General features: G+C 38.7%; 38 protein-coding genes across 38 annotated transcripts; 18 read left to right on the plus strand and 20 right to left on the minus strand.

Annotated features, from left to right (window-relative positions):
• Nucleotides 1–1,421: 1,421 nt before the first annotated feature.
• Nucleotides 1,422–3,294, plus strand: EAE97_010508 (uncharacterized protein; the record flags this gene model as incomplete). Its single annotated transcript, XM_038881023.1, has 4 exons — nt 1,422–1,515; nt 1,582–2,196; nt 2,281–2,594; nt 2,647–3,294. 4 exons carry the CDS (start codon nt 1,422–1,424, stop codon nt 3,292–3,294), a joined length of 1,671 nt encoding a protein of 556 aa, XP_038728141.1.
• Nucleotides 3,295–4,154: 860 nt separating this feature from the next.
• On the plus strand, nt 4,155–5,919 carry EAE97_010509 (uncharacterized protein; the record flags this gene model as incomplete). The annotated part of the gene is made up of 4 exons (XM_038881024.1): nt 4,155–4,158; nt 4,212–5,263; nt 5,313–5,809; nt 5,856–5,919. The coding sequence occupies 4 exons, from the start codon at nt 4,155–4,157 to the stop codon at nt 5,917–5,919; spliced, it is 1,617 nt and encodes a 538-aa protein (XP_038728142.1).
• A 1,278-nt stretch (nt 5,920–7,197) lies between these two features.
• On the plus strand, nt 7,198–8,232 carry EAE97_010510 (uncharacterized protein; the record flags this gene model as incomplete). The annotated part of the gene is made up of 3 exons (XM_038881025.1): nt 7,198–7,252; nt 7,306–7,744; nt 7,800–8,232. The coding sequence occupies 3 exons, from the start codon at nt 7,198–7,200 to the stop codon at nt 8,230–8,232; spliced, it is 927 nt and encodes a 308-aa protein (XP_038728143.1).
• A 273-nt stretch (nt 8,233–8,505) lies between these two features.
• EAE97_010511 (uncharacterized protein) lies at nt 8,506–10,015 on the minus strand. Its single transcript, XM_038881026.1, has 2 exons — nt 9,505–10,015; nt 8,506–9,433 (listed from the first exon to the last, which is right to left on the minus strand). The coding sequence occupies exons 1-2, from the start codon at nt 9,703–9,705 to the stop codon at nt 9,167–9,169; spliced, it is 468 nt and encodes a 155-aa protein (XP_038728144.1). The 5' UTR covers nt 9,706–10,015; the 3' UTR covers nt 8,506–9,166.
• Nucleotides 10,016–10,605: 590 nt separating this feature from the next.
• EAE97_010512 (uncharacterized protein) lies at nt 10,606–11,750 on the plus strand (the record flags this gene model as incomplete). The annotated part of the gene is made up of 3 exons (XM_038881027.1): nt 10,606–10,747; nt 10,795–11,408; nt 11,475–11,750. The coding sequence occupies 3 exons, from the start codon at nt 10,606–10,608 to the stop codon at nt 11,748–11,750; spliced, it is 1,032 nt and encodes a 343-aa protein (XP_038728145.1).
• Nucleotides 11,751–22,561: 10,811 nt separating this feature from the next.
• Nucleotides 22,562–23,689, plus strand: EAE97_010513 (uncharacterized protein; the record flags this gene model as incomplete). Its single annotated transcript, XM_038881028.1, has 2 exons — nt 22,562–22,705; nt 22,758–23,689. Exons 1-2 carry the CDS (start codon nt 22,648–22,650, stop codon nt 23,687–23,689), a joined length of 990 nt encoding a protein of 329 aa, XP_038728146.1. The 5' UTR covers nt 22,562–22,647.
• A 1,025-nt stretch (nt 23,690–24,714) lies between these two features.
• Nucleotides 24,715–25,675, minus strand: EAE97_010514 (uncharacterized protein; the record flags this gene model as incomplete). Its single annotated transcript, XM_038881029.1, has 2 exons — nt 24,715–25,490; nt 25,558–25,675. The coding sequence occupies 2 exons, from the start codon at nt 25,673–25,675 to the stop codon at nt 24,715–24,717; spliced, it is 894 nt and encodes a 297-aa protein (XP_038728147.1).
• Nucleotides 25,676–26,389: 714 nt separating this feature from the next.
• EAE97_010515 (uncharacterized protein) lies at nt 26,390–27,091 on the minus strand (the record flags this gene model as incomplete). The annotated part of the gene is made up of 1 exon (XM_038881030.1): nt 26,390–27,091. The coding sequence occupies one exon, from the start codon at nt 27,089–27,091 to the stop codon at nt 26,390–26,392; it is 702 nt and encodes a 233-aa protein (XP_038728148.1).
• Nucleotides 27,092–29,070: 1,979 nt separating this feature from the next.
• Nucleotides 29,071–32,297, plus strand: EAE97_010516 (uncharacterized protein; the record flags this gene model as incomplete). The annotated part of the gene is made up of 2 exons (XM_038881031.1): nt 29,071–31,340; nt 31,394–32,297. The coding sequence occupies 2 exons, from the start codon at nt 29,071–29,073 to the stop codon at nt 32,295–32,297; spliced, it is 3,174 nt and encodes a 1,057-aa protein (XP_038728149.1).
• Nucleotides 32,298–37,103: 4,806 nt separating this feature from the next.
• Nucleotides 37,104–39,273, minus strand: EAE97_010517 (uncharacterized protein). Its single transcript, XM_038881032.1, has 4 exons — nt 38,705–39,273; nt 38,452–38,653; nt 37,715–38,386; nt 37,104–37,657 (listed from the first exon to the last, which is right to left on the minus strand). Exons 1-4 carry the CDS (start codon nt 38,959–38,961, stop codon nt 37,424–37,426), a joined length of 1,365 nt encoding a protein of 454 aa, XP_038728150.1. The 5' UTR covers nt 38,962–39,273; the 3' UTR covers nt 37,104–37,423.
• Nucleotides 39,274–40,453: 1,180 nt separating this feature from the next.
• EAE97_010518 (uncharacterized protein) lies at nt 40,454–42,607 on the minus strand (the record flags this gene model as incomplete). Its single annotated transcript, XM_038881033.1, has 7 exons — nt 40,454–41,026; nt 41,404–41,464; nt 41,521–41,843; nt 41,893–42,002; nt 42,068–42,120; nt 42,167–42,375; nt 42,431–42,607. The coding sequence occupies 7 exons, from the start codon at nt 42,605–42,607 to the stop codon at nt 40,454–40,456; spliced, it is 1,506 nt and encodes a 501-aa protein (XP_038728151.1).
• Nucleotides 42,608–44,912: 2,305 nt separating this feature from the next.
• Nucleotides 44,913–47,412, minus strand: EAE97_010519 (uncharacterized protein; the record flags this gene model as incomplete). Its single annotated transcript, XM_038881034.1, has 5 exons — nt 44,913–46,141; nt 46,191–46,489; nt 46,542–46,672; nt 46,722–47,192; nt 47,242–47,412. The coding sequence occupies 5 exons, from the start codon at nt 47,410–47,412 to the stop codon at nt 44,913–44,915; spliced, it is 2,301 nt and encodes a 766-aa protein (XP_038728152.1).
• Nucleotides 47,413–47,793: 381 nt separating this feature from the next.
• EAE97_010520 (uncharacterized protein) lies at nt 47,794–50,811 on the plus strand. Its single transcript, XM_038881035.1, has 5 exons — nt 47,794–48,852; nt 48,902–49,269; nt 49,316–49,657; nt 49,705–49,783; nt 49,836–50,811. Exons 1-5 carry the CDS (start codon nt 48,234–48,236, stop codon nt 50,759–50,761), a joined length of 2,334 nt encoding a protein of 777 aa, XP_038728153.1. The 5' UTR covers nt 47,794–48,233; the 3' UTR covers nt 50,762–50,811.
• A 916-nt stretch (nt 50,812–51,727) lies between these two features.
• EAE97_010521 (uncharacterized protein) lies at nt 51,728–53,076 on the minus strand (the record flags this gene model as incomplete). The annotated part of the gene is made up of 2 exons (XM_038881036.1): nt 51,728–52,098; nt 52,194–53,076. 2 exons carry the CDS (start codon nt 53,074–53,076, stop codon nt 51,728–51,730), a joined length of 1,254 nt encoding a protein of 417 aa, XP_038728154.1.
• Nucleotides 53,077–55,527: 2,451 nt separating this feature from the next.
• EAE97_010522 (uncharacterized protein) lies at nt 55,528–56,536 on the plus strand (the record flags this gene model as incomplete). The annotated part of the gene is made up of 2 exons (XM_038881037.1): nt 55,528–55,857; nt 55,907–56,536. The coding sequence occupies 2 exons, from the start codon at nt 55,528–55,530 to the stop codon at nt 56,534–56,536; spliced, it is 960 nt and encodes a 319-aa protein (XP_038728155.1).
• Nucleotides 56,537–58,402: 1,866 nt separating this feature from the next.
• EAE97_010523 (uncharacterized protein) lies at nt 58,403–60,733 on the plus strand (the record flags this gene model as incomplete). Its single annotated transcript, XM_038881038.1, has 5 exons — nt 58,403–58,450; nt 58,572–59,417; nt 59,497–59,757; nt 60,084–60,217; nt 60,274–60,733. The coding sequence occupies 5 exons, from the start codon at nt 58,403–58,405 to the stop codon at nt 60,731–60,733; spliced, it is 1,749 nt and encodes a 582-aa protein (XP_038728156.1).
• Nucleotides 60,734–61,650: 917 nt separating this feature from the next.
• On the minus strand, nt 61,651–63,276 carry EAE97_010524 (uncharacterized protein; the record flags this gene model as incomplete). The annotated part of the gene is made up of 7 exons (XM_038881039.1): nt 61,651–61,766; nt 61,962–62,555; nt 62,609–62,701; nt 62,756–62,955; nt 63,003–63,012; nt 63,060–63,135; nt 63,187–63,276. 7 exons carry the CDS (start codon nt 63,274–63,276, stop codon nt 61,651–61,653), a joined length of 1,179 nt encoding a protein of 392 aa, XP_038728157.1.
• Nucleotides 63,277–64,467: 1,191 nt separating this feature from the next.
• Nucleotides 64,468–65,349, minus strand: EAE97_010525 (uncharacterized protein; the record flags this gene model as incomplete). The annotated part of the gene is made up of 2 exons (XM_038881040.1): nt 64,468–65,261; nt 65,316–65,349. The coding sequence occupies 2 exons, from the start codon at nt 65,347–65,349 to the stop codon at nt 64,468–64,470; spliced, it is 828 nt and encodes a 275-aa protein (XP_038728158.1).
• Nucleotides 65,350–66,364: 1,015 nt separating this feature from the next.
• Nucleotides 66,365–67,336, minus strand: EAE97_010526 (uncharacterized protein; the record flags this gene model as incomplete). The annotated part of the gene is made up of 2 exons (XM_038881041.1): nt 66,365–66,999; nt 67,072–67,336. The coding sequence occupies 2 exons, from the start codon at nt 67,334–67,336 to the stop codon at nt 66,365–66,367; spliced, it is 900 nt and encodes a 299-aa protein (XP_038728159.1).
• A 955-nt stretch (nt 67,337–68,291) lies between these two features.
• On the minus strand, nt 68,292–69,005 carry EAE97_010527 (uncharacterized protein; the record flags this gene model as incomplete). The annotated part of the gene is made up of 3 exons (XM_038881042.1): nt 68,292–68,358; nt 68,415–68,501; nt 68,554–69,005. The coding sequence occupies 3 exons, from the start codon at nt 69,003–69,005 to the stop codon at nt 68,292–68,294; spliced, it is 606 nt and encodes a 201-aa protein (XP_038728160.1).
• A 14,070-nt stretch (nt 69,006–83,075) lies between these two features.
• EAE97_010528 (uncharacterized protein) lies at nt 83,076–85,948 on the plus strand. Its single transcript, XM_038881043.1, has 5 exons — nt 83,076–83,908; nt 83,953–84,162; nt 84,211–84,743; nt 84,792–85,016; nt 85,066–85,948. Exons 1-5 carry the CDS (start codon nt 83,099–83,101, stop codon nt 85,808–85,810), a joined length of 2,523 nt encoding a protein of 840 aa, XP_038728161.1. The 5' UTR covers nt 83,076–83,098; the 3' UTR covers nt 85,811–85,948.
• Nucleotides 85,949–86,181: 233 nt separating this feature from the next.
• Nucleotides 86,182–87,478, minus strand: EAE97_010529 (uncharacterized protein; the record flags this gene model as incomplete). The annotated part of the gene is made up of 3 exons (XM_038881044.1): nt 86,182–86,384; nt 86,441–86,700; nt 86,747–87,478. The coding sequence occupies 3 exons, from the start codon at nt 87,476–87,478 to the stop codon at nt 86,303–86,305; spliced, it is 1,074 nt and encodes a 357-aa protein (XP_038728162.1). The 3' UTR covers nt 86,182–86,302.
• A 647-nt stretch (nt 87,479–88,125) lies between these two features.
• Nucleotides 88,126–89,076, plus strand: EAE97_010530 (uncharacterized protein; the record flags this gene model as incomplete). The annotated part of the gene is made up of 3 exons (XM_038881045.1): nt 88,126–88,514; nt 88,589–88,665; nt 88,724–89,076. The coding sequence occupies 3 exons, from the start codon at nt 88,126–88,128 to the stop codon at nt 89,041–89,043; spliced, it is 786 nt and encodes a 261-aa protein (XP_038728163.1). The 3' UTR covers nt 89,044–89,076.
• Nucleotides 89,077–89,463: 387 nt separating this feature from the next.
• On the plus strand, nt 89,464–90,539 carry EAE97_010531 (uncharacterized protein; the record flags this gene model as incomplete). Its single annotated transcript, XM_038881046.1, has 4 exons — nt 89,464–90,054; nt 90,145–90,189; nt 90,239–90,451; nt 90,510–90,539. 4 exons carry the CDS (start codon nt 89,464–89,466, stop codon nt 90,537–90,539), a joined length of 879 nt encoding a protein of 292 aa, XP_038728164.1.
• Nucleotides 90,540–91,893: 1,354 nt separating this feature from the next.
• EAE97_010532 (uncharacterized protein) lies at nt 91,894–92,533 on the minus strand (the record flags this gene model as incomplete). Its single annotated transcript, XM_038881047.1, has 2 exons — nt 91,894–92,357; nt 92,413–92,533. 2 exons carry the CDS (start codon nt 92,531–92,533, stop codon nt 91,894–91,896), a joined length of 585 nt encoding a protein of 194 aa, XP_038728165.1.
• A 318-nt stretch (nt 92,534–92,851) lies between these two features.
• Nucleotides 92,852–95,393, plus strand: EAE97_010533 (uncharacterized protein; the record flags this gene model as incomplete). Its single annotated transcript, XM_038881048.1, has 6 exons — nt 92,852–92,969; nt 93,031–93,329; nt 93,461–93,536; nt 93,593–93,792; nt 93,842–93,902; nt 93,952–95,393. The coding sequence occupies 6 exons, from the start codon at nt 92,852–92,854 to the stop codon at nt 95,391–95,393; spliced, it is 2,196 nt and encodes a 731-aa protein (XP_038728166.1).
• Nucleotides 95,394–95,925: 532 nt separating this feature from the next.
• EAE97_010534 (uncharacterized protein) lies at nt 95,926–98,029 on the minus strand (the record flags this gene model as incomplete). The annotated part of the gene is made up of 4 exons (XM_038881049.1): nt 95,926–96,959; nt 97,235–97,287; nt 97,483–97,757; nt 97,904–98,029. 4 exons carry the CDS (start codon nt 98,027–98,029, stop codon nt 95,926–95,928), a joined length of 1,488 nt encoding a protein of 495 aa, XP_038728167.1.
• Nucleotides 98,030–100,265: 2,236 nt separating this feature from the next.
• Nucleotides 100,266–103,253, plus strand: EAE97_010535 (uncharacterized protein; the record flags this gene model as incomplete). Its single annotated transcript, XM_038881050.1, has 2 exons — nt 100,266–100,302; nt 100,387–103,253. The coding sequence occupies 2 exons, from the start codon at nt 100,266–100,268 to the stop codon at nt 103,251–103,253; spliced, it is 2,904 nt and encodes a 967-aa protein (XP_038728168.1).
• Nucleotides 103,254–104,252: 999 nt separating this feature from the next.
• EAE97_010536 (uncharacterized protein) lies at nt 104,253–107,593 on the minus strand. Its single transcript, XM_038881051.1, has 2 exons — nt 107,295–107,593; nt 104,253–107,193 (listed from the first exon to the last, which is right to left on the minus strand). The coding sequence occupies exons 1-2, from the start codon at nt 107,332–107,334 to the stop codon at nt 104,723–104,725; spliced, it is 2,511 nt and encodes an 836-aa protein (XP_038728169.1). The 5' UTR covers nt 107,335–107,593; the 3' UTR covers nt 104,253–104,722.
• Nucleotides 107,594–110,272: 2,679 nt separating this feature from the next.
• On the minus strand, nt 110,273–112,466 carry EAE97_010537 (uncharacterized protein). Its single transcript, XM_038881052.1, has 4 exons — nt 112,393–112,466; nt 111,341–112,331; nt 111,058–111,285; nt 110,273–110,993 (listed from the first exon to the last, which is right to left on the minus strand). Exons 2-4 carry the CDS (start codon nt 111,514–111,516, stop codon nt 110,546–110,548), a joined length of 852 nt encoding a protein of 283 aa, XP_038728170.1. The 5' UTR covers nt 111,517–112,331; nt 112,393–112,466; the 3' UTR covers nt 110,273–110,545.
• Nucleotides 112,467–113,531: 1,065 nt separating this feature from the next.
• On the minus strand, nt 113,532–114,684 carry EAE97_010538 (uncharacterized protein; the record flags this gene model as incomplete). Its single annotated transcript, XM_038881053.1, has 4 exons — nt 113,532–113,731; nt 113,787–114,167; nt 114,242–114,454; nt 114,546–114,684. 4 exons carry the CDS (start codon nt 114,682–114,684, stop codon nt 113,532–113,534), a joined length of 933 nt encoding a protein of 310 aa, XP_038728171.1.
• A 580-nt stretch (nt 114,685–115,264) lies between these two features.
• On the plus strand, nt 115,265–115,561 carry EAE97_010539 (uncharacterized protein; the record flags this gene model as incomplete). Its single annotated transcript, XM_038881054.1, has 1 exon — nt 115,265–115,561. The coding sequence occupies one exon, from the start codon at nt 115,265–115,267 to the stop codon at nt 115,559–115,561; it is 297 nt and encodes a 98-aa protein (XP_038728172.1).
• A 2,565-nt stretch (nt 115,562–118,126) lies between these two features.
• EAE97_010540 (uncharacterized protein) lies at nt 118,127–118,855 on the plus strand (the record flags this gene model as incomplete). Its single annotated transcript, XM_038881055.1, has 2 exons — nt 118,127–118,630; nt 118,691–118,855. 2 exons carry the CDS (start codon nt 118,127–118,129, stop codon nt 118,853–118,855), a joined length of 669 nt encoding a protein of 222 aa, XP_038728173.1.
• Nucleotides 118,856–119,742: 887 nt separating this feature from the next.
• EAE97_010541 (uncharacterized protein) lies at nt 119,743–120,423 on the minus strand (the record flags this gene model as incomplete). Its single annotated transcript, XM_038881056.1, has 1 exon — nt 119,743–120,423. The coding sequence occupies one exon, from the start codon at nt 120,421–120,423 to the stop codon at nt 119,743–119,745; it is 681 nt and encodes a 226-aa protein (XP_038728174.1).
• Nucleotides 120,424–121,326: 903 nt separating this feature from the next.
• EAE97_010542 (uncharacterized protein) lies at nt 121,327–122,311 on the plus strand (the record flags this gene model as incomplete). The annotated part of the gene is made up of 2 exons (XM_038881057.1): nt 121,327–121,496; nt 121,834–122,311. 2 exons carry the CDS (start codon nt 121,327–121,329, stop codon nt 122,309–122,311), a joined length of 648 nt encoding a protein of 215 aa, XP_038728175.1.
• Nucleotides 122,312–124,383: 2,072 nt separating this feature from the next.
• Nucleotides 124,384–132,098, minus strand: EAE97_010543 (uncharacterized protein; the record flags this gene model as incomplete). Its single annotated transcript, XM_038881058.1, has 3 exons — nt 124,384–127,845; nt 128,106–131,976; nt 132,052–132,098. 3 exons carry the CDS (start codon nt 132,096–132,098, stop codon nt 124,384–124,386), a joined length of 7,380 nt encoding a protein of 2,459 aa, XP_038728176.1.
• A 1,712-nt stretch (nt 132,099–133,810) lies between these two features.
• EAE97_010544 (uncharacterized protein) lies at nt 133,811–134,934 on the plus strand (the record flags this gene model as incomplete). Its single annotated transcript, XM_038881059.1, has 3 exons — nt 133,811–134,060; nt 134,152–134,848; nt 134,910–134,934. The coding sequence occupies 3 exons, from the start codon at nt 133,811–133,813 to the stop codon at nt 134,932–134,934; spliced, it is 972 nt and encodes a 323-aa protein (XP_038728177.1).
• Nucleotides 134,935–137,680: 2,746 nt separating this feature from the next.
• Nucleotides 137,681–138,127, minus strand: EAE97_010545 (uncharacterized protein; the record flags this gene model as incomplete). The annotated part of the gene is made up of 1 exon (XM_038881060.1): nt 137,681–138,127. One exon carries the CDS (start codon nt 138,125–138,127, stop codon nt 137,681–137,683), a length of 447 nt encoding a protein of 148 aa, XP_038728178.1.
• Nucleotides 138,128–139,920: the final 1,793 nt, after the last annotated feature.

The following is a 139,920-nucleotide window of genomic DNA, read 5'->3' on the forward strand; positions in this document are numbered from 1 at the left end:
TATCATCCATAGTCGGCTCTTACAAACGACCTTCTAATTCCTAGGTAGTCAGAAAAAGCATTTGTTCCGGGAAGGTAATTGTCCCTTTCTCTTTTTTTTCAATGGGTAATTTTGTTTAATACTTGGAATCAAATTAAGAATTTGGTATTAGGGATATAGTAATCATTGTATTGTTCTTATGATTTTGTTCATTTCAATGATAGAATTTGTTGTTTGTTTTTAAATAGTATACGGTATCTAGGTAGGGAGTAGAATGTTTTTGGAATGGGGGGGGGGATATTTGGGTTCTCTGATTGGGTACTGGTAGGAGTTAGGAGGCTATTTGTAAGAGTTGATTATTAGCTTTAGCTTTAGCTGGGGGAGAATTGATGTGTTTCTTTGTGTGTTCTGAAGGTTGAGGGTGTGGGTGTGGGTGTGAGTGTATATATAGTAAGTTGTAGTGAGGGTTTGGGATGTGATGTGATGATGGTTTGTAATCACTGAGATGGAGATGGAGACTGAGAGGCGAGTGGTAGTGGTAGTGGTAGTGGTAGTAGAAGTAGAAGTGGAAGTGGAAGTGGAAGTGGAAGTGGAAGTGGGCATTTCCCGGTTGGAGTTGCCTGAGCTTGCCTTTGGTCCGGGTGAGGGATGAGGTTGCAGTTGCGGGGTAGTGGGCGAGGTGGGGTAGGGGTTGATATTGTATGGATGTAGCTAAGTAAGTATGTATGTATGTATGTATGTATGTATGTATGTATGTAGTGTGTGTGGGCTTAGGGGCTAGGGGAGAGTTGTTCCGGTAGGTATCTATGGTTTTTCATCTTTATTTGTCATTCTGGGAGGGGCTTGGGTTGTGGATTGTGGATTTGTGCTTGGTGGGGAGGGGGTGTGGTAGGGAAGGAATGGAACGGGATGCTGGGGAGTTTTTGTATATATATAGGTTGGGGGATGGATTCATTCTGGATTTTTCGTAGTTGGATTTTATATTTTTGAGATTGTTAATAGAGATCGAGATATTGAAAATTGGATATTAGGATGTTTTAGAGAACTGGTTGTGAGGGATTAGGGATTACGGATTAGATTGATTGGGCATCTGAAGGGAAGGAATGAATGAATGAATGAATGGGATGGGATGGTCGTAGTGAGGATTTGGTGATATCTTGATCTTGATCTTGATATTAATAGGTATTGATAGGTACTGAGGGAGAAGTCTGAAAGTTCGGAGAGGAGGGGAATAGTTTTGGGAGAGGACTTGCCATCGTGGGAACTTCCTTTAACTGAAGTGCTCGTGCTGCTTACTGTAGGGGAGAAATAGCAGAAGGGTTTCTGGACCGGATCAATTTCATATCTTCGCTCGTCTTGACGAGGTAGTTGTCCAGATTGTTGATCGGGTTTCTATTGGAAAGTTGGGTGAGAAGCTGGATATACTTATGAGAGAAGATAAGATGTCGAATTTCCACGTAGAGATCAAAATTCCAGAGATGGACCTCTGGAGTATATTGTTTAAACGGGAGGATAAACCATTTTCGGACGATCAAGGTAGTTCTTTTTCACTTCATTACTTTTGCAGAATCTCAAAACTAGGGAGAAAACTAATACCTTTAGTCCTTTACTCCTCATCCACCTCTTCACACACCTACTCCTCTATAAGATCCCAAACCATCTCTTTTGGCCTCGGTCTCCGCCACCATTACTCTTTTAAGAAAGGTGATGTCCTGACTCTTTTCTCGGAAAACAATATCGATACTCCCATTACTATGTGGGGAACACATTATATAGGTGGGATAGTCAGTCCTGCAAATCCGGTATATACGAAACGGGAATTAACGCATCACTTGAGAGACTGTGGGGCGAAAATTGTTGTCACGACGGAGGAATTGGTGGGGAGGGTAAGGGCATGCGTGAATGGTATTGAGAGGGAAACTGGGACGTGTATTGAGATATTGGTGCAAGGTGGTGAGGTTTCTGAAGGGGAAAGGGGGATTCGGGATATCTTTATGGAGGATGAGCAGCGGGATGAGAAGAGGGTGAGGATAGACCCGGAGAAGGATTTGGCGTATTTGGTGTATAGTTCTGGAACGACAGGGTTGCCAAAGGGGGTTATGTTGACTCATAGGAATGTGGTGGCGAATTTGATGCAAGTAGCTTCGAGGGAGGGAAAGTTGATGAGTTGGGATCGTGATCGAATTTTGAGTGTTTTGCCGTTTTTTCACGCGTATGGTATGTTATTTTCTTCTCTTCTATCTCGTTCCCATTGATGTTAAGAGGAAAAGTATATTGCTCGAATTAGTCTAACAGTCACAGGTCTTCAATGTCTCGTCCATCTTCCCTGCTATCTCGGAATCCCTACCATAGTCATGAAATCTTTCTCTCTTCCCACCTTCCTTTCTCTGATTCAAGAATTCAAAATCACATACACATACGTCGCACCACCGATAGTCTTACATCTAGCGAAAAGTCCAGTGGTGGAAGAATATGATATCAGTAGCTTAGGAAATATTGTAGCGGGTGCTGCACCGCTGAGTAGAGAGTTGATTCACATGGTGAAAGCGAGACTGGGAGTTGGGGTACGGCAAGCGTATGGATTAAGTGAAACGAGTCCGGTAACTCATATACAGGTACGATGAGACTTCGATATGAACAATCAAAGTTTGCTAACGCTGTGAAAAGCTCGAATATCATAACGGTCTCGGATCGGTGGGACCCCCCTTGGCAAATCAAATTGTCAAATTCATGTCGCCGTCAAATGCTGAAGTACCTGTGGGTCAAGAGGGGGAAATTTGGATCTCAGGCCCCAATGTGTTCTTGGGTTATCATAATAATCCGGATGCGACTTCTGCTGCTCTGGTTGCTTCTTCTCCCTCTGCGAAATCAAAATATCCGTTCTTCAAAACGGGGGATATTGGATTCCAAGATGCAAACGGAAATATGTATATAACAGATCGTGTCAAAGAGTTGATCAAGTATAAGGGATATCAGGTTGCGCCAGCAGAGTTGGAAGGGGTGTTGGTTGAACATGAATGGGTGGAGGATTGCTGTGTTGTCGGAGTTTTCGATAAAGAGCGGGAAACGGAGGTTCCGGTTGGATTTTTGGTTGGGAAAGCGAGTGTGGGAAAGGAAGATAGGAAATTGTATGGAGAGAAAGAAGGAATGGAGGTTAAGAAATGGCTAGAGGGTAAAGTGGCGGATTATAAGAGATTAAGGGGGGGAGTGAGATGGGTGGAGAGTATTCCGAAAAGTGCTAGTGGGAAGATCTTGAGGAGAGTTTTCAAAGATCAGATCAAGAAGGAAGGGGAGGGTAAGATTGCAAAACTGTAGTTCTGACAACTGAAGATGGGGAAGGCATTTTATTTTCGGAGAAGGTGATCAAGTCAGCAGAGATTGATGGTTTGGTTTCCATATTCACAGCAGCGCCCAATATTCTAATGTGATTTGAGCCGTATAGATTCAAAATCTGATATGATATCGAATGTCAGAAATCACTATGGAAAGGAAGACCAGACGATGTGAAATCGTGTTGAAGCCGTCGTTAGTTCCCACGGTATACACAGAGATAATCCTCACAAAGCAGGTACATGTTCTCGCTCGGGCTGCGAATATATGATTGTAATGTTCAAACACCACTACACCTGTCCATCTGGTATATATCATTGCTTTCCAGTGAACACCGGTAGCCCCCTATCAGGGCAAGCGATACTTATCGAACAAAGTTGAGGTTGAAATCAAAAGTAAATGCACGGAATTTGAACATTTGGTTAGTGCTGTGTGTCAAATTGATAATTCTGGCATTATAGCATGAGGAGTTTGAAATTAATCCCTAAAATTATCATTAGCGAAAGCTTGTGGCTCTGGGGTACAGTAGCTTAGTGGGTTCTCCCCACGGCTCCGCTTTACGAGACAGCCTGGACCTATAAATCACTGGAAGTTCTCCCCACTGTCTCTTGCACATTTCATGGGAAGTAGACTCTATGCGATGAGAAACATCTATGATTCATATTAAACAGTAATGATATCGAAAAGAATAATGACGGGTGGCACGCTTCCATAACTGAGACCGCGCCACATTTGTGCAGCGCGTGAGGCAGTGTCTTACATGTAGAAACGCGGTATAATAGAAACCATGCAGACCTTGATATCCTCGCGAAATTCTAGGAAAATGCTATCATCTTTCAAGCAATATGAGTAAGTTATGTAATTTTGATAAAGTGTTACATTTTAACAATGTCTACACGCAGATACCGTTCGTCTCCAAGCTCGAAGCGCGAGAATTGTAACCGAGCGCGATCAAATTCCTAGCTGGAATCCTTTCCTACGAGGTAGAAGATGGGCCGACAATGGCTTCGATATGGATCGTCATGGAAGAAGGGATGAGGAATCTGGCAGAGCGGAAAGTGACACGCATGCTATACCCTCACGTTTGGGACCAGCTCGTACACTCTCGGATACAGAGATCGCTAAGCTTCGCCCTGGTATTGAGTCTTTATTCGCCATGACAACCTTGGATGAGAAGCCTATGCGTCCACTTTCTGCTGGTGACCTAGTTACTGAGGGGGAAGCGGGCTCTAGCCTCGGAGAGCATCATCGGCATCGTTTTCCACGCTCCTCTTCCAGCCCCGAAGACAAACCAAACTGTGAAATTGACAAAGCAAACAAATATGCAAGAAATCACACATCACCATATGAAAATTTGATCAAAAAAATAGTCGCGATCTTCTGCTCATCATGGTTGTCGCTTCTTCTCCCATTTGTACCTGCAGGGTTTGCTGCAAATTATACCAATCTACCACCAGTCATCCTTTTCATACTAAACTTCGTTGCTATCTTTCCAAGCGCTTCTATTGTCGATATGGCTATGGATGAAGTAATGTTACGCTTTGGGAATACAGTGGGAGGATTGATCTACATGACTTTTGGGAACATCGTACAACTAGTGACCTCGATTCTTCTCCTCAAGACTCGACAGGTCGAGATTTTGAAAACTTCACTAGTCGGGGGAATTCTTGGCGGAGTTCTTTTGATAATGGGCGCGAGTTATTTCGCAGGTGGTATTGATCGACTCGAACAGTCGTTTAATGTCAGCTCGGCAAGTTATGTCGCTAATTTCTTGACATTATCTGTGGCTAGCTTGATCATCCCAACAGCATCTCATCTTTTTGCCAATTCGACCCCGGAGAATATTGCTGCGCAATCTAGAGGGACTGCAATTGTTTTGTTGTTTGTATATGGCATCTATCTATTCTTTCAGCTGAAAACACATTCATATGTCTTCAATCCAGAAGCTGGCTTGGTAATTCCAGATTCGTCACAGGCTCAATATGCGCTGACTTTGGTTGAAGTACATCAAAAGGGCACCAAGAACGACTGTCAAAGACGCCAAAGAGGACAAGATCACCAGAAGCGTGTCTTCTCCGCCAGCTGTTGATTCCACCGGCGAAGATTTAGAGCCTCATCTCACTATGACGGTCGGTATAATTACCCTCATTATCGGAACAGTTGTACTCGCCTTTAACACTACTTTCGCTGTAGACAGTATCGATGGTCTGACGGCAGATCACGCCTCACCTAGTTTCGTTGGTCTGATTCTTCTTCCTTTTCTCAACAATGATCTTATGCCCATTACATGTGCACGGATGGATAAATTAGACTTGAGTATCATGGCATCGGCCGGCAAGTCTCTTCAGACCTCACTACTAATCACGCCCCTGGTTGTGATTATTGCGTGGATTTGGGGGATAGATGATATGGGTTTATTGTTCGATGGGTTCCAGGTGGCATCTCTGTTCATGGCTGTATTGCTGTTTAATTTCCTTATTGCAGGAGGAAAGAGTAATTAGTGAGTGGTCTCGGACTCTTGTTTAGAACTTGCTAATTAGATATAGCTTGCAAGGTGTATTGCTACTCTCAATATATGTCATGATAGCTATAGCAGCTTGGTATAATTGAGCAATTTTCAAGCCCAGCACAATGGGGATTAAATTTTAGGTCTATAAGTGTTATCGCATTCCTATATAGGAAATTCCATGATCAATTCACGCTTTCGAATGTAAACATATAGTTATAGCACGGGTGCAATCGAATCAATATAATGAAGAGATCAGAAGCCCCAGCACAGAGTAGTAACTCTTCTACCACCTCACCTATTTCGAAAAAGAAAAAATTGACACACGCGATACTGAATCACGCTACAACCCACTTCGAAGAGGTACGCTACCTACGCAGATTCACACGTAGGGTGTGATGGGCTTTCATATAGCAATCCACCTTAGAACGAAGGATGTAGACAGAATGAGATACGAAAATTTGACCCTTACACGTACTACATGTGTACACACCTTACGAAACGAAGCTATCCAACAGAAACATATGAAGTGTTCGTATGACATCTCCTTGTGCCTTTCTCCAGGTAATGGGAAGCTTAATCCACGATCTATCGCCCGTAGTGTTTTTCCTGGATGAAAATAACTTGACAGGCCATTCCGATAAAATAGATATTACGCAGAGATATCTATCATGATGTCCTAGACGTGGATAAATAGAAACTAAAACCAATGTCTAAAATCGCGAGACAAAGATTCGCATTGCAGTCAGCAAGTTGCATAGAATATTCTCTCAAAACAGATGACCTCTCTTATGATCCCCGCATTTTGAAATAAACCCCCTTGATTTCCACAGGAAGAAATTCCTTCCGATATTCCCTAGTAAAATCGGAATTATGATGCATCATCCCCAAAGATCATCCATCAGCCTTTTAACAAAAATACCAACTTTTTCGCAATCTCGGAAATATTGCACAAGATATCGTAGAGTAGGCGGAGATACCACCGGCTTTAGCGGCGGATCATTCAAAGCGGTGCTGACATTGCATGAATGTCATCCACCTACATATTTTATCTCCATCATTGATTGGCTATTCCCACAAAGCGCACTCGTGTGCGGGCGGGAGTCCGCCCGCACACGGCCGCACTCTGCGATGCTTTGTCACGGACAGAGTGATATATTGTAAATGCGGAAAGGTTTGGAATATAATTCAGTTGATTCACGGGGAGGTGAGAGATGTAGAAATAGTATATAAGATGCTAGATGCCCAGCGAAGAAAGAACTTCTTCTTCCGCAATTAACAAAGCTTCAATCTCAGTATCATTCTCATCATATTCGAATTTCATCCCCTTTACTAGTATCGCATTAGACGAGCCAAATTAGCTCTTTAAAGCTTATAGAACAATGTCTTCCAACATCAAGATCGACTCCAACCTACCCGCTGATACAGTATGGTTCAGTAAGTTTTCCTCTCTCCAATCCTCTCCATCCCCTAACTAACAAAGCCCAAAGTCACTGGCTGTTCATCCGGCATTGGAAGATCTCTCGCCCAAGAAATCTTCAACGCAACAACCCATTCCATCATAGCCACAGCCCGCAACCCCTCATCTCTCACCTATCTCCCTAAATCTCCACGTGTTCTTGCTCTCGCCCTCGATGTAACTTCGCAATCCTCCGTTACCAAAGCTCTAGCTAGTGGTCTATCCACTTTCAAACACATTGATATCCTCGTCAATAATGCCGGCTATAGTGTTTTGGGCGATACAGAATTCATCCCCGACGACACCGCTCGCAAAATACTAGAAACCAATTTCTGGGGCGCAGCCCGTTTAACGAATGAAGCTGTCAAGATTTTTAGAGAGGTCAATGTAGAGAAAGGTGGATTGGTCATGCAGATTAGTACGATGGGTGGTGTGATGGCTTTTGCAGGTCAGGCTTATTATCACGCTAGGTATGATTTTTGTCCACACAATATCTATGCATCTTTGATATCTGACCAGAACTAGTAAATTCGCACTCGAAGGTTTCACCGAGTCTCTTTACCACGAAATCCCCAAATCCTGGAACATACGTTTCCTGATTATCGAGCCGGGTGGAGTCAAAACTAACTATGGCACCTCGTCTCTTGTCAAGATTCCCGCACATCCAGCTTACACAGATCCTTCTTTCGGTACACGCCAGCTGGAGGCGTTTCTGGAGAATCCTAATTTTGGAGATTACGTGGCGGATCCGGATAGAGTTGCACAGATCCTCCTCGAAGCGACGGAATTGGAAAGAAAAGGAGAAATGGGATTGAGGTTGCCAGTGGGCCCGGATAGTTGGAGCTTTATCAAGAGGAAATATGAAGAGGAGTTGGGGGGCTTGGAGAAAGTGAAGGAGTTGAGCTGGTCGACTGGAAATGAGAGTATTTTGAAGCTTACAGGATTTTTGTATGAGTAGATAGGAGAACTGTAAAGAGGCGAGGGCGGAGTTGGATCTTGCAGTAGATTTTTGTACTTGATGTGGGGGTATTATAAGGAAAGCAAGTAGTCGTGGCTGTATTTTGATGAAGTGGATGGTGCAGGTTCAACCTAATAGCAAGTGGATACGTATATTCCTGACTCCTTTGAATAATAAAGTCCTGGTCAGGTGAGATTGTAACTAATTAGAATCCTTGAGCGCTATGTTTCTACTCTGTAACACACCAAATATTTCTTTCTCTAGCGCAGTGTATATACAATTCATCTTCCGTTGCCTATAGAAACATTTAGAGACTAAAGCTTTCGTACATGAACAAATTGACATAACAAAGGTCATCGAAGGGAAGTATATGTAGGACTGAGTAGCTTGTATTTCTCAACTTCCCGGCTCTCCACACGAAAGACGTGAGTTAAATATAGAGATATAAAAGTGCGCAGGAAATAGGCAATGCCTTCTACTAGAATCTCATTCATGGATATACCGATACAGGAAAGTTCTAGACCTCCAAAGACTACATCCACCAGATATGGCCGCGGATATCAACGAACTTTTGCAGATATCATCAGGAAGAGACCTTGCTCGTTCTCTGGATTTTTCCCAAAGTGTCACGAAAATGGAGAGAAGCCATTATTTAGAGCAACAGAAAAGTATCAGACACTTCCACATCAATGTAAAGACTGTGTGCGCTGAAATCTTGAAATTCTCAGAGAACCGATATCAGTAAAATTTTGTACTTCCATTTCCAGGTTCCATATGCAATAATTAATTGCATCCAGTAGAAATGATGATCGAACCTCCCATAATATGCCACTCACCGTCCATATATATGCAACCATCCAAACTCCTTTTGATCCTACCCTATTTTACCCCATCCTATCCCATCCTATCTCATCCAGTTTCCCCATTGTCCCGTTTATGCCAACAAACCCACAACTCCGTAAGCCACCCAGCTTATTGCCAAAAACAATTGGTTCGCTCTAATTTCATTCGTCAACCCAATTGCATCGTTGAAGTCTCCAGTACCTGGAATCGGCATTTTTGCTTTGCCCTTCCAAAAATCTCCTACATATTCTCTTGTGACAAGTAAGACTGCGAGATTGACTGCAGAGAGAGCAAAGATCGTGCTACTGCTATAGCGAGAGAGAAGAAATGGAGTGGCGGTTAGAAAGCTTAGGAGGAGCTAATAGGAAAAGTCAGTTGTTGTCAAATGAGGGGTATATGGGTGTAAGAGGAGGAGAGATGAAGACTTACAGCTCCAACACTCGCAGCTTGTGTGGTACGCGTCTTGAGCAATTGCTCCTCGGCGATGTTTGAATATTTTGCAGCCTTTACAGCTTTATCTTCGTATGAGAGGAGCTTTGGGATAGCAATTGAGGAGAGGTAGAGATTGTATCCTGTGAAGGCAATTTGACCAGTGCCAATGAGACCGAGTATGGCGGCGAATAAACCCATTGCGATTGTGTTTTATTTTTTTATTTATGACGGAGTCGAGGCTTCAAGTATTTGCACACAATTGAGGTTATAAAGAGAAGAAGAAAAGTTTCGTTCGTGGTAAGTTGAGGTACGATGAGAATACGTGAATACGAACATGCCCAGTTTAAAGCCATGATGTCATTTTTGACACGGGATCAGACAGCTTCCTAACCTGCTCTCATGACGATATGAATTGTTGTCCGTTTGAAATGAAAATGGAAATTCATACTGACTCGGTCCTTACGTCGTCGTCGTCAGTATTTTTATATCTTCAAAGCAAAAATAATCCACTTCTTCACAATCATTGACACTGCACTGCGATGATCAATTGGTAATCTGACGAAATTTAGCAAGACCCAACCACAGCCACAAACAACCCAGCATCAAGATTTGGATTTGACTTAGCATTACCCAGTCAAAAGCTTGACAAATGGATCCTGAGTGATTATTCAATATGAATTTTACTCATTATTTGCCACATATTGATATTTCAAAGTTCTATACTCTACGTAAGATCTGGAAATTTCACTCAGTGTTCATCACATTTAGCCTCTTATTTCTCTCATTCTCCTCCTCTTCACTATGATACATCATGTTTCTAGGTTCATTAAACTTGGAATCGAAGCTATATTCATCAATCAAATTTACAAGGCCTTTGAAGTTTCAAGACCGTTCAGATCTTGAGTAGGAACGAAAGGTAAGACAATGAAGACTGAAAGACTTGCAAGTCCCGAGAAGAGAAGGATTAAAACACTAGTGGTGGATCAGGATTGCGACTTCTCTGAAATTCATAAGGAGATGGGAAGTATAATTGTAATGGCATATCCTTCTTGTATCATTGAATCTAAAACCACAGCATTTTCTCATATCTTAACAAGAATGGATTGTATTGAGGATCCCGAGCATCTGCTATATCAAGTTAGCGTACACTACGCATTTAAGGATATCTACACATGTCTTCGAATCAATAATGCCAATTCTGATTTGTTGGCGGAAGAGCTTGAAATGTTTGTAAGAATGAGTAGGTTATAAGTGAGTTCTTGATAAAAGCAGCTAATGAAATCCCAGTACACTCGCACCGAAAGCAAAGAGGTTACGCCGACGATTTCTCTGACTGTCCATTGATTTTCAATGATCAACTTGATACCGAGCCAATCGAAGGTGTTCAAACTTCGTCGTCGAGATCCTATCCATTCACATCTCTTACCGTTCATCCTCCACCATCATTTACACTGTGTCCAAAAACTTTCACCCTATTCCCAGAACTGCCGCCCGAGATGCGGCAAAATATTTGGTGTCTATGTGCTCCTGAACATGGGCGTGTCATAGAGCTAAACATATCTAAAGATTCAATCTTTCCTACGAAACACCCTGCGCACGCTATATTCCATGTGAATCGAGAAAGTAGGAGCCATCTCCTATCCGTCATGGGATACGAAACTTTGATGTTGAAAAATAATCGACACTTGAGAATTAAAGCATGGAGTAGGGATGCCATTATCAATTTTACACACGAGGTTCTTTTCCTTAATCCGCCAATGTTGGGAATCATTAAGGGCTACTCCCACCCTGATGGTAATATACCAAGAATGTTGCTGGCGCTCAAACAAGCAATGGAGCCAGACCAATTAGAAAGAATCAAAACACTAGCGATATCAGTCAAGTGGATTCGGGAGTTTCAGGTAAAAGCGGCTTATCATCTACCTGCATTTTGAGGCTTGGAAACTCTTATCTTAGTTTTGGAAAAGGAAGATGGGGATGAGACGAAGGAAATAGTTCTCTCAAAAATAAACGGACATACAAGTTTGTATGATGTAGATTTGTGGAAAATGTCATTGGTTATACAACAAGTTGCCAAAGCCAGTTTTCGTCTTACTCGAAGAGGGAGTTATACAAGTTGGAACCCGCCAGAGCTGGTAATGTGTCTGAAACACACTCGTGATTGGAATCAAGAAAAGTTTGTTCCGGAATTTACCTGGAGAAAGGTTCCACTGAAGGACGATCCGTGGAGACATCATCACTAAGCTCTACGAGTTTTTATAGTTGATTATTTTCATGAGAGGCAATGGTATGTATCTCAAATCAGCGCAATCCCCCCAGGCCAAAGGAAAGCTCTCTACACAAGCTGCATAGTTCGATAAGGATATCGAAGTTACATACAATTTAATAGTGTACTGAAGAGGAATCACAAGGAAAGAGTTGAATAGATCATATCGAAGTTTGAGAGTCGTATACGGATGTACATAGCGTATATCGGTTAATACGAATAATTGAAACCCATTGAGGGTTATGTCAAAAATAGAGGACTTGATTTCTACTTGATCTCAATTGCAAAGATTTATATTCACGTCTCGCACAATATTCCACATTCTCTTCACCTGCGCATTCGTCCGAGAACCCGACAAATCCTGCCGACTAAGACGCGCGGTATGAAAGGTATGGGTAAATTGTATATCACGGATATCCCTGTGATAGAGATTACTATCATATCTCGCAATAAGAGCAAGAGACGAGAAAACATAACACGTCACATCTAAGACAACCCTTATCGCCTCCCAATACCCAAAAAACTTCTTCCCGGAACTCCAAACTTTTCTCGGGGGGCAACGATAGACAGTCCAAACATTAGCGAGACTTGTATCAGTAAAACCCTCATATCTATCTAGAACACTTGGAGACGGAACATGATTGATTATTATAACTTATAATCTGTGAGGTTTGTGTGTGGATTAAAAGATGGTTATTTAGAATAATACCAAGGGCCAAGATATTGGCACTAGCTTAGCTAATCTGAATTAAACTAATTTAATATATACACATAATTAAAAGTATAACAAATACTATAATTGAAAAAATACTTTACTCTAAAACAAAATATATTTAATTTTGATTTCTATTTTTAAATATATATAAATTTATTTATTAAAAGTTCTAATTAATTCTATTAGAACTTTTTTATTTAATATTTATTAATTTTATTTTACCTCTCTTTTTAAATATTAAATCAAGTATTTATTTATTTCTTTTCCTTTTTTTCTATATAAAACTTATTTCCACAGAATTCTTTTTAAAATCAATTTAAAATTCTATAGAATTCTTTATGCAAAAAAATAATAAAAGGGATTTTATATAGGATCTAATATAAATTCAAAATGTATAATATTAATAATTAAATATATCTTTATAAACTCAAATAGTTTGATTTAATAAGCTAAATATTTGATTTTCTTTAGAATTTTAAATAGATTTATAAACTATTACTCAATCTTTATATTTCTATTTATAATATTAGATATATTATATTTTCAATATAATTATAAAGAAATATAATTCCTAATCTTAAAGAATATAGATTTATATTATTAATTGAAATAATACTTTATAAATATAACTATAAATTTAATTATATTGATTACCTTAATTATTATAGATTTGTATTTAATATTATTTATAGATTTTATTAAGTATACTTTAACTATTTGTTTTATTATAGATTTGGATCTAGCTCTTCAGGATAATATTTCTACCAGTTTCACAATTGCTTTTGTTATAATATCGAATAACTCTTTAATCCTAGATCTATATATTATTATAATAATAATAATATTTATACCTTGAGATATAGAATTTAATAAAACTATAAATAAATATGATAATATTATTAGTTATTACAAATTATTATTTAGAGTATTAAAATAATATTGAAAAGCAATCTCTATTATCTAATTAATATATTTATTATTTCTATTTGTCTATAGGTATTAAATTGTATTAAATAATAGTTTAATATTTAATAAATCTATAATCCTTTTTTATACCTTAAAAATAAACTTTTTGTTTTAATTAGAAATAATTATATGAGATATTCTTTACAATATTAGAAATAGATATTGAATTAGGGAATTTCCTTATTAAGCTGTAATTCAAGTATTTCTTCTAGAAATCAAAATAATTGCTTTAAAGAATTTATTTGTAATTGATAAAGTATAATTAAATAAATCCAATATTGATTTAAATAAAGTTAAAATGAAATCGATAGATATTATATAAAAGATATATAAAGGAGTTAGAATAGATTATAGTGATTTATAAGATTGATATTAAGGAGTTAATAATATTCTATATCAATAATAATAATAAAGAAAAGATTAAAGCTTTTTAGATATATTAAAAATATAAAAACTGAAAGAAATCTTTTTATAAATATAATTATAATCTGAATATCCTAATTAATTATATATATAATTAAATATTTCGTTTTTTAGAGATATGAGTATTATTAATCTTTTTTATAGATATATTACATTAGATTTTATATATAGAATATTTTATTTCATTTTGAAAAATAACTTTGTAATATTAATTCTCAGTTTTTTATTTTCTTCAATTTATTTAATCAATTTGGTACACTATAAATCCAATATATATATCTATTTAAGTTTTTATAGCCAAATCTTTTCAATCTATAGAATTATTATAAAATAGATTATAATTTCTGATATTTTGTAGTTATAACTTGATTCTATTTAAATTGATTTCTATTTATTTGTTTTTTTCTTAATAATATAAAATTATAATAAGATATCTAGCACAATATTAAAGTATTCAAACTTATATTATATCTTAAAACAAAATTGGAAAAGATATTCGGAATTTTGCAAATAATAAGAATTTAATTAAATTAAGGAAAATATATTTATAGAAATTTAAATAATAATCTAGATATTTATAAAATAATCTATATATATTATTATCAGAAATTTTAATAATTTAATTAAATACTAAATTCTTGAAATTATTTAATATAAATCTGTAATCTCTAATTTAATTAATTAATAATTAGATTTAATAAATATAATAAATCAAGAGAGAAATATAATTAATATAATAGACTTTTGAATTAATAAATTAATTATAAAATAATAAATTATATTATTAATTCCTTTTTTGAATATATCTATATTAATATATAGTCTTTTCTCAGAATTGAAATAATATAAAATTGAAGATTTCTTGAAAATAAGTTATAATTTATTGAATAAATCCCTTTTTTTAATAATAATATTTTTGAGTTTCAAAATTGCCACCAAGTTTTTTCTTTTAACTTTTATAATAATATTCTTATTATAAATATATAATAAATAATTTAGCTCGCTTTTTCTTTTTTATAATATTATTAATACTTTTACATAATATAGGATATATTATTACAAATAACTAATAAATTAAGATAATATTTGAATTGTTTTAAAGATTAAAAAAAAACTAAAGTTTAGATAATAAAAAGCTTATCTTTTATTAATACAAAATCAAATATATTTACTTTTTAATTAAATAATATAATAGAAGAATAAACTAAAAAGTATTTTTAAAATTTAAAATAATATTTATATTTTTTAATTACAAAAAAACCTATTAAAGATATTTAAATAATCTTTAAATATATGATTAAAAATAATAATATTATTAATATAAACTCTTATAAACTCTCTTTTTAATCTAAGAATAATATTAATATATCTCTAAATATAAATTAATGAATTTCTAAATTCTATTATTATATAAATAAATGTCTTTTAATTATAATAAGATGATATGATGAGGTATTTCTGATAATCCTTTTTGATACATTACTAATAGAAAAAGCTAGTATAATTAATAATAAATATAAAAGGATATTCAGCTATAATTATAATAATATTGGTTTGTGTGGAGATTGAATATACATCAGAAATGATAATCTGATTCAATATATAGATATCTATAATAACTTTACTTTTTTTTAATATAATTTTTTTTTATTAATTATCTTTTTCTATATACAAAATACTAAAAAACTAAAAAGGACTAGTTTTATTATTTATTTGAAATAATCTTATTTATAAAGTTTATTATAAATTTTATTTATAAGAATCTAATCTTTTTAACTTATAAAATAAATCTTTGCCTTATTTGATCTGAATTTCTTTTCCTAATTTTTGTATAAGTTAATCTCTATTTCTTTGCTTTTTAATATATTTATAAAACCTTTTCAATCTTTTTAAATTATGTAATTACTTATTATTAAATCCTTTAATTACTATTTCTATATTTTATTTCTATAAATTATAATTTTATTTAATAAAACAATCTTTTGTTTAATAAGTTCTGAATCAATTATACTTATATAATCTAGAATATTATTTGTGCTACTAATTGTTTATAAGGCTATAATTACTATAGCTATAAGCAATTCTTTAATCAAAAAGTGTTTTTTGGATTTAAATATAATAATCAATATTTGAATAAAATAATAAATATTAATCTTATTTATAACTATTATTATCTAAATATTAGATTCTATAATATTCCTAAACTTTAAATTCTTATAAATCATTATTTCTTTATTTATAGAATTCTCAATTATAATAAAGCTAAACTTATTAAATATCAAATATAAGAAAAATATAAAATTCCCTTGTTACAAAGATTTATAAATTATATTATAAATTAAAAAAAACAATTTATTATTCTTTTTATTTATAATTAATATAAATATTTAAAAATGAAATAAAATAATAATTTTATTTATAATATAAATTGGGATTTTTCTTTTAATCTTTTTTGATTATATTACAATTTTAGCTTATAAATCTGTATATTGAGATAGAATTAAGATTTTGTTGTTTAAATCGATAATCTATTCTTCTGGGATAGTAATATTGTTATTCAATAAAACTTTAATATTCAGTATATTTACAATATGAATTTTATAATAGAAATAAGCTATAATACTATTAGTTACTAATAGATAAAAATCCAAATTTATAAATTGATTTACATTATATTTTTGGGAATCTAAATTACAAATATTTATAATCTTATTTATAATATAAATCTTTATAATAAAATATATTTCAAATAGAAAAGATTAATTAATTAAACTTATATTATAATCTATATTGAAATAAATTATATATATTTCATTTTAAAAACTATTCAATAATATTTTAATCTCAATATATCTTTAACCCCTAAATACATAATCTGATAGTGATTTATTTATTTTAGCTATAAAACAAATTATTTAAAATTAATATTGAATTGAGAATAATTTTTTAGATTTAATTAATATAATATTTTATTTAAATTAATTAATAAATTGTAAGAAATAAGATAAAATAGCTTTTGAAATATTATTAATCTTGGATTTTACTGAATATTTCATTAATTTATATTTTCTATATTGATTTTTAAGATAGATATATAATTTATTTCTAATATAAAATATTTTCTAATAATTGTAATATTGATATTTAGTTTTATTAATTTTAATATTTTAAAATATTATAAAATTATTCAATTTATATTTAAAATCAATATTTAAAAGGGTAGATCTTGATTTTTGATTTCCCTTATTAAATTAAAAACTCTTAATATTATTTTAATATATATTATCAAATTTTATATCAATTGATATTTTAATATTTAAAGACTTAAATAATATTAAAACAGAATTTTGAATAAAATGAATATATTATATATCTATTTCTTTATTATAAATATTAGAATCAATATTTAACTTTTTATAACTACTTTTTAATTCTTAATAATAAATTTGATTATATATATAATTATTATGATCTTTTGTTATTTCATTTGTAATAACAATTTTCTTTATCTTATTCTTTTTGATATTATAGATTCTTATTTTATCAGTTTTTTAATTTTGTTTGGAATTCTGTTTTCAATATGATTTCCTATTTAATAAAAATGTATTTTATCTAATATTATTCTTTATCTTATTAGCATTATATTTCTTATAGAGATTAGAGAAATCCTTAGAAGATAAGAAAAAGTAAATAGATTTATAATTATTCTAGTATTATAGTTTATTAAAAGAAAAGTATTTATTGTTATACTAACTAAATAAATAATTATTAATGAAATTAGGATAGTAAATATTAAATCAATTATTCTTTTTTTATTCAATTTGTTTTATAAAGGTTAATAGATTTGTTTCTAATATTAGAATAAATATATAAATGCAAAGTTTTGTAATTAAATATTGATAAGTAATAAGTATTTGAATATATTCAAACTCGATAGTATCTATATTTTGATTAAAAACTATAATATTCTAAATAAACTCTTCAGGATTTTTATATTAATGTATATCTCTAATAATATACTTAAGCTTTTCTAACTTCTTAAATATTATATCTAATAATATAATAAAAATATATTTCCAATTTAATATATCAATTCTCAATATTAGTTTTTAATTTCCAATTATAGTGTATTGAATATTTCATTAGTGTATCAAAAACTATACCTTTGTATATAGATATTAATCAAGCTAGGAGTAAGAAGGGTAAATAACAAATAATTCCTAAGAATATCTAACGATTTAGTTTTTATATAATAATAATGAGAATATATTATAAAAAACTAAAAGTTATTCATTATTGTAATCAATATATTTAATTTTATTTATTTTAGATCAAAATAATCTAGATCTTTAAGAATGGAAATGTGAAATAATTATAATAAGGATTCTATTATATAAAAGCTTGGATTGCTTATAGTTAACTATTGAACTTGTTTTATAAAAAAGATGATAGCTAAAGATTCTATTTTATTTGATAAAAAACTAGTAATGATGAGTTAGTAATAGATAGAGTATATTAAAAAGGATATATCAGATATTAGAAAATAATAATCTTACCTTACAATTTATAATATAAATAAAATATTAATAATATCTTAAATTATTTTAATTATTTGATTATAATTATTAAATTAATTAATAAATATATTAAATATTTATTAAAAATTATTTAATAAAAAAAAGGGATTGCTTAATAAAGATTTATATAAAAAAATAAATATTATTTAATTATTTATATTTAAATTAAGTAAAATTCAAGTAATAATATTTTATTATTAAACTAATAATTTATTTTGAATTCTAGAATATTTGATAAAAAAAGAATTAAGTAATCTTGCTTTTGATATAATTTCTTAAAAAATTATATCAAATTAAGCTTTTAATTTGATAATAAAATTATTTTATATTATTATTCAAGAATATAATATTCTATTAAAATATATTTAAATTCATAATAATATTTAGATATAATAAATAAAATGTTTTTTTATAATTTAAAAGAAGTATAACAAAAGATTTGATTATAGAATATACAATATAATAAAAAAAATGATTTAGTATAATAATTAATAATTTGTTTTGATATTCAAAATAGGATTTGCTATTATTTATAAGATTTGTATATGGATTAAAAAATGATTATTTAGAATAGTGCCAAGGACTAAGATATTGGCACTAACTTAGCTAATCTGAGCTAGACTAATTTAGTACATACACGTGATTAAAAGTATAACATAATCCCATCCAAAAGGACCTCATGAATAACCAATCAAATCGCTCAGCCATACTAAAGTAAGCCCCTTCGCCAAGCTCTCATCGTCAATTTCAGCACTCTCATCCTATCAAATTTGTGTTTGTGCCACACGTTTTTATAATGCTACACCAATAAGGAGAGACATGGAGATCTGCAACAAAGAAGACCCTCGGGAAATTCCCATTCCATCCTGAGACTGCGGGATAGATCTTTCGTCATCTGCCCAGTATGTCTCACTCTGAGGAGTCTATCAGATGTATAGATAGTGAGGGTATTGAAGTGTGGAAGTGCTGTATGGTGGATTAGATGGGAAGTAGTAGAGTATTGTGTCCAGACTTGTCAAAGACGAAGAATCATGCTATATGTCATTCAGATCCAACCAGAAAGTTTTGATTTCTCTACACAGTCACCTCATCTCTCCCTCAAAAATAGAAATACAGACTCTTTTCATACCACTTTAAAATAAATCCCATACAAGTCATCAATTACACTATGAAACAAATTCAATTCTATTTTCACTCTATAGAACGTGATTGCCTCTCACAGCCTATTATTAATATCTCACCATTCCAGCACATCCACCTAGTTTCAAAATGTTTCTCCCCATCCTCTACTCTGCTTACTTGGTGGGTTACACACACTGTCTTGAAATAACAGATACATCAATACTAAAGTAAAATAAGAAAATTGCACAGCTATTGTTGTCAGAGCATGGGGATAGCAATATCGATAAATAGATTTTGCACTGTAGTTCAAAATTTGTAGTAAGTGGATAGAAAAGATAATTTCTCTGGCTGTGGTGGATATTTTTGGTCTTTGAGTCGCGTCGCATCACATTTTTGCATCAGCGAAATTATTCTATTAGACTGTCGAAAATGGAAAAACTAGGCTCTTGAACTATTTATATCTCGTCTCGCGAGTGTTAGCTTCGTATCTAGCTATCTAGAAACTGAGAACCAGCTGCTAAAGCGCTGGATGTAGATTTTGTGGTGTGGCTTCTTTAAACACTTAGGTACTTGGGTGCTATCGAACCTTCATCCATCATCGAGCTTGAGTTGCATGCCCAGTCTAGCATGAACCACGGTATCCTTCAATTCCAAGATAGATCATACAAGACATTAATAAAGCTAGTAAGCTAACTGATTAATATTCATCGATATGACCAGCTATTACCGATCATACATAGCTGGTTCTTCTAGTCGCGCAGTGAAATCTCTTCTCCTCCTATCAATTTCGAGTCCGTGGATCTAATCTAATCCCATCCCTTCACTTCATGAATGTAGAATAATAAGCAGTAAAGATTTCATCTCAGTATACACGATTATATGATGCAGAAGTTTCTTTCACCTTTTAGACAATCATAGACTGGTCGCTCATCTACCTCCGCTAAACCGCTTTCCAGTAATCTATACTTATCTATTCACTAGTTCGACATAGGAGATCATGATGTGTTCTTCTTTTTGTCAATATCCTCTCTAGACTCTTCAAGAATTTCCGAAAGAAGAATTCCGTATCATGGTAGTGAAATGTCTACACATCTCCCCAATCTAGGTAACAAGCTTAGTATGTTAAACACCACACAATACTCAAAGATCAAGTCAGAAGAAAGAATTGAAAGATAGAAGTATAATTTCTGTTCCATAACAGCCACTTGATCCAAAGCCCAGATGAAGACCATTTCCACTGGAATCTGAAATAGTGTAATTAGCAAACACTCATACCTTATCACTATCCTATGTCCATTCCAAGCTCTGCAAGCTTCAAACCCCATCTTCAAGTAAGTAAAACACCTTGAAACCGCCCAAAATACCATAGAAATTATTTTCTCTCTTCAACCCCCTTCCCAAGCAAACACCCAAAGAAACCTTCAAATAGTACCCCAGCACTGACCCACAAGTCCAAAATTTCCCATCAAACCATCAACCCGCAAACCCAACCATATTTCCTCATGAATCACCCTACCCGTGTATCTCCCTTCCCCAGATTTCGCCTACCATGTACCGCTTCTTACTATGTACCCCGTCACACAACTACCGAGCAAATGAACAAGGATACCGGTACATCCATACCATACCCTACACGTTCCCCACATGATCCTCCTCTTACCTCTTCGAATCACATAGTGCTAAATTCTTGGCTCGGGGACTACATATGATATACCTATATACATATATACCTATATACATATACATGTAAATTTCGAATGATCGCGTGATGAAAATGACGAAAACCTTCTCAATTTTCACACACTCACTCACAAATTATTTCTTACTATCTAATATCTATGCCAATCTATCAATCTATCAATCCATCATTCAAACCAGACAATTTCCCCAGAAAACAGAAGCCCAAGCGCCAAGATACGGATCGATCTCAAGTCCAAGTCCAGTTCGACTTCCCTGCGTGCAGATCCGAGTCGTGCTTGTTTGTATGTTTGTGTATGGTAACACAACATGCAAGTAAGTCAATCCACCGATCTCCTCCCCATCCACATTTCCAATCTTAGCAAACCATGACAAATGCATTCATTCCATCCCATCCCATTTCATTACGCACCAGCTTGGCGAAGTCTCCACGATTACACTATATGTATGAGGAGTACACATATTCAGCGGCCGCGGCAGCGGCACGGGATGACTATTTCAATACACGCCATCTCGCCAACGATCACGTAATGCCGCGAGGTAAGGCGTCAACGGCTTAGAAGGTTCTTGAAAATTGATGTTCGTACAAGCAAGAATTTATCTATTTCGAGGCTGGCCATGTCCATGTCGATGTTTATGCATGAGTGTACTGTGTATTGTGTATGTCCGCGAGACATCGTATGTAATACCAACTCGTAAAAAGATCTTATAATATAATTCTGCAGGAAGATGAAGATTCATAATCGTTCATTACGTAAAATTGTAGGAGCTCCGAAACAGACGAATGAGCCTCAAAATATCATGTGTGGAAAGAAACGGAGATTTGACTGCGGAGTATGAATGATGGAACGAATGTAATATGTATTATGTATCGTCTAAATATGGACGGACAGCTTTGGAGATTCGTCTTGCCGATGGGAAGGCTCAGTGAGTGACAATTCACATCAAAACCAAACTCAAACTTAATAACATGACTTGGCAAATCAATACCCGACAACGCAAAGGTGATTTGCCTTGTAAGTACTCCAGCCCGGCTGAAGTGTGACCAACGACTTACGTTTGCCGGCTGAGGAAGTTAAAGGCAGAGTTTGACGAAGATGATGTGGATCGGACATGTTCCTCTGAGAGAAGTAACAGCTGAGTTCTAAATCAGTCGTCAGTCCGTAAGCTGGCTGGAGAGGCTTTGTCTATTGATAGATAGCTCAGTACTTATATCGAGCTAATCTTCATCTTTTTCCTTTTCAACAGCTTCGATCAACAGCTTCAATCATCACACTGCAATCTTCAAGCTTGAACAGACAATTCACTTGATACCAGCGTCATAAACCAAACACTTCTCTGCCTTCAACGCATTGACAAACACCATCGCCGAGATGCAACTCATTAACATCATCATCCTATCTCTCGGCCTCAGTGCCTCCGCCATTCCCGGTTTGTCCAGTCCATTCTCTCCTCCAAAACTACCGCTTACTAACAAATTTAGTTCCTGGCGACGACCACTCTGTCTCGCACGATGGCGGAAACAAGGGTGGCAAGAACGAAAATTACGGCAATCACGATACCTATGGGGGGCATGGCAAGAGCGATAATTATGGCAGCGATGGAAAATATGGTCATGAGAATGAACATGGCAATAACGGAAATCATGGTAGCAATGGAGGCAAGAAAGGTTCCGGCGGAGTATCTCACTCCTACAGAGATGACAAGTACGGCAATTATGCGTGGAATAAGGGATTCGGTGGAGACAACAAAGGTTATGGCGGAGACTATAACAATGGCGGCAAGAACGACGATCACGGCAATTCTCATGGTTATGGTGGAGTTTCTAACTCTTACGGAGATGATAAGAACGACAATTATGGATATGGAGGAGGATATGGAGGAGGATATGGAGGAGGTTCTATCCACAGAAGAGGCGGCAGAGATGACAAGCATGACGACCATGACAAATATGGCAAGGGTAACAAACATGATAATGGCAATCATGGTGGCGGAAAGCATGATAATGACAAGCACGACAATGATGGACATGACGATTACAAGCACGGTAGTGGAAAACGTGGCAACGACAAACATGGCAAAGGAAACAAACATGACGATGACAAGCACGACAACGACAAGCACGACAACGACAAGCACGACAATGGCAAACACGGAGGCGGAAAACATGACAATGATAAAAATGACGATTACAAGCACGGGAGTGAAAAACGCGATAACGACAAGCATGATGACAAGCACGACAATGACAAGCATGACGATGATAAGCATGATGGGGGAAAGCACGACGATAACAAACATGACGACAAGCACGACGACGATAAGCATGATGATAAGCATGACAACAAGCACGACAACAACAACAACTACGGATGGAACAAAGGCAAAAACAACAACGGATATTCCTCCTGGTAAAACCAGCACACGCCACCCCACTCCAAATCACCACGCACACCTCTCCTCCTGTCTTGAAAGATAAAGAAGAAAAGAAAAAAAAAAATCGACATAGAGAGACAGGGGGAGAGAGGAGAGAGGGAAAGGGAGAGGAGAGATAGGAGAGAGAGATGGTGCAGCTCCAGTATATCATGATATACATGCATGAAGAGATGGAGGAATTTTCCAACCTAACCCAACCCAATTGAATTTATCTTGATTTTTCATTCCCGCCACTATCACACACGATCATTTTCTCGTCCAATTTTCTCGTTCACTTTCATTTCATTTCGGCTCACTTCATTTCCATTTCATTCAAAAAAAGAATATTCCTTTCTCCAGCTGGGGATTCTGTATTCGGACTGTCCTTACCATACCTACCATACCTACCTACCTACCTAGTTTAACTTTTAGAAAGCATACATACATACCTACCTACAAGAAAATAAGAACTGGCTTTTCTTGATTCTTGAGGGATTTTCTACAGAATTGCATGAGATACCATGATAGCATGATAGCATATTTGTGAATTGAATACTTTAAGTGATTGCTCAAAAAATCCAAAATCCAAATCCCCCTTCTTTTCCTTTAAAAATAAAAAGGGATTTTGATTAAACAAACGAAAGAGCATTAGCATGAATCGGGAATCATCTCGGGCTCGGTGAGTTTTCTCTTAGATGGAACTACCTTGATTTGAGAATTCTGCCAAAGATTAGGCGAAGGGTTAGGGGGATGGATGTAGTGGATACCTGAGAGAGTATATGGTACCACCTATTCAAAGTAAAATGAAAGAAATTAATGAAACAAAAGATACGCAAGAATGATGAAAATATGTTCCCTATCAATCTGCACTAGCAGTAAAACGCTGTGTGTAAGGTATTCCATATCATAATCTCCAAGCCGTTTTAAAAAAGGATACTTTTAATTTCGTCTAATCATAAAATCTTGGATGTGAATTCTCATCCAGGTATGGGCTCAGGTATCATATCATCTCTCAATTCCCCCGCCTAACTCTCATAGTTCATTTTTCTATCTCCAATCACCCCCCACATCTCCTCCACAATATCCTTTTGCCCACTAGGCGCTCCTCTGATCGCCATATATTTCCTCCCATCAACCTCACAATTCCACTCCCCAGGATTACCACCAACCATAATGCCTCCCGCTTCAACCAAAATACACCACCCAGCTGCAACATCCCAAGCCCAACAACCTCCCTCCCAAAAAACATCTTGTTGCCCACTAGCCACATGTACCAAGTTTAAAGCTGCGCTTCCCAAACTCCTAAGCGAATGTACCATTGCGCCTCCATCTTCTTTTGCAGCAGATAATTTTCTAAAGACGTCGCATTTGAGATCGAAATTATGCCCTGAGCGATCAGAGCCCCATTCTGCGGCTACGAGACAGGTACTCAAATCTTTTAATGGTTCTGGCTCTTTTTTGAGTGGCAGGCTGAATTTCTCTCCATCCTTACGAGTTACAAATGAGCCGTGACCCTTGATTCCTGTGAAGAGGTCACCAGTGAAGGGGTTATATACAACTCCTACACTGGGAACTTTGTCGACAACGAAGCCAAGAGAGATACAGAATGCGGGGTATGCATGGACGAAGTTTGTTGTGCCATCAATGGGATCGCATATGAATGTTGGGGCGGAAGTGAGTTTGGTTTCTCCTTTGACGAATGTCTCCTCGCCAATGAAGGAATAGGTTGGGTAGGCGGCGGTGAGGCGGGTGGAGACCATTGCTTCGACTGCTTTGTCGGTTTCTGTTACAAGGTCGGCAGCTGTAAAGGGAAAGCTGTTAGAAGCGATTATGAAGTGATGAAAGGGGTGTGATGGTTATTCACTTACTGTTCATCTTGGTCCCGGAGCTCAAGTATGAAGGGGTTGCGGACATAATCATACGACCTGCTTCATGAGCAATGTCGATCAAGATATCGTGAATCTCTTGGAGGTTGACTGCGGCCATCTTGGAGATTTGCTAAAAGAATGTAGAATTGAGATTTGGTTAGGGGTTGAAAAGAATAAATTAGAGTAAATAATATTCAAAAGAAGAACGCTATTTGGATGTGATGTAAGGGGTTGGACAAATGGGCTCCAAAGTGGGGTCAGAGGGGCAGCTCGGAAGCTATCTTATCAGCACGTGGGAAGCTCTTGGAGCAGGAACTGGTGGGATTAAGTCAGGGACTATTCATATTCCCTTTGACCATAGCCCGCGCGGTATAAACAAGACAAGAGAAAGACAAGAGACAGGTTTGGATGAGGTTGTTTGCGGCTTCCACTGACTTAGATGTGATGATGCAGCACCGCAGCCCTTTCAAGATAGGGCCAGAAAATGTGTCTGCCAGTGGAGGTTCAAAAAAAAAAAACAGGTATATGTATATTAGTCCATGAAGCCTTTCATTCATCTAGAACAGAACTAAAAAATACCTAATCTAAGAATGCCAGGATTATACACAGCTTCAGTAAAGTCGAAGCACCCAAGAATGTCTTCCGGTTCTCTGGTCTCAGATCTTCATTGCTCAAGGGTGTAGAAGAGATTGTGGACAGATTTTGAAATAGGATGTGCATTCGTAAAGTTTCTTTTCTGTATAAGTACAGCCTGCCCTGGAGTATCGCAAAATCCATTCGCCCATTGTACCGTACCGCCATTCAGAAATCATAACCTCCATCCGTTGCCATCTTACATGTTCTCTCTAAACATTGACCTTCTCTCCGAATGATTATCATCATGCGCCTTATTTTTTGTGTCCATTGGTCTTGGACTAACACCCCTCAATTCGGATGGATCGTCGAAAGGGTTATTCACAGATTGTACACCCATCTCCTCATCATAACGTCTATCGAGCCCAGCTTTTGATCCTCCGACATATGGTTCCGGTTCGCGACTTAAGCTTCTGCCACGAGGAGGACTTGAGAATCCAGGTCCCGTACCCGACGTTCCCGCAGCTCCCGAGTGACCACCATGTAAACCAAGCTCTTGTTCCTCGAAATATCCTCCAGGTCCATATGCATCAGCTTCTGTTCCGACTCGGGCATCCCAAGCATCATCTGGATCCAGTGGACCGAAACCGCGATTTGCTGCACGACCGCGTACGTTGCTGCTTAGAGGTTCCTCATACGCTCCTCCGGCTGATCGATTATTGCGATTCTTTAATCCATTAACTTTATCCTTCACCCATCCGACCACTCCCCCTTGTCCCGACCCGGATCCTCCATATCGATCAGATCGGCCTTTGAATGGGTTGTAAGATGATAAGGATGGTTGTGGTAAGCCTAATCGTCGTGCGCGCAAATGTGTGTAAACAATCCAAGCAACCCCTCCGATGACAGCGACGATCAGAACTATGATGAAAAAGGCACCTACACCCGAAAAGTGTGCCATGATTGAAGGATTGAATGCTTGACCATATAAAGTAGGGTTATTGTTGGTGGGTGGATTGCGATAACTTTTATTGAATTATGGTGGAAAGGCAGAGAAGGTAGGTAGGTAGGTAGGTAGGTAGGTAGGTAGGTAGGTCGGTAATCAGGCCAACAAACACTTGGTGAGGCAGTGTTTCGTCAGTGCCTCGTCAGTGCCAAAGTGCCAAAATGATGATAAGGTCGAGAAGCACCAAATTCTTTTTTTATCATTTATCAAAACAAGCTTTTCAACAAGGAAGAAGCCTGTGAGTCTCAAACTTAAGTGTAACAACAAGAGAACTTTTGCAGATTTGAATTCAAGTTTGAAGTGAAGAGCATGTTGTGGTTTCTTTGATTTAATTGGTGTAGATAATGTGAGGTTGGTAGTTACACTTTCGAAATCACAATCAAAACTCAAAAACAACGTTTGGGGGTCACAGTGACAGCAGAAGTGGTTTCATCAATCTAGGCTTATGTTTTTCTGCTCACGTGATGGAATGCATCGTGACGTCTATTGCGTGTGAGGGTCTGTTAGGTAAGCAGAGTGGAGTGGATAGACTGAAGGGTGTGAAGAGTGAAGGAAAGACAAAAGACTCTTTTCTTGTCAGATCAGCCGAATTTTACCCCGCCAGAGTAATTAATTTACCTGCCAAATAGCAATCAATGCATCCACCATCCACCATCCACCATCCACCATCGATCCATTTATCAATTGAACACAGTGCCTGTGCTGGCTGAGGGGGAACGGAGAGGGGAACGGAGAGGGGAAAGAAGTCGATAACAATTCATAAATTTTGATCGATATACGCTGATGAAGGCAGGTACTATGTGATAGATATTGGGATTACATATAAAATTATCCAGGACTGTAAGAAGGTATTATTGACTATCCATCAATGCCTTCAATACCGATCAAAATGACCGATTTGATGAGAAAGCAACAAACACCACACCATTCGAAAAACTCATGACAAGAGTCAGTCCCTCCTATATCGATAAAATAGTCAAACACACCTATGCCCACTCGGTAGGTATCATCCCTAGTAAATAGACGAGGCAGACAAAGCAGACGAAGCAGACGAGTTAGACTTCTACTTCTTATATTAACTCGGATATATCACACTATGCCTTGGCTACAATCAGTAAGGAATCCCGATGCTACACTACAATACTGACGAGTCCTTTATACCTCTCTTGACTCTCGTCCGAAACTCTTTGTGTGCTTGTATCCACCAACAGTGAGACATCAGCTACGAATCTTGAATCTTGAATCTTGAATGTTCATTATCCAATATTTATTCCTTTATCAGGAATGTCATTCCACTTTCTTAATCTCATAATCTCAAAGATCAGATAAGACGGATCTACACATACGATGTGGAAAAAGGACGGATCCCATGTAAATTTTTAGTCGGCATAATGTGATATTTGATGCATTGCTGCAGATGATTTCCAAGCTTTTCCAGGGATTCAATTTTTTGCTTGTAACTTTTGCTGCATATCAATCAATCAAATTGCGAAATTAACATCAGATAAAAAAAAGAGGAAAATAGGTGTTAGAGTTTAGAAAGGTGGAAGAGGCTCTCGTTACCTAGGTAGTATCATCATCATCATCATCTACGAGGCTCTACATAACCGGTCATCGTGTATTATTTCCATCATATTGAAGAAAGGTCTATCATTTTCCTATTCCTATCGATCTCTTAATTTACTCAAGCATCGAGGGGAACACACATCACAGTTGCACGAATCACCATTACCGCCTCTTCCGCAAGGAATAACTTTCCCCTACCAAAATTACCCGTCATCGAGTACCCAGTCCTCTTACCAGTATCCCACCCATCAACCAATTCCCGCCAACTAAGCTTCCTTCCTAGCTTCAAATTCTTCGCGAAAAAGGGCTCCCCCCTTCATATGTCTCAGTGGGGCCTGACAACGTGCAACAATGCCTCCTAGCTGCATATGACATTCCGCCTACCTCACGTTTCCGCAACAGGCGGCAGAAGTAGGGGATCGGGTGACTCCTCTGACTGTAATATAGAAGGCTCGGGTGTCCTCCTTGATTTTCTTCAGCCCTCCAAGTCAAATCTTACTGGTAGGCAACTACCACCAGCTGAATCGCTTCATTCCAACAGTCAGAGTTTGAATCACTATCGCTATCTTTCAACGAGGCACAACAAGGCCGACGACGACGAAGAGGAAGAACTCTATCCTGAATCTAACTCTAACCTTCTTAGACGACATACACGAGATTCCGCAGAGACAGAAGACGATGCCCTACGGCACAATCTAGCAGATGAGAATATAAACCTGCTAAGCATCTTTCAAAAATTACAAAGACTCATGTCCAAAACACCCCTCTTGTTACGCTCCGCGCCCGGATTCGGCACAGGATCATATGGAGCAGCTCCTGTGGGCGCATCGCCAGAGAACAGCGAGGAGGAAGAAGAGATTCACACAAGAAGGGAGAAGAGGAAAAAGAGTTCATCGGCCCTCAGAAATTTGAGGAATTCTAGCAGCGCGGCAACATTTAGATCAACCAAATCAAATTCACGCCCCTCCTCATCTGCGAATGCTGGTTCGACTTCGCGAACGAGAAATCGCACAGGAAGCAACACACAAAATGATGGGTCAGAAGAAACGGAGCTTGTGGCTTCCCCAACAAAAATTCGTAATGCAGATTCGGATTCTATTTCAACAGAGGAAGATACAGAGGAAGCGCTGCTAGATGAAGACGAAGATGATGAGGGGTATTCGATCGATGATGAAGATCCACCAGACAATTCTCCCTACGCCCAAGTTCGCGCTTCTGTATCTGCCATCGATAACACAACTCTATCAATCAACACCCCTCGAATGTGGGCCCTTTCTATGCTTTTTGCTATACTTGGTTCTTCAACAAACCTTTTCTTCTCCTTACGATACCCCAGCGTTTCTATTACACCAGTTATCGCACTTCTACTTGTACATCCGCTTGGATTAATGTGGGATGGGCTCCTCAAAAGACGAGACGACCCTGAAGAAGAATTTGTGGATGGGCATCGAACTGCAACCCTCGAATGTAATGATTCCAGTGGTAAGTCCGCTACCGGCTTACGGCGATTAAGATTATGGTTGGCACAAGGGAAATGGAATGAAAAGGAGCACAGCTGCGTCTACATCAGCAGTAACGTTTCTTTCGGCTTTGCATTCGCAACAGATGTCATTGTTGAACAAACACACTTTTACAACCAGAAAGTCAGTATCATGTATCAGCTGCTCCTCATTCTTTCTACACAGATATTGGGATATGCTTTTGCAGGCCTCACTAGACGCTTCTTGGTTCGACCTGGTGGTATGTTATGGCCCGGAACTTTGATGTCTGCAGCCATGTTCACAACATTACATAAAGAGGAGAATACAATAGCTAACGGTTGGAAAATTACTCGATGGAAGTTCTTTTTCGTCGTTTGGTTTGGTTCTTTTATGTTTTACTTCTTACCTGGTTTGTTGATGCCAGCATTGAGTTACTTCAGTGTGATAACTTGGTTTGCACCAAAGAATGTCATTGTTGCGAATCTGTTTGGTGTTGCTTCGGGACTTGGCCTTTTCCCCGTAACCTTCGATTGGGCTCAGATTGCATATATTGGATCACCACTACTAACTCCATTTTGGGCTGCGATGAATGTTGTTGGAGGTCTCGTCATTGTGATGTGGATCCTTGCGCCAATTGCCTACTATAAAAATATCTTCTTCTCCTCTTACATGCCGATTCTATCCTCTTCTGTTTTCGACAATACCGGAAAGATATACGATGTAAGCAAAATCTTGACTTCGGATTTCCTCTTTAATAAGGAAGCCTACGAGAACTATAGTCGTGTGTTTTTACCCATAACTTATGTTCTCAGCTACGGACTTCAGTTCGCTGCTCTTGCGTCGTTATTAACACATACCACATGTTGGCATGGTCGAGATATTTGGAAACAATGGAAAAGATCTTTAAAGGAGGTTGAAGGGGAAACGAGACCTGCCTATGATCCTGTACCTGCATCGAATGGAAACGGGCATAGAAGAGGAGCCTCGGCGAACAGCCATAGGCTTAATCTTGAAAGAACTCCATCATATATGAATGATATTATTAGTCAGGAAGATGTGCACAATAGGCTTATGAGAAGGTATAAAGATGCACCAATGACTTGGTATCTGATTACATTCGTATCTATGCTCGCAGTTGGAATTTTCGTCGTGGAATAGTAAGCACTCGCATATCTCTGTGTCAAGTATATTATGTTAACCCGTGTGATAGTTATCCCGTGCATCTACCGTGGTACGGCTTACTCCTCGCATTGGGGATCTGCACCATTCTTTTTATTCCGATAGGCATTGTCATGGCTATTACGAATCAACATAGCAGTATTTATCTTATTTGCCAATTGGTTTGTGGTGCAGTCTTCCCCGGTCGTCCCGTTGCAAATATGGTATTCGTCACCTATGGATACATCTCCTCTTCTCAAGGAATAAAATTCTCATCCGATCTGAAACTTGGGCACTACATGAAAATCCCGCCCCGTATTTTATTTTCAGTTCAAATGGCAGCCACAATTGTTTCTTCCATGACGCAAATTGGCGTTCTCAATTGGATGTTCGCCAATGTTCCAGGTATCTGTACTCCTCAGGCTATCAACGGTTTCGTCTGTCCCCTCGCCCGCGTACACTTTAATGGAAGCATTCTTTGGGGAGTCGTGGGACCTGGTCAGTTTTTTGGTCCTAACGCTACTTACCGGGCCCTCGTTTGGTGTTTTCCCATTGGTGCTATTGCGCCTATCATTCTTTGGCTTTACTGTCGCAACAAAAAGAACAGCATAGTAAGGAAGATTAACCTTCCCGTCTTATTTGGTTCTCTATCATGGATTCCTCCGGCTACGGGACTCAACTTTTCAGTTTGGGCACTAGTATGCTATCTTTTCAATTACGTCATCAAGAAGAGACATTCGGCTTGGTGGGCCAAATATACAATGACATTGAGTGCGGCTTTGGATTCCGGACTTGCGTTTGGATTAGTAGTCGTGTTTTTCGGATTCATCTATCCGGGATGGATGGATAATTTTAAGTGGTGGGGAACGGAAGTTTATAAAAATGGGTGTGATTGGCAAGCTTGTCCATATAAAACGGTACCGGAAGGTACTCATTTTGGACCGGATACTTGGTAGAGGGGGTACAGAAGAGATGGCTACAGAATAGGAAAGGGGGTAATAGAGAGGGGTGGTATTTGCATGGTAGACGGTTGGGGATAAGGGGTACGGTACATACGCATATCGATATTACATATCGTGTAGAGAGGAAGAACGGTACAAAAAATCAAGGAGATGGGGTCTGGTGCTTTTTTTACGAGTAGAAAATGATAGTCGATGGGGTTTGTACTGACTGCATTTGAAGGCGTTCTTTTGTGCTGGCGGCGTTACATGATTCGCGAACTTGAGGGGAAGCTCTTTTTTTTCGTTGCACTTTCGCTAGAACTTGGGATATGGACATGAGTAGGATTGTAAGGATTGATAAGGGAAGGGAAGGGAAGGGAAAGGGAAAGGACGGGAATTAAAAGGGGTTCAGGAACTTTATACCTATATATATATGCGTTATCTGATTAGATGAATTTGGAGGTTTTTTTATTTTTATTGTTATAGAGATGGTTTTTGGGGGGTGAGGAAGGAGAGGGATGAGATGTGAATGTGCGGAAATGTTTGAATATCTATAATTGTTTCAACGAACTTGTTAGATTACTTGGATATCCATATTCTCAGAACAATTGAGTATGTTATTATGTTATTCGAATTTCGAAGATATATATTTATCTTAAGTTTCTAAATTATCATCTCGCACTCGTTGAGGTAATAAGTGCACTTGGGTTATTGTATTGTATTGAATTTGTAACTTTATCATAGATGTACAGATTTAGTTGACTCGAGAAATTGTTTGGTGATGCCTAGGGGATGGTTTAGGGGATGGATAGTGTGGGTTTGCGTTGGAGGGAGGGAGGGAGGGCTGGGAAACTGAGAATTGAGAATTGAGAATGAATTTTAGGGAGGTGGAAGTTGGGAGTTGGGAATTGGGAGTTGGGAGGAGGGAGGGGAGTAAATGAGGAAGTGATTTGTGGCTGCGCGGTTGGAAGGAGGGGAGGGGAGGGGTGAGATTGGGGATTGGGGATTGGGGATTGGGGATTGGCGATTGGCGATTGAGATGAAAGAGGGAGAGGGGATAAGAGGTTAGGTTAGAGGTTGGAAGTTTCTGGGAGGAGGAGGAGGATGCGAGAATGGATTGATGGATTAGTAAATAGATAGATGATATGAGATGAGAATGGAAAGGGAGTAAATGGAGGGAGGGAGCTTATTTGGGAGGGTAGAATGGAGGGAAGGGGGGGAAGGCGGGAAAGGAGGGAAAGGTTCACGGGAACGGAAAGAGAATTCTAAGATGGAATGGGATGGGCTGTAGAAGAGAGGAGTTGTATCGCATATGGATAGATAGATGGATGGGAAAGTCAAGATTTTCATTGTAGATCATGGATTAGAAATCGGGTTTGCGTGAAGGGAAGGGTGGGAAGGGTGGGAAGGTCATATGCAAATGCATAGTGGATGGCATGACATGACATGTGTTTGTGTATATGTATGTGTATATGTATATGGTTAGGCGTGTGTGGAGAAGTGCTCTTGTTACGAACATGAGGTGAGATGAGCAGTGAGTTGTGAGTTGTGAGTTGTGAGTTGTGAGTTGTGAGAAGCATGTTGGTGGTATGGGATGAGATGAGATAAGATAAGATAAGATACGATGCAATAAGTTTGGTTTTGCTTGTGATAGAATAAGAGCTACGGGAGGAATATGTGTAGTGTATAATAAACAACGAGGAGAACTTCTCGCCAAGAATTCAAACGGATAATCATTTCCATACCCAACCCATCACCTATCGATTCATACATCCACCCCTCCAGTCCCTCTATCAAACCATTGATTCACACGCACATGTCACTTCAAGCATCGCTCGCTCGCTCGCTTCTCCAATAGATAGATGGTTTATCCATCCAGTGAAAATATTCGATAATCTTATTCATCGATTCGGAATACTGCTTCCTAGATAGGTAGATACCCATGTTTCTCTCAGATTTACATAAGGATTACGCATGCTCATACGCTCTACTACGGCGTAGATACTAGGTATATTAAATTTCCTTCCCCTTCTTTTCTCCTATCGAGAAATCCTAGTTTGTATAAAGTATACCACCCACACTTTTTATCTCTTCCCCTTCACCCTCGTCGTATCCTAGTCGTATCCTTATATACTCGTATGCACGCAGTATGTCCTTGATTCATGAGCACTAAACAAAGGTGTGGTTTGTAGAAGGATTAGTCGAAGCTGCTTGCGTGTTTGTATCTAGCTCCAGCTCGTCTAGATATTTAGGAAGGTACGATAGACTTAGAGTGAAATAATGGCATCACATATATATGTATGCGTGTATGTTATGTAATATCAATCCTGTGTTTTTTGGAGAGGCGTTGTGGGCCAATCAAGGCATATGCGTAGGCGTGTCTACGTATCCGTAAATGCATGGTAAAGCCTGTATGCACGAATACGGATTTGCTGGGGAGGAGGGTGGTAATAGGGAGAATAGTTGTGATCGGGAAATATCATGGTGGTTTGGAATTGGATGGTGTTCCATTGAATGTTGGGTTACACTCATACTATAGATTCGGGGATTTTGGAAGGAGAAAAAACTGAGATGTATGAGTACGGCACGGAAGGTTAAGGGGATTACGGTTGTTTTGACTACAAAGTGTTTGTTCGTGTATATGAATAGATGGAGATATGTACCTTTTCAAAAGTTTGAAGTGAGGAAAAGAAAGAAATGGTTTAATATTACGAGAACTTTATATTGTTACTTTGATCGGCGAATTTCCTGATCGTTTAAGTGGAGAGAATGCTGTCGGTTCTGTAAGTGGATTCTTCCCCGCGTTGTGGACTCCACTGAAGACGCTAATAGTTGAGAAACGGCACGGTATACTACACTACTTACTCTATGAACCCTAAAGTAAGTTGCGGACCGAGCCTTGGAAGTCAGTGTGTGCTATGGTATGGTTTGATAAAAAGAAATAGAGGGTCTTCAGTATTCGACTACTCTGTACAACATGTGGAGGTATGCAATGTTTGACTTATTTCACAACAATGATATATGGACCAAAGATTAGCCTGGGTATATTTCTTTATATTCGAATACATTATGCAACATTCCAATATCTATTTTTTGCAAAGTTACAGTAGTAGTATTGCGTGACTATTGCGCAAAGTATAGTACCATCGCATCATTGAGACTCTAATGCCTAATCTTTCAGCAGCTCCTGAAATTCACAGCGTGACTAGTACCGGTACTTAAAGACTACTTAACACTGCATCTACACCCAACATCCCCACTAGGTACCCGGCGGAAGGCGGATTACCCACCCTGAATAAACACATTGTCTTTCGTCAAATAGTATACCCCAATTCTATGCACAGTTTCGGACAGGTAAGCTGACAACTGTACGCTAGACGAAGACTACCACATCATCTCGAGTCAATACCAGATGCTAAGCTGAATTTTCCTTGCTATTCATTCAAGAGTATCAAAATGACTGAGATTTTCAATACTCGCTAGGTGTGTTGTAACACTGCAATAGTATCCATCTGATCAAATCTCTAGGTAGAAGTCTTCTGGAAGCATAGAGTGCATCTGTAGTCGTACGGAGTTGAAATCCTGAATACCGTTACTTATCAGATAGATGCACATGAAGAAACCAGATGTCAATCAAAATCGTACGAGTACAATAACGGCCGTAACGATGTCATTTTGTCGTACGCATTTTACCCTTTTCATTTTGAGATTCGCGCCCTAGAAGATTTCCCCATCCCCCAGCTAGAACATTTGTACCCTTGAAATCAGAAAGAAATTAAAATGGCTCAGATATTTAGTTACTGTTATTATCATACGGACCTGGGAAAAAGCCTAACTCGCGAACAATACACCCTGAAAGTGGATACGTAAGATACAAGACCCGGAGCCGCAAAGTCAACTTATTTTGGGGTCAAGTCCGTAAGCGAACACTCGGAGTATTGAGTAGAGGGCTGCGGGATTTAGACCCCATGAATCCGTTAGCGTGGATCCTGGGGAATTTAATATTCGAGTCTGGTCGATTTAATATATGGTATGATGTTTGGTATGAGATAATTTAGCAACGAGATGAGGACGATAAATCTACGAGGGCCGGGAAACAAATTTGTCTGGGTTGGCTAGAGCAGGGAAATTCTTGTAGGATATCGAAATCTAGACCTACCTAGATCTACGATAGACAGACCTAGACTCAAAAGTTTCGACAAACGATTCATCACAAGAGTCAGGAACCAGAGCTTCCCACGAAAAGGATAAATCAACACCACACGAATCACGAATTCGCGCAAAATCCTATAATGCCAAATTCCAAGTGGCGCACTCGCTAGGGGCACAACTCATCCAGTAAACTGTCTAAACAGTCCACACATGCCCTATTTTCAGGAACGGAAATATCTCGTGTAAGGTACACTGCGCGGATTAAAGGGGATGCATTTCGTTTAGAGAAATAACATGACATGTACACTTTAATTCTGTCAGAGACATTACCAACGAAACGGGAAACAAACTGTTGGTGTCTCAGCTCAAGCCTCGAGGCTGTGTTCGTGGATGCTTTATAACGGTCTGGAAAAGTAATTATATTGCATGGGTGCTGAATTACCGACATTATATTGTTATGGGTGATGGACGGTATTATCAGAACTAATTAAATGGATGGATAGATCAATGTGGTGCGAATCGCCGCCGCGATCGTGGAGTGTACAATGGTTCTATTGACGACTGGGCGCCAAAGTTTGTGGGAGTGCTTGTTTTATGAACTGTGAGACAATAAATGCTTATTTATACGTGCTTTGAGTTGTTTGAAAACTATCTAGTTTTGTACTGTGAGGTTGCCTGATTTCCTTGATATTGATTGTGATGCTGTACAAGATAAGCTGTACAGTATAATTTTCAAATAGATAGATAGAGCTTTTCCTTCCGTGGCCAGCTTTTAATACACATCCTGTTGATCTCTCCATGTCCTGTCCGTAGAGAACTCAGAGCTTCCTGTGTAATCCGAGTAGAATGATACTATCTCCAACTCCTTTTCAAAAATTTCCTCATAAATCCATCATCGCTCCATCCCACCAAATTAAATAGTTACACATAAATGTACATCGCATGGTTATACAACCAGATTTCATTAACTACTCCTCTTCCATTTTGACTCAGATACTATCAACCTCCGCGCTCCTTAAACTTCGATTCGTTTGTGATCGACTGGTGCTTAATTCCACCATACTTTCCGTCTCCTTCGTTCCTCCTCGATGGATACCAGTCATAGGGCGATCCATCATACGGAACCCTTCGGTTTTCCTATGTTGTTTGGAGGGTCCCTGAAGATCAGCCCAGACGCTGCGACAGATTCCTAGAGAAGTGGTGAAGTAGATAACGGTGTTCCACTATTTTATGTTAGTTACTCAGATCTCTTCAATTTCCGCAAAATAGGAGAGACCTACAAATCCTTGCAAAGGAAGAACAATGGCAGACCCGATGTTCAACACAAATGATGGTTTATCCGGAAATCTCAACCCGTATACTCGGTTCACCGAAGCGGGAACCCAAGTTATCAATATGGAAATGCAGAACAGCATCGCGACTTTCGTGTAGGCCCATTTGATCTTATCCAAGCTACTTGCGTTTCTCCGAGCTCCGCCTCGCCCACTCGATGTAGTTGTATTCGGCACGGCGGAGATAGTCACTCGGTAATTGCTTTCTGGATCTTTGGCCGGAGTCCTGAGAGGATTCACATCTGAAGCGCGAGGATATCGCGGAGTAGTGTTTGTACTGAGGGCCGTTCCATTTTCCCACGAGCCGTGCGTCACTTCGATTTCGGTGGTGCGGGTTCCGGTGAAAATGGGTTGTTCGTGTTCACTTTCGTAGTCCTTGTTTGTGGCTTCCGATGCGTTGGTTATGCTGTCTTGAAGAGGAAGTGGTGATTTGCCTCCGGCGTCGGTATGTAGCGATGGATCGGTTCGGTGGGATACTCCATTGAGTTGGTTGCGGGCGCGGAAAATCTCAATCCCAACCCGCACGTAGATACATAGTGCGCCGAGGATGGTGATCCAAATTGGTGCGTAGTAGCTGTAGATACGAAGAGGTGCCCACGGACCGTCAATCCAACACCAAAGCTGTATTTCGTAAGTTCGTTGTTCGAAGAGATATAGAACATTTGAAGAACGAAAAATTTCCATACTGTTGCATTTCCATAGATTTTTCCTTTCTCATTGTTTTTGACAAATAGACAGACCATCGCTGGAATGAAGGGGAGACCATAGCATATCAATGCATAATAAGGATATAATTTCTTCAGTTGAGCGGCATCAAATCGGTAGAAGAAGACAAGGTAGACGTTTGTAGCCATTGCCAAACTCCACCACGGATCGCTTTGCATAAACCTTTTGCTTCGTCAGTGACGGTAAAATAACAAACTAGGAGAAATTTCATACATTTCCAACAAGAAACCTTGAAATTGACATAGTGGTGAATTAACTTGTGAAAGCGCGGAACCTCCAATAAGCGCAGCAACGTTGGCAAATAGATTTGCAAAAGATGCGTAAAAGATGATTGTATTTGACAACGTTCTGAACGATTTGAAAAAGATGAATGTAGCAAACAGAGCAAGTGTTCCCAACACCGATATCGATGCCGTGGTACGCTCGATGATGATTAAGATATCAATCTCCCTTTGGGATAGTTGGCCCATGATGAGGACTAGCTAGCGGATGTGGGGAAACTAGAGTTCTTGTGGACGGGAAGGGAAAAAAGAAAGCTTGGAGAAGGAAAATATGGAGATTTCCTCATCTATCTATGTATGTCAGCAAGGTAATCATAAGGAGAGTACAAAAGTACAAGATCGCTTCAGGTAATGGGATGTGAGCGGACGAAAGAGGAAACAATCCGTATTGGAGCACTTCGAAAGAGATACCTAGAGGATTGGAATACATAAAGGAAACGAAAAGAGACGTGGATATAGCTCATGGCGTATGATAATGCATGGTTGGTGCAGCGGAGATGCTGACCTATTGAAGGAATGATTGAGAGAGACGAATAGAATAGATGAAAGGTAATCTAATCAGTAACTTAACGAATAAACCTCTTCGCACCTGTACTTCTACCCTGACTTACTGTCTTCTTTCTCTATTATCCCGCGCTTGATGGTAAGAGAACGCCACAAGAATTGCTTCCGGACGAATGTTAAAGCCTGAATGTAATGTACACTACTTGCGACATATGTAGTGGTAAGAGGAATCAGTAAGTAATTCTGCGTGGTCAGCGAATGAGGCTGGAGTAAGGTTACTTCAAACATGTCCCATGGACCACGGGGCAACACACGCCCCCACCTCTCCTAATCTCAATCTAATTTCTCAGAATTTCTGGAAGAATCACATTGTTCGTTACGTAGATGCTGAGCGATTAAATCATCAGTACAGAGACGCCTCGCCTGTGATGTGTTCGAGAATAACTAGACTCCCCCGAATATCCCCACTAATAATCGTACACCCCCCCCCCAAATGTTTCGCAAATGCTTGTCTGCTTAAAATATATTAAAAATGGATAATCTCCTAGCCTGGGTAAGCACTCTTTCAAACATAATACCGAAATGAATCTTTCGCGGGGATACGAATATCTGGGGTAGCACATCAAGGATTGACGCCTTGAGCTTGGGGGTGGTATTGCTACCTCTTATGGTAAGTGCTGAGCGAGAGTCACTAGCGTTGGTGTTAGTTTGGACAGGCAGGAATCGAGCCAATGCACCTAACATGCTGTAGTGTTACAGGTCAGACGTGGTGTAACGGATCCACACAGTACTCGGCTGGAAAAAGCTTGCTTGCATGTTGGTCCTGTCGGACATGGTTTTACACGATTAGGCTAATCAGAATGTCCCTTGATTATTTGTACTTTGACAGCTGAGTGGATGCAAGTGACAATGGTATTTGATTGATGGCCAAGTTAACGGGTCAAATACTCCAGTAGAAGAGAGTGGAAGCTTCTTGACTCGCAGTTTGCATATGTCACTTAACGTTGACTTGCGTAACCGTGTATAGATGGTACTAACGGTGCAAAATAAAGTTAAATCTAAGGGCTTTGCTCCCAGCAGAATGAAAGGACAGAGTAAAAATTACACAGAAACTAATAAGAAATCGACCTTTTAATATCCTCCCCATAGAATCAGCATCCGTCCAAGTATCAATTTTTCAAAGGGTGTACAAGAAGTCAGGACGATTGTCACCCAGCTTCTCGGCTTCCTTCTCCGTCATTCCTGCGACCAAGTGATCTCTCTTTCCGGCCAATCTAGCTGCGTTCTCTCTGCGTAACAGTAGATGCATTGCAACGCTACCACCAAATAGGCAGACAATCATGTAAGCCATGACAGTCGCATGGCCTACTGTGAATTTCGGTCCCTTGAAGTAAATGTTACTGCTAACAATACCATTGAGATTTCCCCATCCAATGACGAACCCGAGAACGATACCACGCTTGTAAACACCTTCAGTATTGTTGCTAACCCATGAAATAGTATTTGCGATACAAGGGTAGATACCAAGAGCACCCAAGAATGTACCTGCGTACTTGATGTGGGGGTTTTGTGATCCAAGTAGCAGGCCAAATCCAACAACACCTATGAGAGAGGTGCAAATGTTGAAGATTCCACGACGCTTGGTACGGTCGGCAGCGAGACCAACAACAATTGTAAGGACTGCAGCGCAGGCGTAAGGGGGAACTGAAAGTAATTGTGCGCGAGTAGTTTTATATCCCATCTCGGCAACCTAAATTGGAAAGTCAGTATGATCTATCAGATGCAAAGTTTGAAAATAAACGACGAGATTGAAATTTGGTACTATCTGAGATGGAGGTGAAGAGTAGAGAGTATGGGATGAAGTAAAAACAGATGGAGGTTGCATTGGGGGAAGAGGAGGTGGAGGCCATTTTTAGTCTACTTGTCCTTCTTTCTACAGAGCAAAGCAACCCGTACAGCAAACTACTGTGATTGAAATTCGAACGTCCTGAAGACGCTTGGGCCATATAAAACGCCTGCACGGATGTTTATAGAGGCTTGCGTTCTGAGTCTTTAATATGAAGGAATGACCTCACAATGAGGCGGCGGCGGTGACAATGAAGATAATGGTGAATAAATTGAACTTACAATAGTTGGTAGGAAGAGTGAGAACGCATACAATGGCATATCGGCACCCATATACGTTAACCTGTGTTTTGTCAGTAAACTGAACAAGTTGAGATCATAGAATTTTCGAAAACTTACATTCCCAACCACATCTTGTAATCTTTCACGGCAGCCCAAAAGTACTCCATTTTGAATTCTTCATGTTCAGCACTTGATTGCTTGTCCATCTTGAGTCTGCGAATAACTCGAGCACGATCTTGCTCCGAAAGAAAGGTAGCGGTATCGGGGAAGTCATGAACGAAGAAAAATGACAAAAGACCGAATCCAACAGTAATGACACCCTCAATGATGAAGATCCATGCCCAGCCTGGTCTTCCTCCTAGTCCATCTAGGTTGGTAATAGCCGCAGCAAGTAGTCCTCCAAAAGATCCGGAAAACGCGGCGGCAGAGAAGAAGATAGCCTAAACCGTTAGCCGAGGAAAAGCAGGCAAGTATTGAATGAAAACGTACTGCGCGAACACCAAATTCATCACGCTTGTACCAGCATGAGAGAAAGTAGTTTACACCAGGGTATAGACCAGCTTCAGCCATACCCAAAAACCATCTAGCTGCCATAAGACCTTTGAAAATCACAATGTTAGTCTCATCGGACAAAGACTCCAAGAAGTATGAGACTTTTACATACCAGACCAATTCTTGACATATCCCATTGACAACATAGCAACACCCCAGATAGTCCTAGAGCAAATTAGATAGCGAATATCGTTGGGGAAGGTCGACATACATGATGATCGGGATAAAAATAGATGGGCGAAGACGTTTCAAAAGAACGTTGGTCAACGGTTCGAAGATCGAGTACGAAACGAAGAATATCGAAAGAGTTGCATTGTATCGTCCAGTTGACATCTTGTGCAAGTCTTTTTGGAGGCCATCGATCTTCGCATTTCCAATGTTTGTTCTGTCCAAGAAAGCAAGGAGGTAAAGGATACAAAGCTATTTTAACAATTAGTACTTAAATTGATAAGAGAAACCACGGTTGCAAACGTACCCAGGGAATCAAATACAAGTCCAATTTCCAGACAAGTTTTCGGTCGATGGCCTTGCGCTCTGCATCTGAAAGGCGCGCATCAGGGTCCGCCGGGAGGTTAGAGTGAATAGCCGCAGAAGCAACCACCTTTTCCTCATCACTGGTGCTGCCAGTTCTTGCATGTCCGTCGGACTCCATGATGTGCAAAAAAGTATTATGTACTGACGGGAAAATGGAGAAAAAGAAAGTTGAAAGAAAGAACTTTGTAAAAACAAAAGTAACGGAAGAAAGGGTCCTGGACACTCGTGTGTATTTAAATTCCACCTGTGGCTCAGTATGGGAAGCTGCGGCGAGTGATTGAATGTCGATTAAACAGGTGTAACTATAGAATTATGCAGTCGAATTTCGAATTTCCTTCTCTGTGCTATGTTACTTTACGTCGATGCAGGTATCAAGGGTATTTTTGCTCGGGAAAAAGTCCAGGGTAAGTTAGAAATCCGTACAGGTGCCAAATTAAGTTTTTCTAAAGGCTGTTGAATTGAAGCCGTATTGGTCCCAGAGACCCCCTCCCTTGAAATGGTGAATCCAATGATACCCTTGAGGGGAGGCTACCAGATTTGGACATGTGCAGCTAACCACTTTATCTTACGCGTGAAAATTTCGTGGCATCCCTGAATAATCACTAAGCCACCAACAGTTTTGAATCTAGATATGAATCAATGACACCAAGACGGGTATCACAGGATTCACCTGGCAGTTTTCACCCATAGAGTTAGGTGGTAGTATAAATATCCTAGTAGATGAGCTGTTCATAATGAAGTAGTCTGGCCTCACAAGAAGTACCGACAGTATGGTAACCACTCGGTCTTGAGGTCGTTTTATATTGATATGAATAGCCATCGATCATATATCAATAATGCTTCAGAAGGGGTGAATGTAATTAAATGACGATGACAGGAAAGAAAATTAAAGGGATTGACCAGAGACGGCCCAACAAACGCGGCCCATTACTTGCGGCTGCACAGTTGTTTGAGAAAAACTCCACGCATTCAGTCGGGTCATCAACCTATCTATGTCTATATTTATGATATGGTCGGTGTGGTTGTACAAGAACGTCTCCATGTTGATCTGTGGTTGCGCCGATGAAGAAATCGGAGACGGAAAAAAGGAAGATGGGAAAACATAACAAGAGATCTGGTATCAAACTGCAAAACGGTGACCAATAGGATGACATGATGTATTGATAATTTTGCCTGAAATCCTTTGGTGGAAATGAAGAAAGTAATCCTTGGCTCCTGCATTATTCGAGTAAGCTTTTTTCACGCTCCGCACACATGCTAACCGAAAAATTTTTGACTAGCGGAGTAAGGGGGCACTAGGGACTTCTCCCGGAGCTAAAAACTGAAGATTGTTCTCCCTTTGATATTCTACATCAAACCTGGTAATCACTACTTGGAATTAAGAATTTGATGAGAGACATTGGAAAAGCCTTTGGGAAATTATTATCTTGAGCTTGGTTGACATTTTTGTCTATCTAAAATCGAAATATCGGTTTTTTTTATTGGATGGAAAGATTTGCACAGGAGATTCCGTCAATGTAGAGGGGTGTGAGAATAATATTCTACCCCAGAAATTCAAACTTGGCTCGCTGGGGTACGAGGGCATCGGGGTGTGTGTATAGAAATCCTCTAAATCACGTGATATCAACTCGACTTGAAAAATCCGAGGCACCGAAATCTCAAGTTCAATTTCAAAAAGAATTCATCCACATTTCGGTGCAGCACACTTTGTTTTGTGTCTAACTTTCAATACCTTCCCTATATGTCTATCACCCCCCGAGTACGTCGCAAATCTTTCCTAGGAAGATACAGACGACAAAAGTACACGCGGACGTTTATCCTTCAAAAGAACTGACGTTCTCTCTGCATACAGAAAGTGGATTCGTTGCTAGTCAAGCATGGACTCCGATCCACAATAATATATAACCCGGGGAATCAACATCAGCCAGTGGGTCGATACGCTCATAATCGCTCTAGTTGGGGAAAGACCTCCGCCATGTCCAATGTCTGTCCTGAACACCAAATCTGTATGGTTGGTTGATTGATCTGCGCATATCTCAAAGTAATCGAGGTTAATCGAACTCATGCCGTCTTCTGAATGGCACTTCTGGTCCACCAGATGGTGCATGCATTGACGGGACACTTCTCATTTTTCAGTTTTTTTAACAGATTCATTCTTCAGTTGTTTGATATCAAATTTCACATTCTGATTGTTCTATTTATAATAAACAATTGTGACGATTCCTGAAATATACAGATTGATATATCACAAGATATTTAGAAGTCAATTCTTTGTAATCCGTACACCCACTGGTGGTCGGTTTGATAAGTTCCTTCTATGTCTATGTTATCTAAGTCTATTGGGCATAAATACACATCGCTTATTCATAGAAGATTCGTCCGTTCATTACGAGTAGTCACAATATCTGTATTGTATGACAATTCTAGATCTTTGTCACCTCCCATGATCCCGTCAAAAACTTCTGATCTTTCAGTTTCCCATCATCGTCAACCTCAAGAGTACCAATGTCGGTTCCCTCAGAATTTACTAGCCTGGCCTTAGCCCCCTTGGTAGTGTTGTATAGACGAACTTCAACATCTTGGGCATAATCATACACAGTCTTAGTTTGCTCTGATTTTCCTAGCACAAGTACTGTATTTTCCCGGACGTATAAAGGAAGGGTGTCGAACGCGTGGTTTTCTTTGAACCACCCAGGTCCACTCTTCACTTCGTTGGTGAAAAAGTTCGTCCATTTACCCTTTGGTAAATAAAACTCAACATCCCCGGATTCTTCAAAGATTGGGGCTACGAGTAAACTATCTCCAAACATAAATTGTCGGTCGAGATACCATGAGGTTGGGTCATCTGGGAATTCCAAGCACATAGCTCGAAGTGAAAGGGGTACACCCAGCTCGACAGCTTCTTGAGCTTGCGAGAAAATATACGGCATGAGTCTTGCTTTTAATGTCGTCCACTTTGACAGAACCTTGGAGCACCCTTGATCCGTTTTGTCGTCCTCGTCCACTGTCCATGGTACACGGAAAGAATTGCTACCATGAAGTCTACTATGGGAACAAAGAAGGCCAAAAGCAACCCAGCGTTTGTATATCCAAGGAGGAGGATAGCCCTCAAAGCCACCAATGTCGACTGACCAGAAGGCAAAACCAGAAAGTCCTAGCGACAAGCCTCCTCGAACTGATTCAGCCATAGCTTCAGGAGTTGATTCGCAATCACCGCCCCATTGCAATGGGAAACGCTGAGTCCCAGCAGTAGCAGTACGTGCGAAGAGAACGGCTTCATCCTTTCCATATCGGTCTTGTAATGCCTCATAGACAATTTTGTTGTATAGGAACGCATAGTAATTATGCATCTTTCTTGGATCGAGAGATGAATCAAACCATTGGACATCCTTGGATGGGATGCGTTCTCCGAAATCTGTCTTGATTGAATCCACCCCCTTATCAAATAGGCCCTTTAAGCAGCCTACGTACCACTCTGTAGCCTCGGGATTGGTGAAATCGATGATTCCCATTCCCGTCTGCCAGAGGTCCCACTGGAACACATCACCGTTCTTACGTTTGAGTAAGTAACCTTTACTTGCCGCGTATTTGAAGACGGGAGATGCTTGGCCGAGATATGGGTTTACCCAAACGCAAACCTTCTTGACAAGTCCTGTCACATGTAAGCGGTGTTTAGCGCGTATCAATTTCACAGAGCTTACCAGATTCTTTAAGTCGAGAAATTTGAGCTTTTGGGTCTGGAAACATCTCAGAATCAAACTCAAAATCACACCAATGAAATGCCTTCATCCAAAAACAATCAAAGTGGAATACTTCCACTGGAATATCTCGTGCACTCATCCCTTCGAGGAATGAATTCACAGTCTTTTCGTCGTAATTTGTGGTAAAACTAGTGCTCAACCAAAGTCCGAAACTCCAACTTGGTACCTTCCCTGGCTTTCCGGTCAAGATTGAATACTTTGTCAAAACCTCTTTTGGTGTTGGTCCATAAATAATGTACCTTCGACAGTCAATATCTGATACTCATTGAAGATCTAGTACAAGGTACATACCACTTTAGTCTCTGGCCTTCTACACTGGTCTGAACTCTGCAGCATCTCTCGCTTCCAATTTCAAGGTCCACCTTATCAGGTGTATCGATGAACACACCATATCCCCGAGAACTCATCCAAAATGGTACATTCTGACATCTCGTTAGTATCACTCACAAATTCAAATGAGACACAACTAACTTTGTAAGCTTGATCGCTCGAAGTTCCTCCGTCTGCATTCCAAAGCTCAATAGACTGGCCAACCCTATTGAATGCTCCAAATCTCTCTCCTAGACCATACACGGATTCTCCCACTGACAGGGTCGATTGGGTGAAAATATAATGTTCAAAGTCCCTCATATCTGCGATCTGCATCGGGTTGCTAGTCGCCGGACTATATGCTAAGCCAACACTTCGATTGAGTAAGGATGTAAGTTCTTTCGAGCCATCTGTAGCATGAAATCGGATCTCGAAGTCATGATTGCCAGTTTTCACGGTCGCCGATAATGATCCAGATTTGAGAGTGGTTGACTTTTCTGTTTTGGCAATTTCGACTTGACTACCCTCTGGCTTTCCTTCTGGAAATAGATCGAAATGAGGTCCTGGATTGAGAGCACCCAAAAAGTGTGTAGTCTCGACGGATATCACTCCATCAAATGGAGCTTCCACATCCTTTTCATGATCAATATGTATTTTGTACTTACTAAGTGGATTGACTTACAATTGTCAAGGTACTCAAATTCAATGAATCTGACCTTGCAAATATCTTTCTAGTTGGGCATAGCAGACTCAATGCTTTGCCATCCTCACGTTCCGTAATAGCATATACCTCTTCAGCGTATTCCAGTCGTTTCCCCTCCGCCGGCAACCACATTCCATCTCTGAACTTCATCCTGAGAACTTCTGTTGTAATCTGCTAAGTCAAATGACTACTTTGTAAATTTTAACTCAAGAATCAATCTTCGAAGTCGAGCAAAAATAAAGTTTACAATCGATTCAATCTTATTAAAAGTTCATCTACACGACTAACTATCAAACATGTTATCCCATCAAACACCCCACTTCCCAATAATTAATTCTGGGTCGTCTTATTTTTGGCTAAATACAGTTTTCGCCAAGGGCTCCGATACGTCGATTTAGTGAGGGGTAGCTCTATTTATCCGCCCATACCCGCTCCGCCTTGCATATCCACACCAGGTGAAGAAGTCGAGATTGAATTTTCGCACGAATATTGTTCCGGAAGGACATCCACCGCGATTTCGGAGAGCTTCCACGAGTTAAGTTTGAGAATCAATTAAGATCCTGATTTCCAGATCCTTTCCACACATCCATCCCCACGTATCACGAGCTCTTATACGAGTGTCTAAGGCTGCAGGTCGAAACCAAGAGGTATTTGCGGGGGGCGGGGGATCAATTATCCTAGATTCGGCTACCTTTGCCTCGGGTTGCATCCAGACTGGTTGGCTTGGATCCATGAACCAAGATCACATCTTTCCCCACAACTCACCCCGAAAAAAGTATCTCTTTACCCAGTGAATAAGAGAGATGAGAAAATGCAACTAAAGATGCAAGGCCGAATATGATGCTGGAAGGTGCACTCCGTGGTCTGGGTCGTTTTGCTTGTGAGCATTAAATAGCGAAGAATTCCCAGCATCAAATTCCTTTTCCTAAGCATACCTTCTACGAAGATATTACTTCTTCTCCATACTCAAGATGAAGGTTTCCTCAGCCTCTGTGGCGGCCTTGCTTGCCTACACCGCCAATGCGTCGTACACCAATTCCACTCCAGTGTACAAGGATCCAAATGCAAGTGTGGATGACAGAGTTGCCGATTTACTGTCGCGGATGACCATCCAAGATAAGACTGCCCAACTGATTCAGGGCGATATCTCAAATTGGCGTAACATGACAGATGGCACGTTCAATGCAACCGGTTTAGCATGGAATATGGCGACTCGCGCTGGTCAATTCTATGTCGGTTATCCAGTTGCGCAACAGCTGATTGCGGACGGGGTAAGACAGGCACAAGACTATATTATGCATAACACAACTTTGGGAATTCCAGCTTTAGTTCAAAGTGAAGGTATTCATGGTTTCTTGATCGGAAACGCGACAATCTTCAATTCGCCCATTGCACAGGCTTGCTCTTGGAACCCTGCCTTAATTAAAAAGATGGGAGCAGCCATTGCACAAGAGTCACTTGCTCTTGGTGTTAACCAAATCTTTGGACCATTGGGAGATTTGGCCCGTGAATTGAGATACGGAAGAGTCGAAGAGACCTTTGGCGAGGATGGATATTTAGCAGGCGAGATGGGATATGCTTATGTTAAAGGTACGTTGACCAAATTGTTAATCCGGTAGTATAGTTCTAATCGAACTAGGTTTACAAGCTGGAAATGTCAGCTCGACGGTGAAACATTTTGCAGCCTTTGGAACTCCTGAACAAGGATTGAACACTGGCCCACAACACGGTGGAGAAAGAGAACTTCGAACCACCTATCTACCACCATACAAGCGTATGATCATGGATGCCGATGCTTGGTCTATCATGTCTGCTTACCATTCATATGATGGTGTTGCACTTATCGCTGATTATCACATCCTCACTGAAATTCTCAGAGAAGAATGGGGCTACAAATACTGGGTAACCAGTGATGCTGGTGCGACAGATCGTCTCTGCGATGCTTTCAAGATGTGTCGATCTAAAGGCAACGGATTACCCATCGATTCAGATGCGGTAACCATGTTTGTAAGTAATCTTCATATCGGATTGAAGCTCTACTAATCACATACAGGCACTTCCTGCAGGTAATGATGTCGAGATGGGTGGTGGCTCTTTCAATTTCCAAAAAATCCCAGACCTTGTCGAGTCTGGAGTCTTGGACATCGACATTGTAGACACCGCCGTATCGCGTCTTCTTCGTGCAAAGTTCGTCCAAGGTCTTTTCGAGAATCCATATCTCGCAGCACCAGCCAACGAGACTGCATCTTTGATTCACACTCAAGAGCATATTGACTTAGCTCGGGAACTTGATGCTGAATCCATTGTCTTGTTGGAGAACGGAAAGGGTGTTCTTCCTCTTTCAAAATCGGCCAATGTTGCAGTGATTGGACCCATGGCACATGGATTCATGAACGTAAGTTATGGAAACTCATCTTGCATTATTTATCTAATAAGTTCTAGTATGGTGACTATGTCGTCAACGGAAGTATGTACCATGGAGTGACTCCATTGGACGGAATACAAGCTGCTAGTTCAGGAAGTAAGATTTTATCGTCTAAACATGCATTCATGCCATAGCTAACCTTTTTTAGGCGTTACCTATGCTCAAGGTTGTGAGCGCTGGTCAAATGACCAGTCTGGATTTGACGAGGCTATTTCCGTTGCTAAAGCTGCCGATGTAGCTGTCGTCGTTGTCGGAACATGGTCGAGAGACCAAAACCAACTTTGGCAAGGACTCAACGCCACAACGGGAGAGCACGTCGACGTCTCATCATTGAACCTCGTTGGCGCTATGCCCCACTTGGTCAAAGCCATCATCGATACCGGAAAACCCACTGTCGTCGTCTTTTCATCCGGTAAACCCATCACCGAAGCATGGATTTCTGCAAACGCATCCGCACTAATCCAACAATTCTACCCCTCCGAACAAGGAGGAAACGCACTCGCCGATGTCCTTTTCGGTGACGTCAACCCAAGTGGTAAACTCTCTGTCGGTTTCCCGTACGATATCGGAACTACCCCAATCTACTACGATTACTGGAATTCCGGACGTCCAAACTACCCAGGAGAGGCTTTCTCCAATGGAACCCTCTCTTTCGGCCACCAATATGTCCTCAACTCCCCCATGCCTCTCTACGAATTCGGATATGGAAAATCCTACTCCACATTTGAATACTCGGATGTTACCCTCTCAGCCACAAACGTCACCGCTAATGATACCATCACCGCCACCGTATCTGTCACTAACAACTCTACTCGTGATGGGGCGGAGGTCGTACAACTCTACGTCCAAGATGTGATTAGCAGCGTCGTCGTTCCCAACATCCAGCTCAAGGGTTTCTCTAAGGTAGCTATCAAAGCCGGAGAAACCGAAACCGTCAACATTGATTTGAAGGTTCAGGAGGTTGGATTGTGGAATATCAGAATGAAGTATGTAGTTGAGCCAGGAGATTTCGTCGTGCAGATCGGAAGTTCGAGTGCGGACTTGAGAGCAAATGCTACTTTTACTGTTATTTAGAGGGGCATTAATCCTGTGGTTATATATCATAAAAATAAATTGACATGAATTTAATGATTTCATTTGTGTTCCATCTTTGCAATTGTATCGAGTATTACGCGCGTTTTGCTTCGTGATATCAACTTCATAATTACACTTGCTTATTGCGGAGTATAATATAGATGAATTCAAGACTCAAGTGCTAACTATATAGGTACTGAAGCTTGATGCTCAAACAAACTAGTTGAACGTTCTCCAAAATCCTTTCTAGGCAATTATTGTGATCGAGGTTGTAAATATCCTCCTTCAATCGTATTATCCCACGATTCCAAATTCGTCCAATTACTTTAAGACTATTTGATATCGACCACAGACTACAGTACACAAATCATACAATCCTTCAAAGCCATCTCTTCGCAAATCATCTACGACACAGACTATAAATAAGACGAGTGCAACGTTGGATTTATAAGCTTATGTGTCTCAATCTAATTGACAATCTCAACGACCGTCAGGGAGTGGGATTCGTCATTTTGGAGAACATTACAAGTGCAGGCCATCGTCGTGTATGATCTCACATGGAATTTCGAACACGGGTTTCGTGTTCCTGGCGATGCTACGGGTGTAGGTTATTTTAAGGTACTGAAGGATGAGGGATCAATAAAGTTGTACGTACTTGAGATATGACTAATGGGTCTGGCTAGTGGATATGAATTTGGATGATGACATCTTTTTTTATATGATGAGAGTGACGAATTATATGAGATGTATGGAAATAATTGTATGAATTACTAAAAGGGTATCAAGAATGTGTAAACTTTGAGCCACTCAAAATGTACGGAGTATCATAAAGCCATTTCAAACCGAAATGCGATCGCGAAATTCATCCCCTCAAAATGCAACAACCCCGCCCCTTAAATACGATTTCAACGTTCCGACGCCGTTCCAAAAATCCGCCGTATCCTTCTCTCTTCTGATCTCTCCTCTCTAGAAACCGTTACAAGCACCGCTTCCAGCCACACTATTCAAATCCTTTGGAATAACTCCCGCGTTTACCGCATCTAAATAACTCCAACGGTAATCATTCAACTGTGCCTTCCAAGTCCAGAAGATCCATCCCAATGCGTGATTCTCATATCCCATAACCTGTGCCTCAAACCACTTTTTGTAAAATGCACCTTGAGTAGATGTCGTCCAGCCCGCTGTATCTTGTACGTTGTCTGGAGGAGAAAGAGAGAACTCTCCTACGACCGTTGGGCCACCGGTGCTGGAAATAGGATTATATGTGCAAGACGATTGGAGATAGGCGGTTTGGGAGACGGCCACATTGGACCATTTAAGATATCGATGCTCGTCATCTAAACGTCAGAGTATATGTTAGAAATGTCACTGAGAGAAACTTTGGGTCGTATGAAGAATCTTTGAGAAAGAAATGAACAAATAAAGAACTTACAAGCCAAAGAAACACCACCAGCAAGTCCAGAATTTGGATCTCCAGAGCCCCAACCTTGGTCCATAGCCTGAACATGCAAGAAATTGTTCGGCTGTACACCTGCCGCTGCTTCAGCAGCTCGAATGGCCTTGTATGCCGCGGGATAAAACTGGGAAATCATACCCGCAGCCTGCCCAGCATCTTGGATTGGTTCGTTCACAATACCAATCATGCCAACATTTCTGAAAGCAGGATTTTTGTGAATATTTGTTGTGAGCCAAGAGAGGAATTGTACTCCGCGAGCATATTGATAATCGGCATAGAAACCGGGGGTCGAGGCATATTGTCCTGAATCCGGGTTACTTGCAACTTGCGCTCCAGGAGCTCCATGCATATCGATAATGATGAAGAATCCGGCATTGGCAGCCGTGTTGCAAATACTCTCAAGATACTGGAAACCACCTTGAGGAAAGTGTTCACTATCGGCATAAACCAAACTTTCCATCATCCAATATCCGACTGGGATTCTGATTGTGTTAATACCGAAGCTTGCCATTTGTGCGATATCATTAGCATTGATCCATGTCTTCCAATGATTTTGAAATGCAGCGTTAGCTTTTGCTTGTCCCAAACCGGCTACGCAATCGAATTCAGACTTGTATGGACCACAACCCATAGCTGACCATGCGGTTTCGGCAATCCATGGCTCGAAGACGAAAAGAGATCCGAGATTCACACCTCGAATCTTGCCGGATGCTGGAGTCCAGCGACGGGCCGTGGGATGTTTCGCTTCTGGGTTGAAGAGAGATACTCCATCTTCTGAACGGAGATCTTTCTCACCACCTGGCATCCATGCACCAACTGTGCTAGCCAGCAAGGCAGTAAGGAGTGTTGAAATGTACATACCGAGGTAATGGAATGGAGAACTTTATTTCGAAATACAAATAAGATATATGAAAGGTGTATAGAAAGGAGGGAAAGAGAGTTGATACACCTCGGTTCCAGATTCAACTACCACAAAACAAAAGAGCCGTAAAGGAGATTTGCAAAAGAGAGTGTAAATTTTGGAAAACGGCGCGTGGCCAAATGAAAGTGGCTGTCACAAAGGACTTGAGATGATAGAGGACAATCCCGTGCATGATGCCTCTTATAAGATATTGCAGAAGTAAGAATTTTAAGGGTATGTCCTTTTCGGCACACTAATTGCCCTCGATAATTACAGAGTTCCATCATGAACGTTGAATTACACCTCGATAGTCACAGTGACTAACCACAGGATCAAGTAAGGAGTACACAAAAAGGGCCGTCTTTGTGTCCCACCCGTCCGGCCATGAACTTGTTTTGGGGCAGTGACATGTTGAAGTTACATGACATTCCCGCGAAGTTTAAATAGACGTTTAAATATCGTAAACTCAAAGGCGAAGGAGATGAGTATGGCAGGGCAAATGCTCCTCCAACGTGATGCCCATGAAGCGAATGGCCTAGTCAGATGTAAGGCTGGTTCGAACAATGAGTAAGCTGATTAGACGAAAGATCAACACGTTATTGCAGTCGCAGGGTTTGGATGATTCCATCTGAGATCTGGCCGAATCTTAACCACTTGTGTAACGATGAACATCTTGATAAGGAAGATTTGAGCGGACACTAGTGACTATTGGGAATGTGCTTTCTCCAGTAGAATAGAAGAAATGGCGGGGAAGTTAAGACTAACCAGATGGGTGTACCGACAGCAGAGAAATCCAGAATCCTTCCAATTTCGCTTGAAATGGTATGTTACAAGACTACCAAGCTGCGGATTCAACTTAAATCATTCTTCTTCGGATTTCGATGATCTTTGGTCAGCTCTTTCACTAGTAGTTTGTCTACCAAAATAATTTCCTCTATTTCTATTGAATGAAGCCAGCTCAACTTGGAGGTAGAACGTCATCCGCACAACGACAGACGTGAGGAATCACCATAGCCTGAGATGAATTCCACGCTCGCGATTCGAAGAGAAAAGCAGCTGGAATATCAGACACAAAGCCCAAGGGACTATTTGATTTTCAATTCTGAAGTAGAAGTACGAGACCTTCATCATCAAACCCGAATTTGGATGTCGATTTTAGTGTTTTAGTTTTTTCTTTTGGCCACACGATTGAATTTGTTTTAGTGACTGATGAGGTGTGCGTCTATCGGTATTTAGGCATGAGCACATGATCAGCTGGTCCTTATCGACTATAATCTACTAAGTTCACGCCAGTCCAGCTAAATAATGTATCGTAGTGGAGTCTCCGCTTCCATCGATCGTTTGCACGGGTGAGACTAGACTCGCACACGATGGTCAGAATAAGTTGTACACCAAGCAAACCTTATAGTCAATACTCGAATTTCAGTTCTTTTAATCAAACACTTTCAATATTCCATTTCGAATCTAACAATCGAATCCTTTGAATCTTCGAAGTTAGTTTAGATATCCAGACATATATGTCTGAAATCCCACCTTAATCTGTGGTTACTCTGCTCATATGGAGATTAATTGATTTGTTAAATGATTTTTTATTGTAACTAAGGATATGATTGACAATGTGAAATAGCGAAATCATAACAATATCGAAGTTAGTTCGGGGAATAATCATGCTGGACTTGAGCAGCATTCGAGGATCAGGAACAACAGGCTGAGTCTGTTGAAACATACCGTGGCGTGCGATGAAGGAACGATGTACAGTTGCACGGTAGCCGACCCGTACATGATTTCTTCTGCCGTCAATTAGATTTTTCCTCCACTAGGTATTTATAGAATATTTGGTATGAGTGTGTTGCTGAGCTGACGAGATCTCACCTAGAGTGCTGCCGCTAGCGGACCTGTAAGGGGTAGATCACCTACCAAACCACAATCCCAAAATGCCAAATGCCAATATGTTCACATCTGCTTGAACTACCAACACCAATACCAACACCGACTTCTTTCAATTCTATTATTATACGTAATAACCTCTCAATCATCTCTATCGTAACCCATCATTTCCCATTGCATTGTTTACTATACGCAAAGCCAGCTTCCTCGCTGCGGGTTTCCCATTATTGCAAAATCACATTTCAAAATCACATATTCCGTAAGCTGAAAGCATCTCTGAAATCTTCTACATAATTGGTTCACAACTTCGTATCTTACTTGATAGATCTGCGCAACCGGTGAGGATTTTCAGGGTCCTAAGTAAGAGATCTACGAGAAGCTCAAAAGCTAATGCTTGATGACTCAATTGGACGTCTGACCTCAAGTAAAGAATATACCTCGTGCAGATATCTCTACGTAAATACCCAGTGGTAAGCCAATTTCGTCAGTTGACTGCTTGTTCTCATACACACTTCATACATCATGGTTTCTCTCAAGAATGCTATACATGCTTGGGTGGCTCATAACGTCGTCCGCAGCGTTGCAAATTCTCGAGAAGACCCTTCTTGCACTAAAGCTATACCATCTGATATTACTATAGGACAACCTCAAAATATATCAATTACAAGTTCAGACGTCCATAGATCTTACCTTATTGTCGTTCCACCTCTCTATGCATCCCAGTCTTCGACTCCCGTCATATTTTCTTTCCATGGAGGCCATCGAAATGCATCGCAACAACTCGCGCTGGATCAGATGACGAATCCTGAATTTAACACTTTCGCCATAACAATATACCCTCAAGGAGTCAAAGTAACAAGACCCCCTCGTTCAAAGATATGCCACAGATTAACAAAATTAGGGAAAATGGGAAGGCAACCCTGGAAACACAGCGAATGACACCCAGCTTGTCAGTGATATAATTGACAGTCTTGACGGAAAATACTGTATAGACAGAAAACGCATTTGGGCCACCGGTAAATCTGATGGGGGTGGTTTCTGTAATACCCTAGCTTGTGATCCCATCCTCTCCACCAAAATCGCTGCATTTGCTCCTGTCTCTGGTGCATATTATATCGACACCCAACCATGTTTCCCAAACAATGTTACGATCCCATGCTCTCCAGGACGTCCCAAGATTCCCATGATTGAATTTCATGGCGGTGAAGACTCGACGATTCATTATGATGGACAGGCTAATCGATCTAATCAATGTATACCGACTGTTCCGCACTGGGTACATCAGTGGGCTCTGAGAGATAAATTGGACCTGAAAAATGCGACGACTAATTTGACGCATGACACGGTTGTGTATAGTTATGGAAAGGGAGAGGATGAAGGCTTAGTACAGCATGTCTTCGATAGGAATTTGGACCATGATTGGCCGAGTACGGTGTTGAATGCTGATTTGATTGGGCATGGGGAAGGACCGGCGAGCTTCAATGCTACGCCTATTATCTTGGATTTCTTTCAAAAGCATACTTTACCGTAATCTCGAAATCATTCTATCATTGATAAAGGCTATTCCATGGTCCGGATCGGGACGTGGAATATGAGGCCTTGATCTCTGAGGAGAGAATCTGACATTTAAAGCAAATTCCGTGTTTCACAGAATTTGCTTAATTAGCTCGATCCATAAATTGAACGCTTTCGTTTGTTGAACTGCGTCTTGGGATATTCAAATGCTCTCCAAGCTCTGTATATAAATCATAAATCTTTCAATTGTTCCACATTGTACTCCGAACCATGAGGATACTTCAATCAGCCTCACATTATGAGCCTTCTACCATACGCCAATCTTCAACGCTTTTTCTCTCAGACCTCTTTGTCGAGAATTTTCTGTGATTACCTGAAGCGAGCCGTCATTCATCATTACTATGGTAATAACCAAACGTTCCATGGCAACAGACAATATAGTCAGGATTCCATGCAATCTTAGCTCTCGTGCCAAATTCTCCTAGCAACGATTCCACTAGGTTCGCAATCAAGATACTTCTGGGTGAATCATAAATATTTGAATCCAAAGTGAGATGAAAGAGAAGCTTATAATTTTACCGTTTGAAGACGAGGAAGGAGAAACTTGGTAATCTCAAACCTGCAGGCGCGTCGCGTCCTCTTTGAAGCGCCAACATTCTCAAACAGGTCGCGCATTACAGATAAAAAGAAGGCACGAGGAAAAGCGCTGACTAATCGAAGCAAAAAAACCCCCCCAAAAAACCAAACCCCAAACTAGAATTCACCGTTACTGCCTCGAGACTGCGTACTTTTCATACATTTGATTGATCGACTCCCAGCTGGCATACCGACATAGCATTTTATTGGGAGGTGTATAAAAGATCAAGGAACATGCATATTCTGAAGACCAAACCATTGCAGATGCGGCGCGAATATATCCTATCGTTCATCCAATGGAGCGATAAGCATTTATCTGCATGCATGTGGTCAGACTTGTGTGGGAACTTGCCCTATAGAATTAGGGTTATTCGGTATGGCGAGCGCCAAAGGCTGGAACATACTCACCAATCTCTTCACGACATATGCGGCAGGAGGACAAAGAACGGTGGAGGTGGAGTAAATCTCCTATCAAAATTCGACTTTCTGACTTTAATCTATTCCAGAAGCTTTCAGTGGAGTGCCATTTGAGACGTTATTGAACAGGGTAGTAAATGGGATGGGCTTAGACATGCAGTCCAACATATTCCAGTTTGACATGGATATCATGCCACCATAAATGATACATCACATCCCAAAAGTTCTACAGAAACCGTATCTCGTGATATCGTATTGACTTTAGACGACATATAGCTCTGTGACGTTTTCTTGGTCCGCGACAAGATAGATTATAGATTTTTATAGAGCCTGAGCCTCGTACTACCCACCGTGAATATCTAGAACCAATTATGAACGCACTTCACAACGATCTCTGCTATTGTGACTACGTGTCTTGTACGGTGGCCGATCAGTGGCTCTTGAACGCGTTTTTCTCCTCAATCATATGACCCACTATGCAGACTCTTGCAGGAAGCCTTCCCACTTTGAAACCACCAACTAGGCTAAGAGTCAAATGCAAAATAAAATTGAGTAGGGAGCATCGTGGTAGGTGTCGTTGAGGCAGCACAACATGCAATTCCCCCAGACCAACTAGACATGGTTTCGCTCATCTTGGCTATCTGAAGGAAGACTACTTATATCTCTTTGGCAAGCCGATCTCTTCTTTTTCTCTGGACTCTGTCCGCTGTCCTATTGAATAATTCTTCGTGCCATATTGTTACGCGTCAGAAATTATTGGAAAGACGTTCGATTTTCTGTGGAATCAAGAAACTCTTTTTATCAAATATTGCTCGTCAATATCAGCAGTATGTTGCTATCATCGCGCGCGACAAGAATACTCGAGGAGGTTAAGAATGTAAGCTACTTGCTCTCTTCATTCTTGCTATTTAAAAGTTTGTACATGCTCGACGATCTTGCAAACGAAAATCCGATTTTGTACGGAGTTTCTTTTCATGCTAATATTCCTCCGATATTAGGGATGCTGTATGCTTTATGGTGCAGAGTATTTCACTGAAGATGAATGGGTGAGAATAGACGCGTTGCTGCACAAGGGAAAATACGTTTTTACCAACGGCCCCCAAAAACAGTTGTCAGATGCGTACGAACCTTCCGATTCTCAACAGCTCGTGAGGATCGAAGACAAAGCAGTATCCGAACCTCCCAGCAATACTCAAGCTGGTCTTCAAGAGCATGACGGACCTTCTGCGGATGAAGCTGAGTCACACGTCTTGGTCACAGTGCCTAGCAATGGTCATGAAAATTTTTCGGGATCGCCATCAGATGCAACTTGCTTCCATTGCCAGGCCCGTCCTCAGCTCCCTGAAAATGAGGCTCGTGTCAAATTGCCGAAGCCAAAATTTAATCCTTCCGCAGCGGAATTTGTGCGCGATTATGAGCCGAAGAAGGAGAATTCAACACATCGCGAGCCAAAAAGAGCGAGCGAGGAACCAAGAATAATCCTTAATAGAAGTATGGGCAGTTCTGGTACTCAGTCAATGCCTATCGGCCCACGTCCTAAGAAGACAACATCTAGCGTCCAAGTAGGCAAAAATTATAGAGCCATCAAGGATTTTCAACCTCCATCTGACTCATTTGGCGGGATTCTAATATCTTGTGGTGACACAATTAAGGTCGAAAAGCCTCTTGGTGCTAGTCTTTGTCTGGGGTGGAATTGCACAAGGGATCTATATGGTAGCTTTCCTGTGTCTGCAATCTTGGAGGACGATAAGACAAGCAGTAAGAAAACGAGTCATAGTAGCCCAGTTGCGAAAAAAACCGGCGGCTTTTCGATGGATGACTATGACAATAGAAAAACGGCTGAAGTGAGTTCCGAATCACGTCCTTCAAACCCGTCTATATCCTTAAATAAATCAAGCATAGACTGATCCTAGGAACTCTTAGTGGGCGGATGACGATGAAGACGACATTTTACCACCACCAACCGAATCACAAGTTGCATCGAACGGTGTCGAAAGAACGAAGCAGAGAGAAAACTTGGATAGTTCCAACCGTGTTGCATCAGCTAATAGTGACCGCGAGATCAATAGTGAGAGTGACAGCGAGAGCGCTGGAATAGAGTCAAGAGTCTCTAGTCTGAATACAGACCATGACGAAGAAGTCGTCAATGAGCAGAAGCCGAATGATGCGGACTATGATAATAAGGTCAGTTCCACTTTTCCCTATGCATTATATTCCTCTACCTTTCTTTCAACATATTTTAAAACTTCCTTTGTGAACGTGGCTCAATAGCACAAAGTCAACTACCTCAGGTGAAACAGTTATACACAGATTTCAATGACGTTTAGTGCTTTTGTATAGTCTTGTGCCCTAAATCGATATCGGTGTATGATATCGCAAATGAGATCAACAAAGCTGCGCACTGAGGTTCAAACAACACCATACATGAACAACAACCTCAAAATTACTACCAGATTTCTTGTCTTCCAGAACATATTATTTTCACATCACAAATTAACCGTTCATACCAGGGACTACAAATGACCAAATATCGACCCAACAGATCGTACAACAGTTCCCCTAAACCTGGCAAATTTATGACCACCCGGGACAGACTTCGTGAAGAACCTCATGAAATTGTCGTTCCAAAGACCGAAGTCTGTTAGTAAGTAACCCACTCCTCTCACACCCCTTCCCAAACCACCCACTAAGCCATTCCAGTTACTGGGATAGTCCCAAGGGCTGTCGCTTCGACGAAGCGACATGTCGTGATCTCCACGAACATCGCGAGTACACACTGCAGACGAACATACGAAACGGCAAAATCAACCCCGGAGTGCTCTTCGATGTCGTCTATGCGATTCCCGCGCCCGCGCCCGGCAAGCAGCATCAGCCTGCCGACCCCAAAACCACCGTCGGAAAACGTTTCACGTGCTTCTTTTGGCACAGCTACGCAGCGTCCAAAAGTACCAAGAAGTGTCTCAATACAGCTGCGGCGTGCCAATTCCTTCACACGTATGTCGGGAGCGAGGGTATCTTATATAAGGAAGTCCAAATCCAAGCATTTAAAAATCGAAACAGGAAGCCAGTTGCTAAACAGCCGCTTTCACCTTCTTCCGAGGCTGCGGACGGTCAGGGATGGGGATCGGCGGACAACGTGTCTCCTGATTTAGATTGGTAGACGAGAAGCAAGCATACAAATTGCAAGATGGAGATAAAGGCTTCGAAATTGACATGGTACACATCGTACTCTGAGTCAAGAAAAATATAGCGAGGATCATCGATAGGAATCTTCGATAAGATAGCTTTCGTTTTCTTTTGGCGAAAATCCGCCAAATATGGTTCTTTTAACTAAATTGACAAATGGAGATTCTTAAATAAATTGACAAATCGGGGGGGTTACAACATAGGTTGGAACAATAAAAACAGAAAATCATTCTCTACTTTTCCTCCTTGTGCTTTGGTGACGGCATGAAATTTTCCTCAAGGGAATTTGAGGTACTTCCGTGATGAATACTCTCATGTTAATACCATATGCAGGCAACTAAATAGCTCGACATGGTCGGACAACTTTAACATACGCCACAAGAACTTCCTGACAGCAAACATGACGCTTAAGTAACATGATATCGTTAACTTCATATCCAACGAGCTAAAGGACATTCTCGGATCCTCAAGAATTTTGAATTTGACCATCCTAAACTACCTAGATAGTCGCTTCGGTGGCTCTATCCTTATCTTATTATTCATTGAACCAACGTCCCTTCCCTGGGCGCTTGAGTTGCTATATATATATACCAAAAGTAGAAAGAACAGAAAACGGTGGTTCAAATCTGAGAAGCGAGGTTGCAGGGGCAAGAAGCATGAGATGGAAGTTTAAATACTGGAGATTACAATTACAAATAACTTAAATCCAACCCACTAATCAATCGGTCCTCTAACCTAAATCCCATATCCATTGTCCATAAGTCTTATCCAATTTCATGTCCCATTTACGTCATAACCAATATCCCCAGTACCGATATCCATCCGATCTCCTGAAACGTGACAATATAAAGAAAGGTTTCGTGATATAATTTCGTATAGCAGTCGCAGCCATTATAAATATCGACTCCTAAGAGCTTGGCTGATAGTGCTCATTCTACTTGCCATGCCACCTGCTTGCATGTTGCTCGCGAGTGCCTCTTCTAGTGCGCTCTGCGTTACAGAAGCATCTAAAATTCATTAGCGTCAGCTGAAAGTCTCATTCGGATTAAGTCAATAGTTGGAGAGACTTTGTGACAAAAAGAGTACTGAATTCAAGTTTTAAAGAGTACGGGGTATCAATGAAATTTGCAAAAGAGATGAATGGAAACACGAATAGGATAAGCCTCATGACTTGAAACTCTTAGTAAATGGAGAAGACAGACCATCCAGATCACTAAAACTACTACCCATACTTGGTGTTCCCCCATCACTTCTCTCACTTTGTAACTCAGTTGTGCGACGAGGACTCAACGGACCATTCAACAGTCGTCTGCCGCCTCCGCTTATAGCATCGTGTCTTTTGTTCACAATCGGGGCGGAAGAACTCGTGGAGGAATCGGAGGTCTGCGATTCGACTGGCAATAGTTTCTTCGGGTGAGCGGGCATTCGCCGAGAAGAATTGCGGGATTCTATCCGAAGGGTGGCGGATGGATCTTGCGGGGTGGGAAGAAAAGCGAGTTCATCATCTGATGATGGATCTTTGTTTGTTTTCTTGATAGAAGGAAAGCGTTTGTTGAGCAGGGTTGATTGGAATGGATAAGGATCGTCATCGGAGGAATCCTCAGGAGAAGAGAGTTGCGCCGGTTGTGGAGAATTTCTAGGTGGATGGTCAATTGCCAATGAGGGCGGTCGTGATCGCTGCTTTGGTGAGAGAGATCGTCGGTTGGTGGTGGCTTCAGTTGGTCGCGAACTTGGTGCTACGAATGTGCGAGATTGAACAGTTGTTTCCCGAGATGATGTGCGGGAAAACGACGGAGCTACTTGACATTAGATATTAACTATATTACCTAGTTAAGAGGGAGAATCATACCCATTGCGCGATTGGGGGTGTTTGGCACACTTCCATCATTTTTCGGAAATGGATTACTTTTCCTATTGGAAAGAGAGGACTGAATTCGTGGGCCTACTAGTTGTGAGCTCCTAAGCTGATGGGTTGGATGTGCCGCTCGCGAGTTACCTCCACCCCCAGATCCAGTTCTCTTCATCTCTTCTCCACCTGCTTGTTCAGATGTACTGTCTGGAACTGGCGACGGAGCCAAAGAGCCTTTAGACACCGTCGCTTTCCTCATCTGCTCTCGAACTTGTGAAAATTGTCGTTCGTAAAGCCATGCTACCTGCTGAATAAGGAATGGAATAGTAACTTCGAATTTCGTAGCTCTGCGAGTATGTTAAGATGTGTTGAAGAACGCGCAGAGGGAACCTACAATGCAGTCCCTATATCTGTTAGCAAGGTGATTCTGATAGACAATTGAAGGACTTACAATCAACATCGCTATTCTTTGGAGCTTTGAGCAATATCTTCCACAAAGCCTTGTCTTTTCCTGCATCCCATTCCACCTGAAGAAGATAGTTAGTATAGCATCTTTAACACACGGGGATATTCCATACGGCTGGAGGATCAACAAAATCACCACGAGGAAATGGTAACTTTACAAACACAGTATAAGTGGGATCCGATTCTGCGTCTGAATTTGACATTGTTGTTGTGAGTTAATTGCGATGATGTAGTTAATCCGGGTGTTGCTTTCTCCATACCCAGTACTCTTTATCGGAGATGGTCATGCACTAAGATAAAGCTTGTGGTCGCTGTAGTAATGAAGCAGGGTGCACCTACCACTACCACTACCATTCCCTCTCTCGAGCCTCTCTCGCCTCTGGGAACATGCATCCGAAATACATATCAAGACAAAAGTGTTAAACCAACGTATAAAATGAAATTCCTCATAAGCCTTTCTATCAGTTAAGTTAAAGCTTAGGAAAATTTTCAAATGGACTGAGAGTAGCCATTTATTATTGTTTACGCAATTGTCGGGTATATATATTGAAATAACAACCACTGTGCCATCTCTTCCTTCGATTATTCAAGATTGAGAGTTATAGGCGGTGTTGTGGTTTAGTGGTATAATTCTTGCTTAGGGATATATCAGTCTTCATTGGCTGTTTCCATGATGTAAGAGGTCCCCGGTTCAATCCCGGGCAACGCCCCTTTTGTTTTGCATGTCTTTTGCTCTTCATAGGTACCTACCTACAAACATGTTACTTAGGTACGGTCATTTTATTTTATGCTCTACAGAAAGAATGTTGTGGAGGAGATATTTTGTTTACTTCCCGCGGTGGGGAAGATTTGTCTGATAATGGATAACTTTTAGCAGCCTCACCCGATTGGTCACAGCTTTGCCGAGAACTCCTTTTTCTTTTCAGTAGGTATGATTATAGACCAGTAGTCTTTGACTGTGGATATTGACATTAATTCATGCATTTTCTGGGAAAGCATAACTGTCTTATCCTGGAATCTTCAATGGTTGTGCGGTCTCAAAGATTGAATAAGGCGGCAGAGTAAGGGCCAGCTATGGAAGCAGTCAAGAATTATATGCATTGAACAGAAGGAAGTACTATGGTTCTTTTCACAGATGACCGGAGTCTCTCACAATGCGAAAAGCAGCCTGATAGCACGGGGCTTTCGGGTGTTGTCTTCCTTGAAATATTGAATTTTACGGCCTATAGAATCTAGATCACAATCACGTTTTTTGAGCGAACAGCTGTCTAAAAATACTTATTATTTATTGATAATAGAGACCAATCCTTATGGGATTTGATAATAACCTTCTATGCCTCTTTCAGCTTCTCAATACTACCCTCCTTGCCCCTGTTGATGCGACTCGCTTCTCTTCAAAACCCGATCATTTCGATCCATTCTCGGAGGTCGTCCAAAGCTTTCTCCACTGCCTCAGCAGATTTCCATTTCTGATTGAAGTACAACCAATTTCGCTGCCAGATATTTGTGTATTTCCAGTAAGATTTCCAGATGAGTGCAGATGATGAGAGTTTCATGCTCTCCATAATTACTTTCTTAGCTTTGCTATCCCATTCAACCCCTAGGTTGAAGGGAGAGGGAATTCGACTCCCTTGGAGGATCAAGTTTGCCCCTTTTGTGTCCATATAACTCGCACCATCCCCGTCGTAATCTGTCAAGTCAAAATCGCTGCGTGTGAAATTATAATCCTCATATCTTTCCTGCAAGATCTTCATATTTTGGATCTGATCTCCGAACGCAGACCTGAGAAGAAAAAGATCTGGTATTTTAACACCGCTCGAAGGGATATCTAATGCAGTTGTCATTTTTGAAAAAAAACCTGCGCTCTCTTTATTCCAACAGCGATCATTCTTCCAATAGAAATATTCATCTTTCAACCCGCTCCAATCTCCAACTAGCTTGTACAGCGGAATTGGTGGATATAATTCGGTCATCTCGATGTCAGTGACTGGGTATAATCGAAAGGGAAGACTTGTATTGACCAGGCTTCTTAATGGCACCTTTGATGGGTATAGAGCTCTGTAGGTAGCGTAAAGCTCAGGACATGTTAAGCCTAGACAGGTCGAGCCCTCCCAGCCAAGAAGCCCCATCACCTTGTAGATGATTTCCATAGGAAGATCTCCGAGACGGCGATTAGTTTGTTTTGGCACTTTATCAATTAGCTCATGTTAAATCTGTGAAGAGGAATTATGATTTCGCTTACCTGTTAACCAGCAATGAGTAGGGACGCCTTTCATCGTGGTAGATTTCTGAGATTGATGCTTTCGGGTAGAATGAAGTAGCAAGATTTGTAAACTTTCTTAGTTGATCCTGCTTTCCGAAAACGATTTGGGAATCTGAATGAGTTTGAGAATTTGAAAAGGGATGCGATTACTGGGGGACTGGAGGTTAGTTTATATGATATTGGAGAATGTACGCTCTTTGAGATGGTGCCGTAGTAGACATTGCTGATAAAGATAGTGTATACTTCGAAGTAGACCGTGACCCCATATACGTACCGCATTGATCAGGAACTTCATGAAATCAACCGTAGTTTGAGCTTCTGCATAATTATCTACCATTGATAGGAGTTTAAGGTCTATATCGCGGTGATCATTTGTCTTAAGGATTATCTTTGTAATCGGAGTATAGCACGCTCTAGTCTTTGAAACGTTTTGAGCGATTGTAAAATTACTAGCCGGTGGGATAGCTTTGCATAGGCTTGAGAATATCAATGTAAGCAGAGAAAATGATCTGCATATAGTGGAACATCATGTATTTTAAGATGAGACTAAAGACAGCTTTAAGGTCTTTGAGACTCATTATGACTCTTTCTATTGATTCATTGGCTCGTTCTTCCCATCCCTTCGTCGCTTTAGACCTCGATCATGAGTAAGCATTCTGAAAATGCACTTGAACCTATCTCAGCTTGGTGTCGAGCCCAAGCTTCTTCTGGTGATATCGATTGCAAGTGATCAAGCAGTTAATTCGTTAAGGCACTCTATTATATACGATTCAGTCACAGAGGGAGACTTTTCCATTTTTGAAGCTATTCATGAGATGAGAGTCACAGGATTTATATTTTTTTTTGGTAGAACCGACACCATGAATTTTTCGATGCAACGGTCAAATGTACATTGAGACACAGCCTCTCTACGAAACTGGTTTGACAAGCCACCCTAAATTCTCTATGATAGCTAAAAGCAGTATTGTAGTGAACATGTTATTCTATTTGGCCCAAGACTTTTCATCCCTCCACCATCACTATCTGCACTAGCCCTCCAACTCCACGGGTCTTTGCTCGCCGCCAAGCTCAACCGCTTTCTCAGAAGGTACTGCTGCTTGGTCATTAGGTGCTTCATGGTACGTCGGAGGTTTCGTTATAGAGCCTGTAGGATGCTCTGTCAATAGTTCTGTTGCCGTATCTCTCTTGTTTTTCCTTCGTCTGTACTTTCTGTACACCAACCCAAGGACTGCACAAAGTACAGCCACAGATGCAACAGCAATACCTGCTACTAATCCACCGCTAAGTTTGGTTTCTTTATCCTTGTATGCCGTATCGGCTGCTATTAAATTGCCAGTTGCTCCAGTGGGAGAATTGGATGTCTCAGCCGAGGAAACCGCAGAAGTGGAAAGTGTCGGAGAAGAAGTGATCGTGGATGATGAGGAAGAAGTTGTGGATGAAGAAGTAGAAGACGTTGTGGATGAAGAAGTGGAAGGTTTAGAGGATGAAGCAGAATCTCCGGTGATGACCAAGAAAGCTGGACTTGACACATCACGAGAGTCGGGATTAAATGCAGGATTAAGGTCTTTAAATCGAAGGACGTATTTTGCGGTCTTGCCTAAAACACTGGTAGGGATATCGATTGTCCAGTCATGAGTACCGCTATCGTTGGCGTTGATATTACCTATTGAAAAAGAAATGTATCAGTATCATGAAGAGCCTTGGTAGTAAAATAGCAGGTCTGGCATAATTATACCTTCGAGTAATTGGCTGTATGCAGTCTTTTCGTACTCCCACGATGTGACCCACAAATTTGTCAAGGTATCGAATTGATAGCCCACTGGCGCCCCGAACCAAGTAATCTGGAGAGTGAGACCCTGTCTAAATGTTTGTGAAAGATCTGACTGGGTGCCATCAGGTACGACCCAGACCGAACCGAAATCTTCAGCTTGTTGAGCACGAACTGCTGAGAGATAGAGAAAAAAGATGCCCAAAATAGCTTTGCAGATATGAAACTCCATTGCGAAAACGTGTATAGGTTCAAACCTTCGAGAGTCTTTGCTTGTTGTTATGGGAAGCAAGATCTAGCTAAGCCACAAACCCATTAAGATTATGTATTAGGTTACAAAATTTCTAATTGGCGATCTCATGACCGACAAAGTGAATACTCCCATTTCCAGCAGTAATTTTGGACTGCAGGAATGATCTTCTCAAAGTCTCCAGCTACTTATAACCATGCTTATTTGATACATTTTACACACCTTTTACTATTGAACGCTTTTGTGCCTTGTTACCAATATATCCATACTTCTGGGGACATTTCACTTTTCAGAACATTCACATGAAGCCCTCATTTGTTCAGGCCTCGAATAAAAGTGAATAAAAGCTGGTGATGGTCATGGAACAATGTCACATGGTTAGTATCATCTACAATACTCCAGAAGTACTGTATAGCCGGTGCTGAGCTACCTGAGAGACTAGAGAGGTAACCAGGAATTCATTTTTAAATTATCAAACCGAATTTTCTTTTTAACTTTTACATTGACAAGTGGAGATTATAGTGTTAGAATGATGTCAAACCGATGAAAATATCATAGCTTGGGTGTAGATTCATCTGAGCTGTTGTAGTGTATGATTGAACTGGAAGCTAAGCGATAATAGCTAAGTAATAAAATATACTATTTGAGTTAAGCGGGAAGCTCTATATGCTGAAGAAACAGATTCTGCTGATATAAATCTTTGTTTACTGCTGTCCCATTGCTCTCACCACATCCCACCACTGTGGGACACTTGGGGCCCAGTGGGATAACCAGGTCAGATGATCCCTTTCCCAAGCGTTATAATATCACAAATCCAGCCAGTGTATCAACAGAACTTGGTTCCCTCAGTTGGATTTCAACAATATAAACCCAACATTCTAATCATCGATTCTAAATGATGACTAGCTATCAAGATGAGATGTAAGAAAACAATATCTTAAACAGCAGAGTGATCTTGGTTATAGTTCGTGCGATTGGTCGGGGTTACGCCGTTGCTGTTGTCTCTATTTTGAATTGTTATTACGATTACACCAGTGATGGAATGAGTTGATGATCATACCTATTATAATATTCCTCCTTAACAGCCATGTGCTCTCTGTGGTGCTCCCGAGTATCATGGAACGCGGCAGTCAAAGCATGAAGAATACTATGGATATCATTAACTTTTGTTGACCAAGACCGCACTAGATGTAACTTACGTGCTAACAATAGCTGTGATGAAAGTTCCAAGAGGCAATTGGCATCCTGGGTCGGTAGCAAAATCTTTCTGCGCTGCAATCTTCTTCCTTTGGCCATAGCAAGGTCCAGCCTTTCCACCGTTCGGGCTCGTCAACACAGCTACGGCAATAAAAGCTCCCACGAAGGCTATGTCGAGCACAACTAGGACCCAGCGAAGGAATTTCGGCCCGCCGTTTCGCATACATAGTTTCAAGACCATAATTGCAAGAGTGTAAGCAATGGCTGCAGCGAGGATACCTTCAATGGCTCCCTCTGCGTGGGAAATATTGCGATAGAGTTTAAGAATCTTTCGAATGCAGATAGAGAAAACGATAAGAGACGAGAGAGCCGATAGGAATTGCAGGGTGCGGAAAATACGTTGAAGGAGGGGGTAAAATTTCGAGTTGTGGAACTTGGATAGGAAGCCTGCCATTTTGGAAATTTTTGATTGTAACTTGAAATTAAATTTGAATATAACAGTACAGATAGAGAGAGCGATGAAGAAGAGCACTTGCACCTCTATATAGAATAAAAGCTGCATGAGATTGCAATGACGCAGCCAGATTTTTAAACAAGTGACATAAAATCATGGAAACATATGTATGTACAAGTTGATGTGTTCTGATATGCTGGTATATAGTTTGCCCTATTATTGGTAAAAATGACCTCACCTAGGTCTTCGCAAGTCGCAAAATCTAACTCTCCATCGAACCATTGATCTTGAAGCAACAACTATCAAGCCCCACAAACAACTCCAAGGTGATTTGAAGAAGCATCCTGCTACCTCAGTGGCTGCACACCCTAGTAGTAGCTACTTGCTAAACAATTACTTCGTGGAATAGTACTATGCGTCTATTCTCAAAAATTCCAAAGCCACTCGACTCACTCAGACGCTCGGCATTCCTTTGCCTCTACTAGGAAAGAGAATGAATTGTATTTGACGAATTGTATCATTTCGAGTTTGATAGTCAAATCTTTAATGGCAGTTGTGTTATGGAACTTTAGAGAAGCTGAAACTACTCGACTTGCTTCTTGGCTATAGAGAGGTGCCGAGCATGACACAAGAATGACGACTCTTGAGCAACAAACCCCGATATTTGAGTATACCAGAAAATGGATTTGTGATCTCAGGTACCACGACAATTTATGATTCCATGAAAAGAGATTGTCATGATTCGTGCAACAGCAACGATATCTTTGCTGCAGCTTCTAAACTATATCAAGAAATAAGGGCTCGTTTGATTACAAAATCCGCGCTAAATCCATTGAAATAATCCACTCTTTATATTACCACAGATTCCGTGATAATAATAATCCACTTCAAAAAAAATAGATTATTTATTTGTGATTTTATAATTTGTATATTAAATCCACTAAATAATCTATAATTTTTTTAAAATATTCAATTTAAATTTTAATTTAATATTAAAAATCTATATTTAATATTAAAAATTATATAAAAAGCTTTTATAAATAATAATTTTAAAAAAATATTTAGAATTATAAAAGAAATATATTTTGATTTTATCTTTTTTTTTTCTTTTTTTTAGAAAAAGAATTTATTTTAAAATATTTTTGAAGCTATTTTTTATAATTACTTTAATAATTAATAATATAATTACTATTTAGAATATTTCGAAAATATTTAGGAAATCGAAAATTATTGATAATAATAATAATCAAAAATTTATATTTATATAAAAAAGAGATAAAAACCCCTAAAATAGAATTCGAAATTTTTTTTTTTAATTTATTATTCTAAATAGAAGTTTAAATTTATAATAAAAACAAGCGAATCTCAAAATCAACTTTGAGATTATAATATCTCTTTTTCTTTTTCTATTAAAAATTTATTATCCAGTTTTTTTTATAATAATAATATTATTTTTAATTAAAAAAAAATATTTTTTTTAAAAAAGAAAAGCTATATATAAATATTTTATTTAAATAAAGTTTATTTCAATTATATTAATTTATAATATATAATAGGATTCTAAAGCTAATAAAATATTTTCTATAAATATCAATACAAATAATAATAAGAATAATAATAATAAAAGAAATAACAATAATAGCTATATTATTAATCAAAATCTAAAATATAATATCTATAATAATTTAAAAAATAAAAAGAGCCTTTTTATCAATATTATTGAAAAAAAGAATAAATTAATGAATTTAAAAATTGAAATTAAAAATATTTTAAAAAAATCTATAAATCAATTTAAATAGAAATTCTATAAAAAGCTTTTTTAAACTTAATATAAATTTATTTATAAAAAACTAATTAATAATTAAATCAATTTATTAAATAAAGAATTTTTTATTATAATCAATTTATATAAACTATTTTTTTAAAATATTAATTAAATATTAATAATATTAAGAATCTAATTAATAATCAAATTAAAAAGAAAATTATATTAATATAGATTTTTTCTTTTTATATTATTTATTTGATTTAATTGATTTTATTTAGATCAAAGGATATTATATAAAATATTAATATCTTTTTAATTTATTTAATTAAAATATTAAATTTAATAAAAAAGTAAATATTATATAGCTTTATATATTTGATTATTTATAGAAAATATTTTTATAAATAAGTGAAATTAATAATTGAAAATATTATTAATATCGAAATCATTATATAAAAAGCTGATTAATTCTTTAATTTCTATTTGAAATTTATATAGTTAGTAGTAAATTTGTATATTACTCTATAACTTTAATATAATTAATAATTATTTTATCAAATAAAAAGGATAATCTTATTAATTCAATTTGTTTTATATCTTTTTTAAATAAAAATATCAAAAAATAAAATAAATATAATTTTAGGATATATAAAATAAAAGATTTATTTTCTTAAGATATATTTTATTATTAATTAATTTAAAGTTAGAAATAAAGTAATATAAATAATTTATTATAAATTATATATTATCAAAAAGATTTTGAAGAACTATTTTTTCTGAAATTGTAGATAATTTATTTTATATAAATAAATCTTTAAAAAATTTTAATAAATCAAAAAACCATTTTAGTATTTTATATATTCAAATTAATAATCTATTATTCCTTTAGTATTAAGTATATTATATAATTATATAAAACTATTCTAATAAGTATAAAGCTCTAGAAATTAATATAGTTTTTAAGTTTATTGATTTCTTATAATATTCGATATCTAATATATATCAATCTTATAATAAATTGCTAATATTTATATACATAAATTTATTTCAAATAGAGTTTGTGAATAAGATTTGTAAAGAGCTTAAAAAATAACACAAAAAGGAAAAAAAAGGAAATTCATACATTATTTATTCTTTTATAATAAACTATAAATAAAAAATGTTTTTCAAGTTTTAATAGCTTTTGATTTGATAATTTTGTTTTTTTTATTATATATTTTTGTTAATATAATCTTTATATTTATTCAATTAAATATTAATATTATATTTCTCAATATTATTATTTTATTTAATATTAATAATATATAAATACCTTTAATATTTATTTATTAATTAAGAATATATAAAATAAATAAAATAAGTATATAAAACTAAGCAAATAAGAAATAATTAATAAAAAATGGCTAGTGAAAAACAATTAATAAGAAATAACTAATAAGAAAATAATAAAATTTAGCTTTTTAAAGTGTAATATTTATTAATAATAAGGGTTATTAACTTTATTATTTTTTAAAGAAAAATATTATTAATATCTTTAATAGTTTATCTTTTTGTATAAAATATATAATATTATAGTACTATAAATTAAATCAATAATTTATTTAATTAATAAATAAAAAGAATAAAAAATATATTTTCAAAATAAATAATTATAAAGGATTCAGTTACTTTTTAAACTATTATAAGAATAATAGTATTCTATTTTTAATACTCCTTTATATATATGAATTGATTTGAAATCTTTTTAATTAAATATTAAAAAGAGGTTTTTTTTCAAAAACAATTTAATTGATTTTTAATATTTTTTAATTTCTTATAATACAATAATTATATTTAATTAATAAAAAAGAAGTTTAAAATAAAAATATATTTATTAATTTTTCACTTTTTATTAATAAACTTTTTTAATAACCCTTATTTCTTTTTTTTTAGATTACTTTCTTATACTTTAAACCTTTGCTTTCAAAACTTTCTTTATACTTTTATTTTTTAAAAAAAAAAATCTTTTATTTATATTTAGTTTTTATTTATTTATTAATTTCTTTTCAAAATTAATATATAATATAATTTCTTTATATAATATATTTTTAATTTATATTATAAATACAAAATTATTTAGAATATAAAACTTTTAAGATCTATATTTGAATCATTTCAGTTTATTATAAAAAAAATTTCAATTATTAAAAGAATTTATATCTAAAAAGCTTTAAGAATAAGATTTGAAAAGAATAAATATTGAAATTAAAAAATTAAAAATATATATTTATAGATTTATATATTATATATTATATATTTCAATCAATTATAATATTTGTTTTTATAGAATATAATTATTTTAAATCTGAAAATATTATAAATATAAATAATACATTTTTAATTATAATAAATTTTATATTGAAAATATTGAAATTCTTTTAAATTTTAAAAATCAAAAAAATACTAAGAATTATTAAATCTAATAAGAAAAAGATACAGGAAAAACAAAAAAAGTATTTATAAAAATAAAAAGCCAGAAATATATATAATTGAAAAGCAAGAATAACTTCTAAAAAAAATAGAAATCAAAAAATAAAAAATAAAAAAAGTATTAGATTTTTTATATTTTAAAAGTATTTTATAAAACTTTTGATTATCTAAAAATATTAAAGAATAAATAAAATAAAATAATTATATAAATTCAATTGAATATTGAAATATAATAATCCTAATATATAAATCCAAAAACAATTTGATTTTAATTAACTTTATTTAAAAAACTTAAAAGCAAAAAACCTTATTCAAAATAATGATAACTTTATATTAGAATCCGAATCAAATAATTTTGAAATAGATTTGAGGATTGGGAAGTTGATATTAATATAAAAAAAAAAAAAGAAAAAAAAAAAGAAATCTAAAAATAAAAAAAATAATAATAAAATTAAGAATTTAAAAAAATTGATTTAAAAGATTTGAATATTAATTAAAATTAAAATAAATATAAAAATGATTTAATATTTATTAATTTTTTAAAATATTCATAAATAAATCTAAATAATTAGATTTTCTAGAATTTTGATTTAGAATTAGAGTTTAGAAAAGCTAATATAAAGCAATTATATTAATTTGAAAAGTTTAAATATAAAATTAATAAAGAATTTTTGGATTTTATATAAATAAAAGATTTATTTAAATAGATTTATTTTATTTTTTTCTTTTTAATTATTTCTTCCTGATTATTTCTCATTTTTTATCTTTTATTTATTATTCTTTCAAATTATTAATATATTAATAAAATATATTTATATTTTAATAAACTTTTTTATAAAATATTCAATTATTAATAATATATTATTTAAAGAAATCTTATTTTTTGAAATTTTGATATTTTAAAGTTAAAAGGAAAATATAATATTAAATTTTCTAAATCTAAAGAATAATAAATTTTTAATAAAAATTATAATTCAAAAAGATATAGATTTTGGATTTCTAAAAATAAAATGAAATATAAGTAAACTTGGAATTTATTTTATTATATAGAATAAAAAAAAAGTCTATTTTAATTTTTGAAAAAATTTAAAGAAATATTAAAAGCTTTAGTAAAAGATAATAATAAATAAAGAAACCTTAATAATTATTTTTTATTTTAATTATATATATTTATTAAGTTTATTTCAAATTAATATTATCTTTTTTTATTTTATATTTTTCAAATTCTTTTTATCTTATAATAATTTCTCTATATAATCTTTATAACTTCTTATTGAAAATAATTTATAAATTGGAATAAAATAGAGTTTAATTTATTACTATTTGAATTTATTATTATATTATTTATAGTATTTAAAAAATAATCAATAATATAATCAAATTGAACTTCAAATAAATCTTTTTTGAAGCTATTTTGTTGAATAAAGTTATATAAAATATATAAAGTATAAATTATATATATTTGAGTTATATACGGATATTTTTATTATTATATTAGAAATAAAAAGTATATTTTGAATATTTCAAAGATTTTTTTAATTTTATTTTGTAAAGAAAGTATTAAAAATTGAAAAGCTTTTTTAATATTCTAAATATTTTATTAAATCCTAATTATTTTTATAAATAATATTTTATTTTTTTAAATAAAATAAGAATTTGTTTAGTATTTATATATTTTATATTATCTAGATAATAATATCTTTTGGAATTTATAAATTTTTTGAAATCAAAATATTTGAAACTCTTTTGCTTATTTATAGATTTTTTTAATTAATTCTATAAATCGAATTATAAATTGAAATGATTATTTAAGAATATCTATATCTATTTCTTATAATTGAAATAGTAAATTGATTTTTAAAGATATTATGATTAGAATAACATATTATTCCTATTTGATAATTTAAAATATTTCATCTTTTTCTTTTTTTATTCAAAAAAGCGTTATTCTTGAATTCGATAGCTTTACTATTAATCAAATAATATTATTATAGTATTTAAATGATAAATCATTTAAAATATTAGAATTCAATAAATAACTATTAAATATTTTTTATATGTATAAAATTGTTTTTTTGTTCAATAAAAACAACTTTGATTATATTATTATAATTTTTATACTAATTTATAAACCACCAACGATATATCTGCGAGCTTAGATCGCATTAAACTATACCTTCCAACTATGTAAGCTCTAGTATCAAACACAGCTATAGTTGTTATTAATAATGTGAGCGTTATAGTAATTATCTCTATGAGGGCATTGATTGTGATCAATCTTTAGTTTATTTGAGATTGATTACTACCCTTACTTTTATTATTTAATTACAGCAATACAAATGTTTATAATATAAAAACTATAAGAATTATTATATTAAATTTGTTAATAATAAAAGAATCCTTTATTATAGATTAATTTAATATCCTTAATAAATAAGTATAATTCAAATATAAGATCTATAAAGTATTCAAAATAATATTTTATAAATTCAAAGTTAATAGTATATTAAAGAAAATAGTTTTCAGTAAAAAAGTATATAATATAATAATAAACAATATTAAAATTAGATTATTATAAATTATAATATAATTTATAACTGAAAATAAAAATAGTAATAATTCAAATTATATTTATATGGATATTATAAAGATCTTGAAAAACTTGAGTATATTTATAAATATAATTATATATATATAAGAATAGACTAACAAATAGAGATTGGTTAAACCCCAGAAAACCAGAGTGAAAATTTATCTACTAGTAACAGGAATTATTATATTAATAGTAAGCCATTCAAGTGCCTATATATTAAAAAAAACAATCAATAAGGCTATTTTTAATCTAAAAGATATTAATATTATAGCTATTATTTTTATAGTTATTAGGTAAATGATATATATTACTAGTGGTATTATATATAATAAACTTCTTGAAATCGAGAATACGAAAAAAATCAAGAAGATTCTGAATTGTAATAATTTGGAATAATCTATAATCTAATATTATTATATACTAAAAAAGATTTCAATCTTTTTTTATAGTTTAAACAAAAACAGAATATTAGTTATCAAGGAGATAATAATTAAGGAAATATTAATATAAATAGGCATTCCTCTAATCAACTATTGAATTATTATCTGAATAATCAATTTCTATAAGCAAATCTAGATTATTAATCTATTAAGAAAAGTCTTTCCTTTTAAATTCTTTAATAACTCTAAACAAACTTGGTATATTAAGCTAAAATAATATATTATTTATTATAATCCAGAATACCAGGGTTTCTATAATTCAATAATATATAAGAATGCTCTAAAATATAATAATTATAGTATCCTATAAATGAATTATAATAATCTATTTAGATCTAAATATAAGATTAAGATTAAATATATAAACTATATAGAATTGTTTTTGGCTAGGTATAATAATTATTCTATAATACTACACCAAGTTAATAGAAAAATTATATATTTTATAAAATCCAAAGCCTATAAGATTAAAAAATATAATTGAAAAACTCATTTAATTATTAAAATATTAGCAAATAAAATAGTTATTCTAATTATAATAATTCCTTAAAATATAATAATAGAGATATCTTTTTTTATTTACAAAGAATATATTATTATATATAAAAATCTAAGTAGTTTTTAATATATTCTTTAGAATATTTCCCTAATTAATAATTTGCTTAAGAATTCTTATTATTTCAAAAGAAAATATTTAAATAAGGGTAGTCTAAATAAAAAAATGTTTTTCAATACTATATTATTATAGTATATTAATATAAATATTGATATTAATTTGAATAAATAGTTACTTCTTTTAGTATTATAGTGCTAATTACTAGATAACTATAGCTCAATTTATATAAATTGACTGAACAAATATTCAAAAGAAGATAAAAATATATATTATAATATTACAAATAATATATAAATAAGATTTGAAAGTTTTATATATATAAAAACTTTTTATATATTCTAAATTTTAAATCTAGAATTATCCGAAGTATAATCTCTTTACACTAATAGATAATTGAAATAGTCTGAATAATTTTAAAAAAGAAAAGAAGAGATTAAAAATAATAATATATATATGCAAAAGTAAGTAATTATATACTTAATAAAAATATATTCAATTATATTAAGATTTTCTTTGAATAAAAGTAAATAATATGCAAATTATTAATATATATTAGCAATTGGGTATTAAAGAGATAATAGATTTAGTAATTTTTATAATATTTCTTGATTGTATAGTAGTAAGTGGCAATTTTAATACCAAATATAATCTATTCGAGTTTAGTATAATTTCAATTAATTAAGAAACTCTCCTTACAAAATGATCTCTTTTAAATAAAATAGATTTTATTAGGATCCTAAGGATTTCTACTTATAAAACAGATTATATAATTAATCTGATTTTCTCTAATATCTTTTTTACTAATATTATTATTAATATTGATTTGAGAAATAATTTCAACCATAAAATACAAATAATTATAATTCTAAACCTCATTTTATCTATTACCAAATCCTCTAATTATATAATTAGCAAAAAAGGTCTTTTAGTTTTTTAAAGAATTATAAAAAACAAGATTCCCTATTTTCTAAATTTAATAAATATACTTACTAAATAGATTAATAAATTAATAAAAATACCAGATTTTTTATTTGAATTAATGATTTATTTAGTAGAAAAGGAAAAAGATACTTTTAATTGCTTTGCTTTTTGATAAATAAGTAAATATAGAATAGTATATCAAAACTATAGAATAATTAGAGCTAAAAGTACTAATTAGGTGAAATATTAGTAATAAGGATTAATAATTATAATCAAAAAAGCTAAATGCTAGTATTAGTATAGAATTATTAATAAAATAAATTATAATAAAGATCTATACAAAGTGATTGACTAATATAAGTTTACTATTAACCTTAAAGTATTACTTTTGATTATTAATAATATAATAATTAAAGATATTACTAAAAAGACTCGGATTCTATAAAAGAAGGTCCTTAAGCATTTTGATAATAGTAATAATTTTATAACAAATTCACTCCAATTAGGCTATATACTTAATAAATTCCTATAATATATGGAAATAATCTTCGAAGAAATGAAAAAAAGCATTATAGAAATTTCGAATATTTTACCAGAGTTTAACCAGGTTATTGTCCGTTTTTTAAAGGTTTATTAGAACTTTATTAAACTAGTAATCACTAGGATTTTCAATTAATATTTATAATTAAGCTACTTTCCAAATAAATAGAGATATACAAAAATAATAATAATCCCTAAAATCAAAAAGAAAGATAAATTATTAATATAATCCTAGTAACTAATAATTCTATTTTTATATATCTCAAAAAATCTGGAATATATAATTATTCAATATATCTTATAAATTATAATAATAGTAAATATAATTAGCTCCTAATATAAAGGAATGCTTCCTAAACAAATAATAATGAATCTAATTATTTCATTTATATATAATATCGAAAAGGCCTTTGCCCATAAGTAAGAAATTATAATAGTTACATTGGATATACAAAATATATTTAATATATTTCTATTAAATAAACTATTGGAATATATATATTAATAAAGATAGCCTTATTCCCTTTTACAATTAATTCAAATCTTTTTAAATAACTATTTAATAAAAGTTTAATTAGAAAATACAATTATAGAATATAATTATATTAAATACAATATCCCATAAAACTTTTTATTCTTATTTATACTATATATTCTATACCTTACTAAGCTTTTAAATCAAAATATCAAATTACATTTTGAATATACTAATAATATCTATATTTATTATATAATCAAGAATATTTATAAGAATATTAATCTTCTCAAATACAATTTTTACTAGATTTTCTAATAAAATAAATAAAACTGTATAATATTTGCATTAGAAAAACTAGAAATAATATATTTTTTCTAAAAAAGAAAAATATATATTTTATATTTAAAAATAAATAATAAAATAATAATTCGCTCTATTAATAAAATAGGTAATGAAATTATTCAATTAGCTTTATATTAACTAAAAGTCTGATTTGATTGGAAACTCTCTTTCAAAAGATATATAACAAAACGAGAAACAAAAGCCTATAAAATCATAAAGTATATTAAAAAGTTTGTACAAATATATTACAATCTATTAATTATAATATTGTATAAAATAATAATTATTTATATTCTATTCTCTACTCTATATAAATTTGAAATATAATATATAGATCAAATAAAGCTAAATTGGGTTAAAAAAGCTATTTATAATATAATAATAAATATAAGATTGGGTAGTTATATTATCAAGATTAATTAAATAATTATTTTAATAATAAAAGGAGTTTTATTTGTTTAATATATAATTCTAATTATTGTAATTCTAAGAGATTCTGAATTATTATTTAATAAGTTAGTATTCAAACAAATATAAATAAGATTTGTACTCCAATTCCACAAAATGAATGAAAATTACTTATTAATAATTCATTTAATACAAACCTCTTAATACAAAATGAATAATATTAATCTCTACAAATTAATTAAATTGATTTCAAAAATACTAAGATTAATACTTTTTCTATTATATTTTTTTATAAGGAGCTATATTAATTCCATAGAAAATATAAAAAAAGAAATAGTCGTATTTGAATTTATATAATAATAAAATTATTTATCTAATAATTATATTATAATCTTTTTGAATAATATTAAATAATATTATTAAAAGTAAAAGATAATCGACTACAATTATATAATCTATTAGAAACAATTTCTAATAATATTTGATTACAAAGTAATTAATCCGCTCTTATATATCTTTGATATTGAAATAATAAATATTCTAAAAGATTTAAAATATATTATTCAATTAAAGTCGGTTGAATAGATTACTATATATATTAATAATATTTTAATTATTTAGAGTATTAGGGATAATACTTTTGATTTATTCTAATAGGTGTTTCTGTATTATTATAAGATTATAAGAAACAAATAAATAGCAATCCAATAATTATCTAAATATACTGAAATTCTTGAAAACAAGAAAGCCAATTGACTTGCTGATCTGAATGTCTGCAGTGATTGTATTGAAAATAATAACTTATTACTCCCTATTATTAATAGAATAAGCTTAATAATTAGAATTCTCAAATAAAAAGTAAAATAGAGATAATAAAAGCGAAATAAGATTACCCTTACCAATTAATATTATTATTAATATTTCAATTATTAAGTCAAAAAATCAAAGAAATTTATATTCCTCTACCCTACTTTTTAATAACTAATAACATTTAGAATTAGATATAGGAATTTTGTATTCTATTATCAATACTTTTAATATAATAATACTACTTTAAAATACTTCTATAAATATAATAAAAAACCTAAATATCTAATACTCTATTAATACTTTTATATCTAATTCAAAAATTAATTAAATAAATCTAATTTAATCCCACAAAATATAAAAAATGTAATCAATTATTTTTCTCTTTTTTTAAAGATTTTAATAGATTTTGTAAACTTTTTAATAATTATTAATTATTTTGAGTAATTATACTTAATTTCTTTGAAAATCCTTTGATCTCCTATTTTTATATTACTAATTAAAACTATATCCCCTTTTAAAACTATTTCTCTTCTTTTATTACTATATATAAATTATATTATACAAAAACTGATAATATAGAGTTCTATAATTAATTATAAATTTAGGCTATCTAATATGAAATGGATTGAATAGTACCGATATTACAAATAAAAAACAAATAGTAAAAGCGCATATAGTATCCCTGGCCGCCTTTCCTCCGATCTACATTATAGCCGTAGAAGAATGGAATGCGTAGCTATACCAACACCCCTGCTAGTATAATCCATCCCTAGTACCCCCTGGGAGGTCATAGCGAGCCCCTGTGGCTTGCCCCCCGGATATAAATTAAAATAAATAAATAAATAAATAAATACTAATTTATAATATATAGAAATATATATAGCTTTTAATTAATTAAAATATATTAAGAATATTGTAGCTTTGTTTTTTTATAACAAAAATCAATTAAAAATCGAAAAATATATAGAGATATATATAATTATTTTTAATAATATTAAAAATATTTAAAATTAAAAAGAAATTATATTTTAAATTTATTAGAAACATCAATCTTTTTTTTCAAGATTAAAATAGAATAAAAAAAGCTAATAACAAAAACTAAATTATATATCAAAATAGAAATAAATTAATTAATTTTATTAATCTTATTATTATTTATTATAAATAAGAAAAAGGTAGTTTATTATAATTTAAATTAATAATATAATTTAATAATATAATAGAAAGAATATTAAAAAATCTATTTTTAAATTAAACTATATATATTCTAATATATAAGAAATAGAAATATAAAGTAATTTAAATCAAAATTAGAGATGATTTAAAAAAAATAAAGATATTTTATAAATTTAGGTATTTAAAGTATTAATATTATTATAATATTATATAAATATAAGATAAAAGGTTTATAAAAACTTAAAAAAATATAGATTATTTATTGAATTGAAAATAAGGCTAGTTTTTTCTAATTCTTATTTTTAATTTATATTTTCATTTTTCTATACAAATTTATTAGAAAATATAGATTATTTAGTATTATTTTAGAATAATTTATTTTCTTTTTATTTTAAAATATATTAAATTCATTAAAATACAAATTATTTAATAGAATTCGCAATTTGATATTCAAATATAAATTCAAAATCTGTTTTCAAAAAATACGGAATATTCAGCGGATTCAGCGCGGATTTGTACATCCAAACTAGCCCTAACTAGGTATCTGCTGCTCTTATATCATTGAGGCCTATTTGCATTTGAACAATTGATTCCATTTGTGAGGAAACAGGTGGAGTGTTAGCAAGAAAAGAAGGTAAAACCGCATATCGCCAAGGCCTACCGTAAGTTCTTTAAGATTGTACGCGGAATTGAATTAGTTTCTGCTCAAGTGAATTGTGCAATTACGGCAACAACATTATTTCTCACCGCCTTTGTGGCATGAATTCTGACAACCCCTTTCGAACATAGTAAGCTGCACCGCTACGAGAACCTAACCCCAGACCCTCGGACCATTAGTTCCACGCGGTCAGATTGGAAGATGGGGAATTGGCGTAACGTCTGCCAAGCGTGTGGCACATTAGGGCGGGTCAAAAGCTCCTTTCTGCTGAAATATTATTTTGGTGGCGATATTCTCATGTGCAGTGATAATCAAGAAGATCATGATATTATTCATGGATGGCAATGCAAACTAGGAACGAAGACCGCGTCATACCTGTGGTTCATTTGCGGAGCACTCTCTAATTCAAAGTTCTTGAAAGACCTGGCCAGCTCTGATGATACTAAAAGACTTTCCTGTTTAAAGGCTCTACGATGTTTCAGTGTGATACAAAAATTTGGGTATTCAGTTGAGATTCAACGTGGTTCGTCATTACACGTGTTACTCTTTCTAACACACATAATCGTCCCCTTTGTTCCAACATTCCCACATTTAGCTTTGCCCAATCAAGTCAATCAAGTTTTAGAAAGGAGGCGAAATGGAGGTAGCCATGGATAAATCTCCCTTTGAATGAACAATTGCATGCTGTAGTCATGCATATAATTCCCAGGTAGGGCAATTCGACGGCAGAAGCATTCCCAGAACGCAGCATGAGGTCATGAGTGCTTCAGTGGTGGCGCGACCATTTTATTTCATGAATAACAACTATTTCAGTTTTGACCATTATTATAATATTCAACACCTCAAGGTTATATAGTTTTCAATCACACTCATCATGGCTTCTCACAGACCCAGATCCACGAGAGATATGAATGACGTCTTGACGACCTCAAGTTCGAACCAAGACTACATATTCCTGGAGCAACCTCAAACTGACCAAAGGATCCCAATTTCTGACGAAACCTCTCCCTCCCATCCTCCAACTAATGGGGTACCTGATTCTGGCTTGAGTACCGGCTCCTACACTCTGTTTCGACCAGAAACTCCTGTGCAGAACGAAACTAGCTATGCGCAAGATGGGATGAATCAAAACTCTAAAGTACAAGTAGACGTTGATCAGATGCCTATGCAACATCCCGAGACTCATGACAACAGGACGCTAGCTCAGCAGTATTCCAAGAACCATCTTATGCGGAATGAGGATCTAGCATCATCGGGGCATGTACATACTAAGGCTACTCCTGCACCTACAAACAACAATACCAATGCTTCTGGCGATACACTCAAAAACAAGATAGATGTAATATTAGCTAGCGCAAAAGAGACAGCAGCCGTGATAGATCCAGATGCCGCGCAGGCACAATTCGTTTCTGCTAAAGCAGCCGTGAACACAAAGTTGAAAGCGATGACGAACCTAACCGTCCAAGATATTACTGAGCAAGTGTGGGAGAACTTTTCAGCTGACAGTCATGAGATAGCACGCAAAGACTATGGTATTCGAGGTGCTGTGCAACAGCATAATGGTAGTCCCGTCGAAAACATTAGGGATATCGGATGGCACCGACCTTCCACTGAGGTTCCAGACCCATTGCTCGGAGGTCTACCAAACGGGAAACTGTTTTCATTGATAAGGCGTTTCAATAAGGTAAGAAGAACACTAGCGTATGGATAACATTCTAATTCAATCAGGATGTATTTGATATTCGTGCAGTCGATCTTGAAGTTTCTCGGGGGCTTGACCTAAACGATGCCTGGTCGGACGAACACGCTGGAGACAAGGCTACTTTGCATCTCGAGCGAATGTACTTGTCGATCATACTTGGGTTCGCTAGCCTTGGGAAACATGTTGCTAGATTGCGGTCATGGAAAGAAACTCGTCGAACAAGCGTTTTCTGTGCTGTATGTTTTATCCCGATGTTTTAATGGTAGCTGCTTACAAGACATAAGGTATATTTTACAGCATGGGCTTTTGATCTGTTACTGCCCTTAGTGCTTGGCAGTCTGATTGCGCTAGTCTCTTCAAAAGAGGCTCGCAACATTCTCTTTCCTCCAGCTCCCCTAGCTCTGGTAAACATGGAGACTGGCGGGATCCAAAAGCCTCAAGCTGGTCAATTAGGAACAAGCAATACTCTCACCGGCGCGCCAGAAAAGCAAGAGGGTGAAGCGGCTGAAGAAGAAGCTGCCAATTTTGTAAGTAACATTCATCACATGATTGAAAAGGCAATCGGAATGCACGAGAAGAAACAGAATGAGGGAGATCCGCTAGAAAGCAAGGTTCCAAAAACCATCAGAAATGCCGCGAAAGCTGTTCAGTTGGCTGGATTGTCCCCTGGAGATACTGGAAACGACGAATATCTGACTCAAAAACCCATGGAAGAAATGCTTTGGGACAAAGTTAGCCCAAAGCAGATCGAACCAATGATCCAGACGATACCTCACATTATAGGCGAGATTGTCGATAACTGGGAGCGCTTTACGAAGTAGGTGACATCATGATTTTGCTTGTGACTTTTGGCTAACAGTATAAGCGCGATCTCACCCACCCCACCATTCCCAAAGTTGGCTTTTCTCCGGATTGACGCCGTCCTAGTACCTGCATTTCTGATGTCACTTTTTGTCAGCTACTATATGGTGTACAAAGGAATTGGTTTTCTCATCGGCTTTGGTCTTTTTGGAGATCCAATCTTGACGCCAAGTCTTCAGTGGTTGAACCAAAATTATCCTAATTGGAAAGAGCTTTTAGAGCCCAAGAAGTAGGTGACTTGTCGTTCGTGACTGGAAGGCGAAGCTAAAACTGTGCAGTAACATTCTCCGCGGCGTTCCCACGAATAGCCAACTCACACTCACACTCCTGAGGATTGGAGAGGCCAATCATACGCCTCTCCCTCCAGTACAAACCTCTCAGCCCAATGATTGCAATCAGAAGCAAATCATTGACGCAGATAATCTTCCGCTTGATGCCACGAATGCCGAAATTCAGCACGCCATCCATCCCTCTGGAAATATGGAGAAATCTCATCCGCAGGAAGAAGAGCAGGGCGAGGGCCAGAAGCACAAAAAGCTGGCTAAGTTTTTCCGTGCCCTGAAGACCAATACGAAGGCATCTGTTGAGGCGAAATTAGCCGTGGACCATGTCAGAGCTAAGGCTGGCAACGAAAAAGCCAAAGGACAACTAGGCATTCTTCCAAAGAAGGAGAATCTGATTTATGCTGGCCCAAGCGAGTATAAGGCTCGATATGACGGCAAGAAGGGCTGGCTCTACATCACGGGCAACTCCATAATATTCAGCCACAAAGAGCAGGGCGACAGATCGTCTCTAGTTGTTGAGATACCTTTTGCAGAGATCAAGCAACTGAAGCGAGTAGCGGCATTCTCAGCCAAGGCTGCAGAGCTGGCAGCTGATTGGGGAACTGACAAAGATCTATTGGGGAGTGTGGAGATTAATGGGTCGAATGATAAGACGTGGAAGTTTACTGCGCTACCAGAAAGGGATGAGCTGTTTAACCGCTTGGTCGCTATTAGCGGGCATCGTTGGGAAAATTTGTGAAGTGGGTGGGCGGTTGTGTACAATAGGAAGTACCATTTGCAGATAGGGCCATGTATTTGAGTGCGCATCTATCTATTCCTGCATCACATTAAACGCCAATATTTCTACCGTCTAGACGTCTTTAAGTATGATATCCTGCATAAAGGAATGAATCCCCTTCTTTCCAAATATCAAAGCACTAGTGGGTGTGCAGACTGACGGGACACTGCAACAATGAACTTGTAGATATCTCTTAATACATTAAATCAATTATTTTAGGAATTCTTATAATTGTTGATAAGAGATAAAACAATCCAAACACTAATTTTGATATCGAGCAGTTGAAAGATAACTTTACTGAAAACATCAAAAGTTGGGAAGTATCCCATCAATCCATGCACCCATTGGTAGACTCTCAAACTAAAACCAACTCCGAAACCAGCTAAACATTTAAATAGTTGGGAAAACGGTACGACGCTATGAATGATTGTTGGTAAATCTCATGAAGATTTACTACATGGTTAGACTTACAGGCGTGAAAGTCGTGGTTTTCGTTATCCTTGTCGTACTCGTGATTGTGGTTGTGCGAGTTGCCCTAGCCCCAATGATTTGTCAGTGAAATGGACGAATCATTATTTAATATAAACTCACGGCTCCTGAATTGAGGCGAGAGACAATGCCATCCCCAAATTTATCGTCGTGGTGCTACCCGGACCAGTGACATAAATTGTTGTCGTCGAATCTTGAGTGCTAGATGCAGAGCCTGATGATTCCGAACTCAACTTGTCGATTCTAGAAGTCGAGGTTATGTTCATTGTCGATAAACTTGTAGATACCATCTTGGTTGAAAGTTCGAAAATCCCGGGCGTGATAGTTATGTATATATTGGGAGCAAATGCTAACACGGCGGTCTAAAACGTTAGCGTTGCCTACGATTATGTGTAAAGTTACACATACTGAAGATACTACAGTAGAAACTGAGATGGCTTTGGTATAATGAATCGGTAAATATTCCGTATGAATGACCCAGATTTCAGTGACAGTTGTGCACATCTGAACGCCGTCGGATGACAGTCCGCATATTTGAACGTGTATATCTGATGGATCACCTGCTGCAATTGACCGCCATGGAGCGGCATAATATGTTGTGATATTATGAACATAGTTATTTGTCAATGACGAAATTTTCCCGCGCTTGTGAAGAGCTGAGACGCTGCTGCTCGCTGGAGGTGTTGTGGTAGCTAAAGCATAGCCGTACTGTGTAGAGAAGGTGACAATCTCATCACACTCGGAGACAGTATGCTTAGTAAAGTATCCTGTCAAGATAGTTGAACATTTAGTCGTGATGACAGTCTGAAAAGAAGGCGAACATGATGTAGTCCTGGCACCTGGCAAGTTACACGTCTCGAACACGGGAATTATCGAAGTGACATTCATCCCTTGGGAAGTAGGATTGGGTTGAATAGACTTAGTAGCAGGCCAAGTTAAAGTATAGTTGATCGAGGATGTCCGCCCAGTCGACCCTTCTTGGTAGGTTTGTGCGGCACTAACATGTTTGTAGTTTTCTTGACCTTCATCATCTGTCGGCTCACTAGAGGTGAGACGAATAAGAGCCGACTTCTCGTTTCTTCCTGAAACTCCGATGGGTAGAATGCACAGCACCGAAGTAAGTACCAATAAAGTCAACATGATCGTTGAGGAATTTCAAATCAAGAAGAGAAAGAAGACTATCCAGGTCTGCAGAGGGAGAAAATGTAAGAACGAGAAAGAGAGGAAGAACAAATCGTCAACGATTTACATGTAGCAAGAACACTAAGACACATGACAACGCGCAAAGCGCGAAGCCGAGTGGTATTTGAATATTGGCGTTACTACGAGCCATAATTACCGTGGAATGTGACTGTGATGAGATTTGTTGATGTCCAGACTTCACTGTTGCTTAGCATTCTTAAGACTACGTCTTGGCATCATCATGAAATTGTGAGATTTTCATGAGCCTAGAGCTCTGAAGATATCGAATGCATGAAAATGCAACTTTGCAATACATGCTTGATGATGATAACATTGATGGCGGCGCGGTGGATGTGGAAGAAAAGTGGTGTTGTTTTCTTGTGGGATAAGTTTTGTGTGAACACTCCGGCCGCCGTATTCGAATGCCCTCTCCACCACGACGCTATGTTATCAAAAGCAACAGCGTAAGGATTTTCGAGTAAACACAAACCAATTCCCAAGTACAAGTCCAGTACGACGATTCCAAAATTCTCAAAAATTGGCTTTCATAACTTTGATACAAGTGTGGTTTTGAGCCAGATTGAGGTCAAAAGGTTTGATTAATCATGCCTCCCAAGAAGCCGAAGCAAAGTACAGCTACCCCCGAATCTCAGTCTCCAAATTGGCCCCCCTTCAAACCTTTCATGCCGCCTTCGAATTTATCGCTCGAAACTATCGTTCCTGGTCAAATTATCACAATACCAAACTTTTGGACATCTGCTCTGTGTAAGAATTATGTCTCATTCTTGAAGGGGTTGCCTTTAACTACAACACCTGGAAAGCCTAAGAAGGGTGATGCATTGAGAGTCAATGATAGATTTCGAGTTGATGATTGGAACTTTGCCGAAAGACTTTGGAGAGAGACAGGACTGAAGGAGCTTTTATGTGGTGAAATTGAGAGGGAATATGAAGAAGAGGGCGATGAGATGAGCAAAGAAGAACGAAGAGAGTTATGGTGAGTGCTCCGCCGCTTCATTACGTCTAGTGATATACACTCGTCAAGATGATGCTGACAATTGTATCGTACAGGGGAGGGGATGTTGTAGGTCTCAATCCCGCCATTCGGATATATAGATATTCTAAGGGGCAGTTCTTCGATTGCCATTGTAAGTCATCCTTTCCTCACGAGTTACAGGAATTTCTCATTCTCATTTATTCTCTCAGATGATGAATCAAATCTTATCACACTTCCAACCAAGCCTGCGTCTACTCAAGCAAAGACAACCTGGACACTATTGTTGTACCTCACGTCTCCAGCAACTGGTTGTCTAGGAGGAGAAACAGTCTTTTACCCCGAGGAACTTCCTAACAGGAAGTCTCCCATTGACAAACCTGTTGTCATAAGCCTCGAAACTGGAATGGTTTTATTGCACAAGCATGGTGACGATTGTATGTTGCATGAGGGAAGAGAAGTCACGGAGGGTGAGAAGTGGATTATAAGGACTGATGTCTGTATAAAACGTGTGACTAAGTCAACGTTCTGATAGATACGAATTAGTGCTGAATCTCATTATCAACCTACATTTTTAGTATAACATATTTATGCATGGTTGAATAAATTATGCAAAAATGCATTATTGAGCTTGGCGAACCACCAAGATAAACCAATTCGGCAAACCTTCCTTGCATCGACTTTCTTACCCAGTCCCTCTTGTTGAATGAGAGACAACGTGGTACAGCTAAGATTGCTACCCCTCACCAATAACTGTATTTAATCACATACGAACAAATTCATGGCACACAGAGGCACCAGTGGCCTAAAATGCCACTTCAAGATCAATTCATTACTTACACACCGATACTCTGCCCACTAACAACTAGCAACTAATAAGTTCAGCTTAGATACTTCATAAAGAGAACCCCCAGCTTATCCCCCTCAGCGTAACAAGGCACCCTCTTCAATTATGTTTTCCAGAGTATCTCTGACTCGAAGCTTCCTCCGAGCTGCCAAGCCAGCCACAGTTCCACGTAGAGCTCTCATGACCCTTCCTTCGTTTTCGCTCGAAGGAAAGACTTGTGTTGTCACCGGCGCTGGAAGAGGAATTGGCAAAGAATGTCTTACTGCTTTTGCGCTCAGTGGTGCCCGCGGGGCTTGCGTTGACCTTACTCGCTCCATTGGTGAGGAATCGATCGATCACATCAAAACAAGTATTGAAACCACGAATCCCTCTTACAAACCCGACCTCCGTGCTTATGGATGTGATGTGGCATCAGAAGACGCAGTACAAAAAACATGGACAGAGATCGTCGAAGATTTTGGACATGTCGATGTAGTTGTTACAGCTGCCGGCATTGTTGAGAATTATGAGGGAGAGAAATATCCTTTTGACAAATGGAAGAGAATGGTGGACATAAATCTTAACGGAAGCTTCTTGTTCGCCAAGGAGGCAGGGAAATACTGGATCGAGAAAAAGTCTAAGGGGAGCTTGATTCTGATATCATCGATGAGCAGCATGATTTGTGTCAGACCACAAAAGCAAGCAGCGTATAATGCTGTAGGTGTACATCTCGTTCACAACTAGCCCGCCATGCTGCCATTTTTCTTCTCAAAAAGATCATCGCAAAGTTTTACTAACAAGGTGAAGAGCAAAGGAGCCGTCTCAATGCTTGGTAAGAGTTTGGCCACAGAGGTAAGAAACCTGGCATTTTGCTCCCCGAACAAGACTCATCTGAATTCAGTGGGGCCCCTATGGGATCAGGGTCAACAATTTATGTCCCGGATACGTGAAAACAGACCTCATAATTGATCTTTTGGAAAAGGAAGGAAATCATATCGAAGAAAACTGGGTAAAAGACATACCAATGGGGCGTCTCAGTCATCCAAGTGAGTTACAGGGAACGCTCGTCTATATGGCGAGTGATGCATCGAGCTATTTGAATGGCTGTGATCTTGTAAGTTCAATATAATATGTATCATATATTCACACGTGCCTCTCACTAATTTTCGTAGGTCGTTGACGGTGGATATACCTGCTATTAATGTCTTCAAGACATTCAGGCAATCCTAGTTCACTTTAGTATACCATCAGAAATCTACGCTGTCTCCAAACCAAGAAGCTTTTATTGATGCTATCCCGATAAAGTGCACGGATTGTTGTTTGACAGAAGTCCGTAAAGTACTTCTTTGCCCCGCATGACAAAACATTTCGCGTCTCAGCTATGTTCGTTTCTCCAACTCAGCCCACGTAATTCTTTTTGTTTTACCAGATTTTGATAACAATTGATTCGTCCAAACTTGATCAATTGCGGAGATTGAGCTTGCCTTTCACTTCTGCTACAAGCTCCTCAATATTCTTCGTCACCCTGTATCAAGCTTTGGCCTCGGCTATCGTGCCTTCAGCTTTGTATGCCATATAAAGATATCATGAGTAGAAACTTTAACTCTTCTAAACAATTTTCTACGTTATAATTTTCTATTGCAACGAAATCCCACTCCAATACAAGCTCTCAGACCTTCCCAATCTCAATTCTATGCCACCCAACCAGTCGTTCTACTAAGCCTGTGCCAACATACCTCTCGGCTCATAAATCGACTTTCTGAAACAAATACGCTACACTGCACACAACTGCCAAAATGCGTATCACCATTGTCATCGCTGTAATTTTTGCATCTATCGCGTCAGCCCGTGTCATTCCAGCATTTTTAACATCTCCATCAACCGAAGGTGTTACGACGAGAAGCATTAGACACCCAACTATGCTAGGTCGCAGTCTTCTCGAGACGGACATGCTGTAAGGGAATTGTTTAAAGATGAATGGGTCGATGGCCGCTATCTTTTTCAGTGCCATTAGCTGGTCTATCGGCTTCTTGTCCGTTGCAAATACGGAGCATGGAGGAGTTTTTGATATCATTAATGGGTGATATGTGTTTGGCAATGGGTCTGGTGACGTGTGTATTGCAGTCGAGGAGTTAAGGGCGAAGAATCAGGATGAAGGAAGTTCAATGAAGTGTTCAAGCTGGTTATAATACTGCAGATTTCCTTTGTAGAAGCGTAATTTCCGAGAAAATGACCATCTTCGTGTTTTCAAGCAATGCAAACGCTTCTATAACCAATTCTCGTCTGAATATGTGATCATGAATTTGCTCATAAATAACTTGATTCTGACTGGACGGCCGAAGTTGCTTCGGCCCCAGGTCCTTCCCCACTCAATGCTTCAGAAGAATCTCAGCCATACACACTCTGGACTGTGGATAGTGATACCTTTGATATATCGCACGGGACTTTTCTTCCATTAGAATACCATCATCATAGATCGAAAGTATCATAGAACGCACACGCAGCTTGACCCAGAACTTATCAATATAGTGAACTTGTGGCCATGACTAATCTTTCTCAAGAACCAAGCTGATGGTTTCTTACCACTGGTCCATGTCCACGCTCGCCAGGTCGATTATGCCGTAGTATCGGACCATGAGGTCCCATTTCCGGCTTCTTCTTCTCTTTCTCTTCATCCACTCGCTCGCCCACAGCACCGTCACGATTCGCTCTCCAAACACCACCCTCCTCACCACCAAATTCTTCTTTCTTCCATACCTCCACCTTCTCCTTACATTCTTCCAGGGCTTCCTCACCTGCTCTCCAAGCCGCCTGGCGATGAGGTGAAGATACTGTAATCAAAATGCTTTCCTCTCCAATAGGTACAACCCCCAATCGATGAATCATGGCAATGGATGTCAATGAGTGTTTTTGAACAATTGCTTTACAGATACTGAGCATAGTTTGTAAGGCCCTTGGCTCGTATGATGTATATTGAAGTTCTTTTACTGGTTTTCCTCCAAAATTGTCTCTGGTGGTACCTACGAATAATTCAGTACGATACTCCGAGATCAGTATCTATCTCGTTGATATTACCTGCGAAAAGAACGATGGCTCCGGCCTTTGGGCTTCGGACTTTGTCCATCATAACTTTAGCATCAAGATACTCGTGAGTTAACGCCACATAGCAATTATCTTCGCAAAGCTCTTTAGCCATGATTTCAAGAATTTTGAGATAATTAAAATCCTGTGATGTATTTAGAGGACTCATAAGGCGCCTACGCTGGGTGTTCATGTGGTGGGGTACCTAGGTAGCCTTCTGTATTGTGGCGTATAGTGGGGTCAGCCTTGCTTGTTTTGTGGCTCAAAGCTGACCTTCCAAGAACAACCGGCCTTGATTTATTAACAAACATTATTAATGTATTCACAATCGACTTACCAACATTTCAATCACACATACTTCTCATCTCAATACTCGTGGCTCAATAACTCAGGATTACATCCATAATCCATATCTTGCGACTTTCACAGCGTGATGAGTTCCAGACCTTACAAACTAGGCCCTGACGCCGACATGTATGATGATCAAGAATATTCGAGCGAATACCGACAACATGGAGCGCCTGGATATGATTCCTATCAATCGCGGAAGGGTAATCGATAGTTTAGACATGCAGATTCCCAAGTATTTGTGCTGATCATCGATGTCTTAAGATAACTCAAGGAGTCCTCTACGAGGACCTGCTTCTGGCAGACAATACGACTCGGAATATACAGAACGGGCATATCGAGACGAGCGCAATCAATATGTCAACAGATATGAGCGTGGTCATGATAGAGACAGATCAAGATCTCCGCGCAGAGAGAATAGAGGCCGCTATACGGATCGCGATCGCGAGGGATACAGATCTCCAGTCCGTGGAAGAAGCCGCAGCCCTTCGCCTTACCATGGCGCACCACCAAATCGAACAATAATCTTTGAGGGACTGCCTCTAGATTTAACACAGGAAGACGTTGGCCGCCCCATTCCTATATTAATATCGAATCTGAGAATCCACTTCTAGACTAAGTGTTAATGTGAATAAAATTGGAATTCTGGCTAAGCATAGCGATTGGCCTCATTGGCCATTGTTTTGAGTTATAGATATCAAAAGAACTTCAAACAAACTTCAAAGTTGAGGGTGTGGAGGAGATCAGATTGATCAAGGATAAGAAAACTGGTAGGTCGGTCAATCTTTACTTGAAGGGAACATACATCTCACCATTTGGCCCGTAGGTATATCAAGAGGATTTGCCTTTGCGCAATTTTATACCCTACCAGAAGCAAAACGATTCCTCGAAGAACATTATCCAACTGTTTCTTTTCATGGTCCTTCACAGGCACCGGAAACGAGCAAAGTTAGAATCGCTTACAGCCGCGAGAAAACCGATCAAGATCGAGCAAGCAAGCATGAGGATGATTGGAAATGCGATGTTGTATGTTATACTTCACGCCGTTTGGGTACTGAAAGCTAATCACACCTAGTGCTACACTTTGAATTATTCATACAGGATGATGTGCTTCAAGTGCAATGGGCCAAGAACTAGTACGTTGCGACGAGCCACACTCACGATCTGTATTGCTAACAATTTTAGGATCAACCACTCATGGCGTTGTTGTGACACAAGGAAATATATCTAGTTACTCAGGCTTCGCCACGACTGGAGACAGTGATGCATCTCCCGACGAAACCGCTTCTCAATTTCTCCTACTTAGAGGCCTGGAACCTGGCGTGACGGAGGAGATTCTTGCTAAAGGAGTGTGCAAACTTTACAAGACCAAAGCAACTACATCAGGAGATACACACACGGCCAAGAAGACGAAGATTTCCTCTACTTCTGGTGATGCTTCGCTTGGCGCAAAAGAAGGCTCTCTCCGTCGTGTGCTACTGGTTCGAGATCGTAAGACAAACGACAGTTGGCGATACGGGTTTGCCGAATTTGGTTCGGTTGAGGATGCACAAAATGCTTTAGCCAAGTACAATTCTACAGATAAATTTACGATATCTTCGAAACCTGTCATTGTCTCGTACATCCACGCAGGTGTATTTGTGCCTGTCCTCGACTTGTTGAACGAGGAAACAGCGAGGTTCACATTTAGCCCACTGTCAAACTCTGCGATCAATTTGATGTACTGGGATGCTACAGCTTATGCCAGCGAGTTTTCCACTGTAATTCCAGAAGCTCCTGTCAATCATGCGAACAATCAGCGAACCAAGGTAGCTGTAGCGGCAGCAAATGAAGGACTTGTTGGTGGCAAGGATGGAGAACCTCGAACCAAGAAGAGAAAAGTCGAGAAGGATTCTACTGCTGGTACTAAGACAGTTGTAGCGCCACATCTCCAATTCTGGACCAACAGACATAATGAGATTCATGGTCTACCTGCGAAAGAGTTTGAGGACAATGATTCTGACTCGACCGGTGGAATTGCAAAATCAACACCAGAACCCATTGCAGATTCTCCGCCTACTCAGTCATATGCAGATCTGGACCGCAAATGCTGTCTCTTATGCTCCCGCCAATTTAAGACAGAAGCAGAAGTCAACAAACACGAAAGAGTCAGTCAGCTTCACCGTGATAACACGAAGAATGAAGAGCTAGTCTCGAAAGCTTTAGCTAAGCTCAAGAAATCCGAAAGCTCTGCTTATAGAGATCGAGCCAAAGAACGCCGACAGGCTTTCAATCAACCAAAGCAAACTGCTGCGCAACACAATAAATCAAAAACTTCGTCTTCCACGACCAGCTCTCCTTCGCACAAAGGGGAACAAAGCGAGCCTGTGGCACCAGTTCAATCAAAAGGTGCAGCGCTACTGGGTAAAATGGGTTGGAACGCGGGAGAAGGCTTGGGCGCTCAGGGCACAGGAAGAACCGAGGCTATTGCGACAGAGTTATACACTCAAGGGGTGGGCCTAGGAGCTGAGGGTGGTAAGCTCGGTGATGCGATGAAGGAAGCGGAGAGACAGACAAAGGGTGATTATAAGGCGTTTGTAGGCAGGACTAAAGAAAAGGCTAAGGAAAGATATGAAACTTTGGGTTGAGTGGTTTGCCGAGCTGGAATGTGTATTGTATTGTATTGTATTGTATTTGTAGATAAGATAAATAATGATATTGGTTTCATATCAGCAAAGGAGAGTTTTTCAGAATCTTACTATATGGGTGCGTATCTTTTGACAGTAGAATGTTCTTTATTTCTTCACTCCAGCAGACTTTGAAGATTGATTCGCACGGGATTGTAGGAGCGGCATGGGATGAGATGAGATGGGATGGGATGAATGGGATAGTTATTGCCAAGGCGCCGAGACTCTAGCGAAGGGGTTGAGTTTTGTGGATTGTCGTCATCTAGATCATTCTCATCGTATCTGATATCAATATGATATTTAGAGCATGTTGAAAATTCCAATTTTACAATTATTCGAATGTACCTAGGTATACTCTCCTATCCATCATTTAACTTCCACACGCTAAAGATGTTGTGTACATAACCTTCCCAGCTACAAATCTAGACTATCTAGTCTCCTTGTATCTGTACTCTATTGCATACAATTAGATACCTGTGTGTGTTCCTCCCCTTTACTTCCCTTCCACTTCTACTTCCGTAACCACGCCTTCTTCCGCCGACGCCTTCAAATCCACCTCTCCCATTTCACCATTCCACCCATTAGCCACCAAGAACTTTCTGAAATTTTCATCTCTGATACTCAAATCCTCACCCGTAATATCTTCCACGAAGAAATACGTAACCGCAATGCCCGCCACGCCACAGATAGCCGCAATGATAAATGTCCACTGCTTACCCAAATTCGTTTGAATTGGAGTGAAAGCTTGGGTGCCGACTGCCGCGCCGACTTTGCCCAGGGCTGCGGAAAGTCCATAGCAAGTTCCTCTCACGGATGTGGCGTAGGTTTCAGAAGAGATAAGTCCTAACATGTCACCTGGTCCTAAGTTCCCCGAACTTTGCATCAAGCCATAGAACACCACAAAGAGAGGGACGATCTTGGTGATTTTATGGTATGATAATCCGATGATCAGACCAAACATTAGGTATCCGAAGAAACCAATCATCATTGTATTTTTGCGACCGATGCGATCACAGAGTAATGCACCAACAATGACACCGGGTAGTGCGATGACTCCTAGTAAAAGGTTCCATTCTCCAGTTTTGAGAACGACGGTGCTTGGATCCGAGGGAACTACCGAAGCAATAATTGTGCCTGAAAAAACACCATTGGGAAATGTTACAAAATCATAAAGGAACCATGCGCCGCATGTTCCGACGAGTGATTTCCAGTAGTAGCGTAGAACAAGTTTGTATGGGACATTTTTCTTAATGGCTCCCTTGCGGTAGAGTGTACTATTGAGCATCTTGATTCGGAAGTAGAAGACTGATAATGGGAGGATGCAACCAATTCCGAAGCATACTCTCCATACAGTGTTGTAATGCTTGTAGTCACATGCTGCGAGTACAATGAGAAAGATCGAGACGGCCAGTGGACCACCAAAGGACAATGGAAGGTTAGTGACAAGAATGAATATGGGACCGCGATTTTTTGGGGCATGCTCATTCGCGGCTTCAGAAGCGGAAGTAGACGATGCTGGATATTCACCTGAAAAGATGTTAATTGGATGGAAAGAAAGAAATTTTAAGGGACGAAATTTTAAGATGATGAGATCCCTCAATCCTGACTGCAGTCCTAGACTGGAAGCTTTGAATGTTCGAAAGGCACATTGATAGTTTTCAATGTTTTGAATATCTTAATATTTTGATCAAATTGACTTGGTAGATCTGATATTGAGAAAGGATTCCAGACTGAACAGCTGAATTTTGTTTCTGGACTGCAGTCGGCACTGTGATACATTTTATGAGATTTTAAGAACTTACCACCAACACCAAATCCTATGATACCTCTCGCAACAGTCATCATCCAGAACATGCTAGAGAAAGTTAGAATACTGGTGCACAGTCTTCACCAAGGAGAAAGAATAGAAATTCATGTGCACTTTAGTTGTTTCGAAAGTTGAAGAGCTTTCGAAAGAAAGGCATTTTTGGCACTTCCAATGGTCCGTCATTTGAATTATTCAGTGAATACTGGACATCGTGAGGAATCGATTTACTAAAGAAGAACATACCCATCTATTGTAACGCCTTTGGAAGCCGTGGCTAATATGCCTCCAAATACAATCATCAAAGTCGTAGCAATAATAGCAAACTTTCTTCCAAAGTAGTCGCAAGTGAGCCCAATGGTCACTTGACCGAAAATCTCACCAACCAAAAGAGAATTAGAAACACGAGTACTGGTTGCTGCGGTATACTCCTTCGGGTATTGTTTCTTAAGGACGACATTTGCCATCGTCATGATGTTGTTGAAGTAGCCATCTGAGACCAAAGCAGCTCCGGCCGCAAACTAGAATAGGGCGCGATTAGAGGATAGATCAAAGCATACAGGAAAGTGCAACATCTCAAATTTGTATATCCGTCGCTTGATGGCCATACAAACTCGTCTCGCGCAATCAAAACTGGCTAGATCAAATAGAAGTGGTATAAACTCACAATTGTAAATTTGTCCGAAAGAGACTGTTTGGATTTTTTGGGGAATACTTCCTCGGACGGTGGTGTCGCAGGATGATTTGTGTTTGAAGATGGGGCAATCTCAACACTCGTTTCCTTTTCCGCCATGTCTTCAATATGTATGTGAAGCTTTCGGGTGGATTGAATAATCAAAATGATACAAAACTACCAAAAAAATGCAGGCTTTTCAGAAAGGTTGAATCTTGTCATAGACTCATACACGTAAGATGTGGTGAGACCTGCTGTGTTATCCCGGGTCGGCGTATCGAGGAAAAATTGTCTTTATGCATGCATGGAAAGGAAGGAACGACCTGCATATATATCAATGCAGAGGAAAGAGTTTTAGACCTACTGAGTACCACCGTATCTCTCTATCTTATCAATATGATACCTACCTACTCGAGCTACTGCAACATATTGGAAGAATAGAAACGAATAATTGGGCGAATCATCTTCCTCAAACATCGAAACGTGCATCATGAATGTAGAATTATTCCCTGATATGCACACTTTCGCAAGAAAAAGTCAATTTCGCATGGGTCGGTTGGTTACCTCGACTCGCTCGATTAACACCATTACTACGATGGACGTAATTTTCCAGACATTGAGGGCAGGTCAATGTCATCTGTGTCTCGTTGCAGTATAGATCATCATACCCCGGATTGCAATATGCAACAGATAGTATTTTGTCTGACCAGTCGAGAAAGCTTAAGAGAGGTGGTAGATTCGAAAACCAATGGAATAATGATGTAGATACGTAACCAAATCCTGGAGCAGAAAACGTGCCGAGGCCGGTCCGGAGGAACCATGTTTGTCACCACGTGATTGGTTGAATTTTCGAGCTGAGGAGCATTCGATGGATAGCTCGATGGTAAATCACGGTTGAATGTTTAAATCAGAATTTGATTGTATATTTCAGTATAGTGTGAACCATAATCCCACACTTGAAAGGGAATGTAACTTCACAATCGGCAGAGAATGAGAATAGCGCAGGCGAACTATGATGGGGCTAGTAATTCTACGGTGACCGGTTGTCCTTAGCACCGGCGCTCATTTCACGACTTCACTACATTCAAACTTCCATCTAACCTCATTTCCCACATCAACCTCACGCTCGATGACAGTCAACGTGTACATCCTGTGTCAGGAACTGACTCCAATACTCTATATTTGAATACAGAAATACAAAGACCCTATTCGCCTATTCATCCACAACGGCGAAGGCCTCGAACTCGAAGGATAGGGGCATTAGAATTCAAAGGAATATGACCGATAAACAGTGCGAAGTTTCTTTGAGAGAGACTTCTGCCTTACTAGCAGTCACATTATGCTTTAGAGTGCTTGGGAGACTATCTCGTATGATGGTGAATGTAAAAATTCGAATGATGTAGCACGTCCTGGGCATGACTATGTGGTATCATCATTTGATCCCTTGTGTTTTCAAGAGGGCCTGGAAAGATGATGTTATCAAATCCAAATGTTGGAGAGGAAATTGCTGACCTGAATAGCGCCGCAAAGAACTGTGATACTGGCAGTCATTGTTGGACAACAAGGTATCCAGAACGCCGGTACGAAATGTGAGCATATTCACTTGCCGCCAGCCAGCACAGTTAGCGTTGAATAAGCTATGTCTAGCTATTTGTATGATGAATGGCGTCTTGTAGATTGGCTGAAGGGTGATTGAAGTTGCTAGTGTCGATGGTTTCTGAGTGGATGACCATTGGCAAGGTATCTCACAGCAAGATATTGATGGGTGTTTCAGGGAGTGCTTCTGAGAACTGCTTTACATGCATTATGCTGAGCTATTGTTCGCTAGCATGGCTTCACATATATAGTATTTGTGGTATTGACTAGACACCTGGAATGTCTGTTGCTCAGAAAATATCTTAGCATGTCAAAATCCCTACTCAATTCAAACTTTCACATTACTTCCGTCTCAACAATAAAACATCCATGTCGTGACCAAGTTCAAGTTCTTGCCATTTAATAATGGCAGGTGAATTAATTTCACAATCCCTTCTGATTGGAGGCTCTTTAATTTTTAACTTAAACGAGTTCAGATAAAGGTCAAGCTTTCTATCAAAATCTTTGATATTTTGACTTGACATAACTCAGCACAACACTTAGTATAAATATAGACTGAACCTTCATTTCAGTCTGGTTCGTTCTGGCCAGAACAATAAAGACTTCGATCGCTACCTCTCTGATCCAAACAAGATTGTAAGTTTGCTTTATTATAATTTGGCCAGCCACCGGCCACCAGACTGCCGTTCACCATAATTTGATTATCAAAAGAGTACAGACCACTAAAGACATCGATATATCAGGCAAATTTGTATTAATCATGCCCTTCAGCTCTAGACGTAGCACTGCAAGAGCTCGTAAGTACAAGTGAAGATCATTATCGCCCCTTCCATTCTCACTTTTGCTTCGAGGTTCAATATGGCAAGCTTACTCAATATCAGACAACTCACACGGGACCTCGAACTCTATGAGAGAATACAATAGCAGGCCCAATCCTGCGAATCATTCGCATATACAAACCATACCTGCAGAGAGCATTCACGAAAATTCGGAGTCAGAGAACTCAATTGAATCACCAGATTTCATCATCAAAGGATCAGCACAAGAAGAAATAGAAGATCTCCTTGAATACGAAAAAAGACTACAATCACTTCGGACAGATTATCCTGCAAATTCTACTACTACAACACCGATCTCTCTGGATACTACGTACGCGGATATCATGGCTGCTCGACCATCGAGATCGCGTCGACGAAATGAAGCTCTGGATGAGGGACAAGATGTGAAATTAGGAGGACCAATGACTCTTGAATCACTCGGACCTTTCAAATATACCTTTAAGAAGAAGAGGAATTTGAAGACAAAATTTTCAGCATCGACTATTAATGATGATCAAGCAACTGATATCGATAATGGAGGGGCAGGTTTAAATGATGATGGTATAATTACGACCGAAGGGGTAAACATGGATTTGGGTCACAGTGAAACTACTAGTGAGGTTGGACTGGATCCGGAATTGGTAGGAAGTGCAAGTTCATCACGTCCTATTTCACCTACATCGACCCCACAATTCAAACTATCTCTCGATATCTCCTCTTCCCACTACCACACAACTTCACAAAAACAACGAAAATACTTAGAATTCACTTTCTCCTCACCGGCGCCAAAAAGAATCATTGAAGATCTCGAAAAGAGTTCGGAAACTACCGAAGAAGAATTGAAAGATTCTGATGATACCGTGCGAGAGAACAATTTGGAAGACGACGGCAATAAAGAAAATATCAGCAATAACATCATCCAACCAATTTTTACTGCTGAAGATACAACGGCAACCAGTACCACTGCTACTGTTACTTCGACTGATACCCATTCAATTGATCCAATTCCTTCGGCAGTTGTTGTACAACCTCCTCCAGAAGTCTCCAGGGTCTCCTCTTTTTCAAACTCATCCACCACTGATAAAAGCAGAACGCGAACTCTCTGTACAATTGATAGTGGCATTGGTCTGGATTCTCCTTCTCTTGATCTTTTGAAGAGTGACAATTCCGATACACAATCGGTTAAGGATAAGAGCGACGCAGTTATGGCTCGCATTGCTTCATCAACAGGACTAATGGTGAGAAGCTTGAGTGATATAACTACTGTTAATGATGGATTTGATTCAGTAGAATGGGATCCAGATCTTCCTGTTCGCTCAATTAACAATTCTCCTGAGCCATTATCAGTCGAAATACAACCTGTGGCTTACACCACTGTCGGATCTCGTGTCAATCCTAATTTGCAACCTCAAATCTCCGCCCCCAACCGTATTCAACGTGAGGGCTCTATTCGCCGACCACAATTGGATCCCACTCATAATAGACAACCAAATTATTATTCACACACTCGTGGTCCACCACCTCCTTTAAACATGCAAAACTCCATGCACTATGCGCAACAACTTGGTCAAGCACCTAATTCCTTCAATCCTCCGCCAGCCACATCTGCGAGATCTACTCGCTCTCTGCGGGCCTCTCAGAGACAGTCCCAATCAGACCAAGAGAACCATACGCTTTTCAGACTTCAAGGGATGATCAATTCTAGAGTATCTAACGGTCATTATCCTGTCTCGCCCAACACCTCGACTCCCGCCTCCCATCAAAATGATCTTTCATCAATTTCGAATGAGGAGCAGGATTTGGCAAAGGGAATTGATTTACAAGGTCCCATATCAGGTCTAGAAAAGATGCAGACTTTACAGAGACTTGCGAAATTCCCGAATCCGATGCAAACCTCAGCTCTGCGTCGATTGTCTGAGTTGCAAGCACCCAAAGTCGAAAACACTGCAAAGTCAAATGGGGACATTGAAGTTGCGAGGCAACGTTTAGAGTACCTCATACGAAACTCAAGAGACAACACTATGCTAGATGGTGCACAGGCTGCTAAGAATGGAGAACTCGACCGTACCTACACATTTCCTCCACCAGGAATCTCCGACACGGCATACAACCCACTCTACAACGCATATTCGGGATCTAACAATCATTCAAGAGATTCTGCAAATCATCGAGGGGTGCCCGGTTATCCACAACCATTAACTGCGGGCCCACCAGGACAGCGTTCGTATGCTAATAATAGACAGAACAGTACCTATAGTGAGGAGGCTTGGACACAAGACCAGGTTGGAGCGAAACAGAACTCACACACAAGCACCGAGCCTGTCTCGCCGTGGCAAGAATCAAAAGTTCTCAACGAGCAGTATAGTGCTCAGGCACCAGCACAAGCTCCTTCTGCACGCGCAACAGATACAATTTCTATGCAACAAGCCCGTCAGTATTATCCCCACGGGTTTCCCAGCGACATGACCGGGAGATTCACTCGTTTGTCGATTGATGTACAAAAAGAAATGGGACTTCTCGAGGATGAAGAGACTCCCGAGGAAGCTCGAGCAAGAAAACAAATGGAGAAGGATGAATGGTTCTACAGTGGCCAGAAACGATGGAACATGACAGTTCAGGAGCATATCGCAGAAATTGAAATCCATACCAATCCTTTCGGGCCTATCGGTCCTCCCACGAAGAAAAATTTGCCTTCCGACAACAGACCTCTTCCCGGCATCACTATCTCAAGGATGGAAAGGAAGACTATCCCTGAAGTAATCGCTCCACTGATAGATGGAACTCTTGGCAACTTGTTCGCCATCAAAGCTCAACAGGAAGATGGCAACTTTACGTCACCATTCATAAGATACGCCAAGAGTCCAGAATGGCACATTGATACAAGTGCAAAAGGCAATGATTCTTTCTTCGAACAAAGATGGGGTGTCTAAATCGATGCTCCACCGCCTCATAGCGATCCAGTTCAGCGATACTAGATTCTTGCCGCTTCTCTAGTACGCAGATAACGATATCCGAAAGATCATTTCAATGCCTATGTAATTGTTTGTCGATATCTGTCTCTTATCAAAGCGACCCGATCGATTAATCAAGACTTAATCGTTCCAAGGGCTACATCTCAAATGGTGTTCTGGAGAATCCTTCATGAAGCTGTTAACAGAAGTGTGTGGCTCTTCACAATTAACAAGTCTTTTCTTGCGAGTTAGGCTCATCTAATAATTGCTTGTACACTTTCCACCTTTTTCTTTGAGTATGATGGAAATTCTATTTCCTCGCCATGATCGACTGCTTTTTGTCACTGTCTCCGCATACTTTCTTTGGCCTTTGCATTAATTCAGAAAATGAGAAAAAAACATTTGTAGGATTGATAGAGATAATGTAATCTCGTAAGGGGAGGGGGGCGATGGAATTCCGACTTCTGGCTTTACTGACTGCATTTCTCAAGAAGGTTTTGGCTTCCAGCTTACTTCGATGGGTGGTGATGTGGATCAGCCTAGAAAAACGAATTTGGGAAGGCTTTCCAGTTCTGGAAGAAGATGGTGGCTTTTGTTGTTGTTTTGCTTGGTGCTATTGTGGTTTTGGCTTGCTGTTGTTACAATTTTGCTTGAGGCTGGAGTGAGAGATCCGTTCACACATCATCATCATGATTGCATCTAATTTGGCTTCGCAATGCAATTGTGGTGACTGATGGGTCTTTGTTTACTTTTGAAAAAGAAACAGTATACGTGTGAATAGGTTTTCAATTGTCGCTAGTTTGTGTGAGAAGCATCCTGTTGTATGAGTAGTTGATCGCGCTCGCTAATTGCTCATCTTAATATGGTAACAGTCCTTTTCGTTTAGTGATTTGCTGTGTGAGACCTATCCATATCCAGATACTCTTATTCACCGATGTCTGATATGAATTTCATTGCATGCCGGTGTGAAGGTTTTGAGAATTTGTTACTTTTACTCACACTCTTCCCTTCTGTAGCGCTACAAGCACACAGATATATGAGTTCTGAAGATGTGATGAAGGGTGAATGGTACAGTTCGAAGACGGCTTGAAGTGGGAGAAATTTTTCTTTATAACAAAGTATAGAGACTACTACATTATAGTCTAGTCCTCGCTATCCCTGCTCAAATACTCGACTTTAAGGCTTGTGAGCGACGTACTCTGTTGTTGATAATGTGTTTGTCATCCATACTGAAAACCATCTCATGTCATCTTATTTCATCTAATTTTTCATCACCATGCTTTCCCAATCCCAAACACCGCGCATGACCAAAGTCGAGATTCCAACCCAAGACAAAAAAACCCCTTCCATGCGTCCGTCACATTAGATTTATTCAAGCATTCATCAATCATTAAAAATTTAATCATAAGCCATCATCCAATCATCCCATCCATTCCCATATCCGCCAATTACCCCATAATCATGGCATTATCAGCCCCTCTTCTTCCTAATCGCTCTATTCCTAAGCCTTCTTTTCCACCCCTACCCATTCCAACTCCAAATGCATATTTCGCACCTGCTCCTCTGAAATCCGAGGATGTACTCACGAGTCTTGTCACCAAATCTATCTTAGATCGAGGAGCGCTAAACGCCGCATCATCTAGAATGTTACTTGAATGTACAAAACTGATTATTTCGGCTAGACAATCGATCGGATGTGGTAAATGCATAGTGCGCCTCTTAGAAATCGTAAGGAGAAGAGTCAGGAAATAAACGACGAGGAATGCGAGGAGGATGTAGAAAGAAGGAAGATTGGGAAGCATGCGCACTTCCCCCGAAGTGATGGTCAGAGGGAAAAATAATCCTCCTGCGAGAATGGGAAGGATGATGAAGAGAAGGGAGACGAGAGAAAACCAGGCGACTCGGAAATGACCATTTCCAAGCGCAGTGATGGTGCTTTGGATGGGGAGAGAAGCGGGGTAGTCGAGCAGGAGAGATTTTACTGCGGGAGAGCCGTCGGGTTTGGAGAGTTCGGCCCACGGTTGGAGTTTGCGGAAGGCCATGTCGATGGGTTGGAAAAGGAGGTAGAGAATCATTCCGATCAGAGATGGGATGAAACTGTATAGGAAGTTTGCAGCGGAATATCCGGATCCGTTGGGATCGGCAACAACTAAGGGTTTGAATCCGTGACGTATGGCTGTAGATGGAAGAAATGATACGACGATCAGAGCCAACAACAGGAAAAAAGCTGTGACAGACCATAGAACTACGAATGTGTCGCGCAAAAACCATGGAATGTATCGGAATCGAGTAGCGTCATCATGGAGAGATGAACGATTGTCTTCCAGATCTGGGATACCACTACCGCTGCTTACTTTTCTCTCTGCTTTTCCGCCTTCTAAGGTATACCGTCTGATAGGCGCGCCCGTTTCTCCAATTGAGTAGAAAATTCCTTGTGTCGGACTAGGGGTTCTCCAATATCCCAATCGATCGCTTCGATCGGCTAATTTGACTCGGATCTCCTGTTTAGATTTCATGGTCTCGGTACCGGGATAATCTCTAAGACTATTGCTTCGTGGTAGTAGCGCGATCAAATCAGCCAACGATCGAGGATCCCATGATAATCCCGTTGTTCGACGGAAGAAAAAAGCTCCGATCAGAACTAATCCCATACACATCGATATGTAGATCGCAACCAAAGTCCACGCAATCCCTTGCACCGCAGTCCATTTCCAATTTCCCTCTACCAACACTACGGAAAACAAACATCCCTGGAGCGGAATCGTGAAAATGGATAACCATAAACACGATGCCCCAATATCTATCATCATGGGACCGTCCCATCTCGGCCACAACATATGGCGAGGAAAAGCTTCCAAAAATAACGCGTTGGTGCGGGGCTCCGCATCTTCCATCGCCATTAGTACGTATGGCATTATTCTCGTAATGGCACCCATTACGTATTGAACATATAAAAATATAAACGCTCCGAGAATCTGTGGTAAAAATCCAAATATAAAATATCTACCCCCGTCAACGCCGGTAGTCCATGGATAAAGACCATCGTGATAATTCGCATAGATCGCGCAAAACATGATCGCGGCAGTCATCATAAGACATAATGTAATAATCGCTAGTAAAGAAAAAGGTCGCAAGATCGTGGGAAGAAATTTGAGCTCGGGGTATCGTTTGGTGTTGGGAGGAGGTTGTGTGGGAATGAAGATTTCGGCATCTTTTTCATTGGGAGAGGAGCGGGCTGGTTGGGGTGCTCTGATGGGTACTCTTCCCTCGTCTTCAGTAGGCGGTGTTGAGAGGGGCGGCGTGGCGTTGAATCCAAACAATCGTCCGGGTCCAGGTGTAGAACGATGTTTCCTGATGAGTGCGAGTTCTGCTCGTGTTGGTCGTTGGGGAATATACCGATTTTCATCTGGAATCAATCTTTCCACTGGATATTCCTCGGAGCTTTGCGAATTGGTTGGTTGTTGGCCTTGCTCGAGTTGTTGAGTTCTTCTTGCTTCTCGTCTCGCTTCCTCATCCCTCGTCAATTGATCGATCGCGAATCGGATAAATGGTGTATCGTCATTATTGGGAGTCGGCGGGCTCTCATCCTCCACCTGATCCGACATTCTTCTCGGTCTCCCTGAGGCTTCGGCTTCCATACCTCTTATCTGTTGTTCGTCAAATCGAACCATATTGCTATTGTATCGCTGGTGAGAAGCTTCCCAGTCACTTGCTCTGATCAGAGGAGTCTCTACCGAATCTTCCAAGTTCTCGTCGCTTTGCTCCGGAGTACGAAAACGAGATGGAGGGGTTGCCCACCGTGTCACCGTAGCGGCATCAGAATTGCTCGATGGAAGTGACGGTGTGTTTTCTCCGTAGCGCACATCCACACCGCTCAGTAATTCTGACGTTTGCACTTGTTGCAACTGTGGTCGTGAGTCTATGTACAGGGTCTAGGTCAGTAAAAACAAAACAGAATGAATCCAAAAAAGTAAAATGCACAGAAGGTAGGAGAATAGGTGTGAATAGGGAAAAACTCACGCTTCACTCTTCGCAAATCCAAAGATTCAAGATTCATCATCCTGTAAGCAACTCCGCCAATAATAACATAAGCAATTAATTAAGGAATGCATCTTCAAGGTTCGTGCGCGGAGCAAGTATCTATTAGTTAAAAGAGTGGCAGGTCGAAAAGATGGCTGGATGTTGGTGGTAGGTCGCCGCCGTGAATGGTTTTTCGCGCAGGGTCTCATCAAAAAGGGTGGCTGGGAAAGCGTCTAATTCGCCTCATTAATGAACTACATCATGCTCTGGTGCTTCAGGATACCTGTAAAACACGTTTTGTGACGGGCCACAATGCCTTCCAAGGTAATTTCCAGCCTTCTTTTTCGTTTCGATCAATTATATGGAGATACGTTGCACTGGCACTACTGTACCATAACGGGGCCAATTGGGCATTAGCAGATGTCAGATGGGATTCGTTGTCTCGCTTCCAGCAAGGGGACCTGCAGGCCGTTCATCTTGTTCTTTGGTCTTTTGTTTTTAGCTTTGAGATTCATGATTTGGTCCTGTAGTTCAAACACCAGAAACATGCAGTAGTACCCAATTTCGCGCTTCTGAGTGCAGCTCATCATTACGATGTATATAACAGTAACAAATTTCCGATGGATAAGGTGGGCTTATCGGAAAGCGTTTATCGTCAATACCTTATCGTGTTAGCAAATAAATTAATCCAGAGTTCTCGGCTCTAAAGTCCTTTTCAGGAACAACCGTTTCCTTCCAACCACAACCATTTATTTCGTGTAAGGATTCACGAACTCAACTGCAGAAGTCCGATTAGTTTATTGTTACCCCTCATAATTTCACAACTTCTAGCGGGCACATTCAAATATCCATTATGGTACCCCTCCTGTTCCTGGTCAACCTTAACCTCTCCACTCTCCTTTGATCTTCGTTGGGGTATATCCCTAAGGTTGTGTCCTAGAAGCCTTTGAATTTTGATTTACTTCTTAATTGCCGGTAGCTGCCCCCGTGCTTTGCACATAAATCCACTATACACAATTTGTAAACATTAACTATTTTTACCACGCTTCCAAAGCTCCCTTCCTATCATAAATGTCATAATCATCATGAAAGGACGCTAGAAATATTTTCATTCCACCCTTCCTAGCCTGCTAGAGCTAAGTATGCTGTTTTGACATGAGCAGATTTGAAAGAGGGGTCGATGCTTTGAATACTTTCATCCGTCTTGGAGGCCTCGAAGCGTATTTCGAGTGGGACGAGCGTCCGGTGAGCTTGTCAAAAAAAAAGCTATCGTGAGCCATTGTACAACCGTGTGTTCGAAAAAAAATCTAGTGTGTTGTGAGCTGATTTGAGGTATCCTAGTATATCCGGGGTTCTCAGGAGCATTCGCGTAGGATGAAGGGGTATGCAAAATTTGAAAGTCTCATCGAAAAATAAATTCGACTTACGTGCTGCGACTTTATAGCGACGGTATTAATGATCTCAGTATCTGAATATATCTTATCTCATTGCAAGAAAACCTTTAAAACAAAGAATAAGATTGCGATTCCAACGTATGAACTCTGTATGAATAACCGCATGTGCATGTATACGATAAGTGAATCTGAAAGTAATCTTATTCGAAATCGCAAAACAACAAAAATCGATTGTCTATAACCGATATCCCTACTACGTGCACGACCCTACTATATGCACACTTTTTTTATATCAAAACAAAAATCAATTTAAAATTTAAAAATCATTATAATAATATAAAATTTAATTCAATAATTAACTAATATTATCAATTTAGATTTATAAGGATTTCGAATTATTAAATAAAGAATTGATTGAATAATTAAATAAAGAGAATATAAAATCTTGATATATAATTTCTTAATAAATAATATATTAGAATCTATTTATAAAATTATAATAAATTTTTATAGATTTTTTGATATCAATAATATTATAAAAAAATCAAAAAAATCAAAAAAATCAAAAGAATTAAATTTAATATAGATTATTAGATTTTTTTAATTATTTATAATATTTTTAAAAAAGTTAAAAATATTTTTTAAAATGAATTTAAATTTTATATTTAATATTAAAGATTTAAAAAATAAGTTTTTAAAAAAGGAATTATATTAAATATTAAAAGATATAAAGTTTTGATTAATAAAAGAAAATTATTTAAAAAATATCTTTTATTTTTGAAATTTTATTTTTAAAATTATTTAAATCTTAACTCTATTATATATAATAAGATTCTAATTATATAAAAATCCTTTTAAAATAAAATTCTTTAAAAAGAAGTTTTCTTTTAATTCAAAATATTATTAATTCATTTTTAAAAAAATTATTTTAAATAAAAATTGATTTAATATTAATTAATAATTTAATTTTCAAAATTTAAATTCTTTATTAAATCAAAATCTAATTAATATAGTTTCATTCTTTAATAATTGATTAAAAACCATATAACAAAAAAGTTTAAAATTGAAATTTCTTAAAAAAATTAATGAATACTTATATTATATTTATTATTAAATTAAATCAAATTCTTAATAAGTTTTTATAAATCTTTATTTAAATATAATATTAATAAATTATAGATTTTAATATATTTATATTTTTTTAAAAGATTATTGTTATTATATAACTTAAAAATAGAATAAAATATTATAAATTCATTATTCTATTAATAATCAATTATTAAAATATTTTTTATAAAATATATTAGAATTTAATATTAATATAATTTCAAATTTTCGATAAAAAACTTTAGTTTTTTTCAAATATCTTATATTATAATATATAGAATTTCATAATTTCATTAAAAAAAACTTATATTTTTAATTATATTATAAAATATATTAATAAATAAATAATTTTTTTTATAAAAGTTGATATCTTATTTATTATTATTATTATAATAATTTTTGAGATTTTTATTTTTTTTATTTCAAAATATTATATAAGTTTATTTCAATTATCTCAATTTTGAATTTCAAATTATAATATCACTTTTTCAATTTTTAATTCAATTTTCTATATAAATAATAATAGTGTGCACATAGTAGGGTCGTGCACGTAGCAGGGATATCGGTTAGTGTCGCACTTCATCTGAATAACTGAGCACTCAAAGCTCAGTGTCCTGTGGCGGAGCCAAACATAGTATATACATGAAAGCAAGATAAAAATCAACTCCAATAACAGACCCTTGGTATAAAACATTCGATCATAAAACGTTCCTAGACGCCACCCATATATAAGCACTTTTTTTCTTCTCCCTAATTCATCCCATTGGCCCTGTTTCTCTCCATAAACTCATCATGATCGTGCACCACGACCTGTGGTATCGGCAAACCCAACGTGCTGCTCCTACTCCTTGTCGAGAATGTAGATATTGAAGCTTGCCTTGGACTAGCAATCATTCTTTCGACAATATATGGATCTGAAAAACTTCTTCGTGTCTGTTTGTACGAGTCGAATCTGGTATCTCTTGTATGATTGTAACTCAGGCGGCGGGGTCTTCCAGTAGTGTGATCATTTGCTTCTAGATCAGTGGTTTCTTCTATGTTGGTCAAGGACTTGTATGCTTGTGGGAAAGCATCGGGGAAAGATTCGGTGGTGGAGTCGAAGCGGTTGTGTTTGAGGTTGACAGGTTCATATTGTGCAGCTTTGCGGTTGCGATGCAGGATTAGGGAGCCATGTGCTAGAGGGATATAGAAGGCGAGTCTGTGAAGGCCATGTTAGCGAGGGCTCTAATCGCATACTAGAGAAAAAGATGAAATAGACATACAACAAGATGATATCAACAACCAAGCTAATAACACTCGGCATCGTCCTCTTAACAACACCGAAAGCGTTCCACAAACTGACAACGAACAAGGCTGTCCAGCTTGCACATTTGAATATGTTCATCATGAGGAAAACAATGGGTTTCAACTTGTGTCTGAACATAAGAACCATCTCTGTGATAGTGAGGATGATACACAAGCCAATGAACACAATGTAGACCCATCCAATGCTAGCTTCTGTCAATATTCATGCCCAAAATCAAGTCATAAGATAGATGTGCTTACCTTAGAGCTATCCTAATATCGTTGTCATCACTGTCATCATCGAAATCATTACTCATGATTTTAGAAATGGCCACGGCAACTATTCCAAACGTAAATCCGGGGAATATAATTTGAACAATCCAGCAAGGTACTAGGATCAGTCTCCGCCAAGGGGCATAAGGATGTTGGCTCGTCATGGTGTGCAAAAATGATACAACTACACTTCAAGATAAGGTTTAATATATGGAGCTTTTGAAGAACACCTCGAAAGTAACAAATAGAGAAAGCTCTATATATACAAGAGATCAACAATGAAGAGACCATGAAGCAAAAGAAAGAGAACAACGGCTGTGTATAACAAGCCTTGCATCCAAAACAATACCTATTTAAGCTGTAACCAATCAATAGCTCCATAGTTGCACGACATATCCATTCTTCGAATCTTTCTCCGTAACCCCATTCAAAACCATGTCGTGCCGCATCAATACTTGCCCATTTGCTCTTCACTCACTGAGACAACGCATCAGCAAACTGATGAATCATATCTAACTCAGCCTCAGCCCATCAAACTTTAATAGGCCAACCCAGCGACCAAATGACTAGCGTTCTATGTAAAGAAAAGGCTTCCACTGCTCCCTATACAGATTATGACTAAATAACTTGTGGGGCTGCAGTATTTGGGACAGCTTTGCTTTCGCAATTGACGTGAAAAAATTGGTTCGATGGAGGACGGGATCCCACAGCCCTGAAGAGAAGCTTAATCTTAATTTAGACAGGGCATTTAGGCATGTACAACACCCCATTAACAGCATCAGCACTCTAACCTTGGCGCTTCCCCGCCTTTAATCCACGCGATGAAGGATTCAACTCCTGGTTGTTCCCAACGCAGGAAAAGACGGTATGGCATAATGTGATTGACTGATATTTCTCGAAGCCGTTCTCGAAGCTCAATAAATTTCGTGTCTTGTGTGTGTTTCAGGATTGCTCCTTGCAGCAAGCTACAAACTGACAGCTAGACTTTTCGTTAGGTTGACTTTTTGCTGAGTTTTCGACATCGATTGGGTAATCCATACATCACGTGAAATATATGCAGCTATTTCTGCGGCTGCCCGGACGTAAATGGTGCCACTAATCAAAGAGTTGCGCGTAGGTCTATCGTGTAAATGGCCCATGGTAATTAAATATGCAAGTAAGAAGAAAACAAAGTGCTGGCGTCAGATCACCATAAGTCAAGCTTCTTTATTTTTAGCATCACTGTCTAATGGCCGAACAACAGCCGCCACGCATCTGATGCGGCTCAGCTGTATACCTTCATAACTCCTCCATTTGTTTATATCAATCTTTGAGACCTGAGTGGAGAAATCATTATTTTGATAGCTGCCTAGAAGATCTCGTCCACTCTATGGCCTCGCCGTAATTTCATCATTTGTGCTTTTCGGTATATGACGTCCATTCAAAATGATGATATGCTGGCTAAATTATTGTGCCATGTCCCTCTCCTGAACAATATCTATCATTCAAAACCTCAAATTAAACCCATCGCCACTACTTCATGGTTCTATTCTTAATTGCCCAGAACATCTGAAAATTTCTCATCCGTTGAGCCGAATAAACTCATAAAATTTCTTGGATGATGTTGTCACCGCCAAATCAACCCGCTACCGCTGCACTCAGCCTCCTACGATCTCCACCCCACCCCACTTCCTCTTCACCCAGAAACCTTTCCGATCGATCCTCAAGAATCCTTCAAGAATTCTATTCTACGGCCTATTCGGGATCTGTCTTTACCATCTCCGATGCACTGGATTGGGTATGTTTACTGGGGGTTCTATATCCGAATATTCGGGCCAAGCTTTGAACTACCTGAGTATTTTCTAGGCATCAAAATTATTGAGCCTCTGCAGACACTTCAACTTATTAACCATTCACCCGCTTTTTCGAAAAAGAAACAATTGCGATATTTCCACTAGTCGCTTATCAGATCTTTCACCGTTCCCACATAAAGAGATAGTCATGTCATAATATTAATGGTTTATTGGTTGTGGCGTTCAGAGGAAGCCTGAAGAGCAGGCAGTCCCAAGAGTAATCTACTCAACAAGTCTCTCCATATTCTAATTTCTATACACATTCCCAGATTGCGAAACTTCCATTCATGAATCTTAGCTTTTCTTCTGACCACCCATCTAAAGGAACCTTCCTCGATATTCTCTAACTAAGGCTTTCTATCTGGGAACCCCAAGTCAACACCGAATGCCGGGAATACATATCGCATAAGTTTTCCATTCTTCGTCAGGTCATCTGAGTAATCATTTATGATCTTCATGTCCGCATCGTCCAATTTTACGATGTTCATGTTTGCCTTTATTCTATCAAGAGTGACAGACTTGGCGAGGACCGAGCTTCCCCGAGCAACTATTGTTTATTAGCATGACTTACAACGGCAGTCGCATATTCAAGGGGGTCTTACCATGGTAGCTAAGCAATATTGAAGCTGGTGGTACATCTCTCTTCTTCGCAACCTCAACAATTGGGGCAGCGGTGAACAATGGGCTACCAGTGCTTCCCAGGGGACTGTAAGCTGTGATGTGGATTCCCTTTGACTTGCACAAATCGTAAATTTCCTGCTGGGGCAATGAAGGATGATTTTCGATTTGGTTGACGGCTGGGGTAATAGTAGCCTTCGAAAACAATTCCTCCAGATTCTTTACACTGTAGTTGGAAACTCCGATAGCCTTTGTCTTGCCGGTTTTGGAGACTTTCTCGAGTTCTTGCCATGTTTGGGTGTGAGACCATTCTGTTTGAAGATCGCGGGAGCCATCGGGGTGTTTGGGGAACAATTCGTGGTTTCCTGCTTGAAATGTTAGACATTATTACGCGATGAAAATGAAGGGGTAATGGGGTAAGTGAAGGAAATCCGCTTACCATTTGGGTTCATAGGAACTGGCCAATGCATCAAATATAAATCGACATAATCCAGTCCCAACTTCTTCAAACTCTTATCAAGAGCCTCTTCAACTCGCGTATGATATGTACACCATAATTTGGTAGTAATAAATATATCCTCTCTTTTAACTCCAGATGCGAAAGCTTCCTTGAGTCCTTGCCCTACTTCCTCTTCGTTTCCGTAAACATATGCTGCACGAGTTCGTTAGCTAGTACTACACACATACCCACATTTACGAAAGTAGAAGGTAAAGAGCAGAAGGCAAATAGAGGGAGGTCATACCGCAATCGATATGTTTGTATCCAATTGACAGTGCGTAAGAGACGGCTTTCGCGACTGCGCCCGGCTCAGATTGCCAGGTACCAAGTCCTAATGCCGGAATCTCAGCACCAGTATTGAGCTTGAATCTTGTATCGGCCATTGTGTTCTTGTTTGGTTATGTTTGTTGGTCTGCTGTTGTTAATATTCGATTGATCGATTTGAAAATGAAGGGACAAGCAGACTTTAATAAGACGTGGCTTCTTAAACGTGGGGGAGGGGAATTTTAGTACCTGGCTCGCGATCCAGAGAAAGAGCCGGGTATCAAATCCGCAAAAGTAGAAGGAAATCTAGAGATGATGTTTTCAAAATGTAAGGTAAATCTTTCCTGTATTTTAATCCTTTTGAAATCACATCTATCAAGAATTCTTTTATGATAGCTTAGTGATACACAAGACTTTACAAAGAAATAATGTTATCTTGTTTTGATATTAAATTTTGATTGAGGAATAGAATTTTGACATCCGGCATTTTCTCCGGGTTGCGAGCCTGGATAGTAGGATTCCGAGCTATTACATCTCAAGGTGGAGGAATGATGAAATATCTCTCAACCCCACCATGTAACCCCCACCAACCCCACTTCTGTGGAAGACTACTGATAGATCGGCAGAATCAAGGATGAAGATCTTAAGAGCAGCGACGTTTGCACGCTGGCTCGAATTGTATGAACTTACATTTCATCAATGTTTTCGCTTCACGCTTTACTTATTCTTGTCCAAACTTTGGGCCCATTTCAGGACCGTTACTGTGCCCTGATGGCCGAGATCGAGTTGCTCTCTGGTCTAGATGTGTCCACGAATGCTCTCATATCTGTTACACATTCGAGTCACCAAGTAGTTTTCAATTTGTTCTCGGAAAGTTTTCAAGGACTCGCCGTCACTTCGTTTGATGTGCTTCTGTGGCAAGATACCATGCTGCGCATGAATTTGATCATGATGCGACGGTCATACCTCGAAGCCACCATCACTAAGGGCGTTTGATCACTTTCAATTGTATCATTTCATTCATAAGACGTGCTGTATCTTTGAACGCGACGGGGTTGGAGCTATCAGCGAGTAACGTCTTGTCGAGTTCTTCACCAAGACTTCTCAGAGCGTACCTGCTCGCTCCAAATCATTCTCAGTGACAATTTAGCCTCATTCGAATCTTGAAGTCGACTGATACATGAATTTGTTATTGAAAATTAGATATGAGTGCAAGTTGTTGCCCTACATATATGGTCGGAATAGTCTTTCGTTATGCTTTCTCCACCAGATAAGACCAGAATGGAGCATCGCCGCCAGATTTTCATAATTTTGGCAGGTTTGCATATTCAAATCAGTCCATTCTAGACATTAAGTGAATAGCCATTATTGCTCAGATAATACTTAGGTACCTAGATCATTGCAAAGTTTCGAAGAACTGATCCTCAGAATTCCCATATTACTCAAGCAGAATGAACACCAACAATGTCGTCCATCACCAATGCTGCGGAGCACCTAGCGTATCTTCCTTTCCATGGCTGAAACATAGCTCAAGAACACGACCTTCTTTATCTTATATTCCCAAAGATAGCCACTTCTTCAATTGATATCAACCATAATACATCCTCATCTTTGAACTCTCTAGATCCATAGATTGAATTGATCGATAAAAGTCTTGAAAGATTTACAGAACCAAAGGGGAAACGAATTAATGGAAGCATGGCACATTATGAAGATTTTTATTCTCGTGAATAATCGCCGATCGGCTAATTTCAGAGTCAATGCTAAGTTTGATGATTGCTGGACGATGCAAGAGACTTCTTGCCCTCAGATTGTCGGAGGCCAACTCGATTCGCGACTAAAGATGGTGGTCAGTCTACTTGCCCTACAACAAATAGCGTCGATTTCAATGCATATAAATAGTCTGTTGAGATCATCGTTCACGGATTGTGACTATGGCTACCTAGGTAGCTATGGTCTCTTTCGTTGACCTTCTTAATGGCTCAATCTCACAATTTATATCTCAGGAAGTGTCTTCGCCCATCTAAGTACTAAAGCCGTATGTACAATCAGAAGACCAAGGGTTATAATTGCATGCCTTCCTGTATGGCTGTTGAATTGAGTGAGTATTATCAGCCTTCTTTCAGGATTCTCACACCTGAATATGGTATAGATACAGTCAATAACTACATGACCCGATCATCATGAAGTTAAATCAAGAAGATCATTACAAGAAGTAGCCAGAATATTTTGAGCAATTGGGTTGAATGACTATGATAAGACCAATAGGTCTTCTGGATTCCAAAATTTACAAAGCGCGACCCATTTGGGGAGACCTAAAGATGGAAATAAAACAAGCGTGGCGATACTTATCGCAGAGTTCTTCGTTCGTGTGTTTGTCTCATCGAAGTTTGGAGATCCTACAGTGAATGAGACTGCCTGAAAACTCAACAAGGTAGCACATCGAGCATAATCAAGTCGATATTGATGAGGATAATTTTCCCACTCATTGAAAAGTTTTCATTTAACCTTCCTAGTCGCATCAGCTTTGTTCACATATTAATTTACTATTCCCGACATCAATTCACTGAAGATCACAGATATCATCCATCAGCACATTAGACTATCGCATGGTGCGTCACTTCCTAGAGGCATTCAAACTGCAAAAGTACTCGGCAATCCTTATTTAGTCTATGGCGATCACAAGCATGCTATTTTGAACAAAGAGATTCTCGTCAATCACCAGCCAAATTTGAAGATGGGATACACACGTAAAGCCGATTCTATGATAGTTGAATGCTTCTTGTGTGAGAAAAGTCAATGATGTCCAGAACTAGACTGTAAATCTCAATGGATCAACACTTCATAAATTTACGCAGAACCGGAGAGCCTTATTAAATGATCATTTCACTCATACACGGATGAGAAACATCGTTCATTAGGCCGTTTAATCATTAGAGATAATTCAATGCTTACTCCGTTGGCGCATGATGTATTGGAGATCATCAGGGGTAGTGCAAGGGGATTAGCTTCAATCAAGACTCTACTAACAATTCACTGGAAGACTGATAGCCAATATAAGATGCAATACAACGCAGCGAAAGCTGTTGCCTTGCTTACGCTCTGCAATCCGAGTTGCACATTCATATTTGGATTGATCCATGAGGTCATGGGATATCAAACACACTCCAATTCAGCGTCTAATTTATCTGTCGAAGTTGTTCAGCCGCTGAATCACACTTACCTGAAGTTGGCGCAATTCATTGTTCGTACGAAATTTAGGCTCCATCAATTATTAAGGTCGTTGCTCCTCCGCTTAGCAAATAGCCGCAGCGGCTTTAACGATACCCCAGGATTTCATACCAATATCGCCTTACTAGCGGGTCAATTTGAGATCCAGTAAGCTTGGCGACCAAGAGTAAGTCTGCCAAAGCGCTTCTGTTTGCGTCGTGATCGTTTATATAGATTTAGATGGGCAATTTGAGAATATCAAGTAATTAACCTTCATTTAATGCTTATTTATACACTTGCCTTTACATCAAATATCTATCTTCGGTACATAATACTTTCATTCATCAAAACATGTTCATCTGTACACCTTTACTACTCTTTTTGTCGGCTCTCTCGACTACAGCAATGGGTGACCCGGAAATTCATTCAGCACAAATTACACCAGCCCCTACTACTTTTAAAAGCCTCGTCCTCCGTGATACTGCTGATGCTACAACTACTACACAAGGTCCCCCTCCCGAAATTGTTAGCGTCGAACCAACACCTTTTCCTTCCTTCTGCTGCTCTTATAACACTACGGAAATATCAGGTTCTCTCGATAAAGGAAGCTACGTTCTCAACTTGAATGGATTTGGAAACACAGATTCGTCCCCCGCACATTCGAGCAAGACTAAGGATTTTAGTAAATGTGTCCCTAGCCTCAGAAATGCGATTGACGAAGCTTTTATGTCAGAAATTGGATATGAAAAGTCACTTGAGTGTTATCCAAGTTACGGAGGTACAAATGATACATATGTTGTAATAGATATGACAGCTCGCCATGAAGATCACGGGGCATCTCTCCTAGAAGTTGTGGTAAGTGACATCCAAAGAAGAAAACATGAAGGAAAAAGAATTAACGGGCTACCTTCGCAGAGAAAATGGGCTCCAGGCTGGGCGGCGCCAAGTGTGGCAGCAGCGGCAGGCTCGGAACCAACACAGTGGATGGATCCTCGAAGTCTTATTCCGGATGATGCAACTTGTCAGATGGGTGGTTCATGCTCTGGTCAACAAGTGAGATTTCACTTTTCATTCCCTTAACACAAACTTAAATGCTGACCAAATTGCTTTAAAGTTGCCAGTGGGATATTGTAAATCGAATTGTGATTGATAAGTTGAAACGGAGACGAAGACGTAAATGCTTTCATATCACTAACAGGATGCACCAAGATTGGAGAAGCATGATGGATAGACTATGCGCAGCCAACTAATCATTTTTTTATTTTACAATGTCGGTAATATTTTATTGTATACGGATAGAGGATTATTACCACAGAAATGCTCAGTTCAACGTGATTATTTTATCGGAGCTAAGTGTGCTATGTAACATGCACCAGTGAAATAATTGCTAGAACCCAGATGGCACTCAGATTTGTAGATAAGAGTGAAGTATTTACAAGCGCGCCATATAAATGTACACACCTAATGTAAATAATAGCTGAGCAATGCCCAAAGCTCATCCGAGCAACATTTCAACCAATGTTCAGTTTCACTCTGACATTGAGCATCCACTCAAGTGACAAGATTCATATTCAACAACGAACTTTCTTTTTCAAACTCAAAGTAAACCAACAATAAGTGTTGATTCATCAACTTAGATACCGATATTTAGTTCCCATTCCACTGTCAAATCCAAGCACTGACATTTAAATCTAGCTAATGCTCAAATCAAACTCCAACTTTGGGAACTTCACCTAAGGAGAAAATATGGATTCATGCGCATGATAGTCCAAGCACTGAATCCCAAAACCAACGATATGAAACGTGGAGGTCTATTACAATGAATGTAAAAGATCCTCAAGAGCAATGATAAAGAATCTTGACAGAGGAAATACCATAGTGCGAAGAGGGCTACATTCCCAAACTTTCTCCACTAACACCTTTAAGCTCCGTCAAACGATGTTGTAGAGTGCCTTGATACAATTCAGTTATCTTGGGTATCTTGGCCCGCTGCTTGGCGCTTGTCGAAGTTCCTCCAGAGTTTTCCTTGGCTGGGCAGGGTACCATCCTTCATCATGTGGGCGTTCTCTCATGTAACGACTTCGAATGGCTCGCTCGCTTGTAGCATTTCCGAAGAAGTATCTGAGCTTTGACACGACATGCTTTCTTCCATCTTCGCGCTCCCGGTTAGTGTCGTAATCAGTCTTCCAATGCTCAGCCCATTCCATTACAATAAAGTCTTCATAACCGCTTATTTTGTACTGAAGATAGTGTTGTCCAATTATGGAAATCTCAAGTCTAGTACCACATTCAGCTGCAATCTTATCGATAAGTATCTTTTCATTGGCTGCGACAAAGTCTGTGCTAAGGTTCCTCCAGTCTCTTAAATGTGTTCTGAAAAACCGGCGAGCCTTGTTGACGATAAAGATACGATCAAAATCGGGATTGGATGAGCCTTTTGGAATACTCTTGTAAGCGGAACTGATTCTGGCACTGGTATTCAGACCCTTGCCTACTAGCCGAAAAATCTCCTTTACAATATCATTTTCTTCATCTTGCTGATCACGCCATTCCCGGAAGCCCATATTCAAGTAACCAGCCCACAATTCTATGATGATTTTTTCGTCGTCAGTGAAATTCCTGTAGGTCTTGGGGGGTAGCATAGACATGATAGATTGTTGATGAAGAGATTGCTAAAAGTCGGTTAGTGCGATAGAGAGACACCGGAGATTGATGAAGGGCAAACAAAACCTTGGCAGAGATTCGGCAGAGCTTTGATGGAAATATCGCCAGGAGAATTATTGAATCGTGAAGAAGTGATAACAGAATGTCCAAGTCTGGTAAGTATTTGACGGAAGAACTATGGAGAACTTGCCGATTTTGTAAAGTGTTGATGAGAATTTGGATGAGAATTTGCTTGCGTATAGAGAGGAGGATTTTATCTGTGTGTATGTGTGCAAAGTGATTATTGGAATTGTACGGGAGAAGAAACAGAAAGTAAAAAGGGGGGTGGTCCTATTTAAGCGCGTTTGGAGGGACTTTGGAACTCGAATCAGTCATTCAAAAGAAGCATTGAATCGGAATTGATTCTTTATTCTCGAGTTGTCATAGGGCATTTTAAATCACCACAAATGGGCATAAATAACACAGAAGTAGCATACTGATGAATGATCCTGTTATAATACCTTGTATTCCAGTCATTTCAGAGCTCTGAGGCTTTTTTAGTCATGAAACTTTGTCACTGATGTGTGCGACAGGGACAAATTCAATATGACTGAAATAAGGACTCGTTGTGGAACGATAATTGCGAACTCAGTCACCGATATGGTGAATTCAGAGCAAAAATACATCTTATCAGTCATTTTTCCCAATAAGGTGTGTCATCGTGGTGAATTTCGTTCTAAAAATAACTTCAATCGTGGTAAATATTGGTATAGGATATGTAAGATTTGTGACTGGAGTCTGAGTGTGAAGGCTCTCAACAGTCATTCTTGGGGAAGGCAGTCGATATTTCCAGTAACCCCTGATAATTAGGGCTCAAGAAAGCTATATCGTTGTATCTGGACACATACATGTACAACTTCTTTTGTTTCATCACAAAAACAACTGGTGAGCTGGCTATGGATGAATCTCAGGCGATCCAAATTCTCAGAGATATACTCATTGACAAAAGTTCCAGCTCTGTCCTGAAGACACTGTACTCGAGGGAGCCCTACGAGCTCATTCCAAGAGTTGCACATCAGTATTATGATATGTGGAGAGAATTAAACAGATATTGTTTGATGGTTGCAAACTGGCAAGGCGAAAGTCATAAAAGAAAGTCTGCGTCGACGACATCTACATCTCGTCAAAATGGTCTTTATTAGTTCACATACGAGCGACTGAGTCGCAACAAGAATAGCGATACTCGGAGCTTTGGACATCACTTTAGTTAATTGATCATGGATATTTACTTTGAAATCATGAGAATCCCTCAAGTCTGTTTATATATCTACGATACCTCGTGTAGAAACACATTTATACAGCATCCATTACCAAAAGATATCATAAAATGCAAGCTGATAATTATGTATTTTTAGAGACGCACGCCTTACACATTTCGATTCACAGTCACATCAAAAATTAAGAGCATATGCTCAATCGGCACGGCCACTTAAGTTAATTATTGATGTGCCCAAACACGAATGGAGAACGAACCTGAGTTTCAACAATACTCCTGCTAACTCCATATTTGAGATACAACTTTATGATAGCATTCAAGCGACTGCATCGCAATGGCGCAAAATTGAAGACGTTCCAGAAAAATGTAATGTGATAATGCTGACGTCATCAAAGGAGTCCAGATTTGAGCTAGGCGAGCTCGATACCTTTGATTGCTCAAAAAGAGCCGACATAGTACCCGATGTTCTAGCCGTCATTTTTGACGCCGTAGCTTCCGAACTTTCTTGCACCGCTACTGAGGGAGTCGCGTTGGTGAACATTGCTTGCGATATGGTTGAATCACTCAATAATTCCAGTCGCAAACGGATTCAGAATGCCGAGAAGCAAACAGATTAGCGAGAAGCTTGCTAGGAAGTATAAATAAAGTAAGAGAGCTGGTAATACCGGAGTATAATGAGCGAGAGTGGGTTTGGCGCCCGAGATAGAGATCCCAAGAATCTGGTAATTTTCGCTTAGCATTCGAACCCAAACTGTTGTACTAACTGTGATGAAGATACGAGCATACCTGACTTCAATCAGTCAACGCCACACTCACTCAAAAAACGACTATATGATTATGTATAAAGTCACTCTACATAAATAGTAGAAGCTGCAATTCTCGAGATTGCATTAGTTATATACCTACAAGCCTACCTCATATAACAACAAAAAAGAAACTATATGACCGCCCGGAATCTAAGCCTCCTACATATAAAAATTATCCATCCTGAACCCAAACGCATATTCTACCCTTCACCCCGTGACTCCAATCCACAAACTCAACTCCCTCAATTCCACGATCTTATTTCCTCACCGTGCAGCCCGCACAATTCCTCCCTTCTTCCCTCAAAATATCAGATCCAAAATCCAGTCCCAGAACCAAAAATCCTCATTACACCCACCCTATCCCAAACCACGCTTTCCCTCCACAGCTCCCACATCCCCATTATTCTCACCTTCACCCCCACCCTAAAAATGTCACCAACAACTTCATCCCCATCCCCAGACCCCCCCCCACCTTCTCCACATATCCAGATCCATATCCCAACTCTCCACCCTACCCTCCCAACCCCACAATTCCCAAATCTCAAATTTCAAATCTCAAAAACGAAACTCAGACACTCAGACACCCCGCAGCGCGAAACGACGAAATGTGCGACTCCCCGAGCGATGACACAATACAGTCTAGGAAGTCTACCAGCTGCGTTTATGGACGCACACGCCTGCAGATATATAAGTGGGCGAGGGAAACGATGCATAATAGCGTAACTTGTGTGTATGAAAGAGAGAGAGAGAGAGGAGGAATCGATTTTTGGGATAAAATTCATTCATCACGTCACAAAGAGAAAAATTACCAACCCTTCACGTCTACACATCAGCGATAATATTCAAATTAGAGAAACTAGTGATGCTAGAGAATACCATACTGGACCGAACATCACATGCACATCAATTGAGTCATAGAATCTCGATTTCTATTCTGAAATATATAATAGAATAACAATATAATTATCCTATCTTTGTATACCTACCTATTCTCATAATTTTCTTCCCCGTAAAAACTATCTACCTCCTTACCTACCTACCGTACCAAGAAAATAATACATACTCAGCTTAGCTCGAGTTCCACCCCAACAATTCTTCAATTCAGACTTGAGAAAATCTACCTTCCACACTGCAATCTTGTCTTGTCTTGGAGCGTCGCGCACAGCCTAAGTTCAAGTGGAAAATCTCTGTATTCATATATCAAATACACACACATATGCCAATAATCTCTTATCTCCTCCATCATCCATTACCTATCTTCTCTTCTACTACTCCCCCATCAGCCCCGCCAGCCACCCGCTTAGAGTAAAACTCCAAAGGCATTTATACCTGCCTAGGTAAATAAATATACAGTCCCATACCTCTTATCCCTACCAATCCCATCATACTCTCCCATTCCACATCGCACATTCACACATTGCCCATTCCCTTATCCCTATCCCTTATCCCCTCACCCCTTCCCCCTCCATTCATAACCTCATACCCTCATACCCTCATACCCTCATACCCTCATACCTCGATCCGAAACAAACATATACAAACACATACAAACGGACAGATATGGATGGGTATAAGCTCGCTCGCTCGCTCGCTAGTTGCTGAAACACCAAAAGCGAAACCAAACAAATAAAATCAAACAAAACTAGACAAGAACAAAACGAAAAATTAATCATATCATATCATTTCATTCCATATCAAAACCTCCTTTTTACTAAAATCTCCAATAATAACCTCTCTCTCCTACACCCCCAAACTCCAACCTTATTACTTGTTACATAATTCTCGTATTTATTACACATATTTTCTTCGCTCCTGCCTCCCTAGAACGGAAGACTCGTTCTTCATCGTTCAAGAAATACATTTATTAACCCCACCTCCTCCCATTATTCGTCAACATAAGGATTCCACTCCATACCCGGGTAGCTCGTTGCAGACATTTGCAATTTGTTCTCTTTTGCATGTGCTATTTTGCTGACGACATCTTTATAGTGAACATGCTCGCTAATCTCGCCTTCATTAACATCGGTCACCCCTTCACCGCCTCTCATTGCAACTTCATCTTCTTTCTTCCTCTCTGGACATCCGTCTCCTAAATCGGCATCCTCGCTTGGTAATCTTGATATAGGGTTGAAGATGCTTCCACTACGATGCTTCAAGCCATCATCGCAATCCACATACAATTTATCATCCATCATACTCACCCTGTGTGGTTGTGGGGACGGAGAGTCAGAGATTTGTGATACATCACTAACAAGACTTCTTCCCGTGCTAGAACGCCGCAAACCGTCATCCGTAGCCACCGAAAGATTTCTATTTCGATGCCAGTCTGGGCTTTGTTGAGATGGAGAGGGTGGCAATGGAAAACGACCAATGTCAATATTTTCGTATGACTGTGAAAATTCACCCATAGGCAATGGAACTGAAGTTGGACTTCTCGGTGCTACATCTTCATTCTTGGGAGAACGAACAGGTGGCGTAGATGAGCGATGGAATTGATCATGTGCATCACTGCTTTGTGGTAAAGCAAGCTGAAAAGGTCGTTGCTGACCAGGCTGCTCGCGAGCGGGAGACCGAGCTAGGATGTCTTCGTGACTTGGGAGATTGGTGCGAATAGGAGATGCCAACGGTGAACTATGTGTATCTATCGATGGTAAGTTTATAAGTCTTCTTTCGGGTGAGAAGGTCTGATGAAGTGGTGGTGATTGGTGCAAAACGGAGGAACCAGAATAAGCAAGAGGTAAAACAGGTGATGAATTAGAAGGATCTTTCCCCAGAGACGGACGATTAAATTTATTAATACCGCGTGGGTCATGGTTGGTAGGTGTTGGGGTCGTTCCATCACCACGAACAAGATTATATCCATCTGGAATGGGGACTGAATCATATTGAGGCTCAGAAATTCGTGGTGGGGTGTCGTACCAACGAGTATGATGATGCGAACGAGGATGTGAGTAGTCCTGTTTGTTACGAGGTGAGTTGCTAGAGCTGCGAATCCGTTCTTGTTCTTGATCTTTTTTACTTAATCTTTGCGTGGTTGTGGCAATCGAGTCGGGTAAGACCTCATGTGATTCTGCGCCTAGATCCGAGTACATTCTAGCTACTGGCACAACCACAGGCTTCCTTCCGCTATCTTCATTTCTTTCACCATCTTTCTCTAGTGTATTCGATCTTTTTCTAAGCATACCGGTCAATAGTCCACTCACTGAAGAGCGCCTCGGGCGGGGTTCCAGATGCAGCTTACTATCCTGTCTTGATGGGGCTTCGGTCTTTTGAAGAGAGGTGGAGGGGCCCAATTTAGAAAGAAAGTTCAACGGTTGACTTGGTCTTCGTTTATGGCCCATATTTGCGCTTTGTATAGAATGATCTTCGAATTGAGGCGAAGAAAGGGTGCCACTTCGGGGACCAAAGCTCGAAAGATCCGCTGTGGCCCTTTTTGGCTTAAAGAGTACTGACCCATCTCCTTTGGGGGAACGTGAGAAGAGGCCACTCAAACCACTTAATCTACTTCGCTTTTCGTCTTTCTGCAATGTTTTTCCCATTGTAGTTGTAGAACGCCCAAACGTATTAGAATGCGGTGTTTCCAATGTAGAATTAGGGTTGAGGAAGGGTCTTGACGTTTGAGGACCATCATGCTGGCTATTCATAAAATTGGACTGGCTACCAGAATGTTGTGCTACCATACTCTCTCTTCCAGAATTGGATGATTGTTCACCGGTGATATCAAATGTGCCCCAGAAGCCAGATCCCCTCCTTTTTTGCCTGTCATCACGCATCGGAGATGAAGCAGAAGTCTTAGTAGGATATTTTTTCTCATCCTTTGAAACAGAACTCCTTCGCTCTCTAGACAAAGACCGTACGAGATTTATGCCTCTGTTGACAAGGTCTGAGCTACGGCGTCGCCGATGAGCGGTAGGCTCGTTAGAGCTTTCAAGGGGCCGAGCTCCAGGGAGCTCATCTGCTCGGTGATATGAAGGAAAAGGTTCAGTCCGACTAGGAGGTGCTTGATGATATCCACCGGGCATATCAGGATCACTTCCGATTTCAGTAACCGGCCCCCCAAATAGCTCGGGGTAGCGTTGAGTGGAAGAAGGAGGTGTCTCGAATGGTAAAGCTGGTATCAGTGGCGGAGCATTACCATCGCGGGGCTGGACAAACTGCTTATCAGAAGTTGAACCTCGTCTAGATCGAGAATTTTTTGAGACGCTGTTCCATGAGTCTTGACGAGTGTGCCTGATGGCTGGGTTTGATCGACCCATGTCTTGTGTGGGGCTTCTTTGAACAAATGGATCTGCGACACGAGGGAAAACCGAGAAACGAGGCTGTGGGCTGATTTGAAGATTAGCTTTTGGGTCTCGAACTATGTCCGCCATTGCAACATCTGCATGCGAATTTTGCTGTGGGGCAAGATTCTCTTTAACTTCCGCCACATGCGATGTTACTGCATCTTGTGTAACGCCATTAGACTCAGCCTCAACCTCATCTTCATCATCAGATATAGGAAATCTGGTTTGGGGTCTTCTGGACCCGAATTCAAATCCAAACTTGGATGTGCGCCGGATAGGCGGCAATGTCTTGGATGAAGGTTGCCTTCCTTGCTCCTCGGGAGCAGCTATAGTTTGATCTATCGGTTGTGTAGAAAGAGGTGTTTGTACAGAACCAAAAGTCGGTCGAATGGAATGGTCAGATGTAGTGGCCTGATCCAGACTTGCTCCTCGCGGTCGATTGATCATGCTGATCGGAACGCGAGTTGATGATTCCAACTCCGCAGGAGCTTGAACTGTGTACCCTCCGATGACCGATGCAGCTGCGGCCGAATTTCTTCGATTAAAATTTTCTTTTTGGACATTGTTAGAAGCCCTGTCATCACTAACTGATCGCGCACTCCTTGGCGGAACGGAGAGATTGTTCGATACGTAATCGTCTTTCATCAAATACTGAATAGTTTCCTTGTCATTGGTGAAGTAATTTGAATCAGCAAGTTGGGCTGTGTCGAAAGGATTCCAGGTCAGCTCACACTTGCTCTTGGGGGCCGGAGGATTTAGAATATGTTGCCTATCCGTTTTATCGGGAGCTAAAATCTCACCTGCAGTATCACGTGTCACTAGATTCATCTCCTCCGCGTGTCCCCCTTGCACCTCTTCATCGCTTGTGGGAGGAATGTCAATCATGCCGATTGGAGAAAACACATCCGATGGAATTGAGATTTGTGAGTGTCTGGTTGGTTCGGATGGTATATTCTGCTCTGCATTCTGACTGGGGTCGGTGCGGCCTGTAGCTCTCGATAGATTGAGCGCTAAGCCCCATGATGAACGATCTGGGTTTCTCGACTTGGGAGGGGGACTCGTCTAAAGAAGGGTTAGACTTAGCGCTAGAACACTCATTATGATGACGACGATGATGATGATGGGCCACATAGCAAGGAGAAAAAACAATTGTGATGGGCTGGATTGTTCCTTAGTCGTACACACCCGTCAGACGGGATTGGGAAAGCAATAAGCATTCATCCACGCTAACTAAGCAAAACGATGGAAATTCAAAAAAAAAAAAAAAAAAAAAAAAACGCCTAAAAACCCCATATCCAACCCAGAAGGAGATGTTAATCTACCTTATCGCTACTTCCGGCCGCACGAAGCCTGTTCTTGCCTTTTGCCAGCAATCCTTTACCTGCCTGGAAACCAGCCTTTCCAGCCTTACCACCAAATATTCCAGCTGTGTGAAGGAATTCTTTTCCCTTAGCCTGAACCTGTTGAGTTGTAATTTTGGCATGAGCTGGCGAGAAGCCTTGCTGAATACCAGAAGTTCCAGTTTGTCCTGTTCGTGATGCAGGTATTGATGTTTGCGATGGCGTACTAGCATTCAAATATTGTTGATAATAAGGCGACTGCAATGCCGCGGATCCACTTCTGGTATTTCTTCTAGTCGAACCAGTCGGCACAGTTGTTCTAAAGCCTCCGTAGCATTCATTCACATCAGCATGTTCTGGCTGTTCAGCCTTCAAGGCAAATATCCATTCATGGATACCCGAGTCCATAGCTGCAAAGCGCTCTCTTGTTTCATCGAACGCATGCACTCTTTCGTGAACATCTTTCATTCCCACGATTTCTTTGAACGTTAAAATGTTTCCCATGCTAGATGTCCGGGGTGAAGTGGCGGATTCGCGTCGTGAGGGTGAGGGTTCACGTGCGATAAAGGGACTTGGACTACTCGATGCGGAGTGTGGATTAGAGCCAAGTGGATCAGTGGATAGATCCAATGTTGATCCAAAGGCTGGATGTTCCATTTCAGGAGTTGGAACAATTGGATATGATGCAAATTGCGGCTGCTCCTTTTCTTGAGCCAAAGAAACGTTAACCGCGGGCGGAGATTCAGGGCTGAACGTGTGTTGAGTAACAGCGGCAGCACCACCTCCAAGAAGCACGGCACCGACACCCAAGGGAATATTTCTTTCCACGTGATTATCGTTATGTGGAACCTCTTCTAAAACTTCCTTCTCCATGTATGGTTCCGGGTCAATCTGCTGGAGGCCTTCAATTTGTGTACTGTCTTTCTCAATGGGAAGCTCAGCTTGATTTGTAGGTGATTCAGGCATGCCGGTGTCAGTTGGGGCTACAGTATCCATGCTTTTCTCCCAAGAGAAACGAGTAGGTAGAGGTGGTCGAGCTTGCTGCTTTGACATTCGGTGAGAGCTGAGAGGTCGGATTTCTGGCATGTCTGCTGGAATAGCTTGCTCTGCTTGTAGCATATCGGGAGATGCTGTTGCTATTGGAGACGAGTGCTCTTCATCACCTATATCATTCCAGTAATCATCATACACATCCGTTAAGTATGTACTTTCTCGCGATTCATCCATATTATCGGAAATTGGTCTTTCACGCAAGTTTTCATGAACGTGTTCTGATTGTGATGGGCGCGGGGATAAACTTTTGACTATGTCTTTTCGGAGTCTGTCATTTTCTTCATCCAAAGGTCCAGTGTCAGTGCTCAGAGTTGGCAATACCTGTGGTCGCAAAGGTGGGAGAAGTGGTTCATCCGCACTAAAGGCATCTGCTGTATTCAATTGGAAATCGTTAGTTGGTTCTAAAAGAGTTTCCGATGCGGATTCTTCACTAGAGACCAGGTTGTCTTCAATTGGTGGTTTAGGTGAAGAATCTGGGGGGTTGGGCTGATCAACATAGTCAGGACGCAGTTGAGCTCCAGGCGAAGCCTTTTCTAGACTAGGTATTAATTCCGGATGCGGCGTCATAGCAGAATGTACATTTCCATTTGGATCAGGTGTCGGCATAGATTCGGATTTGACACCGAGCGTAACACGTGCTGCTTCTAAAGATGACTCCGGAAGAGAGTGTTTAGTAGTAGTGGGTGTTAAATCTTCCATTGCTAAAGCTTGAGCTGGATCACTCGGTGCCTGAGGAGACGGTGACCGCGGTGTCTCTGCTTGAACAGTGCTAGTGGTTGCAGTGGTCGTATACGACTCCCATCCACCGGGTATTTGAGGGCGGAAACTCACATCCCGATCGAGGGTTGGACGCGGGGGTTCTGGATCAGCGTCTTCGCGGGCATCTTCGGTGGGAGAAGTAGGACTTGCAGATGAAATCCAGGCCTGTTCTCCCATTGATATTCTTTTGGATGCATTACCGAGATCTGGTGTTCGGGCGGGGCTATTTCCTGGACTTGGAGTACTGATATCGCGTCGATGACCTGGAATAAAAGTCGGTGGAACCATCCGACTATCGCTTTCATTTGAAATCATTTGAAGACGTGGAGAGATAGGTTCAACTTGCTCCATGATAGCAGGAGTTGACATTTCACGACCTCGATTGTCTGCGGTGCTTGGACCACGACTCATAATGGGACTAATTCCAGTGGTTCCAGTACTTTCACTATCAGATCTCTTTACATTACCTTCAGTATTAGAAACTGGTGTTGGAGGAACTGAATTATCATCCTTCCTATCGAAAGCTTGGTTGACTACAGACTTGAACCCGAAAGAGGGTTGGCTCCGAAGAGAGGTATCTGCTGGCTGATCAAAATTTCCTGGGGAGGTTTGCTCTGGTAGTTCCGATATGGTTTCGGATGGAGGAGCGGAGGCACTATCATCTGTTGGTCGGGACAAAAAGCCAGAACCAAATCCGGAAATTCGATGCACGTCCGGGAGGATGGGACTTGTAATTTCAAGCTCAGTTGGAGGATTTGCGATCTCTTGGGCTGGTGGTGGAAGTTGATTAGCATTAAATCCATCGAAGCCGTATTCACTCTTTCGTTCTCTAACAGGTTCTAGGATTGGCATCAGACGTCTTCCGGAGTCAGAACCTTCATCCCCGAAGCTTAATCTTCCTCTATTTCCAGGTCCCAAACTATCAGAACTCGACCTTCCACGGACAGCCCCTTGGCCTGGTGAATGTGATATGTCACTCGACCTTTCCATTCCAAGTGAGTCCATACTAGGTCTGCCTGAATCTAATGATGCCCGCTCCCTTTCTTGTTTTTCCTCTTCAACTCGACGATAAATATCCGCGGGTCTGATAAAAGGTAAAGGTTTAATATTGGACGCACCTGGGTTTGTTGCAGACTGATCTGCAGAGCCAGGGGAAGGTGAAGGTCTGGAACTTGTTGGAAACGGTTGTCCTATAGTTTCATGAGATTTTTGATAAATGCGTTGAGCTTCTGTTCCCATGGTACTCAGGCTGCTCTTTCGTGCAGGAAACTTGGTAGCTGGAGCTGCAGTGGTTGCGCTTTGCGGGGCAGGTGCAGGCCGCATAGATAATGGGGCCGGTACTGCCGACGGCGAAAAATCCTTGGAATTTCCATAATCGCTTGGTGTATTGACTGAACCGACCGACAAGACTGACGAATCATTAGTATTAGTGCGACCTGGCTGAGAAATGGTTTCGTTATTAAATGAAGATTCGGGTAGCACGGGATTAGCAGACAAGGAAGGTTTTCGTAATCCTGTAGGAGATGGCTGCTGTGTAGATATATGTAAAGTTGGGGGGCCACTCGGATCGCGTGTATGCTTTATACCTCCCACACCCATTTGAGAAAACCGAGTTGCGGCAGCGGTTGAAGAATCGGCAGAGTGAGGCGGGGAGGTAGGTAGTGGTGATTCTTGCCGAATGGTTGCATTCGAAAAGTGCCTCGTCTCGTCGTCCGCCTCGAAGGAATTTCTTCGATTCAATGGGCTGCCAATAGAAGCTGAGGGGAGATTGCCATAACTCTTCTGACTCCGATCCTGGGACATTCCTCTCGCACTGGGAAGCCCTTGACCTGGTTGACGTAGACCTGTAGGTTTCGATACAGGTGCGGGTGCTGGTTCGAGCTCATTTCCATATGCATCATAAGGGTCGTATTCGTCGTCATCTCCCCAGTCGTCACCTCCATAATCTATCTTCTTTGCCTCGGCCCATTTCTTTGTCTTTTGTCGATTTACATTCGCTCTGTAGGATATGGGAGTATTTGAACCTCCAGACGTAGGATTCCTGGTGATGTATTGTTTAGTAGGGTTCTCGGTGGCCTGTGAGGATGGATTGCGAAAGTGATCTGGAGAAGCTTACAATAATGACCCATTCTTGTCCGAGGTATTAAAATATGGCCTTGCCATGATGCGACGACAAACATTAATTCTTCGCGATCCACGGGAGAATCATATTTTTGACCATGAAATATGACGGATGACGAAAAGTGGATGTTTTGATTTATTGAGAGAAGATCGAATGTGGCAATGGAAGTCAGAAATTTATTGTTTGTTGGAGGCGTCTTTCTTTTGATGAGGACGATGAGGGAATATGTGAGAGAGTAGGTAGGTAGTAGTGAGGGAGTGAGGGAGTGAGGGAGTGAGGGAGTGGATCAGATACGACTTTTTGATTATCGGGAAATCTTTCAGAAGTTCAGATGAATGCTGTGGCTGCGTGATTGCCCCCCCCCGGTTTCTTGGAATGGGAATGGGGTAAGGGGTTCCTGATGAAGTAAGAGAGACCTCGTACAAGGAAGGAAGGCTACCTAGTACGTACCTGAGTAGGTAGGTAGACGAAAGGATGAAGTGATGAAACGTTCGATGAAAGGATGAAAGCATTCAACTCAGAGGTATGAGTACTTGAGTAGGTATTACGTAGAGATGACGGGGTATTATAGATTATCTATTGGTGAATTTTGGAGATTCATTGATAAGGAGGGTGATGTATATTGTGTTGTTGTTGATGTAATATTTTCTAGGTGATTGACCGTGGTATTAAGTTAGTGTATGTGTGCATGTACCTAGTAGATATATGCATGTATGTACCTATGTATGTATGTATGTATCTAGTATAGAGTATGAACTACCTAGTAGATACCTTATAGATACCTTACAAGCTTGAAAGAAATCTTAATATAGGACATTCATTGATTTAATCTCCTAGTAATTACACATTCATATGAAGGCAAATAGACCAAATAAGATAGTCAAGTCATGCATAGGATCACCAGATGATGATAAGATGATGAATTCTTGACCCACAGACAAGCGTTGAGTTGGAACTCAGCCACAACGTCGAAGGATTTCAAAGGGTCTTTATTTTCAATTGTATCGCATTGTACGGTATTGTATCGTAGATTTAAAGCTTTTTCTTAAAATTAACCCACAGGCCCGGCAGAGAGAATAGTGATCAAGATTGACACACATAGACACACACGCAGACACAGCCAATACAACATCCTTTTGGAGGCAATAGGGGTGGCCTTATCTCCTTCCAAGGCTGGAATAGTAATCATAGTGAGAGATATCTAATCCAGTACCGAACTCTAGGCTTAGCTGCTCAGTTTCAGGGTTAATGGAACACCAAGAATTCTCCGGAGTACAATGTAAAACACTGAAGCAAGAACTCAAAACACCAGCTGTCCTATTCTATTCCTGTACCGGTAATCACTTGTACTCTCTCTGTAAATTATTATCCTTACATTCATCACATCAACTTCACAATCAACAAATACTCTTATTAGATGCCAACTTTGAATACACCTTTTAATAAAACATTTACATCAATCAAACTTTCGTCAACCTTTTCTCATACTCCTTCAACAAAACGATACACCATTGTCTTCAACATTCAACCTTTATAACACCCTGTACAAAACCTTGAAATAATTAAATTAACTTGCGCCTCGAGGGTCTACACAACAACAACACAATCAAGAAGAATCCCAAATATTCAACCACCTCCCCATCCGCGAACAAAGAAGAATAATTCTGCACTTAACCCACCAATAAATCTGGATAACCACCCAAAACCATTGCGAAAATCAGAACAGATATATCTATCCACACAATCCATCGCGATGGCCGTCGCATCCATACAAGATCGAACAAACGAGTTCCGATCCGTCTTAACACAAGTACAAAAGAGACAAGCCTCCTCGAAAGTCGGAGCCCAGAGACAATCCCTCCTATCCGATTCCCAAAAGGCCGCTGCAAATGGCGATGCGAATGCACATGGCAAACCGCGGCGATCTGAATTTGCGAGGAAAGCGGCCGAGATTGGGAGAGGGATAACGGGAACCATGGAGAAGTTACAGAAGTTGGCGGAATGTAAGATTGGACCGTTCTATTATTTTAAGTCGGGGAGGATGCATAGACAATAAGAAGCAGAGAATTGTACGTATACTAATCTACGAAATAGTGGCAAAACGCAAAACCCTCTTCGACGACCGACCTGTCGAAATCAACGAACTCACCTTCATCATCAAACAAGATCTCTCCTCGCTCAACCAACAAATCTCCAGTCTTCAAAGCCTCACGCGCGCACAACATCCCAAAGCTGATCAAGAAGGCGAGCATAACAAAAATGTCGTTTTCATGCTCCAAGGAAAACTCACCGACGTATCCGCCAACTTCAAAGATGTCCTCGAGGTCCGCACCAAGAATATCCAAGCCTCGCGCTCCCGCACCGAGAATTTCGTTTCGTCAGTGTCCTCCCATGTTCAGCCCAATATTTCCCAATCGGCGAGCCCTCTGTATAGTACGCCCACGAGAGGAAGTCCAGGCCCGGGTCAGGATTTGTTAAGCTTAAATCCCGTGGGTGATCAACAGCTGTTGATGATGGAAGAGGCGCAACCGCAAAATGAATACATTCATCAGAGAGGAGAAGCAATCGAAGCAATTGAGCGGACGATTAATGAACTCGGAGGTATTTTTGGACAATTGGCTACGATGGTTTCGGAACAGAGCGAAATGATTCAGAGAATCGATGCGAATACAGAAGATGTGGTGGATAATGTTGAAGGGGCTCAAAGAGAATTATTGAAATATTGGTCGAGGGTATCTGGTAATCGCTGGTTGGTTGCTAAGATGTTTGGTGTTTTGATGATTTTCTTTTTGTAAGTTCTTCCCCTCCTTTCCTCTTCTCTCATGCATGAATCATACTAACATAAATCAAAGACTTTGGGTCTTGATAGCGGCGTAGAATGGTTCTTCAATCGATATACATGACCTTACGCGATGCTGAATGCATAAATATGAGATGAAGCAATCAATTATCTGTATTATTATTATTATTATCGTTGTTGTTATTGTGGTTGTTGTTGTGGTTGTTGTTGTGGTCGTTGTAATAGATGAGATGAGATGAGATGAGATATACTTTTTAATGAATAAAGCCTCATGAAATAAATGAATGGCACAGTTATGTTTTTTTGTTTTTGTTTTTTTGCTTTCTCGAGAATACCATCAATCTATCATGAGTAGGGCAGGGCAGGGTAGAGTAGAGTAGAGTAGATATCCATTCTGTCTGATATAGACATGGAAATGGAAGTGCAAGTAAAAGTAGAAGTATATATGCTTTTATAAAAATATACTTATACTATCTATGCTGCTTTCAAGACTATATATATATACTATATCATATATATACCATTATATATCCCACAAAATACAAAATACAAAAGCAATACAAATAGATAAATAAGAACCTAGTAACACCTCCTCTTCTCCTCCCCTTCCATTCTATTCATTCATCGTTCTACAGAGTACCTACCTACTTACTTCCCATCTTCTACGAGTAGATATCGCAAGGTAAGGTGAGCTCTAACTAGCTAGATAGGTAGGTAGGTAGGTACTTAACCCCATCTCGAGCCTCATACCTATCTCCACTTCTTGTGAGAAATGAGAACCCTATCTTTCTTTGTTTATTTATTTATTTACATTTCTTCACAGCTTCACAGCTTCACAGCTTCACAGCTTCGCACACAGCTTGAAAGTTGTAGGTAGTAAGTAGGTAGTAATTCCCACTAAACTACACGTACCCACTCACCCACCCACCCATCTACCCATCCATCCACAACCCCGAGCCCCCGAAAGAACTCCATCCCCATCCCTCCGCAAAAAAAAAGAAATCTCCCTTTCTTCACCTAGAGCCCTGCCTGCCTGCCTCTCTCTAAACAAACCCCCCCCCCCCCAAAAAAGAAAAAAGAAATAAAGTCAGGGTGAACCCCAACTCGCAGAATGCGGCTTCTGTGGATCGAACACAGTGCCTCCAGATTAACCTAACGGTTACGAAACAGAAGTGGACTTCAGTCTGGCGCTCTCCCAAGTGAGCTAAAGCCGCTTGGGTGTGTGTTGTTTGATGGAGTTCTGAGGGGGTTTTGGAAATATATATTTTAGAGGTGTGGGGAGGGTGCTGATTGGTGATTGGTGGTGATTTGGGATTTGGAGTGGAAGTGGAAGTGGGGGATTTTCTGTGGAAGGAAAAGAAGGGGAGGGCTCGAGGGCTCTACGGGAAGTGATCAATCTTTGACTGAATTTTAATAAATAATAAAAGCATTCAGCTAATATCAATATAAAAAAGACTCGAATTTTCGTTTGCTTTCTTTAGATTTCAATAGGTATTTCATTTGGAAGGAATTTTTAATCTATTGAAGAAGTTTTTTGAAAAGATAGTTACTCAATTTCCATCTGTTTTGTCGCTTAAGGTTACCTGGACCTGGGTTGGTAAAGGAGGGCTGGGATGGGATGGGAGTGGATTAGATGAGATGAGATGAGATGAGATGAGATGTTAGTATTTACTATTAATCGATTAGTCAATGACTATAAATAAATGAATAAATAACTACCTACCTAGGTAGGTATCATACAAACAGTCTACCTAAGTCTGTTTTATACATCAATCCGCACTTAAATTTCGATAACATATTATATGAATAAATTGCTCAATGGCGGACTACTCTACTCGCATGACCCAAAATCTAAAGCCAGCCCCCGCGATTACATAGCTAGGTGAGATGAACTTTTCGGAAGCTCGTCATATGGATCGTCTTATCAGTTTCGGTTGTGGACTTTCTTTTGATACATATCGAATAGAGAGAAAATGATCACTTAGAATTGAGATGGTGGACTTTTGAATATCGGGTTTGTTCTTGTCTCGTGGTCGGTGGGAGCGTGACAGGGGGAAGGAAGTAATGGTATATGAAAAGAGCTTGTGTATGTTGGAAGGCTCTCAAGATTCAGCTGGGTAAATGGTTTGAGATCGCAAAGTAAGATTTGAAGCGCATATAGCATAGCGTATGCATGCTGTCATATATAGACTAGGATAGGCAAACTCGCATCTAGATCTCAATTTCAAAATGTGACACTGAAAAGAAAGTACTTGTCGAGAGAGTTTTTCTAGATGTAGAGAGAGGACTCGAGACTGCTCATTGTTGGATGTCAATTTGTGCATTTGTGTATACTTTGGCTGGCATGAGGTACCTTGATATTGGTTGTAACGGGTCAATAGAGCAGACAGTGATTTGGAATCAAAGGAAAGCTTTGATAGTTTTCGGGGGGGGGGCACTGAAAGAACTCGCACTCACGATGAAGAATTCACAAATGCGCCATCAGAGTTGCTCGAATAGACACAATTCATTTTAGAGTTCGTAAAAAAGATAATTGCCATATTTGCACCGCTCAGATATTTAGAAGCATCAATTGGAACTCAAGGAAGACCTCCTAGAATCACGAGAAAGGGACAGGTCACGGTGATGTATTTTGGCAAATGCGATATTTCATGAAGATGAGGGAATCATGGGATGAGATTCATTTCGAATCATAGTTGTTTTCGCCTAATCTAAGTAGGTAGGCGTGATGACTTGGGAACTATAGGAGAGAAAAACGGCTTTGTAATGAGTGGAAAGCATGAACGAAAGAGGTAGTTCTTCTATGACATACAACGAAAAGCTTCATTCCAGAAGACCTCCAACAAGGTTTCTTGGATTAGTACCGTTGTAGACAACAGGCCATCCAAAGATCCTCGATCGAAAGCCTACCAATCCCCTCCATTCAGCATAAGTAGTCGTCATATATTGTGACCAACTCAATCGTCTGTGCAGATTAAACTCACATTTCAGTGAATCCACATGAGGAGCCCACAATTGCATCAAATCCGAGATTTCGAGTCGTTCATCCTCTGATGAATGGTACCAAAGATGATCCTTCCTTCCACCAGATTGAGTACATTTGAGCAAAAGTCCACCTGCTAATTTCATCGAGTTTCGAATCTTTCTTTGTCTCTTTGTTAGAGCGCCAAATTCAATTTCTTCTTCGAGACGTTTTATACCTTTTACCATGGTCATAATGCTCACTGCAGCGCGTATTACCGAAAAGATGTCATCGTCCATCCAATTCATCTTTTCTTGCTAGTGAAAAAAGGTGTTGTAGTCTATATAGATCAGCCGTGTTGAAGTATTTGTGCCCAGCTAATCCACTCCAATCTTTCAACAAATAGTGGAGTTGGAATTCAACATCCAATTCGGGGGTTGCATCAGATTTCTTGAAGTCTGTGGGTAGACTCCAAATTAGGGCTTCCAATGAAGTCTCGAGGATTTGTCTAGAAAATAGGGAATATAATCTATGACAGGTAAGTCCAAGGAGAACAGTTGAGCCTGGTGGTAGGCAATCTGTAATGAGGTTGATGATATCCAAGGGGAGTCAAGGGGAGATCTATCAGATGAAAGCTAGCTTCTGAAAGAGTTATTTCTTGCATCTATCATATTGGAAATGCTCACTTCGAGAGACAATTCGAGATATCTCCTTCTTTTTGTTCATGGTAGTGTTCCCTGTATTGTCCTCATTGTCGGCACTCTTATTTCCACATTTCTCTTCATGTTATTAATGTCCATTCGGAAAGTTTGGTGAATTGAATACAAGAGAGGGATATTTCAAATAGCCGTTATTGATCGATTAAATTTTAAGCTCTTAGGATTTGATCGAAAATGGTAATTCGAAATAGAGGAGAAGGATCGTTTGGTTTACTCTGACTCAGAATTGTGCTTATTGGCAGGCAGTGTTTGAAGATATAAGGGGTTACGAAACTGTACGCGATTATAAGCGAGAGGTATAATGAGAAAGATTTCTGTACAATCTGTATATGGTGATATCTGGAAGATAATATGGCATGTTCGATAGTCAGAAATTTATCCCAATATATATATATATATATTGTATGCCAAGGAGCGACCACTTTACAGGGCTTATAGTAAGAGTTGAGGCCCCGGTTTATCGCACACCACTCATTTTTCGATCTAATTTTTTAAAATTTAATAATAAATCAATTATATAATATAATCTTATAAAACTTGAATATTATTTTAATAAATAATAACTCATTCTTATATTTTAATTATATCTTTAATTTTGTAAGTTAATTTCTTAATATATAGTTTGAAATCTAAAGAATTCATCTTATTTCAAAAAGCTTGTAATTTATATTTTAATTTTTTTATAAAAGTAGGTATAAATAATAGCTTTTTTAATTCCCTTTTCATTTATTATTATACTTTTTTAATTAAATTAAGATTCGAAGAGAAGAGTAGTCAATCAAAGTTTTATATATTATACTCTAATCGAGCTTTATAAGTATATCTAAAATACATTTTAAAACCATCCTCTATAAATATATATTCAAATTTTAGCTGATCAAATAATAAAAATATAATAAATTCAAAAACTTATTATATATATACTTTGAAGATAATACCTTTATTACTTTTAAGTTTTTCTAAAAAGATCAATAGAGATTTATAATTCCAGTCAATTATACCTCATATCATTACTAATACTCTTTCTAATCAATATACTAATTTAATATAACCAATGCATTTCTTTTTATCAACTTATCTAATAATCTATATTCTACCCACTTTTCCTAATTCAAAAGTACTTTTATTTAACTATATAATTAATCTTCAATTTCTTCCTTTTAGTTTAATAATAATATTATTATTAGTTCTTTATTAATAATATTTATATATAAAATCTAGTCTCTTTTTTACTTATATTCTTGAGATACAGAATTTAGAATATATTATATATTTTCTATATCTATATTGATATAATTTCTTTTGAATTATATATATTAAAACTTTAATATTAAATATATTTTTAATTTATTTAAAAATTATTCTTTTTTTGCTTTAATTTT

This window comes from Botrytis byssoidea, assembly GCF_014898295.1.
Source record: "Botrytis byssoidea strain MUCL 94 chromosome Unknown BBYS_028, whole genome shotgun sequence".
Lineage (NCBI taxonomy): Eukaryota > Fungi > Ascomycota > Leotiomycetes > Helotiales > Sclerotiniaceae > Botrytis > Botrytis byssoidea.

Bases quoted from the DNA above. Each gene is read 5' to 3' on its own strand.
- EAE97_010537 (XM_038881052.1), bottom strand. From the start codon at position 111,516: ATGACGAGCCAACATCCTTATGCCCCTTGGCGGAGACTGATCCTAGTA. The intron at 111,286-111,340 runs GTAAGCACATCT...GACAGAAGCTAG, and splicing joins GATATTAGGATAGCTCTAAG to CATTGGATGGGTCTACATTG. The intron at 110,994-111,057 runs GTATGTCTATTT...TGGCCTTCACAG, and splicing joins GTTGTTGATATCATCTTGTT to ACTCGCCTTCTATATCCCTC.
- EAE97_010536 (XM_038881051.1), bottom strand. From the start codon at position 107,334: ATGATGAATCTTGAATCTTTGGATTTGCGAAGAGTGAAGC. The intron at 107,194-107,294 runs GTGAGTTTTTCC...CCCTGTACATAG, and splicing joins GGATTTGCGAAGAGTGAAGC to ACTCACGACCACAGTTGCAA.
- EAE97_010517 (XM_038881032.1), bottom strand. From the start codon at position 38,961: ATGGGCCAACTATCCCAAAGGGAGATTGATATCTTAATCATCATCGAG. The intron at 38,654-38,704 runs GTATGAAATTTC...ACGAAGCAAAAG, and splicing joins CAAGGTTTCTTGTTGGAAAT to GTTTATGCAAAGCGATCCGT. The intron at 38,387-38,451 runs GTATGGAAATTT...TACGAAATACAG, and splicing joins AAATCTATGGAAATGCAACA to CTTTGGTGTTGGATTGACGG.
- EAE97_010520 (XM_038881035.1), top strand. From the start codon at position 48,234: ATGAAGGTTTCCTCAGCCTCTGTGGCGGCCTTGCTTGCCTACACCGCC. The intron at 49,270-49,315 runs GTAAGTAATCTT...AATCACATACAG, and splicing joins CAGATGCGGTAACCATGTTT to GCACTTCCTGCAGGTAATGA. The intron at 49,658-49,704 runs GTAAGTTATGGA...AATAAGTTCTAG, and splicing joins TGGCACATGGATTCATGAAC to TATGGTGACTATGTCGTCAA.
- EAE97_010511 (XM_038881026.1), bottom strand. From the start codon at position 9,705: ATGGGTTTATTCGCCGCCATACTCGGTCTCATTGGCACTGGTCAAATT. The intron at 9,434-9,504 runs GTAAGTCTTCAT...TTTTCCTATTAG, and splicing joins AAGCTGCGAGTGTTGGAGCT to CTCCTCCTAAGCTTTCTAAC.
- EAE97_010528 (XM_038881043.1), top strand. From the start codon at position 83,099: ATGGCTTCTCACAGACCCAGATCCACGAGAGATATGAATGACGTCTTG. The intron at 83,909-83,952 runs GTAAGAAGAACA...TAATTCAATCAG, and splicing joins TGATAAGGCGTTTCAATAAG to GATGTATTTGATATTCGTGC. The intron at 84,163-84,210 runs GTATGTTTTATC...ACAAGACATAAG, and splicing joins GAACAAGCGTTTTCTGTGCT to GTATATTTTACAGCATGGGC.